The sequence below is a fragment of the Amborella trichopoda genome, chromosome 8 (assembly GCF_054954075.1).
Source record: "Amborella trichopoda isolate Santa Cruz 75 chromosome 8, AtrichopodaSantaCruz75HAP2 v2.0, whole genome shotgun sequence".
NCBI lineage: Eukaryota > Viridiplantae > Streptophyta > Magnoliopsida > Amborellales > Amborellaceae > Amborella > Amborella trichopoda.
In genome coordinates, this window is record NC_142343.1 from 38997894 (window position 1) to 39124318 (window position 126425).

General features: G+C 34.7%; 5 protein-coding genes and 1 non-coding gene across 33 annotated transcripts; 2 read left to right on the forward strand and 4 right to left on the reverse strand.

Annotated features, from left to right (window-relative positions):
• Positions 1-14012: 14012 nt before the first annotated feature.
• SAC8 (SAC domain-containing protein 8) lies at positions 14013-55780 on the reverse strand. Of its 26 annotated transcripts, none has more exons than XR_016060597.1 (20): positions 55283-55637; positions 51326-51400; positions 48482-48609; positions 47969-48060; positions 47626-47683; positions 43214-43270; positions 43077-43110; positions 42843-42923; positions 42076-42182; positions 37970-38056; positions 37812-37889; positions 35897-35961; positions 33978-34076; positions 33765-33872; positions 17493-17601; positions 17331-17403; positions 17136-17229; positions 16098-16184; positions 14808-14874; positions 14013-14282 (listed from the first exon to the last, which is right to left on the reverse strand). XR_016060597.1 is itself a non-coding variant. In XM_088873618.1 (20 exons), the coding sequence occupies exons 2-20, from the start codon at positions 55431-55433 to the stop codon at positions 14155-14157; spliced, it is 1797 nt and encodes a 598-aa protein (XP_088729744.1). In that variant the 5' UTR covers positions 55434-55576; positions 55688-55780; the 3' UTR covers positions 14013-14154. The 26 variants fall into 26 exon arrangements, 14 of the variants coding, with proteins under 14 accessions (XP_088729744.1, XP_088729748.1, XP_088729745.1 ...); XM_088873618.1 differs by lacking the exon at positions 43077-43110 and adding an exon at positions 55688-55780 and having other exon boundaries at positions 33765-33864; positions 42843-42915; positions 43145-43270; positions 55283-55576; XM_088873622.1 differs by lacking the exon at positions 43077-43110 and adding an exon at positions 55688-55780 and having other exon boundaries at positions 33765-33864; positions 42843-42915; positions 43145-43270; positions 48482-48626; positions 55283-55576.
• Positions 55781-64230: 8450 nt separating this feature from the next.
• Positions 64231-69432, forward strand: CXIP2 (CAX-interacting protein 2). Its single transcript, XM_006843544.4, has 2 exons — positions 64231-64788; positions 68740-69432. Exons 1-2 carry the CDS (start codon positions 64324-64326, stop codon positions 69238-69240), a joined length of 966 nt encoding a protein of 321 aa, XP_006843607.4. The 5' UTR covers positions 64231-64323; the 3' UTR covers positions 69241-69432.
• Positions 69433-76682: 7250 nt separating this feature from the next.
• On the reverse strand, positions 76683-78613 carry LOC18433456 (gibberellin 2-beta-dioxygenase 6). Its single transcript, XM_011624850.3, has 2 exons — positions 78083-78613; positions 76683-77508 (listed from the first exon to the last, which is right to left on the reverse strand). Exons 1-2 carry the CDS (start codon positions 78556-78558, stop codon positions 76911-76913), a joined length of 1074 nt encoding a protein of 357 aa, XP_011623152.2. The 5' UTR covers positions 78559-78613; the 3' UTR covers positions 76683-76910.
• Positions 78614-79549: 936 nt separating this feature from the next.
• On the reverse strand, positions 79550-79620 carry TRNAG-GCC (transfer RNA glycine (anticodon GCC)). Its single transcript has one exon. It is a non-coding gene; the product is annotated as a tRNA-Gly (tRNA).
• Positions 79621-96184: 16564 nt separating this feature from the next.
• LOC18433458 (multiple organellar RNA editing factor 8, chloroplastic/mitochondrial) lies at positions 96185-100071 on the forward strand. Of its 3 annotated transcripts, XR_016061374.1 has the most exons (5): positions 96185-96630; positions 97354-97451; positions 97812-97912; positions 98022-98087; positions 98502-100071. XR_016061374.1 is itself a non-coding variant. In XM_006843546.4 (4 exons), exons 1-4 carry the CDS (start codon positions 96236-96238, stop codon positions 99356-99358), a joined length of 1416 nt encoding a protein of 471 aa, XP_006843609.1. In that variant the 5' UTR covers positions 96185-96235; the 3' UTR covers positions 99359-100071. The 3 variants fall into 3 exon arrangements, 2 of the variants coding, with proteins under 2 accessions (XP_006843609.1, XP_088730711.1); XM_006843546.4 differs by lacking the exon at positions 97812-97912; XM_088874585.1 differs by lacking the exons at positions 98022-98087; positions 98502-100071 and having other exon boundaries at positions 97812-97965.
• Positions 100072-110255: 10184 nt separating this feature from the next.
• On the reverse strand, positions 110256-123228 carry LOC18433460 (endoglucanase 14). Its single transcript, XM_020666647.2, has 6 exons — positions 122792-123228; positions 115316-115729; positions 114232-114318; positions 114012-114164; positions 112672-112962; positions 110256-110759 (listed from the first exon to the last, which is right to left on the reverse strand). The coding sequence occupies exons 1-6, from the start codon at positions 122987-122989 to the stop codon at positions 110436-110438; spliced, it is 1467 nt and encodes a 488-aa protein (XP_020522306.1). The 5' UTR covers positions 122990-123228; the 3' UTR covers positions 110256-110435.
• Between the last annotated feature and the right edge of the window lie 3197 nt (positions 123229-126425).

The following is a 126425-nucleotide window of genomic DNA, read 5'->3' on the forward strand; positions in this document are numbered from 1 at the left end:
AAAGATTTACCTATCTAGAAAGATAAACTATGATGAATTTAGATAAAACCCTTATCTTCCCAATGGTTATCTATTCTCGCACTTGAATAATGAACCATTAATGCAATGAACATGCTCATGGATATATATTTCACTTTGATTGCATTCACCGTACTCTCCCTTTTTGCCTAAAACATGGAGCATTATTTTTTATAGGAGAATTATTATTAGGGATCGTGCTCTCTAATCTCACTGACATCATCTAAAACCTAACTATTTAAAACTTAAATAGGTTGAATTTTCTAAAAAACAAAAACGTTAAAAACGTTAGAGAGAAGTTAGAAATTTGAAGTCCTCGTTAAATTATTAAATGTTAAAAGTGTCAATCAAATGTTTGAAAAAGTTAAGAGTTATTAATTGATTTTGAGAGAAAAGGAAGGAATTGGGAATAAAACTTAGCAATTGCTAACCTTTAATATTATTATTTTTTTTGAATGTTATAGAAATTTCTAACCTATATTAAATTCTTAGAGACATACTGAGATGGGAAAGAAAGATTGAGAATCCCGAACTGTGAACCTTGTTTTATATCTGAAAGTAAAATAGATCAATCCGATCCTATTGGGAAATGTTCTTTTATTTTTTTAACATCAACAAGGAAATTATGTGTTGCTAGAGAGCATACTATCAACTTGTTCCCTTGGGAAAAAAAGCAACTTACAAAAAAAAAATCTGAATTTTTGGGATCTACTTGAGAATCACTAGTTGATGATACCAAAAATATAAAAGTTGAATTTTGAGTTCTCTAACACTTTTTTTTTTTAGGACAAATATTACTTGATATTTTTAATAAAAAATAACGGAACTATATCAAAGAAACAAGACATCAAAATACAAAAAGTAACAGTGCATCAATACTAGGCTTAGCTAATTCATCTGCCAAGTCATTAGCATCCTTGTAAACATGTGTAAAAGTGATCCTTATCTCAATTAGAATATCCATGATCTGCCTTCATAATGATCTTAAAGTCCAAGGTGGTATGGATGAGAAATAGCACTAATTTATAACATAAAGAGAATCACCCTCTACTATAAAATAATCACTGACATGCATCTTTTTGAGTAAATTTCAGCCCTCACAGAAGAGCGAGAATCTCAGCTTCGTTTACTGAAGCATTCCCACAAGTCTTCTACAAGGCTCTATCCCAAACATTTCCACAAGGCTTCTACAAGGCTCTAGCCCACTCTCACATTTCCACAAGGCTTCTACGAGGCTCTAACCCACTCTCACATTTCTACAAGGTTTCTACAAGGCTCTAACACTTATATTTCACTGTCTGAAAATTGGACGGTGTACATTCACTTTTAGGATGTTAAGTTTTCAAGCTCACCGATGGTGTGTTTGATTTTCCTTTTTTCTTAATGTTGGTTTCTGAGTTGAAGAGTTATACATCCCAAAACTAATTTTTTTGGGTAATCCATGGAGAAAACAAGCCCTTACCCATTTTTTCAATAGATTAGAGAGTTACATTTTGAAGGTGTTAATTGAGGGTGTCAGTGGTAAGAATGGATACCACGATGTGGTAACTAGGTGTGGGGACGCACCGTGACCACAACCCCTTTCCTTACATCTCCAAAACTTAATACTCTAAAAAGGCATCTATGACATTATCAAAAAAGAAAAAAAGAATAAAAAAAATCTAGGCTTAATCTTACCTGAGGAAAAAAAAATAGACAAGAACAAGCACACCTCTGATGAATGCTTATAATACAGGATTATGATTTAATGAGATTTTCCCATCCTATGCTTTATTTAGATAGGAATTATATAACAGTTAATTGTTGTCTGCATTCTATCTTTTACATATCTCTCTCTCTTTGAAGGTTACTTAGGAACGGAAGATATTTTCAATATTTATATAATAGTCTATATTTTCATGAATTTATGTTGAAGTCCCCTCTCACCACGAATTTTTATTATTTTATTTTTATCCCTATGTCCAATTCTCCTAGTGTAATATCTTCCCTATCTTATTTCTCTCTCTCTCGCTTTTTTTTTTTTTTTATGAGATTGTATACAATAAGACCATTATCCTTCTTATAAGAAGGTCACAATTGCTATTAACAAATTGGATTTCTTCAGGTGTGATATAAAGTTTGAGAAAAAAATTTAAGTCTAGTCAATGACATACTCATACCACCCAATTTGAAATTAGATGGACAAGAGTGATTGTGACCTTCTTGTATTAAAAATAATAAGTGTCTTTTGCATACTTTTCTTTCTAACCACATCCTTTTGGGCCTACCCCTTGCTTTTTTTTAATCTTCTACTTTAATTAACTTGCACCTCTTAATAGGTGTTGTACTAGGTCTGCATCACACATGGCTAGTCCACTTAAGTTTACTCTCTCTCATCTTTCTCCTATTGGTGTCACACCTAAATTTATTTCGAATTTTATCCCTTCTTGTCTTTCCACTCATCCATCTCAGCATCATCATCTCCACTACACTCATTTGTGGTATATAATTTTTTGACTGCCCAACATTCCGCCTCATAGAACAAAGTTAGTCTCATAGTTGTCTTATAGAACTTGTACTTCAACTTCATTAATATGTAGCAATCACATAAAATTATGATTGCATATCTCCACTTTGCCCACCAAGCTCTAATTCTGTATATGACATCTTCCTCAAACTCTTCATATTCTAGGATTATCAACCCAACGAAAGTGCGGTCTTTTTGGAATTTCCTGGCCATCAATCTTAATTACTTTTTCATCTTTACTCATGTTATTATTAAACTTGTATTCTATATACTGTATCTTAGTCTGATTATTTTAAAACCTTTAGGTTCTAGAGCATCCCTCCAAAATTCTAACTTTATGTTGAAGTCGTTTGGGGTCTCATTGATCAAAATTGTCATTTGTAACTAACATGCACTACACCATATGTTATCATGTAGGTATCTAGTTAGGTCGTCCATAATTAAGACAAAGAGGTATTGGCTCATTGCTGACCCCTGACGTAGACTTATTATCACTGATAACTCACTCGTCTCTCCACTAGTTAGCGATTCATTATATATATCTCTCACTAAGTTGATATAGTGTTTGGAAACTACTTTCTTTTCTAACACCCACCAAATCAAATATCAAGGTACTCTATTATAAGCTTCTTTTTTTTTACCAAGATCATTGATATTATTAGAAGTTACTCAAAGGAAATTACATCGTCAGAAACACAAACTGAAGAAAAAGAAATACCCCCCTTAGCAAAAAGTCGCTACCCCATTATCCTGCCTATAAACATGTGTGAAAGACACCACACCAATTGCAGCCAAATCCATCACTTGCCGCCATAAGGGTTGAAGTTCCCAAGGGACTTTTTGTTCCATTCTACACCATCTAATGACATTTAAAGAGTCACCCTTTATCGTGCAGCTAGCTCCCAAATTTTTCTTAATGAAGATCTTCAGGCCACACAATAAAGCACTTAATTCTGCGAAATTAGTTGTAGTATCTCCAATTGTTCCAGGATAGGAGAAAAGTACATTAGCACACCAATCTCGCAAAATTCCACCAATTCCAACTAGCCGCGGGTTACCCAATGAGCTTCCATCAAAGTTGAGCTTAAAGTTACTTGGACATGGTGCCATCCAAACACTTCTTAGTCTCGATTTACTAGAACCAAGAAAAAACAAATTGTGCAAATTGGCCATTACATCCACCTTACAAATACCCCAACCTTCTCTATTTACAGACAACCATGACCAGATTGTGGATTTACAAGTTTGGATGAGCCTTTCAAAAGGGCAAGCTACTTCGTCAAACGTCCTTCGATTTCTTTCTTTCCAAACTTTGCAAAGAGTAGCTCCTATTGCAATTTTTCAAACAATATGTCATGTCTTCGATAGAAAAGGAACTTTTAGTGAGGACACAATCTCCCTAACAGTTTGTAGAAGTGGCATTAGGATGCCAACCATCCCAAAGAGCCAATACCACAACCTTACAGTAAAAGAGTAGTGAAGAAAAAGATGTGCTCCAGTCTCACCATCCTCCTTGCAAAATAATATACGTTTAGAAGAATTTTCCTCTTTTTAATCAGATTATCAATCATCAGAATTTTATCCTGCACCGCCGACGAAATAAAAATCTATACCTTGTGTGGGATCCACCATTTCCAGATCAGAGCAATGTATTTACAAGACCATCTCCATCTATCATGGAAAAATAAATTATAACATGACTTCACTGAGAAAACACCATCATTCTCTATTGCCCAAATTAATTCATTATCTGCAGCAGTGGAGATATAAACATTGTCTAGCAATTCCATAAGCTGACATCATTGAGCTAATAGCACATTATTCAATCAGCTATAGGCTAAATGAATGTCCCATGAGATACTTTGACCTCGCCTCTCTATAGCCTCACTTACTTTCAAATTGGGTCTGGTCACCCGATTGAAAAGATCCGGGAATGCTGATTTCAAAGGATAATCCCCCAACCACTTATGGTGCCAAAAAGATACTCATTCCCCATTGCCAATAGTCCACCAAAATACCCTGAGGTCATCGGCCTCCAGCTCAAAATAGATTTCTATTGCGGAGGTTACTTCTTACTCCTTCCACCTCCAAGCTATAATTGTGATCTATCCAAGCCATATTTTGCACATAAGACTTGGTACCAAAGATGATCTTTTAAATGAATACTGCGCCACCACCATTTGCATAGTAAAGCTTGGTTGAAGGTTTTGATCTTTCGGATCCTCAAATGCCCTTCTCTTTTAGGAGTGCAAACTCTATCCCACCTTAACAAATGGTATTTTCGATTCTCACAGTAAGTACCCCACGAAAAGAACCTCGTCATTTTTTCAATTTTTTTTGCCATCGAGCTTGGAATAGAGTTTAAGGACATTTGATAAACCGGCAAATTGGCCAAATATGAACGCAATGTTACTCTTCCTCCTATTGATAAATATTTCGTTTTCATAGATCAAGTTTTAATTGTACTCTTTCCAACACCTTATCCCAAACCAAAAGAGATAGCCTAGAGTCCGAAATAGGTGTGTACCAAGATACACAACAGGGAAAGACCCAGCTTTGCAACCCATTGTGTTGGCCAATACCTCAAAATAGGAAAGTGCACAGTTGACTCCAACCAAAGAGGATTTATTGAAGTTCACTTTAATACCTAGAGTCACCTCACAACATTCCAAGCATCTCGCCACTATCTTCACTTGCAAAAATATCAGCATTGCTGAAAATTAAGGAATCGTCAGCATATTGCAAGTGAGAAATTGTGATTGAGGAGTTTGCAATTTTAAAGCCTGAAAAATATCCAGTACGTTTCACGTAGAAAGCATCAAGCTAAAACATTCAGCATAGATAGTGAATAAGAATGGAGAGAGTGGGTCTCCTTGGCATAGACCTCGTGATGCATTAAAGAAACCAAAAGGGGTTCCTTTATAGAGCACAGAGAAATGAGCATCCCCAAATCCAACTTAGCCATCTATTTTCAAAACCCATCATTTTCATAATTTATAATAATGCCCCCCATTCCACTCTGTCATAGGCCTTCTCTATATACACTTTAAGCATAACCCCTAGCTTTTTATCAATAACCCTTGAGTGAATGCATTCATGTGCGAGCAATACACTATCAGTGATCTGACGCTTTTCTACAAAAGCCGATTGCGTGTTGGAAATCAATAATGGTAGAATTCCTTTAATTCATTCAGTCAGGACTTTCGCAATAATTTTATACAAACTAGTGAGTAGGCTGATCGGTTAGACATCCGAAATATCCAGGATAATTTATTTCTTGGGGATCAATGCTAAAAAAGTTGAATTTACCCCACGAAACACTTGCCCTGTGATCATGAATCTCCTTACCATTTCTAACAACTCGCCTTTAACCAAATCCAAGAATTTATGGAAGAAGGCTAACGCAAAAACCGCATCCTTCACCTCCTTTAAAGTCACATCTCTTTCCAAAAGAATTTGCAACTTATGAGGTAGCACTTTAAAATGAATTCTCTGAAATTTTGGAGTAAAAGCTACTTCTTTAGAGAAAACCTTTTTGAAATGATTAATCATTGCTAACTCCATAGCTTGATTATTATCTAAATCAATTCTAAGGAAAGTCAAGCCAGAGATGTCATTATGCCTTCTCCTGACACTAGCAATCGCATGAAAGAATTTGGTGTTAAGTCCCCTTCTTTAAGCCATTTAGATATAGACCTTTGCCTCCAGTAAATTTCTTCCAAAAAGAATCGTTTAGTGAAAGAATCATCTTCTTGAATTTTCTAGTCCAAACTTTCAATATCAAGTAACACCTTTACCAGTCTTCCTTTGATATCAACGTTATTCTCCTTCTTCTAGTCAATCAGCTTACTCTTGATTATCAACAGTCGATTGTGCAATTGAAAATCCATAGTACCTTCAAACACATAATTTGTCCACGCCCCCTTGATCAGATCAGTAACCCCATCCATCTCCAACCATTCCAAATTTAATCTAAAAGGTTTTGGACCCCCACGCACCATGAATGTATTTAAAAGAATGGGCTGGTGATCAGAGCTCAGTCTTGGCACAATCTTTATAGCTGAGAGTGGGAATTCCTCTAGCCATTCCATTGAAATCAGGAAATGATCAATCTTAGATATAGTTGGTCGAGACAAACTATTATTGGACCAAGTAAACTTGAAACCAATAATAGGAGGATCCATGTAAGCGTTACTATCAATGAATTTGATTAAAAAGTCTCATAGAAGAATTAATTGGAGTGGTTGCAAGACACTCCTCAGGTCTTCGAATTAAATTGAAATCCCCCCCCCAACAACTACCGGAAAATGAAAATAGTGAATAACATAATTCATCTCAGCAACAAAAATTTCCTTAAGAGCCGGAACGAAGGGTCCTTAAACATTCATAAGACCCCAAAAAAATCTTGGTCTAGGGTTATGAAAACTCAAAAGTAAGCAACTATTTTTAACAATAACATCAAAATTTTGTAGGACCAAAGGGTTCCACATAACCCACAAACCCCCAGATGCACCCACCGCATCAATACCACAAAAAGATACAGCTCCTGAACCCCAGACTTCCCTAGCCTCAAACACAGTGGGCCTGGGAAGGTTGGTTTTTTGTAAAAGCAAAATAATAGGTTTAAACTTAGACACCGAAAACAAAACATCAAGTTTCCCACAGGAATCCCCCAGACCCCATACATTTCAAGAAAGAAAATTCATAAATCAAAAGTTAGAAGAAGAAGCACCTGGTCCATCAGGACCTGAACCGAAGTAATGCTCCTCCAAAAGGAGAGCTTCATTGAGGTCGTCATCATCATCACTACTGGAGGAAACACTCGGGGAAGAGGAGGATCCAACATCTACCAACACCAATTCACGAAAGGAAATTCCTCTTGGCGGACCCTTCTTGATAATTCCACGAGCCTCCAAACGAGCTGAAGACCTCATCCCCACTATGGCCATCTTCTTCTTCTTTCTCGACGTTGTGTCTTTGGTTGATGTCTTCATAGCAGTCTCCTTGGTAGTCGAAATCTTCATAGCCAATTCCTTGGTTGCCACATTCGGTGTGTTTGCAGGCGAAGTCTCAGTCCTCTTCCTACGACGCTCTTTAATTTCTTCGAAGACCACACTAATGGGAACCTCATCCATCCCCATTACATCCAAAAGCTCTACAATTTGAGGGCCATCCTCTAAGACTAGTGCATACGATGACGAGCCCTGCAACAAAGATTCTCTACCCTGTGATAGAAGCAAAGCTTCTACTTGAGGGAGAACATCAAGCGGAAGTTCCTCCATGACAGTGAGTACATTCGTATCATCCTGAAGGATGGGAGCTTCAAAATCCTCACCAGTTGCACCAGACCCCTAATCATCTTCCGCCTCTACCATTATAATTGATAATGGTTCAATGAGAACATGATCAAATTTAACCCTGAGTTTCTTCTTGCGTTTGATGGCCTATGCACGATAAGGAAGATGGTACATCTTCAAAGAGCATAGGGCAAGCACCGATAACCAAATAAAATTCCGGTATTGCAGCAGCTCGGCAAGCTTACTACGTGCCAAACAACCCAAAAGAAAATCACCGCCGAAAAAATCTGTAGCAGGGTGCTTTTTGTCTCAATCTCCTTCCAAAGATGGGATATGGATACTGGTACAACCGCCTTCTCGAAACATGGCACACCTTTTGACAGGCAAATCATATCACTGACACATATCATCACGCCTTTCTCGAAACTCAACATAGCCGACTTCTCAGTGCGAAAACATGCATACTAAGCATATGAGTTGGTGAACCCACTGGAGCAAACAAATCATCATGATCGTGTATAGATAGACTTTTTCGTTCACTATGGACAGTAACCGGTGAGAGAAACGGCGTAAGACCAACCGATGACTCTGGGAACCTGCCAATAGGTGTCCACCTCTTGCAAACCTTCAAAGATTGAATTTTTTTAAATATTTAAAATATGAATACCGTTGGTTTCTCCTATTCTATCGGCCTTGATTATGATGTTTACCATACCCGCCAGAGTTATCCACTGTAATCCTCCCCTTCAAATTTTCCGGCCAAGAACTTGGTGGTGAATGCATACTGGAAGGAAGATTGAGCGTACCAGTGGAATGAAAAATGTTCGCGCCCATCGGCTTTCCATTGTCCTGAGTGATCATGATAGTAAAGAAATCCTCTCCAATCTTTAAACATACTTTATGTGGAAACACAGAGTCACAAGCTTCCCAAACTTTAACCCTCACAAAATTGCAAGTTGGTTTCAAGAAAGAATCCCAATCCAAATCACAATACACCCCGAAACTACTCACCATCAACGTGATAACGTTCAAATTCTAGGCATATAAGGGAATACCCCACAGTTTAATCCAAACGGATTTCTTCTGGATCAGAGAAGCATGATCTGAAAGTTTCCATTTATCTAAAGATAACAAACTACCACGCACTACGCAAAATCTATTTAACATAGCCTTCTTAACCTCTTCCGGGGAACAAAGTTTAAAAACTATCTTATTCTCCCCAATAAGCTTGATATCAAGATAAGACAATTTCCATCCTCTTTGGGCTCAGTCAGAAAGGCCAAAATAATCCTTTAGAGGGGGTGAGAAAGACTCTGTCACCAAGAATCTTGTAGCAGCAATACACTACTCCTCCACCAAACTTTCTACAGCCACCATCAAACATGATAAACCCGATGGAATAACTTTACCAGTCAGGCAAAACCCATCATTCTTCTTCTTTCCAGACTTCCTCCAATCCATACTTTTCAACTCGAACTCGCTCTCATCTCTCTCTATAGCACATAACCTCTCCCTCTACTTTTACCCAAGAATATCCAATCAAACCTCTGATCTCCAACTTTGCATCCTGCTTCAAGGCTGCATCTTTTCCTATTACATCTATATAATTACAATTAGGACACTGCTCCTCCACCAAACTTTCTACAGCTACCGTCAAACATGATAACCTGATGGAAGAACTTTACCAGTCAGATAAAACTCATCGTTCTTCTCCTTTATCTATTATAAGCATTTTCTAGATCAATAAAGACCATGTGAAAAAATAGGAAAAACTTTATAATAGAGAAGTATGGTGGATCTCAATAATCTCTCCAAAAGGGTTGATCCAAAATAATAATAAAAAAGCAACGGATCATCCTGGCCTCGAGATATATGGATATGAAGAGAAAAAGTATCTTAAATCCTAAAATTTGTGCATGTGATACATTATTTAGATCTATTTGAAGTGCTTATAGATCTATTTGATCTGGAAAATACTGAAAATAGATTTTTAGGCTATGTAAAGGTTTTCGGCACCTTAATTTCAACAGGGATTTAGAGGTACGTTTCGCTTTGATTGTTTAAAGTTGATGCCTTATGCAAACCACACCCTTTTTAATACTGACTTGGATCTTAAGAGGAACCTAAGATGTAGCATTGTGGTTTGTATAAGGCGCATATACCAAAGGGTGTGGTTTGCAAAAAAAAACAAAGCTGATTGCCAAGCCTTTTTATTAGGTGAATTATGTCAGTAAGTCGAGCCTGCATAAGCCTAGTACTAACTCTTTGGCTTGAACTTGATTAGGGTTGCTTCTCTCAAGCTTGAACCTCTTGATAAGCTTGAACTTTAATGGGAAAATTATAGATACCCCCTTAGATTCTACTTTTTAGTTATATTCAATATTTTGTAAATCACACAACTAATCTCAACAAAAAAAAAAAGAAATTTGCAACCACCTCCAAGTCAAAAGGTAGGGTAATTTAAGATGGAAATATCCCCAATATAATGCACAATTTTGTCAAGAAAAAAATCAAACTAATAAGGCACAATGTGTGCTAGACCGGCTTTATTTTAAATGAAGTCGGTCCAGCATAACATGTGTCAAACTTATATATTGTCTAAAATAAAGCTTGCCTAGGACCGGCACATAGTTTAAACTGATGTTGGTCCAACCTATATTGTGCCAGACTAGCATCATTTAAAAAAACTGATAGCGGGTGAGAGAAATGTGTTTTATAATGGGGTATCTTGGTCCTAAAAAACCATCACTTTTTTTTACTTTGGGGTTAGTGGTGTGGTTTACATAATATTGCTTGGGCACTAAAAAGTAGGGGTAGGGAGGTATCTATAATTTTCTCAACTTAATTTAGGTGAATGCATTTACTTGAATGAAGCCCATTACAGGTCAATAAATAAGCAAAAGCCTAAATTACAAGCTAAATCGAGCATGGGTGGATAATTTAACAAGTAGCCTATAGGTTTGCCATTAAGCTTGGCTCCTCTTGGCCAGATTTATTGCTCAAGCTCAGCGCCTTGAACTTGCTCATGAATGTGGTTATGGCTATGTCAAACGACACCCCTAAATGTAAACAACACCAAACGCTTTTGAGCACCTTGACTCTTTGCATGTCTCAATGACTATTGAAATCTAGCAAAACGACATTACCTTTGATGTTCCTTGGATGGGCATTGTTTGAAATCAAGAAACTATAATCCAATTGCTTAATTGGAGCATAATTTCATAGGATGTGGAGGCCATTACAGAATATTTTGAATAAAAATTAAAAACCAATTTTTTATATGTTTATAATTTTTTTTATAATTTTTTATTGAAGTGACCCGAGTTGCACCCAAGTACTCAGCTCAGCAAGGAGCCAGCTCCGAATGGACTAAATCGAGATTGGAATCATTGAAAAGAAATACTTCTAATCACTCATATATTTTTTTCATTTTGTACTTGAAGAACTTAAAACTCTTTTGAATAATGAGCTTTTCTATTTGACATCAACTAAGCCTTATTCTTTTTTTCCTTTTTTTTTTTTTGAAAAATTACTTAGAGATACTCTTTCCACCCCTTTATTACCGTATGGGAATATTTTTTTGCCATATGACACGCACACCAAACACTCACGGCCTCTTTTTTTTTTTTTCTTTGCAATTACCCACGTATCCGCCAATGTTAAAAAGGGAGAGAAGTTGGGAGAACTAAAGAAAATAATAATACCTTAATATTGAAAATAATAATACCTTAATATTGAAAATAATAATAATAATACCTTAATATTGAAAAAAGACCATCCAATTTTTGAAGCGCTCGATCTAAGGGTTATAAAACTCAAAATTCCAATTTTTTATTTTAGAAATAATCATCTCGTAATTTCTATATGGTTCCCAAAATTTTAGACTAAAAAAATAGCTTGTTATTTTGATTGATGTAGCAGATGCACAACGTGCTCCTATAAGAGGAGCAACGCTCTATAAAATAAAATAAAAATAAAAATAAAAAAATTGAAAACATGTGTAAGTTTCCTCCTATGGCAATTACGAAAAAAGAAAAGGTACACTAGGGGAGTGCTCATTGCAATTTTGGAGAAAAATGTTTCTATACGATAATAAAGGGGCGAAATAGTGTCCATACATAAATTTTTCTTTTCATTATTTTTATATGAGATACGTATATTTATTTTTGTTTTACATATGTTCTAGGGATTGTAGACTACGAGACCATTTACTGTTGTAACAATGAGCTCTAAGATATCTTTAGCCATCCTATTTCAAATTGAACAACTTCGAGTGTCATGAAGTTCAAGATTTTTTTATTTTTATTTTGGGTAATTTTGAACAAGCTCACTTGATTTGAAATTTGTCAGATAAAAATGATTGTTGCTGCTAGGCCATCTGTCATTTTCTAAGACTGCTCCATTTTTCCCTGATTGGTCAATTCTTGAGCCGTTCATGCCTAAATCTTCGATACATCCGCCTGATCGATTGAATAGGACTAGTAGCATCGCCAAGAGGGAGGAACCCACCCCACAGCTCCTTCTAATACTAAAAATAAATAGTCTGTTCGTATGTTTTTTTCCATTTTTTTAAGTCACCATTAAGGGGTAAAAACCTGACATTCAACTAGATGGGAAATCCTAGTCAATTAAAGAACGTATCCTTAGAAGTCCAATACTTAGAAGACTATCCTCTAAGTTCCTGCGTAATAAAGTCTCCTCATCTCTCTCACTAATTCAAATTAAATCTCTCTCTCACTCTCGAGGGTGGCCTAGCCCGGCTCAGTTGGCCCGGCTCCGAGGGCTGGACCAAGGCCAGGCCAAGACAAGCCCGGGCTGGCCCTTGTTTTTTTTTTTTTTTTTCATCATTTTTGCATTGTTTTCTTTTAATTTTGCCTGGCGTGGCGCGGTCAAGGCTGGGCCTCAGGAGAGTTGGGCCAGGCCGTTGCCAGACCTCTAAACCTTGGAACAACTCATACACCACCTGTGTATCTTTCAACAATCCAAAACTCGATTGGAACAACTCGTTTACCATCTCTCTATGTTTTTTTGAAATCCAAACTAATGCTCTCTCTCTCTCTCTCTCTCTCTCTCTCTCTCTCCAAACCTTCGAACAATTCATACACCACTTTTGTCTCTCTCTCCAAACCTTCGAACAATTCATACACCACCTTTGTCTCTCACATAAAGCCGAACCTAAACAACTCACACACCAGCCCTTTATCTCATATTAATCCAAACCTCGATTGGAACAACCATGCCACTCTTTTTGTTCATCATTTCTTGGATCTGCTTGGTTATTCTACAATTTTAATGGAGTAGTAGCTTTAAGATTTGGGTGCGGTTTGTATACAGCCTAGGCTCTAAACAATCAAATTAGAGCCCACCTTCAAATAGTATCGATAAATGTGGTTTCAATACTGAAAAACTTTGTGATAGCCTTAAAATATATTTTCATATTTATTTATAAAGTTTAAAGCTTCAAAAAAATATAGATCGACAGATCTTTGTAAACTTAAAAATTTCTAAAAAATTGACGGTCCAAAAATGCATTACAAAATACATACACCATTTCCAACACTTGAAATCCATTTTTTTCTTATGCCCATGCATCTTAATGGCAAGATAATCAATTTGAGGATATTTGGGCATCAAAACCTCTTCTAATAAAATTTTTGAGGAATGCTGTAATTTGATTGATTAGAGCCTCGGCTCTCTATAAACTTTTCCCTTAATATTTTATTTCTCTGAAATACAATCCTTGGCTTTGCTTCTTCATGATCAAAAGCCAAGAGAAAGATGGCTTCAGATCAAGAAGGATTGAAATCAAATTTAAAAAAAATTCATAACAGACCTTTAAGGTACAAGATCTTGAAAGTCTAAAGCACAACCACATTTTGGAAAAATAAAAAATAAAAAATAAAAAAAATGAGTGTCAATGTAGTATGCAGCATTTCATGAGGGTCTTTTAAGTACCAGAAAATTAAGGGGATATAAGCGTAAATTTTCCTTGAAAAAATTCCTGCAGCATTTCATGAAGGTCTTTTAACTACCAGCAAATTAAAGGGATATAAGCGAAAATTTTGCCTGGAAAAATCTAGGGGTTTGGTTAGTGCAAAGGAAAAACGCACACGTTAAGACATAAGAACATATATATAGATTAAGGCCCATAGTCACCTGAGAACATAAATAACACGCTTATGCATAGCACATCTGAAAATAGCCATGCATGGCCCCTCTTTATTTTAATTCACCCCATTTTAGGCTTAATTGTTAAATTCGTGGAACATAAAACAACCTTATTCACCATCTTATTACACATGTTGAGCTTATTCTGCAGGGTTTATAGATAAGTCACAGGAGATCACACAAGTGAGGCCTCGAGCAGAACTGTCTCCCATTAGCTTTCACAACAGCCATTAAACCTGCGGTCATCCCTGCCCAGAGTACAGATGACAGAAAATGTTGTGCACCACGTCCAGCTGCAGTTAACACAGATGAGTCATAAATGTGATTATCTTGTGTAGTTTAAATGGATAACCCAAATTGAACAAGATGCATTTCATAGTTTCATAATGATTTTCCCTCCTGTTGTTGGGGGGCTGGTCTAGAAATGGTGGTGGTTATGGTGGCTGACAATTCCCTATCCAATCTGGAAGATCCATTCACGTGGACAGCAGATGGGGGGGAGGGACTGCCAATGACCACAACATCATTTCCTGGTATATAAAAGGAATTGCATACCATGCCAAATGTATCACAGTGGTATGCTACATGTAAACTCAACCATCCACTTGAGGGAGGAGAAATGCATCTCAACCATCCATTATTGACAGTAGATGTGGCGGAAGGTAGCAGAGCATACTGCTGGTACTTTACATGTACCATATTATGCTTTCCCTATATCTGCACACATGCGCACTCATGCATGCATATGCAAAGTGGCATATATAGATCTGAAAATGAAGTACGTTGTAGATTTAACTTGTACATGACATGGGAATGACCTTGATTAAGAGAAACAGTTGTCAATGTGAGACCTCCAACTAATATAGCTGATGCAACTGGGAGGTACTGAAAAGTAAGACGCAACAATAATAAGCATGTTATATTTCAAACCAATAAACATCATTTTATTCAAGCTGCTAATGCAAACAATGGGAAGCAACTTTATCTTATATTTACAGATAAACACCCTTGGGCTATTTTGTTTGGTATGATACTCATGAAATTTGTGTTTCACACTTCAAAGAAAGCCAAAAAATTGGTACAAACACGAAAATTTTCAGTTTCTCTAACATCCATATACCCCTAGTACAAAACTAAACACTGGAAAGGCAAGTCGATTGAATTTTACCAAGCTGTCCCACAAAATATATATGATATTTAAGAAAGAATAATGGATGGTATTTTAATGACAAGTCAAAAATTAAGAGAGTTCAAATTTCTTTGAAATAGCCCACACCCATATGCAACTGCTCCGGAGTAGATGAATTTTATGGGAATAATGGTTGCATAGCGGAGATGGACATAGACATGGCCGGCTCCATGCCAGTCATGCCGGTCCAAAGTCCGGATAAAGGACGATTGTGTTAGGTAGGCAGCCAGCATAAAACTGTGCTACATCTTTTCATGAATCTTGAACCTATTCTGATCGAGGATACGACCATAAACAGAACAGAATAGCAAAACAAGATTTGTGTAACCAACCTCAAATAGTTGAGATAAGGCTTGGATGATGACCATGATGATGATGACAATAGGAGAGAGGGAGACATACTATAGGGAGGAAACGGTTGTGCATGGGAATGAGTGGAATTGCATAAAATTTGAACCCTCTTATAATTGTAAAGAAGTGTCCCATTTCTACCAAAATAATACCCCTTTGAACATAAACATTTGGTGGACATCTTGGTAGAATCTAGTCATCATGTGTGGGGGACATTACAGAAAGATAAGATTCAATCTGATCAAGACATAAAATTTAGGGGAGAAGTTAAAAATATCCTACAATATATCTTATAGCACGTAAGGGCCATGTTTAGAGAACTGGTCAAATCCCTCTACCTACATGATCCGTATTGAGGTGTCATAGCTCGTAGGTTGTGATAAAACGATGAATAATCATTTTGTTAAATGATCATTTTTGCACTACTTTTGAGCTTGGATATTAGTATAATCATTTTGATAAATGATCATTTTTGCACTACTTTTGAGCTTGGATATTAGTATAATCATTTTGATAAATGATCATTTTTGCGCACTACTTTTGAGCTTAGATATTAGTAGTCCTTAACTGAAAATGATTCAAATCCATTCAGCGGAAATGGAGAAGGGCAACTCCGACTAACGGTGTAGTGACCACTTATGAGATCCATTGCATCCTGAAAACCATGTCAAAATGTAAGGCCCTATAGTGATGCAAAGAAATTGATCATGTCATTTGGGTTCCAAAGAATGAACAAAACAACTTTTTCTTTGAATCACATAAAATAGGAAAATTGCAGGTACCTCCCCCCCCTCAAAGTAGACTTTCTAGACAACCTCCCCCCAACCAAACTCTTTTTCGCAACTTTTATCCCAAAACCAAATTTTATAGCAAATACCCCCCCAAGTCAAAAAATCATAATTTTTTCGATAAAAATACACTTTAGTCAAAAAGTTACATTTCTCAACGTGATTTGCCTACAGTCCGGCACTCTAACCAAAGGGTCCGGCAACTTGTACACACGGTCTGGCACATCCATGTCTCAATCCAGCAGTTGTGGCTTGATCTGTCTACACGCGGTCCAACACTTTCCATACTCGATTTGGCACTTTGGCTTCTATTTCTTTTGCGGTCCGGCAATCTCGTGATGGGCTCCGGTAGGTGAAGAGCAATTCGGAAAAAGGTGGCCTCGGTCCGGCACTTTTTGTTTGTGGTCCGGCACTATTATAAAAGGCATTTTCGTCCAAAAAATTATGACTTTTTGCTTTGGGGGGGTATTTGCTATAAAACTTTATTTGGGATAAAAGTTGCAAAAAACATTAATTGGGGGGAGGTTGTCTAGAAAGCTAAACCTGAAAAATCATGTGTTCATAAGGGAAAATCACTGCACATGAGAACCATATCCACAGTGGGAAAGTATTCAATAATGAGTAGACTATGGAAAACCATAGTAAGCCGGGGTCAACATCATCCAATAAAATGTTGGATGGTGATGGAGAATGGAACGTCATGTCCAGAGCAGGCGGATTTCATACTCTCCCATTACCATGGATCATTTCATTGGATAGTGATGACTGGTAGGATTTCATATACTTTCTCATTCAGTATACACTATCACACCACTTGCCTGTCGAACACCATCATGGAAATTGTTCAAATAATATCGTGAAACGGCACTCATTCCATCCTTTACTAGTCCAGCTAGGGTTTGTCTTCCATATCTACAGAGAGAGCAAATCACAAACTGACTAAAAAACATAAATAACTGATAACAGAAAGACAATATAACTCCTCGGGCATTTTGAACCTGTACAAAAGCTACCTGACAAGGTCTCCCTTTAGGGCATGCGTACCAGAGTACTGCAGGCTTATTTCATCACCATGATCAACCCATACTAAACACATCAATAGTAATATATAATTACTTCATCCATATGTAACTAGCAAGTACCAAACTCTCCAAGACTAATGAAAAAATCCTTACATGTCCTGAACTTGTCATAAACATCAGAATGCTGAGGCATTGAATCAGCTGGGGAATCCAGCCCCATCCTCTCCAGCTGTATATTCAAGGATTTCCAAGCCAGAAAACTCTGGAAAAAGCTTCATATTAACATGTAAGAAAAGCATACACAAACCAATCGAATCTCAAATATAATGAGAGACATAAACATGGCATCAGGCATACTTTTAGCTTATTCCTATCATGCCTTTGAAAGGGAATTCTGCATTGTTTCCTAAAACAAGCATTTGTTTATATATGCAACATGCTGATTTTAATTATGCGGGACCAAAAAAGTGAAGAACATTACCTGATCCCACATAAAGCATTACAAAAAAGTTATCCCACTCAAAGAACTTCAAATACCATATGTGCTAAAATACTGTTCTGAGTGACAAAGCTATGCTGATGAAGTATTTATCAATCAGAAGATGGCACTTATCTCACATAAGATGGAATACACAGCGATTAGTACTGCACTGAAATGGCAAAACTGTCGGCTAAAATAACTTTTCAAAATAATGCAATAACAACCAATGTAACTCACACAGACCACTTTCTTTTTGTTTTTTGTTATTCTTGTTTTTTCTGAAGAAAGCACACAGACCATTTATTTCCACCGTCATTTATACAAATCACCCTCCTTCAAATTCTTTTAGAAATTTGATTTAGCGGCACAAATTTCCAATGTTAACACTTCATTCAATTCTTGTACTATTCAGATCCATCAAACTAATCCGGCTGGTCCGTTGCAAATGTGAGATCTTTACTTGTCAAGCTGAATGAGACCCTTATAATTGTTGAGGACGATAAAAAAGCCTCAACATCATCAGATGGCTAGTGGTTTAACTTTTACTCTCTAATGCTTGTTTATAATATTTGATGAGATTGCAGACATTAGCTCATTGTGATCCACCTATTCCATGGCTAGAACAAAGGTGGATATACGTTACACCACGATTTTGAATCAGAAGAGAGATTTCAAGAAAGGGCAGACCTATTCACTATATCAATAACCGAGCCCGATCTGATGTATCATAAGGGATTTGCCTTTTCTATTGATTCCTACAGATTGGATCAAAAAAATATTATTTGAATGAGGTATTCAACTCCAGAGATGAATCGAAAAAGAAATCTTTATTGGTTCTACCTCATATTTTTTATGAAGAGAATGAATCTTTTTATCGAAGGACTAGAACAAAATCGGTCCGGATCTCCTGCAAGGAATGGTTTGGAAGAGATCCAAAAATAGAGGTATTTGCTAGCAACAACATAATGGAGGCAGTCAATCAATATAGATTGATCCGAAATCTGATTCAAATCCAATATAGCACCTATGGGACATAAGAAATGTATCGAAGAGATTATTTTTAATGAATAGATCCGATCGCAACTTCGAATATGGAATTCAAAGGGATCAAATAGGAAATGATACTTTGAATCATATAACTATAATGAAATATACAATCACCCAACATTTATCGAATTTGAAAAAGAGTCGGAAGAAATGGTTCGATCCTCTTATTTCTTGAACCGAGAGATCCATGAATCGGGATCCTAATGCATATAGATACAAATGGTCCAATGGGAGCAAGAATTTCCAAGAACATTTGGAACGTTTCGTTTTTTAACAGAAGAACCGTTTTCAAGTAGTGTTCGATCGATTACGTATTAATCAACATTTGATTGATTCATCCAAGGTTATCGACAAACAAGATTTGTCTAAGTCACTTTGTTTCTTTTTTGTCCTAGTGGTTTAACTTTTACTCTCTGATGCTTGTTTATGATATTTGATGAGATTGCAGATAGCTCATTCTCACCTTTCTCAATTCTTCATGTCATAAGTGAATATAGATGCAAAAGCACCAACCAATTGTATTGTATTACATGAGGATTCTTAGGTAGATGGATACGGTTTACTAAGATGTCATCTCAGCATCTCCTTGATGCTACTTGTAGTTGTGCCAAGTTACTCTTAACAAAATGTCACAGTCTGATGCACAATATATATATATATATATATATATAGAGAGAGAGAGAGAGAGAGAGAGAAAATATCTCCATATCCCCTATTTTTAGGTTTTATTTCTTGATAAACCCAAGATTTCAAAAGATATCTTCTAACCCCCTAGCCACTTTAAACCTATTTTTTAACCCAAACAAATGTGAGAAAGACTGGCTCTTTCTAAATCCAATCCTTTCTCTGCATTTATATACCTCAAACTTCTATCTCTCTCTCTCTTCCAGCGTCTCTCTCTCTCTCCTCCTCCCAGTAACCTCTCACTTCCATGAAGCCTTCTCTCCGTCTAGGAGTTTGGGAGAATGGATTTTAGAAAAAGGCATGTCTTTTTAAATTTGTTTGGCCTAAAAAAACATGCTTAAATTAGCTCAGGGGGTTAGAAGAAATAAAATCTACAATTTTTATACCTCAAGATATCTTTTAAAGCCTTGGGTCTATTGTGAAATGAAGCCTAAAAATAGGGGATATGGAGATATTTTTCCATATATATATATATATATATATATATATATATATATATATATATATATATATATATATATTCTGGTATTAATTTGGATTTACCTTTTATGTCTTTTATATCTAAATCAGTTAATTTGGATATAAGTTGATCCATTAAAGTTTTATTTTCAATCATACGGAATTTATTTAATTCAGGAGGAGGTTTAAATAATAAAGTCTTTTTAGGTTCTGGAATTGGATTTGGCCTGATCATATTTTATATTCTCATAGTTTGTTTTCCTATGGATTGCATACATAAATTAGTATAGTTATTTTGTTCAATAATATGAGGAATTAATTCAGTTCGATGAACAATTTCTCCAGTTATTATTTTATAAAGAGTAGCTCTTGTTTCAGAAACAAGTGAACTTTCTCCATCATTGTTGGATCCTTTTATGACCACTTCTTTCTGGAGGATGTATACTAGTTATCCTAGTACCTTCTATTGTTTGATATGTGGTATACTGATTTTCTATAGTATTTATTTTATTATTAGTTTTTTTAAAATCTGGAATTTCAATATTTCTTTCTATTAGTGTTCTTCTTAGCCATGTAAAAAATCCTATATTACATGTTTTTTATTTATATAGCTTATTATATCTTTTATGGAATAATTCTATTAACCTGGGTCGAAACCTTTTTAAATACCATTCCCTTATTTCTTTATTTTCTTTGGAAAGGTAATCTTGTTCTATCTATTGTTTAAAATATTAGGATCAGTTAATGATATTGAATAATCGGAAAAACAATTAAAATATACTGGTCCACTACATAGACTTGATTCTATCATCCTTAATAGAGAGTAAGAAAACTTATTGTGTCTATTATCTCTTAAGCATACTAGGATAGAATTATTTAATCCTAACCTTGTTAAGGGCTTAATAGCTACCTGGATTAATCCTATATGTAAATAATTATAGTTTTTGGTTTTATGTACTTGTATTATTTTATCTGATAATAATTGAAAGTTTTCTTGATTACTAGTTACTGATACTGTTTGTTCTACAGTTTTTATTGCATAACCTACTTTTACTTTAAAAGTTCCTTTATTGTATATATCTGAAATATTATAAAGTAATGAATACATTATGCCCAAATGCTGTCCAAATGGATACCAAAGGAAAAACTATATTCTTCCAAACAAATATTGAAAAATCAAATGTAATAATTCCTAAAACTATACAATGGTCCGATATTAAATTACCAGAATCTTGGAATATCGAAAATGAAAATCATCATTTAAAAGCACCTAATAGAAATATTCCCGACAGAATCATCCAACATCAAGATGGAAAAATAGAAATTCAATTTCCCAATCAATTAGTAAAAGATGATACAAGTATATTTCGTCAACCTATATTATCAAAAAATATTAATGAATCACCTATATTCATTAATGAATCATCTAGACATTCTACTTCAAGTAGAATGAATCCAAAAATACAAAGCTTATTAAGAACAAAAGATAATATAGTAATTCCACAATATCAACCTACATTAAAAACTGAACCAGACCTTTCTGATACAAAAATGGATTTTCATATTTTAACTCTCACTAAACCATTATCCAAACAATGGATAGAACAAGATTACCTTTCCAAAGAAAATAAAGAAATAAGGGAATGGTATTTAAAAAGATTTCAACCCAGGTTAATAGAATTATTCCATAAAAGATATAAGAAGCTATATAAATCAAAAACATGTAATATAGGATTTTTTACATGGCTAAGAAGAACACTAATAGAAAGAAATATTGAAATTCCAAATTTTAAAAAACTAATAATAAAATAAATACTATAGAAAACCAGTATACCACATATCAAACAATAGAAAGTACTAGGATAACTAGTATACATCCTCCAGAAAGAAGTGTTGTCATAAAAGGATCCAACAATGATGGAGAAAGTTCACTTGTTTCTGAAACAAGAGCTACTCCTTATAAAATGATAACTGGAGAGATTGTTCATCGAACTGAATTAATTCCTCATATTATTGAACAAAATAACTATACTAATTTATGTATGCAATCCATAGGAAAACAAACTATGAGAATATAAAATATGATCAGGCCAAATCCAATTCCAGAACCTAAAAAGACTTTATCATTTAAACTTCCTCTTGAATTAAATAAATTCCGTATAATTGAAAATAATAAAACTTTAATGGATCAACTTATATCCAAATTAGCTGATTTAGATATAAAAGACATAAAAGGTAAATCCAAATTAATACCAGAATCTTCTACCTTAACTCTCCAGGAATAAATACCAGTTATAGAAGACACTATTGAACACCAGACATTAGCCTTTACAGAACCAAATAATCCATACATTCAAATAATAGCATATGGTAAAGGTTGGAAACCTGCTACTGCAAGACCTTACCATCATAGACCTTACCACCAGTTGATATTCAATTTGAAAAAGATTTAATATCACATACAACTTCCTATTCTGGAAGATCAATAGTTAATTGGAATATTGATGGTATGGCTGAAACCCGAGTATTAGATACTATGAAACATATGACAATGTATGCTTCAGCCTGTAAAATGGTAGGCAACCAAGATCAAGAAGTAGCCAAAGCCATAGTTTGCGGATTTACTGGATGGCTAAGAGGTTGGTGGGATTTTCACCTCCCTTAAACGTTGAAAAATCAAATATTAAACAATACTCGTCAATGGACTGTTAAAAATGAACAAAATCAAGATATCCTTTATTCTGAAAGTGATGTTAATACACTCATTTATACTATAACACTTCACTTTGTAGGGAGTACTGCATTAATGGAAGCAAGATTTGAGGATTTACTTTCTAATTTAAGATGCCCAACTTTATCACATTATAAATGGTATAAAGATGTTTTCTTTTTCAGACTCTTAACTCGCGAAGATAGTCATCTTGACCACTGGAAAGAAAAATTTATTTCAGAACTGCCACATTTATTTGCCGAAAAGGTCAGAATCAGATTAAAAAATAAACATGGAGGAACTATACAATATTCTAGTTATACTTTAAGAGAATTATCAGCAGAAACATGTGCTGAAGGATTAGCCCATTGCACAGATATGAAATTAAAGAAACAGTTAGATAAACAAAATATGACAAGTAAAAAAGAATTAGGAGATTTTTGTCAACAATTTGGTTATCATATAGAACAAAAGGACAAAACTAATAAACATAAAAAATCTAGACCAGATAAGAAAGAAAGAAAATTATATGAAAGAAAGAAAAAAAAAATTCTTGCCCAAAGACCAATATAGAAAAGGCAAAAGAAAAATACCTATTTGTTATATATAGGGCAGAGTAGGCCATTATAAAAATACATGTAAAGTTAAAAAAAAACTAAATGCAATTATATTAGATGAAAATATAAGGAATCAAATATATGATATTATTTCTCTTTTCTCATCAGGGTTATTTATTTTATCTATGATATCTAAGATTAATGAATCTTCTTTTAATAACATATTATAAGATGGCATACTGCAGGAACATTCCATATCAGAAGAGCTTGAAAATATAATATTTTCATCTTCTATTTGTCCTATAAGGGAAATATCACTAGTACTATCATTTTCTAAACTTTAGGTAGATTCTTCTTTATTTAATTGGATAATATCATATATTTGATTCTCTATATTTTCATCTAATATAATTGCATTTAGTTATTTCTTAACTTTACATGTACTTTTATAATGGCCTACTTTGCCACATTTATAACAAATAGGTATAGAAGAATATACCTCAAGTTCAGAAAATGATAGTAGTAGTGATATTTCCCTTATAGGACAAATAGATAAGATGAAAATATTATATTTTCAAGCTTTTCTGATATGGAATGTTCTTACAGTATGCCATCTTGTAATATGTTATTAAAAGAAGATTCATTAATCTTAGATATCATAGATAAAAAAAATACCCCTGATGAGAAAAGAGAAATTCTTATTCAGTTTATTAATATTGCAAAATCCAAACCTAAAACTACTCCTTTAATAATACCCCCAGATGAATATAATTTTGCTAATATCATGAAGAGAATTAATCAAAAAGAAAATATACAAAAAGAACCTACTACAGCTGAATTAAAACAAGAGGTCAAGGAAGTAAAAATAGAAATAAATCATCTCAAAACTAGAATTAAAATATTGGAATTACAGAATGAGGTTAATGGAGAAATAACTGATTCAGATGAAATTGAGTTCACCCAATTAGTAGAAATACCTGAAATATCAGGAACAAAAATAGAAGAAATAGATACTAATACATCTGTAAATATACTCAATAAATAATAACTCAAAAATGGTTTGTTATAGTTATTATTAATCAAGAATATGAGTTTCATTCAATAGCTCTCATAGATTCAGGAGCCGATTTAAACTGTATTAATGAAGGATTAGTACCTACAAAATATTTCGATAAAACTACTCAACTATTAAATACAGCTGATGGTAGCAGATTATTTATAAAATATAAATTATCCAATGTTGTAGTATGTAATAAAGAACAATGTTTTCCTACACTGTTTATTATGGTAAAAGGACTAAGCCAATCAGTAATACCAGGAGTTCCATTTCTTGCTCTATTATATCCAATACAAATAACTCATGAAGGAATAGAAACTTCCATAGCAGGAAATAAAATCATATTTGAATTCATAGATAAACCCAAACTCAAGGAAATTAATAATGTTAAAACAATTATCCAAAATAAAGAATCATTTTTGTACTCATTAAAAGAAGAAATTATTCATAGAAATACTGAAGAAGCATTACAAAAAGAAGAAATACAGAACCAAATTAAACAAATCAAAAAAAAAATTGAAGAAATATGTAGTGAATCCCAAATGGTTTTTGGAACAGGAAAAAACATATGGTACGATTGCCATATGAAATTGGATTTGAAGAATAAAAAATACCAACCAAAGCAAGACCTGTCCAAATGAATTCTACTTTATTAGAAACCTGTCAAAATGAAATAAAAGAATTATTAGCCAAAAATTTAATAAGACCAAGTACATCTCCTTGGAGCTGTGCTGCATTTTATGTCAATAAAAATGCTGAAAAAGAAAGAGGTGTACCAAAAAGTTCTTCAATGGATACGATATCCAATTCCAAATAAAAAAGATTTATTAAACAGATTAGCCAAGGCTACAATCTTCTCTAAATTTGATTTAAAATCAGGTTATTGGCAAATACAAATAAAAGAGAAAGACAAATATAAAACTGCATTTAATGTGTCATTCGGACAATACGAATGGAATGTGATGCCATTTGGCCTCAAAAATGCTCCATCTGAATTTCAAAAAATTATGAATGAAGTACTTAATCCATACTACAAATTCATGATAGTATATATTGATGATGTTTTAATATTCTCTGAAAATATAGATCAACATTTTAAACATATTCATGTTTTTATTAATGCAATTAAACATGCAGAACTGGTAGTCTCTGCTAAAAAGATTAATATATGCCAAACTAAGATTAGATTCTTAGGACATCATATTCATCATGGAACAATTATCCCAATAGAACGATTTATTCAATTTGCTGACAAGTTTCCAGATATTATATTAGATAAAACTAAATTACAAAGATTCTTAGGTTGTTTAAATTATATAGTTGATTTTTATGAAAATTTAGCATTAGATGTTAAACCACTATATGATAGACTCAAAAAGAATCCTCCCAAATGGACAGATGAACATACCAAAGCTATACAAAAAACTAAACTCAAAGCACAGGAGTTACCTTGCTCAACTTTAGCCCAACCTAATACTTTTAAAATAATTGAATGTGATGCCTCTAAATTAGGATTAGGAGAAATATTAAAACAAAGAATACACACCACTGAACAATTGGTAAGATATACATCTAAAGCATGGAATTCTACTCAACAAAATTATTCTACTGTCAAAAAAGAACTTCTTGCTATTGTACATTGTGTTCCAAAGTGATATTTTAAATACTCATTTTCTTATTCGTACTGATTACAAAGCTGCCAAAGATTATTCTTGAGAAAGACGTGCAAAACTTGGTTTCCAAACAAATTTTTGTCAGATGGCAAACAATTTTATCATCTTTCGATTTTTCTATTGAACATCTCAACGGTTCTACTAATCACCTTCCTGATTTTCTCACCCTTGAATTTTTGCAGGGAGGGCTACACTGATCGCTTTGATCCACCTGAATTATCTTTACCATTAATATTATTCAATAAGAATAGAGCAATTGAGAATCAAATCATGAATACCAATACCATACAATCCAAAGGAAAGGCTCCTATGGAAACATCCTTAGATATTGTCCCGATACAATCTCCTAATAGAGATTTGACTCCATATTCACCCAGTATCCCAAATAGTTCATTAAACTATCCACAACATTCTAGCCAAGCACCATTATCTCCTCAAACTCCATTATTCATACAATCTCCAACCATTAGAAAGCCTACAACCTCAAACAAATCCCCATATGAAAATATTGCCTTCATTGTTGATGCTATTATTGAAAATACACATGCTTCAGAAGACCCAATTATGGTAGCAAAATATTACCTATGTAACAACCTAAACCCTCTAATGGTATGAAAACCAAAGAGTGGTTTGAGATGATTCTATTTGAAACAGGTTCTATATATCTTACTCATTATTATCATAAGAATTCAAAAATTATATCATATTAAAAAAGGCAGATACGAAAAATATTGAATTTCAGTGAATGGGGCTCAGACCCTTTACGTTCTAGAAAATTACAATCTCCCGATTTTCCAAATAAACATTACCGATACTCTGACTATATTGATGCCTGGCATCGCATACTTACTATCCAGAACCAATATAATTCTCACACATGGTTTCTCCGGGTTAAAATGGCAGTAAACGAACCGATTCCCAATTGGTTTCTAAATTGGTTTACAATTTGGGGATCTCTATCCCAAATAATGCCAGAAACCTTACAAGCCTCTCAGGAAAAATTCATTGAATATAATGGGAAAGATCCCAAAATAAATTATCATTTATATTTTGTTGCTTTTTATCAGATACCATGGATACTTAAATGGTCATTTGCTATATCCGATAATAATATCAATAATTATGAATATATTCCATGTTTGGGAAAACAGATTGCTGTAAAGTGGTGGGATGTCTTTCTCTATCACAATCTAGACCCAAAACATATTATACTAAAACAAGTCCTAACTAGCATCAAACCTTTTTCGTATTTTAACCCAAATAATTTGTCTGAATATATATCACAAATGAGAAAGCATGATCCTCAAGCTACCAGAGCCGAACTTGAGAGACAGTTGTATGAGATCTTTTCAGAAGAAACAGAAACAACTATAGAAACAGATGCCACGGAAGCCCAAGTAGAGGATACATCAGCCCACGGTATGTCCCAAAAGCAATCCTTATACTAAGCCCATGACCCGATGAGGCATTATACACTATTTCATGTGATATGACACAAGATGCTCATATATGCCTCTAATATGACTAAAGCTGATATGACAAGACCAAAGATGTTGTTAAAGTAACTCAATAATGCCATTGAAGTGACTTAATATTCCTGCTGACATATCCTCGTCATCATTCACCATATATGACAATATTAAAGCAAAGATTCCCTTACCTTTCGACGATCGTCAGTGCAGCTACCTGTCAAACCAACCTGCCACGTAACAGGAAAAGCTAAATATTCCCTTCTCCATCTACTAAGCGAATCTTACCGTACTTGCCACGTAAGAAGACCATTCACCTACTTTTCTCTCCATCAAATGAAACGAATCTTGCCACTTGAAAGCCATCCGAAGAATGAAATATGATTTCAGAAAATCTTGAGGATTGAAGCTTATATATATGAAACCTCTCCTCACTCAGAAGACATCGAAAGATTTCAGGAGTTAGTAAGCCCAGAAGAATACTCTTCTCCTGTCCTCTTCTTCTTCTCTCCTTTTCTCTTGTAAAATATTAAGAGTGTAATGTGTGATTGTCATGTCAAGGATCTACTAAGATTTTGTCCACCCGAGTGGAAGTCGTTTTGCAGTTTTCTGCATTTGTACTCTGTAAGTACTGTATGTTATCACTGTAAGTTTTCTTTACTTTTGTACACAGTATGTTGTAAGATTAAAATTGTAAGTCAAAAGTCTATATGTTTTATTCAGTATGTATGTTAAAAGTTTGTCTGTAATGTTATAGTTTGCATAAAATTGTTATATTATGTTAATTTGTATTGTACTAAGTATTAAAATTTATGAGAATACCTATTCTACTTGGCTAGTAATAGATATCGCTCCTTTTTCCATAGTCATATTAATCCTATTATTTTTATATTTAAGTTATGTTAGACTAGTTTAAAAGGTTAACTTAGGAATAAAATTAACTTCTACTTGAAGTAGAATGTCTAGATGATTCACTAATGAATATAAGTGATTCATTAATATTTTTTGATAATATAGGTTGACGAAGTATACTTGTATCATCTTTTACTAATTGATTGGGAAATTGAATTTCTATTTTTCCATCTTGATGCTGGATGATTCTGTCGGGAATATTTCTATTAGGTGCTTTTAAATGATGATTTTCATTTTCAATATTCCAAGATTCTAGTAATTTAATATCGGACCATTGTACAGTTTTAAGAATTATTACATTTGATTTTTCAATATTTGTTTGGAAGAAGGTAGTTTTTCCTTTGGTATCCATTTGGACAGCATTTGGGCATAATGTATTCATTACTTTATAATATATTATATATACAATAGCAATATTCTGGGATCCTGGTAACATATCGAAACCTTGGGTTTTAAGATTTAGTGATAATACTTTTAAAATATTAGGATCAGTTAATGATATTGAATAATCGGGAAACAATTAAAATATACTGGTCCACTAGATAGACTTGATTCTATCATTCCTAATAGAGAGTAAGAAAACTTATTGTGTATATCTGGAAACTTGTCAGCAAATTGAATAGATCGTTCTATTGGGATAATTGTTCCATGATGAATATGATGTCCTAAGAATCTAATCTTAGTTTGGCATATATTAATCTTTTTAGCAGAGACTACCAGTCCTGCATGTTTAATTGCATTAATAAAAACATTAATATGTTTAAAATGTTGATCTATATTTTCAGAGAAAACATCATCAATATATACTATCATGAATTTGTAGTATGGATTAAATACTTCATTCATAATTTTTTGAAATTCAGATGGAGCATTTTTTAAGCCAAATGGCATCACATTCCATTCGTATTGTCCGAATGGCACATTAAATGCAGTTTTATATTTGTCTTCCTCTTTTATTTGTATTTGCCAATAACCTGATTTTAAATCAAATTTAGAGAAGATTGTAGCCTTGGCTAATCTGTCTAATAAATCTTTTTTATTTGGAATTGGATATCATATCCATTGAAGAATTTTATTTAATGGTTTATAATTAATAACAAATCTAGGTACACATCTTTCTTTTTCAGCATTTTTATTGACATAAAATGCAGCACAGCTCCAAGGAGATGTACTTGGTCTTATTAAATTTTTGGCTAATAATTCTTTTATTTCATTTTGACAGGTTTCTAATAAAGTAGAATTCATTTGGACAGGTCTTGCTTTGGTTGGTATTTTTTATTCTTCAAATCCAATTTCATATGGCAATCCAACCCTATGTTTTTTCCTGTTCCAAATAGCATTTGGGATTTCACTACAAATTTCTTCTTCAATCTTTTGTTTGATTTGTTTAATTTGGTTCTGTATTTCTTCATTTTGTAGTACTTCTTCAGTATTTCTCTAAAGAATTTCTTCTTTTAATGAGTACAAAAATGATTCTTTATTTGGGATAATTGTTTTAACATTGTTAATTTCTTTGAGTTTGGGTTTATCTATGAATTCAAATATGATTTTATTTCCTGCTATGGAAGTTTCTATTCCTTCATGAGTTATTTGTATTGGATATAATAGAGTAAGAAATGAAACTCCTGGTATCACTGATTGGCTTAGTCCTTTTACCATAACAAAGGGTGTAGGAAAACAGTGTTCTTTATTACATACTACAGCATTCGATAATTTATATTTTATAAATAATCTACTACCATCAGCTGTATTTAATATTTGAGTCGTTTTATCGAAATATTTTGTAGGTACTAATCCTTCGTTAATACAGTTTAAATCGGCTCCTGAATCTATGAGAGCTATTGAATGAAACTCATATTCTTGATTAATAATAACTATAACAAACCATTTTTGAGTTATTATTTTATTGAGTATATTTACAGATGTATTAGTATCTATTTCTTCTATTTTTATTCCTGATGTTTCAAGTATATCTACTAATTGGGTGAACTCAATTTCATCTGAATCAGTTATTTCTCCATTAACCTCATTCTGTAATTCCAATATTTTAATTCTAGTTTTGAGATGATTTATTTCTATTTTTACTTCTTTGACCTCTTGTTTTAATTCAGCTGTAGTAGTTTCTTTTTGTATATTTTCTTTTTGATCAATTCTCTTCATTATATTAGCAAAATTATATTCATTTGGTGGTTTTATTAAAAGAGTAGTTTTAGGTTTGGATTTTGCAATATTAATAAACTGAGTTAGAATTTCTCTTTTCTCATGAGGGTTATTTATTTTATCTATGATATCTAAGATTAATGAATCTTCTTTTGATAACATATTACAAGATGGCATACTGCAGGAACATTCCATATCAGAAGAGCTTGAAAATAAAATATTTTCATCTTCTATTTGTCCTATAAGGGAAATATCACTACTACTATCATTTTCTGAACTTGAGGTAGATTCTTCTTTATTTAATTGGATAATATCATATATTTGATTCCTTATATTTTCATCTAATATAATTGCATTTAGTTTTTCCTTAACTTTACATGTATTTTTATAATGTCCTACTTTGCCACATTTATAACAAATAGGTATTTTTCTTTTGCTATATATTTTTCTTTTTTCTTTCTTTTATATAATTTTCTTTCTTTCTTATCTGGACTAGATTTTTTATGTTTATGAGTTTTGTCCTTTCGTTCTATATGATAACCAAATTGTTGACAAAAATCTCCTAATTCTTTTTTACCTGTCATATTTTGTTTATCTAACTGTTTCTTTAATTTCATATCTGTGCAACGGGCTAATCCTTCAACACACATATTTCTGCTGATAATTCTCCTAAAGTATAACTAGAATATTGTATAGTTCCACCATGTTTATTTTTTAATCTGATTCTGACCTTTTCGGCAAATAAATGTGGCAGTCCTAAAATAAATTTTTCTTTCCAATGGTCAAGATGACTATCTTCCCGAGTTAAGAGTCTGGAAAATGAAATATCTTTATACCATTTATAATGTGATAAAGTTTGACATCTTAAATTAGAAAGTAAATCCTCAAATCTTGCTTCCATTAATGCAGTACTCCCTACAAAGTTAAGTGTTATAGTATAAATGAGTGTATGAACAGCATCACTTTCAGAAGAAAGGATATCTTGATTTTGTTCATATTTAACAGTCCATTGACGAGTATTGTTTAATATTTGATTTTTCAATGTTTCAGGGAGGTGAAAATCCCACCAACCTCTTAGCCATCCAGTAAATCCACAAACTATATATATATATATATATATATATATATATATATATATATATATATATATATATATATATATATATATATATATATATATATATACACACACACACACTCCATCTAACACTTAATTTCGATCTACTACTGGGAGCCATCTTCGAAAGCACATATTTTTCCTGCTCCAAATATTACACGTATAGAATATGTCAACAAATCTATTTAATCTTTGCAGCATATTATACGAAAACCGTCGATCTTGTTTCCAAGTCATTTTTCATATTCACCCGTTCAAATGCATTCTATCCATTTTTTTGATAAAAAAATAGTAAGATATTTGGTTTTCTAGATTTCCATTAACATCTCGAAATCCTATCATGCTTTGTACAAGGTAGATAGTAAAACTGGATTTAAGAGACAAGGATTGAACATTGGAACATAGGAACAAGCACAATGGTGCTTAATACAAACCATGTCCCAGGTTTCACCAGTTTGTTCAACTTATATTCTTTCCTTCATCATGATTTTAGCATGTTCTATAGTTTTATGTGAAACAAAATCTTCACTCCTTAACAAGCCAAAGCCAGACGTATCCCCATTCATTTTAGTGCTACCATCTACAATATCATTTTGCTTCCACCCTGCTTAAAGTCAATTTAATGAAAGTTCACTTGCATGAAATTTAGCTACTAAGCAAGGGATAAGAAAATTTTCTGGATAATATTACATTTAGCTGGAGCTTTCTAATAACTTATATGGGGCAACACATCATGTATAGGAATGCTAAAAATACATATCAGGAGACTACACATCAAGAAAACAATTGCAAATGATGAAAAGACCATCTTTGACAAGAATAAATACACTTAGATGCTAGCATAGGATGAAAATTTTCCAACAATCACCATGCATCACTCAACCTGCTCAATTAAACTAATGATGCAGGACAGTGCATCTCCAAGGTTGCAAATCTCTTCACATGTACCCAACTAATCTAGAAACAACAATGAGCTGTTACCACATAATTACTTTGCAGTAACAGAACACATGCATGTCAGCAGTTAACAGTCTCACTCTGAGCCAGGTTAGTTATTTCTGAATACTTCACCTCCTATACACATGAGTACATGACGATTATTTTGGTTACTGGGGTTGGAGGTATTCAGTGGAAGAATATTCGTTACCCTAAGAAATATTAAGTGATTATGCAAAATATCCTTATTGGAACATATACAGTATTTTCCTACATGTAACCATAATTCCCTTAGTCCCATTTCTTTTTGATCCACGTGTTCACCGCTGGTGACTCCAATTAAAGTTGATCAACCTTTGTGACGATCCCATCAAAATGCATTTTAATCATTTGAGTTATATACACACATGCACGCACACAACACACACAGATTCATGCAAACTTATACGAGGGCATATTTGGAAATGCTCCAGCTGATTCTTGCACTACCATGCATCCAAAATTCGCACGGGACATGCTATCTAAGAATTTTTATAACATGCAGGTGTTCAATAAACTCTTGTAAATGCCTTTGCCATTTGGCAAATAAAGTTTGACGGGCTCCTTCATGGATGTCATGTTTTTCTCACACGATGTTTTTGGAGAGAGCAATATATAGAGCTAGAGCAAACTGTAGATGAGGTTTCAGGATCAACTTAATACGAAAGACTAAAATTTTATGGAAACAACTTAAAAAAAGCATTGGAAACAAACTAAAATCAGAAACCAAGGAAATCAAAACATGTTGGGAATTCAAGGAAAACAAAATGCAAGTCATACATAAAGCTCTGTGAAATGTAAGGAACACAATTTCCTCTAATACTTATTTCATAAGAAGATTACCAACCAAAGCATATATATTTTCCTAAAGATATGGAATCATGGATGATGGTTGCATCAGGATTCCCTTGCAAATAAGAACACCATCATTACAAGGGCATTTAGGGGGAGATTATAACGTGAAAGGATAAACTAGAATCCTTCCATAACATCTACTAATCCAGTTATCAAGAATGACGAATACGACATAATGTGGCGTAATTGACAACAAGATGCTGGCTATGCTCAACTATAAAAGATAAAAGTGCAAAACAGAAAATTTAACTTTAAGAAGATTAATAAACCTGAGTAACATTTGTACGGTCCAAGCAATCAATGCAATTGGCTCTCCCAATGCCAGTTTGCTCCAAGAGTATTTCTCCATCTGATTTCATTAAGAAGAATCTGCTCAACTGGCACAATAATGCATTAAAACCACCATCACTTGTTATCATTAACTGGGAAAATTCCATTATATTAGTTATTTTCAAAAGAAATTATCCGTTGAACATGATTACCTGTGCTTCTCAAAGTCCTCAAAGATCTGGGCAAAGAGATTGTCCAAGTTTTCAAAGTTCCCTTTGCCACAAAGGCTATGGAAATCATAAGACAAATATCTGGAAGTAAATTGGATAATGTTAAGCAGATAGGAGTCAAAGTGAACATATTACAATGCATGGAAATAGAATGAAGATCCGAATATAGAGAATTACAGAAATTGATAGCAAACAGTGTTGAATTTCAAAGGCAACAAGAGAATACACAAACACACACACACATGCAAAAAAACTAAGCATAGTTTCAAAGTTATACTAAATGTCGTAAACTCATTTCATTTCAAAGAAAACAATTAAATAAGCAATTAAGCATGATATCAAAGATTTACCTAAATGTCGTAAATTTATGCCTCCTAGTTATATTGTTAGAACTAAATTTATGAATGTATCTGGTGGCATTCTCATTGACTAGGTTTACAAGTTATTTGAGAATGATCTTATCATACTTCATAGTAGCCTTCTCCCTCTCAGGTTACAGTACCCCTAGTCCTGATAGACGTGCCACTGGCTTGTTTTTACAAGGACCGTGTAAAGCCTATTTCTTCCAATGCCTTTCAAAAAATACACAATAAAAGGGCAATAACAACCCCAGAGAACAAAGTGTTTGGAAAGCACATGATGGAGAAGAGGGAGCATTCAAGGGTTGGGAAAATCTTTATGACCTATGGCTTACAAGTGTCCACAAATAATATAAATTACACAATCATTAGTGATTCAACTCTACCGCAACAAATTTATATAGTAAATCCAGAGTCAAACCATATGGATTGACAGCCTAGGAGGACTCGTCGCATATAAAACTTACTAACATCTCACCCATGAGAAGAGGTAAGGCTAGTGAGATTCTTCCGCATATCTCTTATCCAATTAATAGATTCCTTGGCATAATCACGAAGCCCTTCAAGGGAATGGATGATGGGGTTCTTTCTTCATAGGTTGCTCATGTTGGGTTTTGTGCCTTTTAAAGGCCTATAGAGCTTGTAAATATAATAATTTATAGTAGAATATGCACTTCAGTAGTAGTATATATATTAACTGACCAAGGGTTGGACGATTTATGACCCTGGTCAGGTCCAACACCCTTAGTCCTGAGCATGTGGTACTACCAAAACGGGTTTGCAATGGGTCATCCCTTGCTGATGTCGGAGAGATTCCCAAGGATGATGTTTGTAGGCCTAGAAAATTGTGTGATCTCCTGTGTGCGGTTGCAAGCCTATGAAAACAAAGGCAAAAGCTTCAACAAACTTCCGCAAGGCATGTACACAAAACAACAGCATTATTGGGAAGCAACCCTATAGAGGGACACATGTACATGTGTATAGAGAGAACCCCTTTTGCATTGTAGTGACAAGTGCTAGACTTGCTCGTAAAGAGGGGGAAATGAAATCCGTAAATCATGAGCCCCTGCTTTGAGACTATGGGTCGTGGGTCTCTGTTGGGTTGGATAAGAAAACAGTAGTGGATCATGCTTCCTAGGGCAAGTGGAATGCCCTTGACCCATTGATACCAGTCCACTCCTAGGTTTTAACTCTAGAGAAACTATATTTCATCTTACATAGTTTGTATCATATTATCTTTTCAAGATTAGGGCACAAAATCCCCAAAGTAAAACTATGGTGGATAGTGACTCCATTTTTTTTTTCTTCTGAAATAAAAGACACCAAACTTTCTCCCAAGGATTCATCAACTAAAGAACTTCCGTTGCAGCAATAAATTAATTATACAATCAACCAGAGAATGACTATAAAGCAAATTCATAAGGAAAAAAAAAGGCTACATGTCTAAGTTTCGATCAATGGAGATAATTTCTTATCTAAGAGTTTCAAACAATAGCCCTCTTACTAAATGAAATGAAAGTGAGCTTTGAGCATGTTTTGCACCTTATGTGAGACAATTTGTGCATTTCCTTTGCAAATGCAGCGCTTAGTTGGCCTTCATCCCCATGCTGCAAAATTGTATCACAAAATAATAAAAAGAGATAAACTATACAGAATCAAAAGAGAAACGTTCAATTCAAAGCTAACATATAAAAGAAAAAAAGAAGTCAGAGATCAGCCATGTTATATGGTGGAATGGCAGGTTCAATATGCTAACTTAAAATATTAAAACATGTATTTAATAGAGTAGGAGACAAATAGGAACCTCACTAACCACCGCTAGAAGCATAAATTATTTAATGAAGAGATATAGGATTATTTCAAATTTTTGATGGAATATGTCAATAAAAGCTAATGATAATCTTCATTCTTACTTCAATAAAGACCAACCACCTTGAAGGAATCTTACCGATTTACATAGTACCCCACCAATAATTTATTGCTTTCGCAAAAAGAAAAAAAAAAAGTTCATGTGAACAAGAAATGATAAAGTCCAAGTCATAAATGCTAAACTAGCAAAACTGCACATGCATATGGAGGTTTTAGTCGATCAACTTAAGTTCGTCTATCTCAGGATAAAATTACAAGACCAAATCTACAAATATTCTATTAAAAATAATAATTCATTTTATATTAAAAAAAAAATTCCAGAATATTGGGCTATGTAGTGAATATCATAATTAGACTTATGATTATGAATGAGTTTGTTTTCCACCATAAATTATATAATAAGAAAAGGAAAACACGGAAATTAGCCGAAGGATGGTGGCCCAAATTCCAAATTCCCAGATTTCTAAACTTTCTCAAATTATGCACATATAACCTAGACTAACCAGCATATAGTTGCTCCGTGTGGTTCATGGATTCCTCCAACCACTTGGACTGTTCACATTAAATCAAGAAAGACAGGGGAGGCAGCATGAAGGAGATAGGAGAGAAGGAAAGTAGGAAAAATGCCTTCAAACAATGTGGCAAAAAAATAAATTTCAATAAAAATGATAAATATCTGCTAGAAGGGGGTGTTAGAAAACAAAGGCCAAAGCATTCATGAAAAGAAAGCAAAAGGGAAAGTGGATGAATGCACCTTAACAAGAAGGAACACAAGCACTATGATATTGAAGAAGCAGCAGAAATGGGAAGGAGGTGAAAGGAAATGAGAACATAAAAAGAGAAAGAAGATAGAAGAAGAAAACACAAGGGGAAAGCAAGTGCAGGAACAGCACAAGGAAACAGGAACAGGACACCTAAAGTTTTCTTCCAATATAAAAAAACTGGCATAGGAACAGATACAGGAGAAAAAATTCCAAAGCAAAAATAAGGAAAGGGATCACCGAGAAGTTCGGGCCAGAAAAGTAAGATTGGCTTTCTCAACCATTAACAGTAACAACTTAGTTTCAAAAAAAACCATTAACAGGAACAAGTATCCTAGACAAGGAAATAGAGAAAGTAGACTGAGAAAGGAGAGAGGAAGTATCATGCAGAATGCATTATTAGTAGTCCATGTTCCAATCGAGAGCATCACAGAAAACAACATCCAACCTTCATTAAGCTATCTAACCAATAATATTTCTCGCTACCAATTCTTTTCAACTATTTTCAGATATCAGAATGACTAGACACAATCCAAAACATATACGAAAAATGTAAATAGGGAACTAACAACATTGTAGCAGAAAAAAGTTCACAATTCTCTTAAAATACATTTCTCCTCACACCTGTAGCACGTGAGTTCAAAATAATCATTCGCCCTATTAAGTTGCAGCACCAGTAAAATTTTCTCCAAAATAAAAAGAACATTAAAAAGCTTACTAACACTTAAACTCCAACCAAAATTGGAAAGTCCTTTAGCCCCATTTTAAACACAGAAAAAATAAACATAGCCATACATGTTTTGAATGACAAAGTATAAAAGCCATACCTGATCAGTCAAGTCAAGAACCAAAACTTGCCCATAGCGTTGCGTAAGATCATGAAAATGGCGTGCCACAACATTTGGCTGCAAATTGAAAGGTTCAAATGCTATGCATGTATTGATCAAATCAATAGAAGAAAATGCATTCACATATCTAGGCATACTGTTTCCTCATGATTTATAATTCTCGGCCTTGGCTTATAGCTCAAATCCACTATTTGTTCCCAAAGAACTGGAATGGAACCACGAATCTGCATAAAAGAAGTTGAAAAAAATTCCCTGTTAGGAATAACAGGAAAATCTTTTAACTACATAACCAACTTGAATTATGAATAAAGTTTAATCTTCGTTATCAGTTTTCGATAGATCAAATTGTTGCAATAGTAGGACAAGTTTATAGAAAGTCAACATAATAAAATAAATTAAAGATGCATGGTGACCTATCAAGATCATTGTTGGAAAAATCGATCGTTCTAACCAGTAACCACCCAGTTAGATCGGAACTTGTTTCGATTGGTTTTGGTGACCAACCCGGTATTTTTAAAATAAAATTAAAAAACATTATACAAAATCTCAAAAAATAAGGGATTTTGTTTCTAATGTATTTTTAACATTTTTCATCATTATAGCAAAAATTGAAAATTGTTTTGGCCATTGATATTTATTTTTACATTTTCCCATCTTTTTAAAAAAAATTCAAAAATACCCCTAAGCACAAATCGATTCTTTAAAATTTGTTTTTTTATTAATTTTCAACTTCATTTAGATGTGCTTTGTTTAATCATTCGTCAAATATACTTTTCATATTTTAGTAGATTTTTTTAACACTTTCTTGACCACTCAGGACTTGCCCCGTTAGAACGATTGAACCGGCCGGTTTACCGGTTAGGCCAGTTGAACCGCTTCCAGGCTCACGTCCGGTTAACCGTTCCGGTTCGATTTTTCCAACATTGGTCAAGATAGAACAAATATTTGCTAGATATATATATATATATATATATATATAGTAAAAAAGAAATGCTACCTCATACAAAATTATTTCAGATACAAGACAACCCACTATGCCATTTCATTTTGCTCAATCAAATGTTTCAACATAAACGATGAGAACCACTAGTCAAATATTTCGACAATTTATTTGCAATTCTATCACTGAGATTACTTGGATCAAGAATTTAACTAATGGAAGGGATGAACAATACAAGACACATAGATTGAATTATATGTGCTATTAACAAGGATATAACTGTCTCTGTTGTGTCAATTGTACTAAGGATGTAGGATACATATGCTATTTTTACAGCACTTCGGCAATTTCTTTGTAAGCCACATATGACATCTCGTATTGCAGAAGATTGCAATGAATCAGAACAAGATAGTTTCAGAACAAGCTGGCTGCTCCAGTAATACTAGATGGCATCCACATCTACCATGCCATCGGTGCTAACTGGTAATACATCCTCAAAAGAACATATCTGTGATTGGAGATATCCACAGAAGAACACATCCATGATTTGAGATCATACAGTAAATCAGATGTGTTATTCTATCATCTATACAATAATTAATCCAGCATTATTATCCATGCTTGTTCGCAGCTCTTCTAGTTAACCCTCATCTTGGCTATTTGACTTCTAGGCCACTAGAGATATGTCTGGTGGTTCCCATTTGTTTAGGCATATAAGCGTCGTGTTTGTGATAAAAGGTACCCAAAGAGTGGTTCTGGGTGTTTTGATGATTAGTTTGTTTGTGAAAAGTGAAAACAAATGGGTTGACGTTTTGGCCTATGTGGGTGCCTAAATCAAATGAACCTCCATTTAAAAATAAGATCACAAACTAGAAATTTAAAAAGGGGGTCTCTACCGCTTGTTTTCTTTTTCATTTGATAACTTTCACTAATTGGGCTCTCCAAGACTCAACAAAAACTTCTCAGTTCACAGCACGCCTCCCTCCCTCTCAGGCCTCCCTCTGTCCCTCACCAATTGGGCGCTCCAAGACAAAAAGTTCTCAGTTCACAGCAGGCCAGCTTCCTTACCTCCACTCGCTCCAAGACTCAACAAAAACTTCTAAGTTCACAGCTGGTCGCAGTTGATGCCTCCCTTTCTCATCATCAAAAGCCCCAAAACCCATTTCCATATTACCCACTTGGCCTTTGCTCTCCAAGATATTAACTCCATCTATTTGTATGTTTTCGCTTTCTCCCTCTAGGATTTCAGTTTCTTGGGTTTGATTCAAAGGGTTATGAGACACAAATGTGTTGACCTGATCAAGACACTGCAACAAAGGCATGGTTGCTTGGTGATTCCGATAATGGAGAATGCCAAGAAATTAGTGGAGTTGTAGAGTGCCAAGAAATCAGTGGAGTTGTAGAGCGTGCCCTGATCTGTTCAATCTTCCTTCGTTTGAGTCCTGGCTCTCAAATGGAGCTAGAAGGCCCGAACTCAACTGTTTGTTTGGTGAATCTAGAGAGAGAAATGGGTGGCAAAATCCATGAACCATCTTCTACAGAGTCTCAATGGAAGATGATCCAATCTCTAGAGAGAAACATTCACAAAATTTCTCAAGAGGTGGCCTATGTGCTTTCATTTTTTCCATTTAATTTCATTTACATTTTAATGCTCTGGTTATAAAATTTGTTTCTTGGTTTCATGGGTGCTATATATTGTGACCCAATTGTTCCCAAACTTCTATCACGTTCGAAGATCACTGCTTTGTTCATGTTGTTCTGTTGGGTTTCAGGGTTCGTTTCCTATTGTTTCCTATAAATTTAGTTTCTCATGTTTTTTATTGCTTTGGTGGTTCATGTTTTTTGTGGAGAAGAGTATTGGGAAGAGGAGCTCATAGAGGGAATTTGGAATTTGACCATTTTATTTCGGTGAAGCGTTTGGATCATGAGCATAAATAGTAAGGAAAGGCTTTCTTTAGAGCGTTGCAGGTTGCTGCTTCTCTCGACAATGACAATCTACTCTTGTGGTTCGACATCAATCCCTTGGGTCTGTTTCTTGTTTACAAATTGCTGGGGTTTAGTTTGGTGGACCAAATTTGGTGGTAGCTTTGGTTTTCTGGGGCCAATTTAGTTTTAGTTTCCATGATCGTGGTCGTTCTGCTTTGGCAAGGGAGCTAAAGTTAGTGAAGGTTTTAGAGTTATATTGACAGTAAAGGATGGTGATAGTGATGGATGATTAATGGAAATGCGGTTAGCTTGAAAATCCTGCTGATGGCCATCTGCATTTCAAAAAATGCAGATCCATTTTCATTAGCAGCCAAACAAGGAGCAAATTGATAACCTGAAGTATTACAGAAAGGGAATAAGCGTTATTTTATGGTAGATCTCAAAAAAGGATCATAACTATGACATCCTATTTACAGTTTTACAAGGTAAAGCCAAAATTCATACCACACGGTACATCAATGTCAAATTTTAGGAGCCCAGGGACCCACTTCGTCAGCATTAATTAGGGGTTCAACAGTTTTGGGAGATTAGGGGGCTGTCACCACTAGAGACAGGTGTTGCAAAGAGCAAGAACAGTAATTTAATTTCTTTTCCTTCTTTTTTTTTGTTGGGGAGGGGAGGGGGGGCAATTGGTGTGGGGGGTTCTGCACATGAGGTGAAAGGCATAGCCACAGAGGAACAGAAACAAAAATACTAGGACCTTCAAGGGTCATCAAGGAGCACTATTCAGCATCCACTCATTGAGATGAATATAGGGTGGTCATGAACTGGTTTTCAGGAGCAGGACAAAAGGCCTGGAGAGGAAGTATGGGGTCTGAGGATAATTACATGGTAGAAAGCAGAGGAACAACAAGGGATATGGGAACAGTTTCAAGGTCCCTCAGATAATATGGACAAATAAAAGATAAAGTTGTGGGTAAATACTGGCTTCCTGTTATTATAATTATTCTTCACAACTCTTAAACTACAAACCATTGGTTCACTAACTATAGTATAATTTGAACATAATAAAAACCAGAAACATGCACATTACTAAAAATATTCCCATTAAGGCTGTTCCAAACCAAAATCTTACATTCAGATATACAATCATAACCATAATCTCAAAAAGGATAGCTGGATAATTCAAGTTGTCCATTCACTATAATATACTAATGGATTCCTTTTAGAAACATGCAACAGCAGGTGAGAATGGGTCTAGGCACAGGTGGTCAGAGTGGCAGGTGTCACAACATCATGTCTAACCATCTATTCTTACCAGGTTCCCAAGTTTAACTTTCACAAGAAAAAATAAGATTGCAAGGGCAGAGTAGACACCTGTAAATATGAGGATTGGAAACCTTCAAAATTGAGCAACTGTTCTGTCTCGATAAAATTAGCGGTGTCTCCGGCCAAATTGGCTCCTCTTCTCCACATTCTAGTTCCTAATAATCCAATACTCAGCAGAATTTTATTACAGATCAAAATGAAACTGCTACTTGTCATTAGAGCCAATAATTGTTCACAATACAAAACACATGATCATTTTATTGGGTAAGGATATTAGGCATAACTAATATGTTCATATACAGGACACCACACAACACAATGCAGCACTTTTCCATTTACTTTATCCTTTATGTCCTTTTTTTCTCAAATGAGCAAGATGCAGATGGAGGGAGGAGTGGAGTGGTTGTTGATTAAGGTATGATGGGATTCAAACCTTGGCCGCTATGCTGTGGAGCTTGTGCCTTGGAACACTAAGCCAAGAGGCTCTATTGTAAGCCTATAGAGTGGTTTACTTATAACCCAATTCAAAATCAATCCAAACTGAAGGCTTCTACAAAACCATGACAACAGTTTCCTTGAGGAATGAACTTTAAATTCCTCAAAAAGGAAAATTGAAAAGTTTTTTCTTTCTTTTTCTCTTTTTTGTTTCTGATAAAATGATATCAAGAATAATAATGGCAACAAAGAACTGAAGGTGCCATTTACTTTCCAGAAACCCAAAGTTTTACAACTTAGCCTAATGACATGTAACGGCAAGTTAAATTCAGTAATATAAACATTTTTTTTTATCGGTTTCCATGGCAGAACTATCTTACCTAGACGGCGTGTGCATCTCCTTGAAATTAGGGTAATCTGTGCAGGTGAACCTTTGACTGTGATCTGCACAGTCTGAAAACTTAAGCAAATGTTAAGATAAACAATTCAAACACTTCAGAATATGGAATCACTCTGCGAAGTAAGGCAATTGTCAAATGAATACTGTATAATAAATTGAGATGGAAATCAGGGGGAGCCCATAAGATTACACAAGCAAAGTAGTATAAGGATATTTCCTTGAACCAATGGAATGATGTACTCATCAAACTGCACAAACGACAGGGAATAGAAGGAAAATTACGGCGTGATATCTTGAACTCCCAAAGACTCCCAAGACACATGAAAAGGGACAAAGCAATAAAATCCATACTTTGGACTCAATAAGCTCTTCTAACAAGTTTCGATTCCACAAAAACCTAGGATCCACCTGAAACACAAAAAGTGATACATATCAAACCATAAAACCCCAAGTTAGCATAACAAGCAACGTAGAAGAAAATTTCATACGATTACAGTACTATCGTAGAACAGATGCTAAAATGGCATGGTAGATTAGATGAGAGTATAATACACTTCAAAAATAGTTATTAAGTAAAAGGCACAAGGGATCTCTATCTTTCATATAAATGATGTGATTCCCCTTCAGATGTCTAACTGAGAGAAACATAACAGTCCTTCATACTAATGAGGCGGTAATTCCTTTACAAAAAAGTCTGTGTCTACAGAATAAGTAAACTTCCCTTTTAAGAGGTTAGAGCATAAAGAAATGAACCTGGTAGAAGTACAAGTATGCAATACATATAATGCACATGCTCAAAACAAAATACATATAATGCACATGCTCAATACAGAAACTCAAAACCAAAGCATCAACAACTATTTGTTCACCAGGTCGACAGTTTCTGTATCAAGTTAATGACTTGGTAAACTACTTAAATTTGTTGAGATGATGTGTGGAGAGGCTAGAGAGAGTAGACTTAGGTGGGCTGGCCTAGTGTGGCGCAGACCCAATACAGTACCTGTTAGAAGGTGCAAGTCAGTTCAAGTGGAAGGCTCAAAGAGGGCAAGGGGTAGGCCCAAAAGGACATGGTTGGAAATGGTGAGAAAAGATACAGAGACTTATGGCCTCACTAAGGGTATGGCCTTCAATAGAGCAGAATGGTGGACCAGGATTCATGTAGCCGACCGCAATTAGTCTCGAAAGGCTTTGACAATGATGATGATGTATGGGGAGGCTGATTATGCATCAGGTAATCTATCTTGGGTATAAAGACAAATAACTTGAGAAAGGTGTCTTACATTTCAGATTTGTCTTTCATGAAGAAAACAAAAGTAAAGGTAAAATTCACCAATGAAGAGTAAACAGAACTAGCTTCCAAGAGCAAAGAATAAGGCCCCAACCGTCAAAGAGAATAAAATACAACACAATGTACTTTTAGTTTCATATTGTTTAACAATGAATAACAGATGGCTTTGACATCTTACAAGAAAAACATCCCATTTCAAAGTACACTTTTCTGACAACTTGTTTGAGAAAGACTAATAAAACAAAGATTGAAATGCTTGAACTCATAATAAACTATGACCAAAAAGATGATGTCATAATTGCAAGCCTAAATTGCATTAGGAATAAGTGATAATTCAAATAATTTGAAAAAGCTAATATCAGCCTAGATGGAACAATCACCCAGCTTTATAGACACTTCCAGTCAACTTCATTGAAAAAAGATCATTTAGAGAGCAAGAGAGCAAGTATCATTAAAAGCAAAGAGGTATAGACATATGGTCAAAAATATCTGACAGGAAGAAGACTCTAGGATAAGTTTGCAAAAAACTGAACATTACAAATACTTAGGCTTAGGACACAAAGCAAAGCATATTTTGAAACTAGCTAAGAAGATGCACGGTGAAAGAAAATTCGGCCACCTGGCCTCCTATTAGGTCCAGGGAGGCCCAGCAAACAGCAGCGGCCTATTTCCCTAGGCAGACCTAAGGCAAGCACTTTTGCCCACCTTAGACGCCCCACTCATTTGTGAAGAAGAGAGACAGAGAGAGGCCATGGCTAAAAATGGGAGCATGTCATTTTCTCATGCATTAATTTAAACGAGCCACAATAGAGAGAGTCGAGAGCAATGTAATTTCCTAGGGCCCAAACATATTTACGAATGCTGCTGAGAAAGAAGAGAGACCAAAGAGTAGAGAGAGATGTCATTTTTGCTTTATGTATAACATGACCCTTTCCTCTATTGTCTACCATCATATGTACAGGAAAGGCTGCTCTCTTCTTCCTCTCTTGTCTCTTCATTCACCAAAAAATGTTTAATAGCTTTCTCTCTTATCGACACGTATAGAAAGACTGTCCTAAAGAATGTTGTTCCCTTTCCTTCCTTCTCTCTTCATTTACCAAAAAAATAAAAAAAAATCCTTCCTCTTTTGCCTCACAAGGATATGAAAAGCTTAGATACAGCTTGCAACATCAGCTGGGTATCACCATCAAATAGCTCCTGAAGTAGGAATAACAGAAACAGATAAAAGCAAGAGAAAATGTACAAGTAAGCAAATGCTCACAAATAGTTTTATTGCAAAGGAATCTATCCAATTTGTTATTTGGACACATAATATTCATATGACCCAGATCCTTACACCCAACAGAAGATATATCTCTCTATTCCAGAATTTTGTTGAATTCTAGATTCCAGAATCAAATTTCCATTCTGATCTTGAAACCTATGTGCCTCATAAGCACCATGAGAAGGAGTACAAAGCAGTTACCTACAATGCAGTGTTTGAAAAATCAGAGATCCGATCTGGAATCGGGCGATCCGGATCGGGTATCGCCTATGTTGTGCCGGTTCCATAGAAAAAATGAATTCACTCAGCCATACTACTTTATTATTTAAAAATGCTTATAACATCACGCTCACGTCACGGAATCGCGGCTCCAGTGCAACCCGCCAATTTTTTATTCAATGCTGTTCTTTTTTAGTCGCATTTTACGCTTACATGGATTGCACGTGACCCTCTGCCAACCCAAACACCTGCACGCATCTGAAGTTCATGCAACACCTTATATTAAACATTTGTCGTCCCATTGTCTTCGATGTGGGACAATCTCATGGTCTAACGTTGCTCCAAATTGACGTGCCCTTTTAAATGATGGCTATAAATTATTCCAAATTATTTATGGTGTTTGTATTAAGTAGGGATGGGTGGGTACCATAAATATATCTTTCTCTCGTATACAAGGACATCTATAAAATAAAATGGTCTATAATTCTTTTAAGATTAATTATATTTATTTATTTTTAATATTCAATCCTTATTACGATTAATTACATTTATTTATTTTTATACTATACAAACATAAAGTACATATAATTAATCTTTAATTACATATAATTACAAAAATAAAATTCCATATAATAATTTGCACAAATTAACATAATTATATGAAATTATTGTACTAGGTCATAGGTTATTAAAAAAAGCAAAAAATAATACTACTACTGGTTTTTTGAACATTTTAAAAACTACTAGTTTATGGGATATTTTAAGAGAGAAAAATAACACTAGTTCATACAACTTTAGAATTTATTTCAAGTTGTTTATCAATTATCTCACATTGCAAACATGAAATTTTTTCATTTATTTTCCTAATTTTATTAAAATATGATTGCAAATTTATGTTACTAAATTCTATATTTCTATCAACACTAATTATTACACATTAGATTTATTTATTTGTGAGGTTCATACCCTTATTTTTTAATGATGTTTATTATAATTAGCAATTATACTACTTACAATGATAATCAAATCTTATATTTTATTTATTGATTTCTTTACATTATAAATTAAGCAATGTATTATTTTTTGTTATAGTTATAAATTAGATTTGTAAATTAGATGATATTATAAGATAAATTTTAAATTTATTATTATTTGCATAATAAAATCATGAAAAAATAATAAAATACAAACCAATAATTCTAATTTCAATGTATAATATTGTATTTAGTTAGGTTTTAATAAATGTTTGATGAGAATCTTCATACAGATAAAGAACATCCCAATATTCACATGTTCATGCGAAAAAATGAAAGTTCTTAATAGAGTATCCCTTTTCTTATCGGATTCCTAAAAAACAACATTTATAATGAATTTTAACAATTTTTTTGGATTTATTTTAAGGCTTAATCCCACCGATTCGGCCGATTCCCGATCCGGATCGCCGATTCATGGGTTTTCGGAGTGCCCGACCCGACGCACCGATCCGTTTTTTAAACCACTGCTACAATGTCAACTTAAAAGCTAGAGATGCCAATCAAGTCTCCATCCATACGAGCATCATCTAGATGACGTTAAGTGGATATATCTGTTAGACAAACCAAGATGCATTTGACTATGTACAAAAGAGAGCACAAGGATTCTCACACTTGAGGGGAACCTTCTTTAGATGCATGGTGCTTCAAAATCTTCTCGTATGTTACATATTCAAAAGATTAGACCGAATTGAGAAGCATGGAGATGATCTTACTTGCATAATATGAAGTGTATAATTACCAAATTACAAGACAAACAGTACCATGAATAGAGCAAAATTACCCTGGCTAACTTCACTATCTTCAGCTAAACAAAGTTATTCATTATAAATAAATGAAGACAGAAAAGGCTGAAAAGTTTCCAATACAAAAGAATTCCCAAAACAACTCTGTTACATGTTGTTCATTTTACATAGACCTTATTGATGAATTATCAAAGATATTGAAAAAGAAAACTGACCTGCTTCCAAAGTGGCTGTACTGTCCTCTTTTGAGGCAACTTGTATGTTCTCTGTAAACTGTTGGACATCATTGTACAATTTTTTAAGACAACAAGTTCTCATGACATATGAAATTGGATATTACTGATGATCTTAATCCATCAAAACTAACCAAAGACCAATTTGCTAAAAGTAGCTTTAATAGGAAAAAAGAAAGTAGTCATAAAGTTTATATATAATGTATTTTCTTCTCTTTCTGGTCGGGTAGCCTCATCTGATTCAGATGGATAAATACGAGTTCAATATCAAAATGGGTACCATGTGCCTCTTACATCTACAAAAATACATTACAGAAGGACTCACTTTAATGTCAGATCTGCTTCATATGAGAAGTACAATCCTGTAGTTGACTCCACAGTTTTTAAAAGACTCATAAAGTAAGCTTCATCTCTTTTCTGCAGAATTCAGAGGCTGAAATCAATTAAAATAGTGATATATGAAAGCCAGGTCCAGTACAAATAAAAATCACCATTTCCCATAAAATTGAGGGAACAACACAACTCCAAGGGCACGTTTGACTTGTGGAAGAGGGGACTACTAAAGCATGGAAGCCCCCACTTCTACAAATCTTTGGAAGGAGCGGCTTCCAAAGCATGGAAGCCACCCCTTCCTAAAATAACGTCTTTTGACGTTGAGTGTGGAATGCCGCACTTCCGTTTTGCGGCTTCCATGCTCCCGCAACAAACATGAGAGGGGGATTTATTGGTACTTACGTCTCCCACTCCCAAAAGGTTCCAACAAACACACCAAAAATGTTTTAACTTAAGTAACATGTAAGAGTGTTGAATGATGGAAACATATCCTCATGAAACTTACTTCTTGATAGCTAGATTGCTTTAGTGCCTCATTACAGGAGAGAAATTTCATGGATACTATTTGGAAAATGGGAAACCCACTGTGTGTCCCAACTTGCTTTCTAGATGTTATAACAAGCAGATACATTCCTGCATCCAATCCAGATCTATATAAAGATAACATCAAAATAAAGAATGTTAAATTGCAAAATGCTAAGAAGCAATATGCTAAACGAATCTTCATGGTGAGACCAAAATACCGTATTAAGGCAGAGATTATATGAACGAAATCCTAGTTATCATAAATATGACACAGGTTATTATGACAAGACAGTCACACAGTTAACTTGACATAAAACTGGGGAACGATAATTAATGTGCTGAATGTGTTCAGTGTGAAAAAATAGTCAGCATGAATTTTATGTGAAAATGCTCATTATGAATTTTAGTGGCAATGCTAAACTAATAAGCCTATGCATTTAAATGTCAAGAAATGATTTGCAATGATTTATTCGAGGTAAACTTTTTCAAATCAGTAGCGGGTTCAGCAGAAAGTCACACAATATGATATAACTCATCAATCTTTGTATAGTTAGCGATGCTGCATTTAGATTAGAAAAGATTGAGAATGTTTAATAGTTGTTCTTAACATTGGACCCTCATATCCACTGATCTGATCAAACAGCTTAATCAGCACTAGTATTGGATTCTTTCAGGATTGATTGTCTGCAAGGTTTGGAGAAAGACAGTAGCAGTATGTTTATAGTCAAAATTGAGGGTGAAAGACCTACTGATCTCTCAACTCTGATTTTGCCTAAACAAGATCATTTATGTTCTAATATTTGGAAATTCAGGTCTCCATCAAATTACAGAACACCAAAAGTGGACCTTTCAGCCTGCTTTTTATGATCTGCTGGCCTTGCTGGCTAACAATCCACAAAAGATGAAGGAAACAGTTTATTATTGCAAGAAAATGGAACTAACATGCACTTGTAATGGAAAATGAAAGAAACCTAAAAGATAGCTTAATTAATTAAGCTGGGCCCATAGGCCCAGCACCCAGAATAGGGCCTAGAACAGAACTGTGGGCTTCGTGATCCAGACTTCTCCGACTTGAAGAGAGATAGAACTTCTTTGGTGCCGGATCTTGAATGATAGTGTTTGAACAATCTTGAGACTACATCCTAAAAGCATAGAATTTGTTGTACTATGGGTTTAATGTCCATGGTTTGCTAGAAGCATGTATAAGTGGATCTACCTAGGAGACTTCGGGTGCAAGTTCGAGTTTCTTGGGCCCATAAATGGCCTGGTATCCTCTGGTTTCAGTGGGTTAAGGCTAGGGTAATGGGGGCCTAGGCTCATTAAGGTCCAAAGGATTTAAGGATCGAGTAGGTCTCAAAGGCTCAGGAGTCCAACCCTAGGGGGGAAAGGGCAGTTTTATAGGAAAAGGACTATGTCAAGATCAGGCTGAGGATGAGGCAAGATCTGAGCCCTCCATCCTCCAACGACGCTAGGTGCGTAATAACAACGCTCTGTGCATCATTGGGAAATGGCAGGCCCATCTTGTGCCACTGTGCTTGCCAATACCCTACATGCTCGCCCAAATTCGATTTTTTACCGTTATCAATTGATTGGATGGCAGGGCCATGTGATCCTCTAAAATACCCCTCAAAACCTTCCTTTGTTGACCTAGGATAAGTGTTATTAGGACTTGATTGAGGTAATTAAGGTATGATTAAGAGCAATCTAAGGCTGGGGAATGGGTTACCTTGTTCTTTAGCCTAGATTTGTTGAGTTTAAGTCAAACTGGGTCAAGATAGCCTGATTATGCAGGTGGCTTTGATTGATTGGACAGGTTTAGGTAGGTTAAGTGTGTTTGAACCCTAATGACCTTGGATTTGTGGGATTTTGGCATTGTTCTTATGGTGGGTGTAATGGTAGCCTATGGTCCACCTCGTTTAGTGTGGTCCGCAGTGGGTTTTGGTGAATTGGTTTGATAAAAGGGATTTTTCAGATTTTTAGGGTTAGAATTGGGGAACCCTAGTAATTCTGTTGAACCGAATGAAGGGAATATCTACATAGTAACATCTTCATCTCTTCAAAGCAACCCTTGTAGGTAGCTCTAATGAGTCAGCATGCTAGTTTCTTTATTCATGTTACTGCCACATCCTTGGCTGGTTATGTTCACATTAAGTAAAAAGGAGGAGGAAAAAGGTTAGCTCAGCTTGTTTGGTGTATTTGGATCCAAATGACAATGTTAACCACAAATGGGAATGTCAACCACTAAGACATAGTCTAAGGGACATGCTCAAGTTATGTAATCATCTATTTTTCTTTCTTTCTTTTTTTTTCGTTTTTTTTTTTGGTTGGGGGGGAGGGCGGTTGGTGGGGGGGCATCATTGCCTGATCTGATCATCTCTTCCTGCAAGCTCTAATCAGCAAGCTAGCTACTTATCCATTTTGCTCTCACAACATCACAACTCCACCAGATTTCTCAATGTTATCCACTGCCTCATCCACCAACTCATCATGCAAATAGGTCCTCCGATTTTTCAAAGGAAAAAGTATAAGATAGAGACAAGAAAAGAAGAGAACGAAGAGGGTGGGGGATTGAACAAGGAGGTAGAAATGGAAAGGTTAAGAAAAAAAGATGGAAAATACTAAACCGAATTATGTGTGTTCATGTCTATACATGACTTTTATCCAAGAACATAAGGAGAACAGATGCATGCCAAGTGATCTATGTAGTTAAGCACAAATGAGTCTTTCATTAGGAAAGTATATCAGTAGACAACAACTATTATGAAAGCAACGAGATAATCATATGGCAAGATTCATATAATATTCTGAAATACTAGAAGAACACCTGCAAGTAATTTAATCGTCCCAACCACCCCATATATAATAGAAACTTTGCTGGGAGTCTCATCAACTGGTTCACCTGCATGGACATATACACACGATCACTAATATTATTTACAAGACATTTGGGTTTAAAAAACGAAGTATGTCATCAAAGAGAAGAACACCAAACATACCCAATTAAAGGGAGATGTACAACAAAGAAAACGTGACAATAAAAAAGTACATACCATTGAGTCAAACATTAGATTACTAACAACAATAAGCCAAAACTGCGATAATTACAGAGAAGAAGAATGCAGCTATGCCGAACACTTCTTGAATAAAAGAACCAGATCTCAATCAGTACTAGTTGATTCATTGATCTAATCACATTACAAAGAGTTTATGTTCATATCCATCTATGTGAAATTACAACAGAAAGTTTCATGTTAGTCATTGATCTATTTGCAATTATAACCCTCACGTTACAATAGTGCCCCTTAAAAAATATTCATATTCCAAAAGTGTTGCATACCAATAAAGCTGAAGGGCAAATTTTATAGGACAACTATGAGACCAGCTTTGCTCTATAGGGTAGAATGTTGGGCGGACAAAAAACAATATACCCATAAAATAAATGTAGTGGAAATGAGGATGTTGAGATGGATAAGTGGCAAGATAAGAAGGGATAGAATTCGAAATGAATCCATTCAGAAAAACTTAGGCGTAGCACCAATAAACGATAAGATGAGAGAGAGTAGACTTAGGTGGGCTAGCCATGTGTGGCGCAGACCAAGTATAGCACCTGTTAGGAGGTGCAAGTCAATTCAAGTATAAAGTTTTAAAGGGCAAGAGGTAGGCCCAAAGGATGTAGTTGGAAGTAGTCCAAAAAGATATGGAGGCTTATGGCCTCACTAAGGGTATGGCCCTTAATAGAGCAGAATGGAAGACCAAGATTCATGTAGCCGACCCCAATTAATTGGGAAAAGGCTATGATGATGATGATTCCAAAAGTGCCCATTAGAAAATAATATTCCATCTTCACTTCTCCCAATCTGAAGAACATCAAGGATCAGCTTGGCTTGTCATAGCCTTGTCAGTTTTGTTAATCATTGTCATTTATGTACATGCATGTTATGACGACCTGCAGTAAATCATCACTCTAAGGATCACTTAGGCGCAACACAAACATTTATTCATTGTTTTGCATGATACGTGGTTAATTGCATCAAATTGTTTTGGGAGATTAATGAATGCATAGCTACAAAGTTCAAGCTAATAGATGTGCAGATCATCCTTAATAATATGCCTGGTTCAATGAGCAAGCTGCGAGCCTACTAACGCAATAATTTATATCCAGATAGGCTGCGAATGGGAAAGACTTATATAATTAGATGCATTTTTTGTTCCCTTAGATTAAAAAAGCTCCCGTGCTAAACACACCACTGTATGCAATCAACTTTAACAAATGACCAACTATTGAAAATGCAAGTCCCAACCCGTCTTCTAGAATAGAAAAGAAAAGACCTCATGAGGTCTTTTCTTTCCTATTATACTATTTACAATGGAGCACTTGTTTGATAGTTTGAGGGAATTGAGCTGGCAAACAAAGCTTTAGTTTCATGTGTCTTCATGACAATGCCAATTTAATCAAATTTGAATGACATTAATGTTTCGGTCAGAATATGGCGAAACCCAATTTACTAAGGAAAGCACAGCACAATATGACCAAACCCAATTTATCAGCTTTAGATATACTTTGTGATTGTTATAATTTGAAGAAAGTGAATATATGACCAATAAAAAGGTTTTCAAATTCAAAGAACTTGTGAAGAATGGCAACAGAACACAACAAAAATCCACTACACTCATTAAGGATCTCTAATTTGTATATAGCATTAGGTTCTACAATGTCATACTTTAACCAAACAAATACACCAATACACTAGTGTGATGAAAAGACAGTGTCCCTACAAGCCTCCAACAAAAACATTTTCCACAGAAAACCCAAATAAAAAGACAGCCTCTCTAAAAGCCTCCAATAAAAACACTAATCAAAGAAAACCCTAAAGCATATCAACCACCTTGTGATTCAAGATAATTTTGTTGTTGTAAAAAGAGGGTTTGGATTATTCAATCTAACTAAAAGAATTCGAACAACTCCTTTCTTCTAAGACCCTAGGCCTGTCATCGACCCAAGGTGGCAATCACTTCAGCTATCAATTCACAACCCCGTACCTACATGTACATAGGCCTTACCTATGATTCTATAATGTAAACCAATATCACTATGCATGCAAGCTAGCAAAGGTCAATACAACCTCAAGCTCCCTTTTGCTTTTGTGGTTATATGGATCCTTCCAACCTAAAGATCCAAGGTTCAAGCAATGAACGATAAAGCAAAAGCAACCATGGACACACGTGTCTACTGTTATTGGCACTTGTTGACAAAACAAGGACACAATTGCGTGACTGACACATCTGAAACTTAGAGAATAATGCTTAACCAATTTTTTCCAATATCAATTATCAATTCGAAGCTTCAAACCTCCCTCTCCTCCAGCTCCCCTCCGCTCCCCCCCCCCAACCCCTTTCTTCTAAATGACAAGTAGATATGCAGTGTATGAAAGGCTAACTTTGGATTTGAGGTTTCTAACGCAACCGTGATGGCCGCTGGCACTTATGTTAGCGCCTTTGGCAAAGAACTCAGGGAATCTCCTCAAACATGATTTCTAAGATGTTCAATTCATTATGAATTGATCTTGCATGGTGCAAAAGGCTGCTAAATGAATCAAATTAATGTGCTGTGCAATAAGAACTACTTACTGAGCAGAGCCCGCAACAATGACAACAGTATCATAAGTTTCTAAGTCAGAAATTTAAGATAATTTATGGAAACATTAAAAAGTAAGGATAGTCCTTTCAAACACAACTATGTTGACAGTAAGCATAAATATACAATAATTTATCCAATGGAATTTTATTTTCAAGAGATTTCACCTTCATTTATTCATACCTGACAAAAATCTGGCCTTCCCAGTAAGGCAGCAGACTAACATGCTATAATTAAATTTTAAACTATTTTGTGGAGCAAGGGTAATTAAATTTGCCTAATCATCTCATCATGCTAATTAACTTTTGTTTTTTAATGAATAGTTTGCTAACAAAGTTTAAATTTAAACTATGCAAGTTTGAGCTTTCCCATTCTTTTCTCATTTACTAGTCAAATAACCATTTGAAATGATTTCTTAGCACAAAGAGGGGCACTAGCATAAAAATATCCATATAGAATGTAGAACTAAGAAACTGAAACACAAATAAAAATGGATCGACAAAAGATCTACCAGAAAAAGCAAATCACTTAGCCTTCAATGCTAGCACATCAATAGTCTCTAGGCAAATTCTTTTGAGTTGAAATTTGAAGTTTTAAACAGAGTTCAAAGTTCCTAGGCAAAGGTCGAAGTTCCACAATACTCTCCAGGCAATTCTTTTGAGTTGAAATTTGAAGTTTTAAACAAAGGTGGTCAAAGTTCCACTAATTCGCATGAAAATTCGAATGTATACACCGTTTGGGTAACAGTGATCACTACATCCATGAACGCTCCGTTAATTTTCAAATTTCCAGTGTGCGTGTGTTTGTGTTTGTGTGTGTTAGAAAGAGAGAGAGAGAGAGTAGTTTTCAGTGTGCGTGTGTTTGTGTGTGTGAAGATAGAGAGAGAGAGAGAGAGAAAGAGAGAGAGAGAGAGAGAGCAAGGATAAGGTAAAAATCATATTTTTTTGTGCAAAATAGGATACGATTCGTGGTGAAAATGGTCCGTAAATCACAGAAGAAGCGATTCAATTACCAGTTTCAGAATTAAATGAGAGACAATGAAGGAGAAAGAGATCATCAGATACATGTAATCGAGCCATAAAACTCAAATTGGCAAAACAAAACGAGATTGAGCAAATTCGAGAGAGAGAGAGAGAGAGAGCTTACTGATCTCCTGAATGACCCCATCGAAGCGGCTGATGGATAAAGGACGAAAAGGACCAGGATCAATGGGCTTTATCACATATTTGTCTGCAAATTCCTGCAACTGCATCTGGGTACAGAGCTTGTGTCCCTCCACAGAATCCCCATTCTCCATTTAACACCCCAAAAGATTTAGGGCCCAGCAGAATGAAAAGGCAGTATTCGTACTGGATATTATTCTGGAAAAGACCAGAGCGAGGAATCGAGCTTCTTCTTTTCCTTAGGGAGAAAATCACTCGGCTTCGAAGTTTGAAGAATCTAAGAGGAATAAGGGGGAACAGATCATCCGTAAGCGTTCATGATTGAAAATATATTCAAATAATCAAAAATATTGATGTAATAAATAAATGCGATTGACTAAACTTTTACATGCGGGCCCTCAAAGGAATAACGGGAAGCAAGTCATTGTTTGCTTCCCGTGCCGTAACTGAGAATTTCAGGTTGTTTATTACAAGCGAAGTCGTCTCTTCAAAAATTGTCGCATCATTATTTCGTAAAGTCATTTTGGTTTTTTGGCTTTTTCATTTTTCAAAAGGGGTGGTTTACCTTAAACAATCCAATTGAGGCGCATCTCCAAATTTAATCATAATATGTAATGTTGGTGTAAAAAATATCAGGATTATCTTAAAATTTATTTTATATTTAATTATAAAATTTTAAACTTTAAAAGTGATTAAAATCAAGTATATCTATAAATATATGAAAATCTTAAAAATAGACGGTTTAGATAATATGTTGCAAGATACACTATTTTTTAGACTCAAAAACATTTTTTTTTTCATATTCATATATATCGTTGTCGAGATGATCAATTAGATGGTTTTTCAATGTTAAAACAATATTTTCCGATGGGTTTTTGAGGCGCATATGTAATTCTACATTTTAAAATTGCAACCTTGTATAAACTTTTTCCTTTACAAAATTGCTCATCGGTCTTTCTTTTCTTTTTTTTCTTTTTTTTTTTTTTTCATTAATATGGATTGCCGTAATCAGTTCTAAAGAGGACCTCACTTGAGGTCCCCTTCTACATACTGCTCTTTGTTTTTGTTTTTGTTTTTTTTTTTTTTTTTTTTTTTTAGAAAAAAAAGGCAATATGAAGATAAGTACCACAAATTTTTGTGGAAGAAAAAAGTGGTCAGAGTTGGGGGACCTCAAACTGCTCTTTAAATTGAGCCCTACTAACCAAAAAACTATTAAAAAAAAAAAAAAGTAAAAAAAGTTGTGAGAATAGCATCCTCAAACAAAAGAGTAATTTTTGAAAAAATAAAAAAAATATCTGTTTCTTGACCTTCCTTGTAATTTATCCCAAAAAGGGCTCATTTCATATTGTCCTTTTTTGGTTTTTTGTGTTTACCTATGAATTACTCTAAGATATAATCATTGGGTAATGATTATATGATACCTTCTTACACCCATGTGTGTAGGACTCCAAAGGATCACCATTAAATTTGTCGAAAATCTCTAAAAAAAGTCAAGTCTCACACCCATGTGATAACTTTTTTAGAGATATGTGTCAAATTTAATGGTGATAATTTGGGGTATTACATACATAAGTATAGGAGGGTCTCATATGATCATTACTCATAATCATTATATGCTATGTGACCATTCCTTTTTAAAAGGACACAATTTGTATAGAGCCGAGGCCCTAAACAATCAAAGTAAAACGCATCTTCAAATAGTGTTGAGAAATGTGGTTTCAATACTGAAAATCTTTATGATAGCCTTAAAATATATTTTCATCTGTAATTATAAAATTTAAAGCTTCAAATATAGTATAGATTGAGCGGATATGTGAAAATTGAATATCTTAAAAATTGACGGTCCAAAAATGTGTCACAAGATGCACTATTTCCAAAACTTGAAATCTATTTTTTTCTCATGCCTATGCATCTTGATGTCGAGATGATTAATTCGAAGATATTTGAGCATCAAAACAATCTCTGCTAGTGAAATTTTTGAGGTGGGCTCTAATTTGATTGTTTGGACTTTGTGATAGATTGAAGTGTGACATAATATTTAATAAACTTTATATTAGACTTTATGTTTTGTAGTGCCACACCTTCAACCACCCAACAATGTAATTCTGATCTTCTTATGCCAAAATAAATGATTGTATTAATATAATTAATGTTGGACTCAACCTAATCCTACCCCTCCTTTCTCTATCTAAAAAGTTAACCAAATTATTCTAGGACACGATTAGCATACAGCCAGCCGGCATATTGTAGAAATGGGGGCTTGGCAATAAATATATATTTTAAATATAATTTGATCCTAATTTTTAGAGATAATCTTTAACAGGGAGATCATAAATATGAAGAAAAAGGGAAAAATTAAAAAAAAAAGAAAACAATCCCATATTTTCTATGCAACTTACCGCCAACTTAATTTTTTCTCACTTTTTTCCCTAAAACAGACTTTCTATGCAAATACCCCTCAAGGGAAACATTCATTTTTTTTTAATGGAAATACCCTTCCTATACACAAAAATCATTTTAGCTAGATTTGATGTTGACTTTCAGACTCCAGTAGCACATTGCCGGAGCTCACCATCGCATTGCCAAACCGGTTATTCCAGAAACTTAAGTGTTGGACTAGACAACTACCGAACCGAAATTGAGTATTGGCGTACCGCCCTTTACATAGTACCAGAGCCCTAGAATCCAATAACTTCTACTGCCAGACCGCCCTTTGTAACTATCAGATCGCTGTAACTTCAGAATTTGTATTGCCTGACCACACTTACACAGTGTCGGAGCCCTATAACTCCAGTCGTATCTACTGCCGAACCACCTTTTGCAACTGTCGGAGCTCTGTGATCCCAAAAGTTTTAATGCTGGACTGCACTTACATAATGCTGGAGCCCTTGACTTCAGAGTGTTCTATTGTCAAACCGCACTTACAAAGTACCAGAGCCTTGTGACTCCAGAGTGTTCTAATGTCGGACCACACTTACTCAGTGCTAAAGCCCTATTTTGGTGGGATAAAGGAAAGAGAGACGTGGATAAGGTAAAAAGTAAGGGAGAGTAGTTTAGTTATTTTTTTATTTATTTTTTGGTTGGGAGGTATTTGAGTATAAAGTGTATTTTGGGGGGGCGAAAGTGAGATAAAAAGTTACATTGTGGGTAAGTTGCATAGAAAGTGTAGTATTGGAGTTTCTTTGTAATTTTTTCCAAAAAGAAAGTTATAAATAATAATTATATTAAAAAAATATTTATACCGTTAGTTACAATTGTTTTTAAATGGACCACCTATTTACATTCAGATTTAAAATGGATGCTTTATACCTATGAACCGCATATTGTAGAAATGCAGGCCAACCCGCATGACAATTATTCATCATTCTATCCATTCACCAATGCCCCATCTCTCCCACTTAATATTATTATATATAGAAAATTTATCAAAATATATTTTATTTTCGACTATTTAATAGTCTCCAACTATTTAATATTATACTAAAATTAAAAGCACGTCGATTTAAAAGCAATTTCTAAATTAAATCGAAACACATGGTAAAATGTATCTTGGTGTATTTCGACAAATTAATTGAATGTGAAGGAGTTGAACAATGTCCCATTTGCTCAAATGGTCCCCCTTTCAAAAAGTCCGAATCTTCTTTTAGAAAGGGATTTAGATGCATTCCAGAATCTTGTTTTACAAAGGGATGAAGCCCCCTTTCAAAAAGTTAGAATATTATTTTAGAAAGGGATTTATATGCCTTCTAAAATCTTGTTTTGGAAAGGGTTTTAGATGTATTTTTGCTTTACTCATGATTTTGTGGCTCAAAAGATGCATAGGGCTGGTAATGGGCCGGGCTCGATCAGCTTGACTATAAAAAAGGTAGGGCTTGAGCCACGAACTGTGGCCCGAGGGCCGAGCTAGGGCCATTGCAGGCCTGGTTCGCTCCGGACCTCTTTTATTCTTGCTTTTCCCTGTATGTTTTCTACTTTTTTTTGTTTTGACTCAGCCTGATGCGGCGCTATGGGGATAAGGGCCTAGACCCAGCCCATTTAAGTTCAATCTTCGTTTCTTTCCAAATTAATATATCCGCTTCATTTCTCTTTCTTCCAATATATAAGTTTAACGATGGTCATGGTTGAAAATATGACATTATCATATTTTTCTTAAAAAGGCGGTATTATCCCGATAATTCAAAATTATCGCGATAAGTAAGAGCTACCCTATAAAATCGTTTTGTTAATATTCCCAATATTATTGGGTTTGATTTAAATTGCCTACCGACCTAAAAAAATAAATTTTAATCTTCCCAATAGTGTTGGGTTTGATTTAAATTGCCCACCTGCCTAAAATAAATAAATTTGCCAATATTCAATGATTTATAATTGATCGCTAGTTTCTGCATAAAGATAATTTGTCTTTTGAAAATCTAGCAAAAATATACCTAAAGTTTCAAGGAGTTAAGAATTTGCCCCTTTTCAACCATTACAAATCTGGATGAGTATTTTAAAATTGAACTAAAAGATATGGCAAAAATGTTAAATACTTGACCTCTCGTGTGTATTTGATAAAGTGCTTTTTTTTTTTTTTTTCTGGTGTGGTTTGTATAAGGGTGAGGCTACGAACCATCAAGGTGGACCTTCAAATAGTGTCGTTGTTTCAATGCTGGAAATATTTGCGATGGCTTTAAAATTTACTTCATATCTAATTATAAAATTTAAAGTTTTAAAATTAGTGTAGATCGAGCAGATCTATAAACACTTAACAATATTAAAAACAGACGGTCCGAAAAATACATTACAAAAAACATTATTTCCATACTGGAAATCTATTCTTTCTCATGTCTATACATCTTGAGGTAAAAGATGATCGATTTGAGGATTTTTGAGCATCAAAGCAACCCTTCTAGTGAATTTTTGAGGTGCGCCTTAATTTGATTGTTTAGGACTTTATCTATGTACAAATTTTTTCCCTCTTTTTAATTTTTTATTTTTTATGGCTCAAGTAAAAGAATTACCTAAGAAAACAATTTCCTTTTATCCGTGGTAAACATAAAAAATAGAAGGTCCAACCGGCCAGGAATATGGGATTTTTTATACAAAAGTATTTGTTTCATGTTGGTATTTAGTTATTATTTATAAAAAATTCATAGACTAAATGTTTTTAAATATTTTAAATGTCCAATAAGTTACCAATAAATTACTAATGAATAGAGTTCACTCAATGATATCCCAATTAAAACATTGTCACTAAGGATCTGACAATTGGTGCCTCTCTTAAGGGCTATTGGGAAAGAATAATTAACTCCGATCATTTGAAATAATGGGATAACAATGAATTTAACTCAATTATGGCAACATGCTTCCCAATTCAATTATTGTGGGGCAATCATGCACACATAAATTTATATTGACAGCTTGTACTATGATATCTTATTTTATCCAGGGAAGTTCTTAAAATTTGCCCCGACTTGTGAAGTATTTGCAAATCTAACCCTCATCATTTGTGGCTTTCACAGGATAGCTATCCCATATTCCTGGCCTTCCCACAGTCCACACTTTCAAAAAAAATAAAAATAAATAAATAAATAAAAGTTGCCTATATTTTACAAGGGAGTTGAAATAGCCTTTAAATTCAACGAATTTAGTTCAGTTTTTCAGAACTCGGATTGATGGGTAGGATCTTTTACCCAAAATCCGTGTCCAATCATTGGATCGGTTATTTAAATCAGGTTTGGATCGGTTTCAATATGTTAGATACGGTTTCTATATATTTTTAATGTACAATAGTGCATTGTATCAATGCAATATTTGGTTATGACGAAGGGTGCAGGTTGCTATATATATTCACATTTGCTGTATATGTTCACACCTAGAAAAATGGTGACAGCAAAAAATACGAAATGGTATTGACAGAGATCCGATTTTGTTTGCAATTAAACCAAAGAGAGAATGACCCGAATTAGCTTGAATCGATCAAACAACCAAGCAAGTCTTTAGATCTGAAGATGAGTATCAAGAAAAGAAAGCCAGATCCGTCAAGAAAATGATTCATTATAATTAAGGTGCACCTCCAAATTTAATCATAAATATAATTTTGGTGTAAAAAATTCTTAGGATGGTTTGAGAATCTATTTTAATTGTTAATAAAAAGTCTTAAACTCCGAAAATGGTTCAAATCAAGTTGATCTATAAATAATTGAAAATCTTGAAAATGGGCGGTCCAAATAATGTGTTACTATAATACTATTTTTATGACTTGAAATCTTTTTCTTTTCATATTTATATATCTCAATGTCGAGATGATCAATTAGAGAGTTTTTCAACATCAAAACAACCTTTTATGTTGAATTTTTTAAGTGCACCTTAATTCTACATTTTAAGGTTGCAACTTTTTATATTACTAGGCAAGAAAAGTTTTAAGGTTGCAACTTTTTATATTACTAGGCAAGAAAAGTCCTAAGTCACTCGTACATGCTGTGATAATTTATATCCAACACCATTTTTAAGATGAAGTCCCTTTGATCAATTGATTGCCCACACTTACATAGTACATATGCGATAAAAAGCAAGAAATAATGGGACCTTCTATGCCCATGTACCTTGCTTTTTGGTAGTAGGTGGTCACAATTCATCTTGACCTTTGAATGTGAAATTGGATGGTTGCATTTATTCCAATGACCAAGCTCAAACTTCAAAAGAAATTTTCTTGAAATTTATAATAGACCTAAGCTATCATATTTTAGATCGGATGGTTATAAGTGATTGTGACCTCCGTATATCAAAGGTAAATTGTCTTATTGCATACATTTCTTAAAATCGTTAAGTCGATGGACTAACACATGTATGTTCATGTCATAATTTGATAAGCACTAAAGGGTATGTTAGAAAATAATTTCAAAGTTATATCATGAGCATCTAATGACTGATATAGCTGTGGGCAATCTTTTGCTACAACTACAGTAGCATGTTGATTCTAACCATGAGTTATCCCATTTAATGAGTTATTTTCTAAAATTTGAGTTGGGTAACCATCATACAACTAGCTCTACCTACATGGCATCAGTATCAAGGTTTGGGCATGATTTATTCAGACTCACCTCAAAATATGATATATAGCTGACCCCAAATAGTCGGGATAAAACTCACATGATGATTACTCAAAATATAAAATATGAAATAGGTATTATTCCGTAGGCTGAGTTTCTCCATATTTGACCAAGGGACACTTTTTCAATCTACAATTAGCAATATCTTCCGAGGGGGCGTTTGATAACTGCGTAAAACGGTAAAAGTGCATGACTTTCTTGATAATATAGTTATCACCTATTTAGGAACAGTAAAAAATCGAACGGGGTCCCCAGTTTTTAGGCCACCAATTTTCATCTGTTTTGAGAATCTAAGAAAGTTCGCATCATAGATTTTCCCAAAAAAACTGCAGTGAAAGTTATCAAACACCACGTTAGTACTGTTTGATCAACAATGGGTGGGTGGGTGGACCCGGAAAGTAAAAAATTCATCCATCTAAAAGTGTATATGCCCTGAAACTTGAATATTTTCATTAAAACATAAAATGTGCATAAACTCGCCATGGTCACGGCCTTGTAGTACTATACTTTGCTCGAAATCCAATCAAAATTATGAGCTTCTTAGTTGATTCTAGCACATAGTGCTATGAAATTGATCCATCATGGGATTGTATACACATTCACCAGGGTTATGGCTCATTTTGGAGAGACTTAAGTCTAACTGGCCTTTGATATATCCGAAACTTGGGTTTTTCCCTTTTATCCATAGGCCTCGGTCATTATGACCTAATGGGGCTATTTGGGAAAGCATATAAATTGCTTCTTGCAAGTGTGTTACTTTTGGCACGGTTAATTTTGTTTCTATCACGACTAAGCTATGTTTGGTATCTCTCGAGTTCTTTTGAAACATGATGATACAAAAATCACCCATATAGATATCCCTTTAAATGTTGCCTACTGCCTTTTGAAACATGATGATACAAAAATCACCCAAATAGATGCCCCTTTAAATCTTGCATACAGCCATTCAAGTGAAGTGCCACTTATCAATTGCCATATATAAATCATATGGAGATCATTTAGTTTTGGTATAAGGAGGCCATAAACCACGTTTATCCATTGGGCTTGAAATCTAATAAATGAAAATGTATTACAATAAATAAAAAAATTTATTTTAAATTTTGTTTGTAAGTGATGACACATCCTCAACGACCCGTTTTCAAATCTCGCTAGATTGTAACTTCTCTGTATAAAAAATAAACGATATTATTGTATACATTTCCAAAAACCTTTGACTGTTTGCCGAAGCGATAGACGGTGAAGAAGATATCATGCACTTTTAATCACCTCGTATATTTAGAGATTATATAGAGCATGCTTATGTGGGAGCATACTATATATTAAGTCCCTCGATAAAAGAGATATTTTGAAAGATTGTTATTTTTCTTTGAGTTATTGGGATTTTAGAATCTAGATGAAAAATTATTATTTTTCTTTGAGTTATTGGGATCTTAGAATCTAGATATTTTTTAAATAAAAAAAATTACATTTTGAGTTGTTTAACGCCTAGATCTTAATCTATAAAAATTGAACATTCCTTGTTCAATCCCATATTATTACATTTTACAAGTGTATAGAAAAGGAAAAGCATACGATGAGTGTATTTATCATTGTTACAAGATGGTCACAATTAATGTTGGCCATGAGATGCGAAATTAGGTAGTTTTATTTTTTTCATTGACTAAGCTCAATGTTCAAAAGAAATTTTTTTCGAACCGATGACACACTTTAAGTTATTAGATGATTATAAATAATTGTGACATTATTGTATCAAAAGTAAACAATGACATTATCTACAATAATTACAATCTCAAAAAAAAATTATGGGACTTGAAAACTTGACGTTGATTCTTATGCTCCAGGCATCATACCCAACAAATTTGCCCCAAAAAATATTCCTACCTTCATACTAGCGCGAGGGAGCAAATGAAGAGTATGCTCTCGCGAGAGCAGCATGTCTGTGGGCTTTTTTTTTTTTAATATTTTTCCTGGTTCAACCTTCACTCTACCTCCCATGGACGAGCCTCAGAAAATCATGGCTACTGCGCTCAGAGCACCTCTCTGCTCTCGACTGATCCCTTCTCTCAAATCTTACTCTCTCTCCTCTGCATCACCCCAAGCTCTTCATTTCAATCTTCTTTCAAAGCCTCTTTCTCTCTCTTCACCCCATGCTTCATCCAAGCTAAGAAAGCGTGCTTCTCTCACTCTGGTTTTCTCTCTCCAAAAACTCTCCGAGACCCAGGCCTTCCCTGTTTCCGGTGAAGAGGGAGAATTTTTAGGAAAATTCCCCTCTGATTCTGGTGTGTATGCAGTGTTTGATAAGGATTCACACCTTCAGTTCATTGGAATCTCTCGTAGTATCGCTGCTAGTGTTGCTGCTCACAAGAAAGCTCTTCCAGAGCTCTGTTTTTCTGTAAAGGTAGGATTTTTGTTGATTTTAATGGCCTCTCTGCTGTTTTTTGGATTTCTTAGATTTTTTTTTTAGTAATTTCTCAATTTTTTATTTTTTTGTTGATATATATGGCTCATCTGAATTCCGCTGCCCTAATTTTTTCTAAGATTTTGGGGTTTCCCAAATTTGATGTTACTTTTGTGGTCCTTTAAATAATGGCATGAAAGATTTTTCTCTTTGTAGCCAAAACTGTTATGACATTTAATAATCTAAAAAAGAAGAAAAAATCATTTGGGTTTCCATCATTGTAATTGAAAGTTGAAAACACTGATGTTTTAGGGTAGTCACATAGATATATTTTTTCCTAGTAGTTTATTTTTCATTTTTGTATGGTTTGCGCTTTCAGGATGTGAAGGATTTTATGATGACTATTTCTTATCGATGGGAATTTTCTTTTGAAGAACTATGTTGCATTTGTATTGAACAGTGATTATAAAACTAGGCTCGAGACTAGGACTCGGCCTGGCTAGAGTGGAGTTACTAGGCCAGTTCCAAGGGGAGTCGGCTGGGTCATTTACAAGCCAAAACATCCCCCAAACCTCAAACAAAAAAAAGCCAAATTTTTGTTAACAATAATTAAAATAACAAAAACTAAAATAAGTATAGAAATCAATTCTATAAAGGGATAAGTTTATATAGAGCCTAGGCTCTAAACAATCAAATTAGAGCTTACCTCAAAAATTTCACTAGAAGACGTTGTTTTGATGCCCAAATATACTTAAATTGATCATCTCGACATCAAGATGCATGCACTTGAGAAAAAAATGGATTTCAAGGGGGAGCTGGGAGTTAGGATGAATGGGTCGATGCCATGGAAAGGATTTTGTTTAGGAAAGGAAATTATGGGAAACCATTTCTATCAGAAAGGGATCTTAACAATACTAGCAATAGGGAAAGTATTCTAACTCCATGGGTCTTAACCGCCTATCGGAGTAATGGATGTTTGAGAGAGAACGAGATTGTACGTCAATGGTGGGTTCGGTGCTTTCTCCCTCACCATCACTTTTTTCAATGAACAGCTATGGGCGAATGAGATATGGTTTTTCCGTAGTCGATATGATGCTTGCTCTTAATAGCAAGGTCATCTGATGTTCATGGTAAACTTTGGATGAGAAGCATGGACTTCGAACTTCAATCTGGTATGTGATTTTGATGTGGGTAATGAAATCTAGGGAGTGATGCACAACCGAAGGAATCTGACTTTCATGTTCTTTTTTTCCTGTCTAGTTAAGTAATTGGCATTGCAAAGTACTATAGCATCACTAGAAGAATAGTATCATATCTAATCATATATGGGAACTTTGACAGTGTCTCATGGAATGAAAGGTCTTCTACTCAAGCTAGAAATGATGGGGCGATTGCCAGAAAAAGAAGCATCATTAACCATACAACTCCCATCCCAAGAGAAATATGGATGTTGGATAATTGTGACTCTTTCATTTTCATTACTAAATGTATTTATTAGAAAAGTGAAAGGTAGTTCTTAATCACTGGGCAAAGGTTTGGTTATACTTGTCTGCTAAATGCAGTTATCATAACTGGACAATATGGAGAATCCAATGTCCTTGTGTAAAGGGCGAGGTTATACAACGTGACAACTTTGGCATTCTACACTATCTATTTTAGTTGGATGATGTAGATTTGACACATCTTCTAAGACAGTGTCAATCAATGGTATGTATCTTAATATAAGCATCGAATCTACACCGTGTAAATAAAATGGACAGTGTAGATCACACAATCTTAATTCTACAAATAAGGTTAGCTGACTCCAAATAACTGGGATATGGCTTGGATGATGATGATGACTTCTACAAATAAGGTTTCAACCTTACATGAACTTTTTCCTTATGTAAATGTGGCAAATATGGGATGAAATGCCAACTATAGCAATTTATTTTCTTTTCTCTTTTTGTCATGCTCCATGGTTCTATTGGCCCACAAATTTCATGAGAAATTGGATCTGCTGTGTTTCTTTACAATGATTATTGCATATAAAAAGCCCTTGTTGTGCAAAGAGTGAATGTTTGGAGGTCAAAAGGGCGGTCGCCTGTCTCTATGAGGCAACATCTTTTCCTTGTAATTGGGTTGGGGATGATTGTCATACGGATTTCCTGGTGAAAAGGTCTGACAGTCACCTTCCTGATGCAAGGAACTATGTGAATATTGTGGAAAAGGACATGTCTTCCAATTACTTTCCTTTTTTTCTTTTCTGGGTGGTTTTAACTTTAGAAATTTATCTGTTTAATTTCCTATTGTTCCTTCACTCATTAAAAAAGAAATCTATGTGGTTACATTTCTTCTCTTCTTCCTTCGAGAACATATATCTTAGTTTTAAATAGGTGGAATCTTATTAGTCTTAGGCTTCATCAGAACAAGATGCTCATTGTGAGTTGCATGAGGCTGATTTGATTTCGGTTGCTTTCAAAAGTTGTTTTGCTTTTAAATTTATTTTAACTTATGGTTTTTGATATGGACATGGATTAGTTCTTTCCTAGGGGGGACAAATTTTAACTCTTGACCCCCTCCTATGATCTAGTGTCCCTTTATTAGTGCATAGGCTACTAAATGAGATCATTATATATATATAGGAAAAGGGTGCGGGTGCGCAGCTTAGCTTATATAAGCTAAATGTGCCAACGGCCTAGATTGAATCTAGGCCGATTTAACGATCACGGATGTCCGGTAGTGTTTGAATTTTAATTTTTTTTCTACAAATCCAAATCACTTGAAATTTTAGGTGTGTGTTCATAAAAAATAGGTGAATATTTGAAAAATATTTAAAAAAATATTTTACATTAAAAAAATTGACCAAAATACCCCTGTAAAGTTTCGGGGGTATTTTGGTTAATTATTTTTTGAGGATAATTTTTTTTATGTTTTTATTAGGTGCGACTTGATGAGAAGAACATACACCTAAAATTTCAAGTGATTAGATTTGTAGAAAAAATTAAAATTCAAACACTACCGGACATCCGTGATCGTCAGATCGGCCCAGATTCAATCTGGGCTATTAGCGCATTTAGCTTATCTAAGCTAGGCTGCACATATATATATATATATATATATATATACACAGGATTGTATACAATGAGACCATTTACCTTGGGTATAGGGAGGTCACAATTATTTATAACCATCCGATGTGAAATCTGATTGCTTGGGTGTTTCACAAGGTTTGAGAAAATTTCTTTTGAATTTGAGCTTGATCAATGAAATAAATGCAGCCACCCAATTTCACATCCAATGATCAAGATCAATTGTGACCACTTTGTACCAAAGGTAAATGATCTCATTATATACTTTCCCTATATATATAGGCCCTCATGGCTATTGAATCGCCATTGAAGAACGACTGTTTGCAATGTGTTGGTAATGCTTCTCATCAATTCTTAGAGAATGGGGGCACAGTTGAAATGAGCAACTGAACTGATGAGGGTGTAACACTTCGTATTTAAGGGTATGGGGAATTATCTCATGAATGCTTGGTGCTATCCTGCTATTTAGTACCTTGGAAAATGTAGGTATGGTACTCCTCTTTTCATGTGTGTTTGTGGGTGGGGGATGTGGTTCTCTTATGTGTTTTACTGTTTATGAGAATATGATTACCTGGTGCTGGGCCATTGCAGTAAAAACAGACTTATACTTATTTTTTCCCTCCTTTTTTTCCTTTCAAATCCAACCACCTTAATTCTTAGATTTTTTTGCTTAATATAGTAAGCATTACTTTTTCCTAAACTACCGCTATGGTTTTGTTTTTGTTAATTTGCTTGGTACATCCCTTAGATTGCTGGACTAATGTTTAGAATACTTTTTTCTACTGCTTACCATCAACCCTCTAACAATTAAAAAACTCTGTAAGTTCTGGGAAAGTGGAAATTGGTTTGGTCCTCCATTGAATCTTTTAGTTTCCTGCAGTTTGGTGTGGTGGATGACCCAGACCGTGCTGCTTTAACTAATGCTTGGAAGTCATGGATGGAAGAGCGCATCTCATCAGTTGGCAAAGTACCTCCTGGTAATGAGTCTGGCAACACGACATGGGTTCGAAGGCCTCGACAAAAACCAGACTTGCGATTGACACCTGGTCGCCATGTTCAATTGACAGTCCCATTGGAGGAGCTTATCGACCAATTGGTTAAAGAAAATGAGGTGGTGGTTTTCATAAAAGGGTCTAGATCTTCTCCTCTGTGTGGGTTCTCACAAAGAGTAGTGGGCATATTGAATGAGGCCGGGGTGGATTATGAGTCAGTGGATGTGCTCGACGAGGAGTACAATTCAGGGCTTAGGGAGACACTGAAGATGTATAGCAATTGGCCAACTTTCCCACAAGTGTTTGTGAAAGGGGAATTGGTTGGAGGTGCTGATATCCTCTCATCCATGGCTGATAATGGTTCACTAGCACAGCTTTTCCGGAGATAGCTTTTGCAGGTGCTGCTTCCAATTTTGTGTTGGTATGGTGGTTTAGGATGTGTTTTACCTTTGTATGCTTATTCCAACTTTGTTTATGTAATATTGCCCTTCCCAACATATGTTATGGCATAAAAAGCTTCCTCTCTGGAATGATTTTTGGTTGCTTCTTGTACTCTATCACTAAATATATGTTTGCATAAATGGAGATGTGTATGTAGATGTGTGTATAGATTTTTATGTATGTATTTGTGCATGTTTATGGACATATGTAATGTTTATGCATGTCACATGTGTGTGGTTTCTTTGGGGCGAGAGGCCCTACATGCATGTACAAATTCATATACACATACATGCGCAAAGTATCTGTATCAATGAGTGAATTAGATAAGACATTTAAGCGATGTATGGATTTATGTTTGGGCGTGGATAGTGTTTGGCCCACACCTCAAAACTCTCGCGAAGCATGCATTTCTGGTACTAGAAACGTTATGGCATGAAATCTATAATTGCCCCTGATTATGAAATCTAGAGTTCCAAAAATGGTGTAGTTATGGTGGATCTGTGAACACCTGAAAATGTTTTAAGGCATCAAATGTTATTTTGTTTAAGGCATCAAATGTTTTTTCTCTATTTTTTAGATTGTTGAGGTAGAGGCGATCAACATAGGGGTTTTCTTGAACCAAAATTCCATTTTTTTGGCGGGGTTTTGGTGTGCAGTTGTATCTTTCCTTGTAAAGCCTAGGCCTTATATAAACTTTTTGCTTGAAGTTCATGGGTGCATGCCAGTGTTCATAAAACTGGCCGATCTAACCGTTAACCGCGGTTAGGTCGGAACTGGCTATTGGTTTGTTTTAGTGATCAACAGGTATTTTTTTTAAAATATATAAAATTCTCAAAAATAAAGAATTTGATTTGTAGTGCATATTTAATATTCTTTACATTATGGTAAAGATTAAAAAAAATTTGGTCATTAATACTCACTTTTATATTTTACCATATTCTTTAGAAAATTTTAAAAATAGCTCTTGGAAAAATATAAAATGGGTTAAAATCCATCTTTTTTTTTCCATTAATTTTCAACTTCATTTGAAATAGTTTTGTTTTAATCATTCTTTATATGTTTTTCATATTTTAGTAGATTTTTTTTTTTTTTATGCTTTTTTTTTTTTTAACACTTTTTTGACTGCTCAAGACTTGCCGATTAGAGCGATCAAATCGATCGGTTTATCGGTTAGGCCGATTAAACCACTTCCAAGCCCATATTTTGTTAACCGTTCCGGTTTGATTTTGCGAACAATGGTGCATGCCGATGAGTAATTGCTCATCAAGAATCAAGATTAAAAGGGAATATGGTGAACGCTTATGAATAATTCTCATCAAGAAAAAAAAAGGTGAATATGTTGTTGGTAAAGAGAAGTTTTGATTACTTTTTACATGAGAGATGGATTAGTCTATTCTGGAAAGGTAATAACAACTGATGATTACCGGAAAGAAAGGCATATGGAAAAACCTTATAGAGATACTAAAAGACCCTATTGTTGACTAAAAATTAGTTATTAAAATACTCAGCTGGTCATCTTCCGAGTCAACCCGGACTGGAACACAAAATCTCAGCTGGTCGACTTCCGAGTCAACCCGGACTGGAACACAAGTGACTATAGGGGTAACGCCAAAAGTCGGGCGAGTCTCTTGAGCCAGGGCGGTGCTTAAGCCGGAAAAGGTTGTGCCACACTTTTCCGGACAGGCTTGATATGGCGCCAACTCTAGTTTTTTCAGATACATAATCTTTCTTTCTCTTTTATTTACTTTTATTTTTATTTATTTCTTTGTTTTTCTATTTTATTTTATTTTTTGTGGTTATTTCCTTGTTTATATGTTTAAGTTAGAATTTTTAGCTTTTTAACATCTAATAGGTGGAATCTATAGTTGGCACCGCCAGTAGATTTAGAAAAGGATAAGATCTATAGGATCTGGGATAATTTTAGATCTATAATTTGAGCGTCCTAAACTTTTTCTATGGATCTATAAAATTTAACTTGTTTTGCAAGAATTTTTGTCGATCTCTTATGGAGATCGACTCAAATTCTTGCGAAAACAGTAGCCATCCACCTAAGAGTGGAAAAAAATTTTAAAGATTTTTTTTAAAAAAATCTGAGCGTTCAAAGAACTGATCATCTACGAGTGGATGGATGGCCAAGAGTCAATCTTGAAGAAGAAATGATTTGGAGCACTTTTTAAGTTCGAAATAAATTTCTTTATAAATTAATATTAGCAATGGGAAAGTCGATTTGAAAGTTTTGATTTCAAATAAATCCACATAGCATCAATATGCTGAGTAATCAGGTGTACAAATTGGCCCTGTGGGAAAAGTCTTATCTAATATTCTTGAAAAGGATCACAACACAAGCAACATCAAGCAAAATTATTCAACCAAGATTCCTATCTAGTAATCAATGTTTTAAAACCCCATGATTTCTTATCTAGATTGTTGATCAGATGAGAATCAATCAAAACCGAACTGGTTTCATGGTGGTACGGGTCTTCCCCTAAATTCCTCCTTTATATATATATATATAGGGTTTTATTTGGCTACACTATATAATAGTGTAGACCCTTAAAGTGCTCAACATTTTTTGACAATAAAATATCATTGAATTGTAATACAAAATTTTTCAAGCAGGGGCATTTTTGGTCATTTATAAGGGTAGAAGGAATACTTTTATTAAAAAAATAGTGGCATTCTATTAGTAGTTAGAAACATCTAATGCATCATGTGAATGATATCACACACCATATCGATGATGTCATTGTCAACTATTGTTAATAAATGCTTTTGTTTCTATGAAAAAAATTTAGTTTACCCTTAACTAAGTACTTAAAATACCCAAAAACAAAAAGTTACTATAATATAGGATAAGTGTATCTAAATGTCTAAAAAGGTCGAGCACTTTAAGGGTCTACACCACAAGTGGTGTAACTTAACAAAACGCATATATATATATATATATATATATATATATATATATATATATATATATATATATATATATATATATATATATATACTATAATATAGGATAAGTGTATCTAAATGTCTAAAAAGGTCGAGCTCTTTAAGAGTCTACACCACAAGTGGTGTAACTTAACAAAACGCATATATATATATATATATATATATATATATATATATATATATATATATATATATATATATATATATATATATATATATATATATATATATAAAGCTTTTCTTACTTCCCCTTAGATAACCACCTTGTAAACCCATATTTTAATTTTAATTTTATTTCATTTACTTTTTAACATTTTTTTGGATTACCAATTTGGACTTAACCAACACCGACCCGAATCGCTAATTAGCAATCCACCCACTATCCCGCTTGAAACATTTGGCTAATAACCGCCAAGTTTCAAGAACTTCAATAGCTCAGTGAAATGTTTTCTCTAAAGGAAAATATTTATATAAGATATAGGACTCCTTAAAGTCTAAGTATTCACTGGATTATCGCGAAAATAACCCGAATCCCAAAGGAAAGGAGATTAGGGTGGCAATCTAGTGAGGTTGACCCAATTGTGGATCCGACCTAGATTTGGCTTTAGATTTGAATATTAGACCTGACAGTTCTGTGTCTAGGTCTATTATCCTACTTGGGTCCATCCAAGTCTCTCTTTCCACACACAGCATGTATACATATTTAGACCAGACCTAACTCTTCTGGATCCAAATGGGACCCAGTTAGATCAAGTTTAAATTGAAATTGGCCCAAACTCAACCCAACCTGAGCCGACCCGATCCGACCTATTTGTACTCTTCCCACGCTAAGATTTTATACAACCTTGGTTAAGATATCCAATAATTAACTATTACTCTTGCATAGCATCATTTCGTCAAGGGGATCCTCTCTCCGTTTTTTTTTAGAATCTATACTTAATGTTTCAGTTTGATGTTAAGCAGGGTGGAAATTTTGGGTCATTTTATAGGGTTTCAAATTCCTAACTCTGATATTTTTATCTCCAATTTACAATATGCTGATGACACCTTAATTTTCTGTGAGGCGGAGGCTGTCCAAGTGTCAAATATTGCAAGATTCGTGAAAATTTGTGAAGTTACTCTTGGCCTTAAAGTTAATTTTCATAAGTCTTATATAGTTGGTATTAACTGCTCTGAGGAAGTGAAAGTGGAGTTGGCAAACTTGATGGGTTGTAAGGTAGGTTTGTTTCCCCTTACTTATCTTGGTCTTCCCATTTCTGATTTGAAACTTTCTATTGCAGTTTGGGATATTGTGCGTGAAAGAGTTCAAGTCAAATTGGATATTTGGAAACACAAATATTTGTCGTTGGGTGGGAGGGTGATTATGTTGAGATCGTGCTTAACTAATCTTTCGGTTCATCAAATGTCATTGATTAATATGCCTGCTTCGATTGCAAATAAATTAAAAAAATGATGAATGATTTTCTTTGGGGTTCCATTATCGATAAGAGGAAATTTCATTTGCTAAGATGGGATATAGTTTGTACTCCGAAGAAAGAAAGGGGTTTGGGCATAAGAAGGATAATAATGGTTAACTAAGCGCTTATGTGCAAATACTGGTGGCGCAGTTTGCATTTGAAAAATCACATTTGGTTCAAAGTTCTTTTAGCAAAGTATGGGATTGATAGATTAATGATTGGCTTTGAAATGGATTATAAAAAGAGGTGTCTCAGGTTTGGAAGACAATTTATAGTTGTATGCCGATTGTGTCGAGCTACTCTAGATGAAATATAGGCTGTGGTAGCCAAGTTTCTTTTTGGCATCATAAATGGTTGGGGGATTACCCATTGAAATTGGTTTTTCCTGAGTTATATGGGATAGTAACCCAACCTAATCTGAAAGTTAATGAAGCTTTAGAACTAAGGGGTCCTCTTACGTCATGGAATATTTCTCTAGCATATAGTTGTTTGAGCAATGTCCTTTTATCCCAATGGTGTGCTTTAATGGAGCAATTGGATAGAGCCTATATCTCAATGAATGCAGAGGACGAAATTATTTGGGAGATCAAAAGTGATGGGGTGTTCTCTATTAAATCGTGTTACAAACTCCTCTTTAATGATTAGTGGAGATGATCTTATCTTCATATTGCTCAAATTTGAAAATGACCCATTTCGCATAAAGTTTAAGCCTTTATTTGGCTGGCATCATTGAACAAGATATTGACCATTGATAATTTGATCAAAAGGGGAAAAATTTTGCCGAATGTTTGTTTACTATGTAAAGCTGATAGGAAATCTGGTGAACACCTTCTCATTCATTGCTCTTTCACTGTAAGAATTTGGTACTACCTTTTTGGGATCCTTGGGATTAATTTGGTACATCCTCAATCTGTTGAAGGGCTAGTCTCACAATTTTGTATCTTCCATCTGCCCACAATTGGCAAAACTATTTAGAATATATCGAAAGATGTCATTCTACGGGAAGTTTGGAAGGAGAGAAATAAATAGGCCTTTGAGGGTAGTTCCTTGCCTTTTGAGAGACTATTAATTACCATCAAACATTCGATCTGGTCTTGGTTGTCTGTGACAAAAGAGGGATGGGGTAATTCCAATGTTGATGTTATGGCAAATCTCAGTAGTCTTTTTCTTCTCGGGTGTGTTAAAAGTAGACCACGAAGTTTTTGGACTGCACCTTCTAATGAATTCGTGAAGCTCAACTTTGATGGTAGTTCCTCAGGTAACTTGGGTATTGCTGGGATTGGTGGTGTATTGAGAGATTGTTTGGGTAACATTATCTTTTCCTATGCCGGTCCTATAGGGGTTAAAACTGTGAATTTTGCTGAATTAAATGCTCTTTTGAGTGGGGTGAAAATTATGATTGATAGGAATCTTGGTAGAAACTGCTGAATTGAAGGGGACTCTTTGATTGTTATTAAATGGCACAAAAAAGAACAGTAAGTTCCTTGGGAACTTCGTTCCCTTTGGTTGCAGGTCATAAATTTGGTGGAGCCTCTAATCAGTTTCCTTCTCTCATGTTTATTGTGAAGCTAATTCATTGGCTGACTCCATGGCTAAGAGGGGTGCTTCCCTGCCTTCTCTTTGTTATATCCTTTAATGTAATTTCTTTTCCTTAGTCATTAATAACAAGAGCATCATGCATATGTTTTTTTTTGCCATCCACCCATTGATACCGCAATGTTAACCTAGATGCGTTACGCCCATTGATACCACACTATTAATCCGGATGCATTATACCCATTGATACCGCACTATTAATCCGGAAGCTATTTATTTTGGCATCCACCCATCCAAGCAAAAAAAGTAGACTTTTTTAGACCAAAATACCTTTATTTTAAGGGTGAGGTTTGTATAGAGCCGAGGCTCTAAACCATCAAAGTAAAGCATACCTTCAAATAGTATGGAGAAATGTGGTTTCAATACTGGAAATATTTGTGATAGCCTTAAAATGTATTTGAATATTTAATTATAAAATTTATAGCTTAAAAAATAGTGTTGATCGAGCAGATCTATGAAAACTTGAAAATATTGAAAATTGAGAGTCAAAAAATGCATTACAAGATGCACTATTTCCAAAACTTGAAATCCATTTTTTTCTCATGTCCATGCATCTTGATGTCGAGATGATCAATTTGATGATATTTGGACATCAAAACAACTTCTTATAGTAAATTTTTGGAGGTGGAATTTAATTTGATTGTTTAAAGCCTCGGCTCTACATAAACTTTATCCTTATTTTAAACCATGTTTCCCATTTTCTCTCTCTAAGCCCATCCGACACAAAATGTGCAGACCGGCAGAATTTGAATATAGAAGCTACTCTGGCACAAATCATGCCAGACTACCACAATTTTAATATCAGCCTGTCTGAGTATTTTGTGCTGGAGTATTTTGTGTGGACCAACACTTTTTATTAAAACTTAGTCCGCACATTTTGTTGTCAGAAGCTAGTCCGGCACATTTTGTGTTGGACCGGACAAAGCTGGTCAGGCACATTTTTGTGCCAAATCGGGACATGTTTAGCATCACTTTTTGAAAACATTTGTTAAAATGGGGTGTTAACAATCAATTTTTTTGCTTGAAGGGTAGGTGCAAAAATAAATAGTACTACATCAAAAACACAGGGGAAGGCATGTTAAGAAAGTACAAATTGAAGCCTTCTCAGTTTTTGCTCCAACATTCTTAGATTATTCCTTAAAATTGGAACCCTAGCAAAGGAATGTTTCATCTCTCTCCCTACACCTATCTGGTCCAAGAGATCGGCGAAATTTTGTTTTACCGGTCCTAGAAAGAGGAATGGTTAGACATACTATCAATTTGAAGGCAAAGTTAGTCGTCCCGTTTAGACATTGACCCGATAATACGGCCAAATTGGTGTCTTTTTTTATTTTATTATATTATTACTATTATTTAAATCGAATCCCTAAAATTGATTTTTGATATTTGAAAAGCAAAACATAATCTACTAACTCATCAAGAAAGAGAAATGCATGACATCTAGTAACACACGTGCAAGTAATTTGAAACACGTTCATGGCCTGTTCAAACCGGAGTCACTCGATTCAAACCGGAACCGGTCAGGGTCTAAGGAGCCCCTCAGTGGCTCGATTCCCCCAATTTGTCAAATTTATTTTCTTTGGCATATCAGTCTGCATGGGGAATTTCCTGATTCAAACTGGGTGAATCACAATCAATCCCGTAGTGGTCTGATTCTGATTTTTTAAACATTGGTTGAGCCGGAATCGATCTAATCCAACCTTGAAACCTGAAGACTTGATGTCCTCTTGCACCTGAGATCGAAACTCCTTATACGTAAATTTTCGGTAATTAGGACTGGATATAGGGGCTTCATGCTCTGGAAAGCTGAAATAGCATATGGAGATCCTATCAGTGGCGTCATTCACCACCACCCGGTGCTCAATACTCTTGTACTCATCGTTGCTCATGGCTTGCATCATGTCCCCTAAATTCACCACTAAAGTGCCCGAGGGTGGCACCACATCGAGCCATTGGCCATCCTTATGGATTTGGAGGCCACGTGAGTCGTCTAGGCTCAATATGGTGAGCACTGAGCTATCTGTGTGGGCCTCCATGCCCATGAAATGGTCACATGCATCACATGATGGATACCTGTATGCCCTTATGAATGCTTCAGACTCTGCCATGTAATCAGACCTCTTGGCTTCTCTAAGGTGGAGCAGAGGTATGGCCTCGAAGACTTCCCGAGCTATACGGCTCATGTGGTGCCCAAAATCCGCCATCACATTCCTGTTGCCGAATCTCGAGTTAGCTCACTGAATTCGGTCGAGTTTGTTCTAAATTGTGAAAAAAAAAAAGAACTACGAAAATAAAAAAGAATATCACCTAAGACTCAAGAATTGATTCCCTACAATAAACTGGACTATGGATTCAACAAAATCCCTACAGTGAACGGGGAGTCCAATATAGTGAGCTACCTTATTTTTGACAATCCGAGTTAATTTTTCAGTTCAGGACCATCTGATACTAGCGACTCCCCATTTCTGAGGTCATTCAAACGATTCTGAATTGGCTCGTCAAGTTTTTAACTCACAACGATAACGTGTAATTATCAAGGAAAAATGAAAACAAAACCAGCTTCCTTAAGCTTGGCCCCTTTTATTACTAAAAGAAAAGGAAAAAAGAAAAAGAAAAAATGAGCTACCTACCCAAGACTTTGTTTGTTTTTTGTAATGTCAACATCTTGTGTCCTCTTTCTATATTTTAAGAAACACTCTTATATAATATTCTCTATTCTAAGACACCAACCCATAATGGCCATAAAAATACATAGAGCGGCACGTGTGAGAAGTCAGTGTAGTACCTGAAGGAGTTGAAAGGGTCAAGTTGAAGAAGCATGTGATCCTGGTTTTCATGTCCTCTGAGAGGGATATGAAATCCCTCCATCCAATTCACATTCCTCAATTTATTTTCCCATGAAGGGGAGCCCCACAAATACCGAAGGGGCAATGCACTGTTTGCCTGTTTAGCCTCAAAAGGCAGTGAAAACATCTGCTTAACTTCAGCCATGGCTTCTTCAGATAAAGTGAGAGGAACACCATGGTTAACCAGGAGAAAGAATCCCCAATCCCGACATGCTTGCGAGAGCTTATGTGTGTAACTTGGATCCTTCCGCAAGCACTCGAGGTCTATGAGAGGTAGTTCAGCTATTGAGCATGGCTTGAGGGAGGCGGCCGAGCAGGGCTCGAGCATGACGCTTGAGCCAGACTCGAGCCCGATGGTGGTTCGGAGCTGTGGGTGGGGAAAGGGAGGGTAAGAGAGGTCAAGGGGCTTAGACATCTTGGGGCACTTCCCTTCTGCAGGTTCTCATTGTGAAGTGATGGGATTTGTTTCTTATATATTGCTTCATGACGTGGTTATGAAGTAGTCCAAGCCTAAAATTCAGCCATAAAAAAGGAAATGAAGAAATATGAGAGAGAGTATAAAAAACAAAACATCATGGAGAGAGAAAGCTTCAAGAAAAATCTCAGGAACTTTCAAGAAACATCATTAGGCATCACCTAGACTGAGAGCAATCAGCAATAGAGTAGCTTTAGTCTTTTAGCGATTAGGTGAATTTTTTTTAACTTCAGATACTTTCTAACAAAATTCAGATTTTATAGGCAGACATTGTGCATTTTGTAGTTTTATGTAAAGGTGTTAAGGGACCGGGCCGGCCCGTGTGCTTGCATATTAGGCCAGTGTTGGGCTGGGTTTGGATGGGGCTTTAGTTGGCCCGATGTATTTTTGGCGCATACTAGGCTCTAAATTTTGCATAAGATTTTCAAACGAAAATTTTCCGGCATTTAATAAAGGCCCGACTCGATTATTCGAGTTTGGTCCTGGCAGACCTCTCGGTCCAGCCCGAACTTGGCTCGTAAACACCCCGACTTTTATAATGTGCATGTGTGGTTTGTATGTATGATTTTTGTTTTTGTGCGCCTATATTATGCTCTTGCTGGAGCATAAAATACACCTACTCCCTCAGATAGATGATGTGCTTGGGAGCTGTTTTTCAATCTGGAATTTTGGGATGGAACCACGTAAGAATCAATAGATGATTGTGTTTGAAAGAGAAAATTTGAATTTTAAGTTTTTTAGCACATATATCTTTCACCGTCCGAGAATCAGACGATTTCATGCTCCCGTCGGACCATGAATCTTTTAGCTCTTTATTATTACATGTATGGACTAGTTAGTCTGGGGTCAATTTATCGGTCTAGGGTTAGGAATCTTTAGGAGCAGGCTACTACTACACTAGGAGGGGAAAAAACAAAAATTTAGAAGAGACTGCACCAGCCGGGAATCGAACCCGGGTCTGTACCGTGGCAGGGTACTATTCTACCACTAGACCACTGGTGCACATGTTGATACCTTTTTCTTTGTCAAATAGTTTACACATAATCATAACACTGGTTCACCAATTATTTAAAATTAGATGAAAAACGACATGGGGTATTTGTTTGTTTCAAGGTTTAAAAACAAGGATGGTGACATGGATCACCTCTCTAGAAAACTGGTCTAGAGTGATCCGCCCAATAAAAAATTAATAAAAATTAGAGAATAAATAAAAAAATATATTAAACAATAAAGTGGGATTGGTTCCTGATATTCTAGCAGAACTGGCTGATTCAAAAAACTAGTTGGTTCTCGATATTTTAGCAAAATCGAATTAGACCCACTGATTCCCAATCCGAACAGGCTAGCTCTGGTCTAATTAGATAATTTTTTGAACCTTGGACTTTGTTGGATTTTGCTAATACGGGTAAGGCCATTTCTCTTTATTCCTTATAACTGAATGCTCCTCCACCTATTGAAATAAAGAGAAAAAAAGAAAATAAGGATCATAATTTTGTGATCCCCATGGGTGACAACTACAGTGTCACCCCAAATACAGTGTCACCCTTGGGTGGTTGGTGGTCAGATCCACAATCGAACATCCAACCAATTCGACTACATCCATTGCCCAAAAACATAGGCTTAGATATTGATTTTCTCTTTAAGATGTTGTTTTTTACATTACATTTTTTGAATGAATGGTTTAGATGACTTTTGAGGTGGTGACCTCTTACAGTGTCACCCACTGGGTAATGAAATCCTTAGAACAAAAAGAAAAACTAGAAAGGACCTTATTTCTAAATAACCTATTTTTCTTTCGAAAAGTAGATTTTTTTTTTTTTTAATAAATCAGTAGCTGAGACTCAAGTGGTACTACCACCGTGACCTTATCCTCACTCCTGGAACATGAAAGGTGCTCTAGAGATAAAGTCATGTCACATAGCAATGTCCTTAAAATCTACGACCAAGAACCTCATACTATTTATAACGACAACTCCATAGCAATGCTCTTTCTTAGGCATCCTCATAAATTTTGGGAATTCGAAATTTCATTGCTCGTTGGGAATATACATGGGTTGATCTTGACTAGAAATAGCACATTCTTTGTTTTTCAAGGCATTTATGAGAAGACATTGAACCTTTGAAGTTAAAAAACCAAATGTCTTAGAAACTTTGGACAAAGCCTAGTCGTCTAGTTCACATAAGAGCTTCTATATAGTGTGCTTGTTCCCTCCAGTTTTGGAGTATTTTTTTAATCTAAAATTTTGGGATTCACTTTAATATATCAACTTTTTTATTCTAAAAGTAAAAAAATTAAAATTTAAGTTTCTAAACAATTATATCTGACTATCCATAATTTGGGCGGTTCTATTCAATTTTAAGACATTATTTTCTTCAGGCACGTACACAATGAATATGTTGTTTGATTGATTAGGTTTCCTGGAACCTGAAATTCTAAATATACTCCTAAATAGGGTTTTTCCCGAGGTAACAGACAATTTTATGACTTTATGTAAAATATTTTTACGAGGGTTCTTGTTTTCAAGGCTCCCAAATGGAACCATCATACTTATGCATTTTGTTGTTATCAGGGCCAGTCCATTAAGGCCTATTTGGTTCCTCGGGAATGGGTCTTTGAGATACCCATTTTCTGATACCAGGCATTTTTGCAGTTGGGATGCGGTTTAGAGATGGGAGTTCAGTCTCATAGAAATCTGTGTCCATGTTTAGAGGCCAAAATGGTGGAAATGTGCATTCCACCAAAAAAAGGTGGAATACAAGTAGAAAATGATAATATAATAATTAGTATATTAATATAATAATTATAATAATTGATTGGGATTGCATACATCGAGACCACTTATTTTTGATACAAGATGATCACAATTATTTATATCTATCTGATGTGAAGTTTGATAGCTTGGATATATCACAAAGTTCACGAAAATTTCTTTTGAAATTTGAACTTGATCAATGGAATAATTGCATCTACCCGATCTCACATCTAATGATCAAGATTCATGTGACCACCTTGTACCAAAAGTAAATGATCTCATTCTATACTTTCCCATGATATATCATAATTAATGTATTAATAATATACAATATATATATATATATATATATATATATATATATTACAACAAAAAAATATCATGCTATAATATTATATTATTATTATTATTATTATAATACAATAATAGTAGTACAATCTGGACACGCATCTTTCAAAACTCTTATAAAATGCTATCCAAACAGCAAGCACCCATAATCTACAATATGTCAATTCTAGGAGATACTAATTTCAAGAGAGGCATTTCCCTAACACACCCATTCCCGGGGAACCAAATGGGAACTTAATTGTATCTAGTACACGAATATAGTTATCATGATCAGCACACAGGTGGTTTTACCCTCCACTTGCTTAAGAGTGAAAATTGAAAAGCGCCCCCAGCTAGGGATGTACAACTCGAGTCAACCCGTTGGGTTGGTGGGTCAACCTAAACTGGGTCCGGTCCATGTCTGTGTCTAGGTGTTGGACTTGGTGGGTTGGGTCCAAGTCCACCAAGTCCAACTAACTGGACTCAACCTACGTCGGGTTTGGCTTGGACCCTATTGGGTCAAGTTCGGGTTCAAGTCTAGGTTGGGGTTGACGGGACCTGATATACAGAAGTAAAATATTATAAAATTATATAAAATATGCAAAATGCATATTATAAGATACATATGTGTATATTAGATCTGGACCCGACGTGACCCTACTCAGCCCGCTGTGTCAGGGTCGGGGTCCATGTTATATCTAGTCGATCCGGAGCCAACCCTATCCCCCACCTTTGTAACTTCCATGATATCATGTCACTTAAAATTGTCTAAGGAATGTATTTGCCATGATATTCTCATTTGGTTAACTTTTGTAATCTCCCTTTTATAAATTGTAATCTTCAAATAGCTTCAAGAATGTCCCTAACCTGCAAAAAACAGGAACTTCTATACTCCCTTTATAAATTGTAATCTCCAAACCTTCAAAAACCAGGAAATTGTAATCTTCCTAACAGGAATTTGTCATCTTCCTTTAATGACTCCCTTTGTCCGGTTCATTCAGTTGTCTAATCAAAATCTGTAATATAATTTTCAAAGAAAATTATTTGCCATAGGATCCTCGTTTGTTCTCCGGGGGACCGATGCAACAGTGACATTAATGGAATGAAATCTGCAGGTTTATTTCTTTTGAATGTCAATGAAATCAGCAGTTTTGTTTTGAGAAGAGACAAAGGATATCAGGCCAGAAGAATGTGAATCATGGAGCCCCCCGGTAGTTCAGCAGTAAGAATCAAACTTGATGTGTAATGCGGCTAAATGTCAGCAGCTAACCACTCAAGGCCAACATATACATAGTGTCGGTGTAGAGAGTGCATTTTCATGTAGAGAGAGAATATATAAGTGCTCTATGTGAAATGTAGCGAGAGAATGATCCAATTCAGCCAATTATTTGATCTTTGGCCTGTCTACCCTTTTATGGCATCTTCTCTCATTGGTTTTACTGTTTTCTATGAATCAATCATTCTTCTCTCTCATCATTTTTATTGTTTTTGATGAATCAATCATTGCGCCATTCATTGGGATCGACTTTTAAAGGAAAGGGACCTTTTATTTAAGTACCAGGTAAAATTACCGAATTTACCATTTGGTTTATAAGTTTAGTAATTTTACTGTGAGGTCTTACTCTCTTGATTTTTATTTTCTGAGCTTGTCCCAGATGTTTCAAATGTCAAATTGCTTCTTTTTTTTTTTTATATTGAGGAGGTATTTCAATGTCTAAAATATGGAACTTCTCCATTTGTAAGGCAGTTCAATAATTGCAATATTGGATCGCCCTGTATTTTTGGCCCGTACTGCATTATACAATACAGCCAATTTTCATACTTTAATATTTTATCACTCTGAGCTTTCAAATATTTGACCATATATACTTTGGGGATTAAAAAAAGTAGTTCAGAAGCAATCCAACATTCGAAAGCTTGAACCATTAAAATATAAAAAGGCAATGTTGAGCAAAAAAAATGTCGGGTGATCCAATGTTATATTTATCGTACTACGGGGGCAGTTCGATATATTAAATATTGAAAAGCCCCGTAAATGTCATAAGAAATAAAAAATAAAAGATAAGTTGTTTGAAATAAGAGTAAAATTAACAAGAATAATAAAAATGGGGGACTATGACTTTGCAGTAAAATTGCCAAAATTATAGATCAAAAGGTAATTTTGATAATTTTATCGTGTCTGTGCATAAAAATCCTTCAATGAAATGAGAGGTGAATCGATGGCCATGATGGAATGATTTGTGGTTTGGACTTAACTTGTTAATAGTTGATCACTAAAGGAAGGGTTTGTATACCGGGAAAGGTTTCTATGCTTCCCCGACAGCATAGAAGTTCTATCCTCCCCCTACTATCTAACCGTTCAATTTTGATCAAGAGAGTCACTCACTGTCTGATCTTAGATCTGATGTCTCAAATTATTTTATTTTTAGTTTTTTTATACAAATTGTATGAATATAAAATTTGGTATGTGCCATCTTCTCATTGGGGCGCACCTATAAAAATATTAAAAATAAATTTTCCATAAAATATAATGACCAAAATACCTCTTGAAATTTTCAGGGATATTTTGATCATTTTATTTTATTGAAAATATTTGTTTTATATTTTTTCCTAGTGCGAGTTTAATAGAGGATTGGACGTCCAAAATTTGGTATCAAAATAGTTTATAGAAAAAAAATAAAAAATAAAATAGTATAGAGACGTGACATTATGATTGGGGCAATCTTAGCCCTCCATTTAGAATGGACGATTGGATAAGGGGGAGGATAGAACTTCTATACTGTAGGGGAATCATAGAAAGCTTACCCTTGTGTACCATGCTAACAAGTTTGTATGTTTGCTAGTGCCGAGCCAACTGTCCGATGTCAACAATAAACGGTTTTTTTTCAGTATCATCCCCATCCTTAAAGTTTGGCTAATCCATATAAGAGTTCAAAATGACACCCTCCACCTCAAAAATGGTTGGGGAAGTGTTTGCAAACCGTAGGGAACTCAAATGGGCGTACAGTAGTGACTCCCATATATATATATATATATATACTACAAAACGCCTATAGGTGAAATCATAGTGATTTCGCCTACCTTCATGTCACACCCCAAGAATTTACAGTACTGTTATTCCTGAGATGTGACAGACAAAACATATATACATCTATTGATAGGACAAATTTACAGTGGCGAGGTCTTACATAGTAAATAAAGAAAGCTAGCACAACAACAATATCTTCCAAGGTTGATCTTGACTAGCACTCAAAATGAATCCGTAGTTATCCTGAAAAAATGTTTACCATAGTTTGATGAGTTTGGCTATTCAGTAAGTGATCATCATAATCCTAAAAATAATCATGATTGAAAGATATCAATATTTTCCAAAATGAGATCTATTAACAGAAATGCATTAACAGTTTCACTTTCAATAAATGCCTAATTAAGTATAATCCGAGTAATTGAAATGCTTATAACACTTTTAACGGCAGTACATAATTCAAAGGATTTCACAAAATACCCTACTGGCGTCCCAAGTAGGTCACCTATATACCCCATCAGCATCTTGATGGGTCCACTTAATCCCTATCGGCGTCCAAGATAGGTCCACTTAATCCCTGCAGGTCCACTTATACGTCACCGGCGTACCGGATGAGTCCACTTAATCCCTACCGGCGTCCCAGATAGGTGCACTTATACCTCACCGGCGAACCGGATGAGTCCACTTGCATACTTAAATTATTTCTAAATCTCTTTAAACATTCGAAAGCAGCAATATCATGTACTCAACATATCACTGAAACCTTTAATATGAATTTTACTTAAACCATTAATAACAGTCACTCTCTATAATATTTCAAAAATAACTAATCAAATATTTTGGGCTCAAATTTAGAAAGGTAGCAGTTTGTAAAGGCATTCTAGCATAATTGCCAATTTAATATGTATAGAAAAACTCTTATAAAAATTCAAGAATACGGAATTATCATAATTTATGGAATATCAATTCACAAATAAACATTTCACAACAATACTATAATCAATTGCAAAAATGTCAATTTTTAAATAATAAGGCAGTCATTTGCACATGAATTTTACAATGTCTAAATATTCAAAACAGTAGAAAGAAATATCACAATTTTACTAAAAGCAGAAATATCACATTTATTTCTAACAATAGACAAGAAAAATAAATAAATTTATTTTTCTAATTTACAGCATTCAAAATTTCTAACATAGATAAAATATCACAATTTTTATTAAAAAGATTATTTTTCAAGATAATGAGGTCACGTGCGCATAAAATTTATCGCGCCTAAAATTCATGATAATAAGCAGAAATAATTATTTCATTTCATTTTTAAAAAGAATGGATTATTTTTCGAGACAATGAGGTCACTTACACATAAAACTGATAAAATAAAGATCCTAGACGAAAATATCACTATTTATTAGAAATACACTATTTTTCAGGAAGACGATGTCACTTACCCACAAATGTTTGAGAGGGAGCTCCCGATAAAAAATTCGGTTCGAGAGAGGAGTTCACTGTGTTTCGACCAGAGAGAGAGAGATCTCAAAATTTTGTTTTAGGGTGGGAGTGCTCACATCCCCTATTTAAATTCTTATAACGTATTATTATATTATTTTATTACGCTCTACCTCATACCTGAGGTGTCGCGTTAAAAGTCTGCTTTTAACGTACGAAAACCACGTCCGCTAAAGGACATTGCCAGCTGCAAGCAGCAGGAGGCAAAAGCAGGCAAAAGAAAAAGTAAAGGCAAAGGCAAAGGCAAAACCTTTTGAAAATAGTGATGGTCCTCAAGGACCATCATACTCAAACAGAACATCACCTATTTAAAAGCATATTTTCTCCTTTTTTTTTTTTTTTTTTTTGAAATTTTAGGATTGTTACACTTCATCACCATCCAAACTTCATCGCACGATCACAATTGTCCAGTAGTGTTAAAATTTTCATTTTTTTTCACTAATAAGAATAATCTGAAATTTAGAGTGTGTGTACATATTAGTGAGGCACACCTAATAAAAATATGAAAAAAAATAATTCGTAAATATAAATTAACCAAAATACCTCCATAAATATTTGGAGGTATTTTGGTCTATTTATATTTTACAAATTATTTTTTTCATATTTTTATTAGGTGTGTCTCACTAAAATGTACATATGCTCCATATTTCAAGTAGTTTGGATCTGTAAAAAGAAAATGAAAATTAAAACACTACCAGACAACTACGATTGTGCAATGAAGTTTGGATGGTGATGACGGTAAGCAAAATCACTATTCATTTAAAAAAATTTCAATAGATATATGGATAAGTCTTTCCAACGCTTATAGAAGAAAATGAAAAGTGATTTTTCCTACCCTCATCACCGTCCAAATTTCATCGCGAGATCACAATTATCTGGTAGTGTTTTATTTTATTTTATTTTTTTACAATTTGGAATGACCTAAAATTTAGAAGGTATGTACATCTTATTGAGGCTCATCAAATAAAAATATAAAAAAAAATCATTCGTGAAACAAAAATTGACTAGAATACCCCTAAAACATTTTGGAGGTATTTTGGTCAATTTAGTTCATGTAAAATATTTTTTTTATAATTTTGAAAGATTTTCCTATATTTGATGCATACACGCTCCAAATTTCAGGTCATTCTGATTTGTAGAACAAAAATAAAAAATAAAACACTACTGGATAATCGTGATCACGCGATGAACTTTGAACAGTGATGGGGGTAGGCAAAATCACTGTTCATTTTCGCTAATAGATGTTACGTAATGTTTTCTTATATATATATATAGTAATGATCCTATGAGACCCTCCCACACCTATGTGTATAGGGCCCCAAAGGATCACCATTAAATTTGACACAGATATCTAAAAAAGTTATCACATGGGTGTGAGACTTGACTTTTCTATAGATTTGGGCCAAATTTAATAATGATCTTTTAGGGTCCTACACACATGGGTGTGAGAGGGTATCATATGATCATTACTCATATATATATATGTGAAACCACTACAAATTCTATAGTACTTCACCTACAACTTTATCATCATTCAAAGTTTATCACATAGTCATAGATGTCTGATAGTGTTTAAATTTTAATATTCTTTTTACAATTCGTAATGATCTGAAATTTTGTAGGTGTGTGTCTTAGTGAGATGCACATGAATAAAATATAAAACAAATAATTTGAATGATAAAAATTACGTAAAATACCCTTATAAAGTTTTAGGGATAATTTCATCATGTTGTTTTATGCATATTATTGTTTTAATGTTTTACTTTGGTGTGACTTGATCATATGTACACACGTCCCAAATTTTAGATAATTTTGATTAGTACAATAATTATAAAAATCAAATACTACCGGACAACTGTGACCGTGTAATGAACCTTGGATGGTGATGAGATGTAGGTGAAGTACTGTAGAACTTCACCTATAGGCGTTTTGTAGATGCTTATATATATACGGACGCCTCCGTAGGTGTAGAGGTTTGGTGCCCTTCAAATTTTATCATGGTATATAATTTTGATGTAAAATGTTATTAGGATTATCTCAAAATCTATTTTTATATCTAATTATAAAATTTTGAATTAAAAAAATAGTTAAAATCAAGTAGGTCTATAAACATATGAAAATCTTGAAAAATGGACGGTGTAGATAATATGTTGTAAAATGCACTAGTTTTGAGACTTAAAATCTTTTTATTTTTCATAGTCATACATCTCAATGTTGAGATGATCAATCAAAGGGTTTTTCAACATTAAAACTATTTTTTCTTATGGAGATTTTAGGGGCATCTGTAGTTCTACATTATAAGGTAGCATCCTTATATAAACTTTTTCGATGAAGTTTGGATGGTGATGAGGGTAGGCGAAATCGCTGTTCATTTCCGCTTATAGGGCATTTTGTAATATCTTATATATATATATATATATATATATATATATATATATATTGGTCAATTTATATTTTGTGAATTTTTTTTTTTTCATATTTTTATTAGGTGCATCTTACTAAGATGTACATATGATCTAAATTTCAAGTAATTTAGATTTGTAAAAAAAAAAATGAAAATTAAAACACTACCAGATAACTGTGATCGTGCAATGAAGTTTGGATGGTGATAAGAGTAGACGAAATCGCTGTTTATTTTTGCCTATAGGCGTTGGGAAGAGTTTTCCTATATATATATATATATATATATATATATGGGTGAAGGTTGCAACCTTAAACAATCCAATTAAGGCGCTCCTCCAAAATTTATCATAACATGTAATTTTGTTGTAAAAAATTCTTAGGATTATCTTAAAATCTATTTTAATATCTAATTACAAAATTTTAAACTCTAAAAATTGTTAAAATCAAGGAGATCCATAAACATATGAAAATCTTGAAAATGGACGGCCTAGATAATGTGTTGCAACCCCCTGGAACCCTTTGGACATAAATTTTTGACCCAAACAAACACTAAAATGACACTCTATTCAAACTTCATCTCTCTCTCTCTCTCTCTAAAACTCCATCTCTCTTTTTTCGCTTATCGGTGAGTGTACCAGCCAAGGGGTTTAGTTTGAACTCGAACACGATCATACCTTCTTATATGCAAAAGAGATGTAGTTTTAGGGAGAGAGTGGAGTTTGGGTTTTAGAGATAGATGGAGTTTTAGAGAGAGATGAAGTTTGAGTTTTAAGAAGAAAGATTGAGTTTTGAGAGAGAGAGAGAGAGTCGATGATGCGAGAGAGAGATGGAGTTTGGGTTTTAGAGAGAGATGGAGTTTTAGAAAGAAAGAGAGAGATAAAGTCATTTCATAAGTTGTTGAGGTTAATAACACATGGTCAAAAGGGTTTAGGGGGTTGGAAGATAGAAAAGATGAAATTCTTGTGCTTACAAGTAATATTTTCAATTTTTGGATTTGATGAGATATAGAAATTAAAAATAGGGGATAATATGATATTTTCTCATATATATATATATATATATATATATATATATATATATATATATATATATATATATATACTCTTTAAAAATTACCTTGACCTGAAATTGGGGTGTAGATATAATTTTATAAGGTACAAAAAAATAAAAAAATAATTTGAATAAAAAATTGATCAACATACTCTTAAACTATTCAAAGGTCAATTCTTTATTGTTTAAAATATTTTCATTATTTTTATTGGGTTCTCCCCGTATGGATTTATTTATGCCCTAACTTTTTTTTTTACTTTGTGACCCTTGGACGAGGGTAGGTCTGATTTGAATTGTTGAACGGTGTGTTTGTACACCCTTCAAGCGTCCACTTCATGTGGACGCCATACCAACCTAGCATTAAATTCCTCCAAGATAGCGATATCTAGTGTAGGAAAAATCGGGTAGTTTAAATTCTAGTCGTCAGGTTATATCGGACCTCGAGTAGTTTTGGGAAACTGGCAGGATATTTTAAAAAAATTATATAAAATCTCAAAAAATAAAGATTTATGTTTGTAATGTATTTTTAATATTTTTCATCATTATGATAAAGATTGAGAATTGTTTTGGCCATTAATACTTATTTGTATATTTTTTCATCTTTTTTGAAAAATAAAAAAATATTTATGACTACAAATTGATTATTTAAAATCTATTTTTTTATTATTAATTTTCAACTTCATTTAGATGTGTTTTGCTTAATCATGCTATAAATATACTTTTCATATTTTTATTAGATTTTTTTGTATTTTGTTTTATTTTTTTAACACTTATATGACCGCTCAAGACTTGTCCAATTACGCTGGTTGAGTAGGCCGGTTGAACCGCTTCCAGCCCTATGTTTGATTAACCGTTTCGGTTGGATTATTCTGACAAGAAGATATAGTGCCCCTCATTCCTATGCTTGAAAAAAGAGATTAGTTGAGTTTTTGGGTGAAGCCTGACTTTCCTTTACGCGAATTCCATCATAGTTCGGAGAATGGACCATGATCGGAAAATTTTAACTCGGACGTTCCTTGAGCTCTGTTTCGAATTCCGTAGTAAAGCTTTTTTTTTATGGATTTTTCACTTTAGTTATTCATTTTTGACCTTGATTGTAAAGTATACTGATTTTTTAAGGCTTTCGTAACCTAAAGCCAACAACAGCTTCCCTTAAATAAATGGGAAGAGATGTATGGAGTCAATGGGAGTTCCTTATGTAGGGTTTTCGGAAACCTCTAGCTTTCGGAATTGGCAATTTTAAATTCCGAGATCCCTTAAGATCATATACATGATTGGTTAAATACGAAGTAGATGAATATAACTATAAATCGAGTGCAAAAAATAAAATAAACATAAAAAAACACATTTTCTTTTTATTATAATACCTTTAATATTTTTTTTTAAAAATGGGTATAGTGATTTGGCTATTACCAAGCCCAACACCTTATATCTGAAAATTTATGAGTTAATTTTTGTTCTTGTTTATACCATACTTAAATTTGATATTTCCCCTAAAATATTTGCTTATATAGTGTTTTCCTAACATTGTTTATTTTCTCATGGAACTATCTTTTTCATGACATTAGTGCATTTGTTTCATTCTTTTTAACGAGGGATTAAAAAAAAGATCAACCCATTGTCAAACCCCTCTTCATCCCCGTTTCTTTCTCTCTCTCCCTGCAGCTCTCTTCCCTCGAGTTCTTTCTTGATACAAAATTTTGGAAGTCCGAATTTGGCCACTCTATTTTAGCATATTGCTATAACATTGCAACAAACCAACCTCATATCTAGTTTATTTGATCCTCTTAACTATCTATAGGGCTGGGAGTTTACCCAGTTAGGATCCGAAACCCGACTTTTGGATCCAAGTATGGATCCAAAATTCATATCTGGATCTAAAATTTGGATCTAAATTACTATTCAGATCAAATCTTGGTACAGGTGGGTTCGCTCCCGATCCGATCAGGTTATTAGATTAGTATATATTATTTTATGTATATATTATATTTACTTATTTATATATAATGCATATAACAATTTTAACTTTTAAAGACCTAATCCCCATTCTAGATCTGATTGTGGAACTGATCGGATCTTGATCCAGATCTATGGATAGTTTTTGGATCCATATCCAGATCCAAACATTCTGGATCCGTTGGATCAGAATCCTCTATATACTTTTGGATCCGGATCTAGATCGAGATCTAGGTGGATCCAGATCCGACCAGGTTATTAGAATAGTATATATTATTTTCTGTATATATTATATTTATTTATTTATATATAATGCATATAACATTTTTAACTTTTAAAGACCTAATCCCCATTCTGGATCTGATTGTGGAACTGATCGGATCGGGATCCAGATCTATGGATAGTTTCTGTATCCATATCCAGATCCGAACATTCTGGATCTGGATCCTCTATATACTTTTGGATCCAGATCCAGATCTAGGTGGATTCAGATCCGACAAGGTTATTAGAATAGTATATATTATATTTATTTATATATATATATAATGCATATAACATTTTTAACTTTTAAAGACCTAATCCCTATTCTAGATCTGATTGTGGAACTGATAGGATCGGATTGGATCAGAATCCTCTGTATACTTTTGCATTCAGATCCAGATCTGGGTGGATCCAGATCCGACTAGGTTATTATAATAATATATATTATTTTATGTATTTATTATATTTATTTATTTATATATAATGCATATAACATTTTTAACTTTTAAAGACCGAATCCCCATTCTAGGTCTGAATGTGGAACTGATCGGATCCTGATCTGAATCTATGGGTAGTTTCTGGATCCATATCCAGATTCAAACATTCTGGATCCGATTAGATCAGGATCCTCTGTATACTTTTGGACCCAGATCCAGATCTAGGTAGATCATGACCTAATCGGAAAAATTCTCAACCCTAATAATGTACAAACTCAATGAAATTTAACCACAAATTCTTTAATAAATCCTCTTTCCCTTACAATTTTGGCTTAATTAGACATCGTTAGATCCCGAATCAAGAGTTCACAGCAAGCTATTGAAATTTGAACAATTATATCTTGGCTCCATTTTAAATTTCACAAAAATTGGGAACAACAAACATCATTTAGACCCCCTCTTAAAATTTCTCCACGAGCCTCCATATACATAGTTTTAGCTCATGGTGAACGATTGGGAACCCATCCAAGTGGACTCTAAAGTTCATGAAATTTGGCGAGGAAGCTTGAGATATCGTCCTGAGTCTCAACCTTTAAATACTCCTGCATTTGGGACCGCTCGCGCCAAAGTTTGGATGGCCCCTCAAATGATCTCCAATGGTCATGACATTTGGAGTCGAGTGTGTAAAGCATTCTCTTGCAGAAGCATACTGTATGGAAACTCCCTCAGGCAATTGCTACTTGGGATGTTTTTTTTATTCAGAATTGTGGGATCCATCTAAGTTATCAATAGATAATTGTTTTCAAAGGAAAAAAATAAATATGGATTTTAAGCTCTTGAAGATCTGGATTTTTCCTCTGAAAACTGCATAAGTTCATGTAGAGCACGGGATGTCATATTTTTTAGGCGGTTAAATTTTTTTTTCCCTCTCAAACCAAAAAAATATTGTTTCTTAAGATCCCATTGATTTGTTATCTATCAAGAAATAAAGGTTCCAAAAACAAAAGGTATTTCTACTTAAAACTCACTTTATGTTTTGTCCAAATCCTAGATTTAAAAATATTCTATGATGGCAAGAAAAGGAATTTAATAAAGAATTTATAGACGGATTTTATATGCTAGTCATTCCTAAATTGCCATAATAGTATCAAAGTTATCCAAATAATAGAACTTAAAAGAAAGCATTTAGAAAAGGGAAAAGTTTATATAAGGTTGCAACCTTAAAATGTAGAGTTAAAGATACACCATCCGGAAAAGTTGTTTTAATGTTGAAAAATCCTCTAATTAATTATCTTAACATCAAGATGTATAAATATGAAAAAAAAAAAAGATGTATGAATATGAAAAAAAATGAAAAAAAGAAAATAGATTTTGAGTATCAGAAATAGTGCATCTTGTGTCTAGACCATTAATTTTTTACATTTATATATGTTTTTTTTTAAAGTCAACCACGAATTTGATTGTCTCAAAGGGAAATACAAGGAAAAATTTAAGGAAGTATGAGATCATCAATGATGATTGGGGCACTCCCCCTTTAGCTAACACATCAGCCTCAACATTACTCTCTCTATAGCAATGTACAAGATCAAAAAAAGAAAGAAGCAAAAGAAAATGAATTTTATTGAACAGACCCCTAATTCTCCAAAAAAGAAAGAAGCAAAAGAAAATGAATTTTATTGAACAGACCCCTAATTCTCCAAAAAAGAAATAAGCAAAAGAAAATGAATTTTATTGAACAGACCCCTAATTCTCCACGACAGCTTCATCTCTCCCTTTTCCCATGCAGTAGTATTGGAGGAATCCCCGTCAATCGTCTTATGACCATCCAACTCCATTAGAATTTTTAGACCTTCCAGATGTCCTCTCGATTCAACGTCATTTACCGATGTATTCCCACATAGTCCTGAGAAGGTCTTTAAAATATAGCCATTGTGATCTCGAATGATCCTTCCAAAACCAGCTGGTCCTGGGTCGCCTACACAATTACCATCAAAATTAAGTTTCAGATCATTCAAAAGAGGCGGTTCCAAGTAATTCTAATCTTATTGAAGTGTTGACGAAGATTTTCTACCTCCAACGGATTTTGAAAAACCTGACTTTGGGTGTATCACTACAATCCTTATGCACCGAGAACCAATCCATTGCCATTGCAAAAAGTATTTCATTTTAGAGCATTCAAGTCTAGACACACACCTTAAAAAATTCTCCTATTCCGTTTTCTCTGTATATTCCACATTACACTAGTCCATAAAGATCGCTAAAATTGTGCCAATCGTTGGAGGACCCGGTTGCATCCATTGTTGAAGAATAGCATCCATTGATTGAGGAACTTGGATATGAAGTTGAATCATTTGTCGGCCCCAATTCCAAAGATTTTGCGAGAAAGCGCAATGCTGTAGAAGGTGGTCTACTGTTTCAAAGTCTTACAAACATAGTAAATAGCCATTTGTTAAAATGAATCCCCTCAAGATTATCTATTATATGAATCTTTTTTTGGCATGCAATCCACAATAACAATTTAAGTTTCAGTGGAATACAAAGACTCCAATTTTTTTTTTTGTCAGATTTGGGTCTATATCCCGAAACCTATCGACATAAAGTAAACGATAGACTAACTTCACAAAAAAGTCACCGTGAGGATTTAGATCCCAAGTATTCTCACCTTGAGGATTTACATTCTTAAGACTCACATCCCATGATGAGAATACAGAGTAATTCAATGAGAAAGACAAGCCCCTACCTGTTTTTTCAGATAGATTAGGGAGTCTGAATTTTTGAAGGTGTTAAGGTGATAACTAGGTGCGGGGTACTGTCCTATGGGGTTATTGATTTATACAATGCATTCCATGGGTCATTCCTACCTCATGCATGCTCATTTAAACATGAATGGGTGTTACTAAACATTAACAGCCAGACATGTGCCATCTGCATATTGTATAATCGCATATATGAGGCAACTACACTATTTATGATTCGCCACACCTCTTAGATATAGGCCAGGCGCATGCATTGTGAGGTGAAGTGATATGGGATCGACTATTTGCGCCTCATCCTATTAGTCTTGGTGGTTCACCAAAGTCCCTTCATAGAATTATCATGCTTAAGGTCTTACATCAAGGGTCAGGATACCAAGTTCATGCAAGTGCAAATATGAGATGTCATAAAATCAGTTCATAAAACTTCCATATCAAGAGAGGTAGTTTGCATGCATAGCACGAGGGTTTCATTTCTAGTTTGTTTCATCACCCGAGGGAAATTATACATGCCTAAGTTAGCATGCACGAGTAATGTCAAGAAAGGTTTCGACACTAAGGTATGTACCTTAAATTTTTATTTTTTAGCTACTTATCTACTTGAATATCGCTTGTCCACCCCTTAATTATTGCTTAATAACACTGACATATTTATAAGTGAAGACCTAGGGCATAATAATGTAAAATAGATGATCTTGATGTTGATCACAATAATGAGGCAATGATAAACGGGTCCCTTAAATATATTTCTTATATTAAGATTTGAAAATATTACTAGATCCAAATTAGACCTGAATAGTATTCGAGTACAAGATTTGGACCTCGAGCCGATATGCCAAATCCAATTTTTGAACCCATACTCGAACCTAAATTAGGCGTACACCTCGGTTTCCGGGTCGGGTTTGGTCCATTGCCACCAATAGTGGCTGGAAATATGCAGCCTTTCCTTTTCTTTCTTACATTTTCAAAAGCCCGAACAGGGAACTTCTTGCATGTCTCACTTCCTTTTAAAACCCTATGTCCCGACTCTCCAACGACTCCGTTTTACTGACCCCCTCTACTAAAACCCTAAAACCCTAAGACTCTACACTCGTCTCATTTCTCCCGCCTCTCTCTCTCTGCAAATGTGCTTTTCTCAAAGCCATGGCCATGGCGAAACACGCCGGCCTTCTCACCAAAGCAGCCCCTATCGTGCAGCAACGCTTTGCCTTCTCTCTCTTCTCCTCTTCCATTTCATCTCTTCCTTCTCCTAACAAGAGGCTTTCGCAACGTTTTCTGAGGCCTTCTTTCCCTCTGGTTTCTCTCTACGACCTCCATGGCTCCTCTGTCTTTTCTCGAGGGTTTTCCAGCCAGGCTACGATCTCTTCTCTGAGAGACCTCTCCCCTAATTGGAGTAACAGACCCCCTAAAGAGACAATTGTGCTTGATGGCTGTGACTTTGAGCACTGGCTTGTGGTCTTGGAGCAGCCTGAGGGTAACCCCACTCGTGACGAAATCATTGGTACTTATATCAAGACCCTGGCTCAAGTTCTTGGGAGGTAACTGCCAAGGTTATCATTCATTTGTTCACTCTCTCTCTGTGTTTTTTGAATTATGTGGGTACTGGGGTTAATGCTTGTGGATATTGTTCTGACATTGATTATTTGTTCTTTCTGGTTGTTGTTTGCTTGTTCGATCCTTTGTAGCAATGAATGGTTTGTTACTTTTTTCTGGTTATTGTTCATTCTAGTTGTTATTTTATTGATTCTCATTTTTTTCGATCTTCTGTCCCTTTTTATTCATTTGTTCTCTTCTTTCAAATATGATAGAGAGACCAACCTGTCCAAGGGTGAAGGTTTCATATATTACTGTGCTTCTACTTCATACTGATTCCTTTTATTATTTCATTCATTATGCTTATGATTTACTCATTGGTCCATTTGTTCTCTGTTGATATTGTGCATTAATTCATTTATTTGTTATCCGTTTTGAAATTTGGGATATGATTATGGGTACCCAAGCATATGTGACTCGATGACTTGCAATTTCGTTTGATCTTTTCACTTTTTTGGACCAGAAAAATAAAAAAAGAAGCTTTTTGTGATTCCTTCTATAATTTTAGTCAGATGCAAGTTCGGGCCCTGCATTAACCTTTGAGGCCCCAAAAGCTTGACTTCTTTGGTTACTTATTGTATTTTTTGTCTCTATTGCATCATGGAACAGCATTGGGTTTATTTTTCATATTATCTTGTTCTTTCTTGCTTCTTTGTCTTGGCTTGTAGTGAAGAGGAAGCCAGGAAGTCCATCTATTCTGTGTCCACCAGATGCTACTATGCGTTTGGATGCATTGTGTCTGAGGAACTTTCCTACAAGATCAAAAGTAAGCCTTTCCTTTTTTGGTCTCTAGTTTTTTGGTATTCTCAAGTTTGCTTGATTGTCTTATTCAAAGTCCAGAGCATGTTTTCTTTGGATGGGGTTTTGGTGTATCAGCTGAGACACCTATTCAAGTTCATTCTCCTTCAAAAATTCATCTTGCAGATGGATTTTGGAACTAAAATATCACAGGTGGATAAGTTCAACCACCATGATCATGGATCTGAAAAAAAGGGCTTTTTTTAGTTTTTTTTTTTTTGAGAATGTTAACTTACAGTAGTGTATTTTAAATTTTGATTTTGGACCAATCATCATTTTTCATTTTAATTCTTTGCAAATCACTATGTTTCCACTGTTTATTGGGCAGCAAAATCATGGAACTAAAGCTAAAACGCGCCTAGGATGTGTTTCAGATCCTAAATCCATCTCCGAGATGGATTTTTTAAAGGGGAGTGCGTTTGAATAGAAGTGTGTTTCGAATTTTCCCATTTTGTTTAATCCTTAGCTTCTTTACTGGGTTTCTGACATTCTTTTGCATTCTTAATTATTTTAATTTTCATTCTTTCTCTGGAAACAGATTTGCCAAGGGTTCGTTGGGTTCTTCCTGATTCATATCTTGACGTTAAGAATAAACTCTATGGAGGTAAGCAGTAGTTCATTTTTTTTTTCTTCCTTTCTTTTCTACTTTCTAAATTGAGTGGGAGTTCAGAGTTTAGGTGTCCAAAATTCAATTTAGGGTTTTGTGGTTTCTAATTTCCTGTGCACTTTACTCAACAGAACTGAGGAACCCAGTATCTGAGTTGCTAATTCTCATGTGTTTGCTAGTTCTCTTGAGTTCTACACTTGTAGTTGTATTACTGTACTGTTAACTTCTTTGTGTTTGATGAATGTAGAATTTGCGGGGATTAAAATCATGTTTTCTCCAGACCCTATTTTTTATGACAGACTCTGCTATTTTTGGCTTTCTTACTTATATCATTCGCCAAAGCTGAGATTAAGTCTTCCTTTCATTTTGTTTCATATTTTCTGTTCCCCTTTTTGTTTTCTTTTGTTCCAGGGGAGCCTTTCATAGATGGGCAAGCTGTTCCATATGATCCAAAATATCATGAAGAATGGATGCGTAACCATCAGAAAGCATCTGAAAGGTCGAGGCGTAAAGATGGGCCAAGAACCAGGAACTTTGATAGACGAAGAGAAAACATGCAAAATAGGGACTTTCAGAGTTCTGGGGTAACACCAATGCCCAATAATGAGGGTACCCAGAATAAAGAAACCCCCCCAATGCCAAATACACAGGATTATCAAAATAGGGACATGCCTCAGATGACTAATTCACAAGGTTATCAGAACAGGGATATGCCCCCGATGCCGAATTCCCAAGGATTTCAGAATAGGGACATACCCCCCATGCCTAGGGACATACACCCGAATTCTCAAGGACTTCAGAATAGGGACATACCCCTGATGCAGGGTAATCAAAACAGGGGCATGGCACTAAACCCAAATCCTCAGGGTTATCAAAACAGAGAGGTGCCCTCAATGACTAATACTCAAGGTTATCAGAACAGGGATATGCCACCAGCTGTCCCACTGCCTAATATGCAGGGTAATCAAAACAGGGATATGATTTCAAATTCAAATCCTCAAGGTTATCAAAATAGGGAGGTGCCCTCGATGACAAAAACTCAAGGTTATCAGAACAGGGATATGACAGCAGCCTCACCGGTGCCCAATATGCAGGGTTATCAAAACAGGGAAATGAGTTCAATCCCAAATCCTCAGGGTTATCAAAACAGGGAGATACCCTCAATGTTAGGTAATCAAGGTTATCAGAACAAGGATATGCCACCAACCCCAAGTACTCATGGCTTTCAGAGTAGGGAGAATCCCCCATTTCCAAATGGAAACTTCTAAAATCAGAATTTTGAGAATAGGAACCAGCCCCAATATCCAAATGGGGACTTCCAGAATCAGGGTTTTCAAAACAGGGGCAGACCTCAATTTCCAAAATGGGGGCATCCAAAATCAGGGTTTTCAGAGCAGGGATGCAGCCCCAATGCCAAATGATGCTTTCAGTAAGAGAGTATTCGGAACACAATGCCTCCAATTCAAGATATAGGGAGTGGTGCGAATAGAGAATGCCAGATGAGTGATATGCCAGGTCGAAATATGGGAAAATTTGAGAATAGGGATTATTATTAGAGCAGAGAGATGCCTAGTAGAGATTTTGGTAGCATGCCTGGCAGAGATGATGCACCAAGAGACATGCCCAATAGAGATATGGGGAACACGTCAGCTGATAGAGATGTGCCTCTGATGCAAACTAGTAACTATTAGTTCGGCTTTATGAATCAGACTTGAAAACTGAATATAGGCTTTGCAAGTTAATAAAGACGAAGTCTTAATACTCTTGAAGATTTGAAGTCAGGGAGACATTTTTTGCGGTATAGTCATTGAGTTTGAGATTGTCTGTGTAGAGGTTAGGAAATAACCAATGTTTTGTTCTTGGGTATGTCTAAAACTTTCTTAAGTTTAGCCATCTTTCTGCATGGGGACTTCCTGTTTTGTATGAGGTGAGCATGGAGAATGTTGATATAAAATATATGCATTTTAAATTTTTTTGGCTAGTTCTTTTTCATGTAGATTTGCTTTTACTAGGTGATTTCTTTGTTTTTTGGTTAAGCTCGTAGTTGTTTTCTTAGGGATTCTTTACTATAAGACCATTTTTGTACAAGGTCGGAATCACACTTGGCCATCAAATGTGAAATCATGAGGTTAGAGATTTGTTAAGAAAGTACGAAAAAACTTTTTGGACTTTGAGCGTGGTCAATAGCACACCCCTAACCATCCAATGTCAATTCCAATGGCTAAGGGTAATTGTGACTTTTTACGAATACAATATTATTATATAGTTGTCTTATAGTGCTGATACTGCGATTGTTTGAAACTTAATGTGTTTGGTAACGCTGAGCGACAGAAATTTTGAAGTTTGTCTCTTGTTAGTTCATGCTATGAATTATAATAGGAAACATATAAAATCCATAAAATTCAATGATCTCGTCTGTGGCCATAATAAGCATGCAGCACTCTCCATTAGTCTGTTGCCTTCCATGCAGCATCAGCTTTTCATTTCGGTCTGTCACCCATTTAAAATTGATGCCATTGGACTTACCTGTTTAATCTGGGAGTGCATTATTGTTTTGTGATTGCTAATGTGTTTAGACCTCAGATTAATGTTCATAAGAGCTCTGCCAAGGCCTTGCATGTTCCAATGTCTCTTAACTAGGCAATGTTTTATTACCATTTAGGTCATCAATTTCTGTTAAATTCTTGGCATTGATTCCCATTTTGCAGTTTACGGAATGCGTGTCTATGGGCGGAGTGTGCACTCGTGTGTGCGCAACTTGCACATGCAAGTGTGCTTGTTGAGATCTACCTTGTTTTGATATGTGCATTGGAGATCTGGTTAGTTATAGCAAGTTCTAAATATTTTCATCTTTTATCGTGCTAGTTTCTTGGGTGCATAGTGTCACACCCTCATCTCAATTTGTCCATAATATGATGTAGTGCTCGCATTCCACTGAAAATAGGCCCAAGATTATCTGTTGTGAGTGTTTATTTAGGTATGAAGCTCCTGTTTGTTGCAAATTTAATATTGCAAACATAATTCACTCTATAAATTAGCAAATTTGTGACTAAAATAACTGTCATTATATGTATAGGGTGATTAAATGGAAGGTTAATATGCGGAAAATGAGTTTTACTGGGATAAGGTACAAATCTGACCTCCCAAATTGAATTTAGGGTTGGAAAGCATCCCAAATAATAGCAAGTACAGGACGTGACGGTTCTATTTTGTAAAAGTATATGCTCCTGTTGGTATGTGCTCCCTCTGGTAAAAATACTACCTAGGAGTAATTCTAGGACATCAGGGGTCCTTAACCTTCTCTTTCTCCATACTGGTCTTACTTTTAATAGCTCCATATTGGAGGAGACATTGTTGTACTTTCGAGGTAGGTCACACAAAGTTAGTGATCCTAGTCAGCCTTCTTTCCACCATAGGGTTATAGTTGCAGTGGGGTTAGTTAAAAGATAATGGGTTTGTCCCTAATAAGTCAATTATTTTTTTTCAGAGATTCTACTGAAGAGGGGCTTCATGGTCTCGATGATCAGAAAATGATTTATAATGTCAATAATGTTCTCCCTGACTTCTCACAGTAGAAGGACGACGAGTGATGTCAATCATAACCTTTAAGACTTTCGACTGTAGAAGGTCATCTGATAATATCAGACATGACTTTCAAGACCTCTGCTGTAGGTCGTTAGATAACACCAGACGTGCCTATGAAGACCTATGCCATTAGGTCACTGTACATGTGCATGGGCATGCCTTCCGGCAACAGAAGACAATGAATTCTATGGTTCCGTGATTTTAACATTAAGCACCACCTTTTTGAGTTTAAAGAACACCATAGTCTCTAAATTGTTTACCTTTTAAAAAGGTAGTGCGGGACATAAACCTGCATTTTTGAGTTTAAAGAGCTTTTCAGTGAGTAGATTAATCAGTATATATAGCAGTCAATGAGATAGTGGCTCATTTTCTTTTTCTTGAGAACAGTAAAGTTTATATTATTTTCACAACACAGAGCTTTACATGGGGAGAATGTTGTTTTCCTAGCCTTAATTTGAATTTTTAAATTACAGTAGTAGGATACTTCCTACACCAGGTCAATAAGTTGATGAGGGCTCAACTTACCAGAACAAGAAACAACAATAAGTGCAACAACACATTGGCCTCAAAGAAGGAAAATATTCATTTCATTGTTGATAGTTTAGCAAGAACACCGACTAGAGGTGCAGTGTTATAGGATGAGGCTTCTCCATGAGGGGCACTGTCCCTAGTGTCAGTAAATTGATCATTTTCATCAGGACCACCAACAATTGCACCATCCATGACATTCGGGTAGGGCGCATTGCAGCTAAAGCACTCCACATAGCCCTGTACACAACCCACAGGTGTCGGGTCCTTCTTTACGGACACGATTGAGCCCCCCCCCATGGTGAACTTGTGTCGGGTATTTCGCTCCATAACCAACCATGTAACTTATGGACATTGGCTTGTTCCCGAGAATATAGTCCACCTGGGTTTTGCAACAACATATATCAGAACAACCTTTCACCATCATATTGTTCTGTTATTTCCCTTTGTTTTATGAAATTTGTTTTTCAAGATTTTATGTGTTGGTTTGATCTTAATTTTTATATGAGGAAAAAAAAGAGTCAAAAGGGCTTGCTTGATAATAATGACCTTGGGTTGTGGGAGCAAATTTTATCCTTGGTTGCGCTATAGAAAACCGACTTAAAAGGGCATTTGTTTGACCCCATAACCTAATTAAGTGCTGTACTCAAAATTGGAATATTTTTTGTAATGCAATCCAAAAATCTTGTGAAACGGTTTCGAGGGATTTGTGAGAGTGTTACCAATCCATAATGGGGGCTAAAATAAAATATTCGTGTAACACCCAGACGACCTTATAAGAATAGAAAAAAGATTTTGTATTTTTTTCAATTGATATTTGAAAAACTTGTAATTTTTTTGAATAACAAATTTTTTCTATTTGACATCCAAAATGGCCCTAAATGTTATTTATTCATCTCAAAAAACAAAAAAAAGACTTCCAATATGAACCGAATGAAATAAAATAAATAAATAAAAAAGAACTCCAATATGGACCGAATGAGTTGTTTTTCAATTGTGAACATAAACTATACATTTGATGGATGATTACATGTAGGTTTTTAGGAAAGTGCAAGCTTTTTATGTTTTCGCTACAACATAAAACTTATGTACTTCCCATTATTCAATCATTCATTTGGAATGGATAGCTAAGATGGCCCCATTCATAATGTCATATCTTTAGATGATTTTATTTAAAATTTTTTTTTTATAAAATATTTTTGCCAAATATTGGGTATCCAATCCTCTCTTACACTCGCACTTGTAAAAAATTATTCTCATTAAAATAAAATTATCAAAATACCCCCTGAAAGTTTTAAAGGGTATTTTGGTCATTATATTTTATTGAAAAATTAATTTGAATATTCTTTTAGGTGTGTCCCAATGAGGAGATGACACGTACAAAATCTCATATTCATACAAATAAAAAAAAAAAACTAAAAATAAAATACTTTGAGACGTCGAATCTCTATCAAACGGTGAGTGGCTCACTTGATCAAAAGAGGAACTAGTGGAGGTTGTTATTGAATTGTTGGAACCAAAGCATCCATCCCCCCAGGGGTCCTTGGCACATTGTATCTACCCTTTTGGAGCTAGTTGCACAACATCTCTTCCAAGTTGCTCTAGTACTGCCTCCATATCCCCAGTCCACCTATTTTTCCTTGTAATAGTAACTGGTGGAGAGAGAGAGTGTTAAGGCATATGAACCTTACAAACACTAAACATGGAGTTCTTGACTGAACTCCTTATGAGGTTTCAGCAGTTCTGCTGCCCTATTAAGCTGAATTCAATGGCATGGGAACGTTCTCCCTCTGGTGTATTCATGGTAAGCTTGGATTATAGACTTGTTTACAATGACACCAAACCAGCTATAATCATGACATTCCCTGCTCATCTAAAAATCAAGCCTGTGCAATTTTGAAATAAATTGCTCACTGTGGATCATCTATGACAGAAAGGTAAGATCATTCCAAACATTTGTTAATTTTGATGCCAAAATCTAAGAATTTGGAATGACGAGGAAATGTTGTCGATATATCCTATTTTTTTCTCCAAGTCATGTCTTGTGTATGTAGAGTTACGTGTAGTCACCTCTTTGTTTCTAGAGTCAAGTTACATTACTAGTGAGAGAGTAGTTATTCCTAAATTGGTAGTATTTCTAAGTGGGAAGAGTGAAGAGTCTAAGGTTTTTCTGAAGAGACTCAATGTCCATTGATCAATATGAATATACAAGTTGTTTTATATAGAGAAATACAAATGTCAATAAAAGAAATAAATCACAGATTTTTATATTGTACTCAAACTTACCATAAATACAAGATTATAATATAAACCTTTCATATTAACCTGGTGGACAATATATACTTTCCTTTCACATTCTCCCTCAAACTCAAGATGCTATTAGAGAGCAACTAGAGTTTGAACACTAATTGTGAAAACAAGCAGTTGGATCTTCATGTGCATAGCGGGACGAGGAATGGACACAACGACGATGAATCTGACTCTGATACTGTGTCAAGAGTCTCAGGTTTATCTGAAGAGGTTTAGTGTCCATTTGTTAATATGAATATACAAGCTTTCACATGAAGTTATTCATGAACTTGTTGTGGAGGTGAGTAGCAATGAATTTTGTGTTTTATCCCCTGCTCAAATTTTTTTTTTTATCCCTCTCTGAGCATGAGTTTGCTTAAAGTTTGTCTAAAGAACCTTTGAAAAGAGTCTTATTACATTGTAGTAGCAGCTACGTATTTTTCAAAACCCAACAACATTGGCCTATTTCAAAAAAATCACTTCGGAAATGGCTTATGAGCAGAGTTTGGGCTTGGCTTAAGGTAGTATTATTGGGCTGGGTTTGGGTTTGGGCTTGGCCCGAAATTATGAAATTCTGGCCAGGCCAAAAAGGATTCAGGCCTTTTTTTGTGCTGGGCCAGTGCGAACCTGGCCCGTGGCAGCCCTACATGTGACTGGCTTTACATAGAGAGAGAGATAACTGGTGAAAAGTGGATTAAAATAAAAGAGAATCGGGATTTACAAACACAATATTATCAGATGAGAAGGCATCTTCCTCACAATTTCAACTTCTTTGCTTGCTTGGGTTAGTGAGAGTGAACCTCTGATAATAATTTTCCCTTAAAACATCTTGGTTTAGGCAAGGGCTGGACTGAGAAACAAACTGCCTGTCTTTTTGTATTTCAAAGAGTCAGAAAGAGCACGTCATGCAGAATGCACTATAGCTCCGTATTGCAGTTTACATGGAGTTGACATTTTCCTTTTATGGTTTCTTAGTAATTGTCTGAATAAATAAGATGGGCCAAAATCTTTTGATTTCATAAATTTTCTTTCCGTTTATGAAATCCCTGAGGAAGCAACGAATGTAGACTTGTTTTCAGTGTTAAAAAATATGACCCGGGATGGGTAACCGGCCCTAACAGGGATGGTCTAAGCCGGGTAAAAAACGGTTAAAAAAATTTAAATATTCTTTTAAAAAATTCTAAAAAATATGCAAAGTATATTTAAAAATATAATTAAATAAAGAAAAGTCTTTCCAACACCAAGAGGCGAAAATAAACAGTGATTTCACCTACTTTCATCACCGTCTAAAGTTCATCGCATGATCACGATTTTCCGGTAGTGTTTCATTTTTTATTTTTTATACAATTGGAATGATTTGAAATTTGGAGCGTGTGTAAATCTTAGTAAGGCGCACCTACTAAAAATATAAAAAAAATAATTCACCAAAATCCCCCAAAACATTTTGGGGGTATTTTGGTCAATTGTTTTCATGTAAAATATTTTTTTGATATTTTTCGTAGATTCGCCTATTTTTGATGAGCATAAACTCCAAGTTTCAGGTTATTTCGATTAGTAAAAAAAAAAATACTACCAAACAATCGTGACCGTACGATGAAATTTGGACGGTGATTAAAGTAGACGAAATCATTCATTTTCTCTTATAGGTGTTTTGTAGTAAATACATCCAAATGAGGTTAAAAAATAATGAAAAATGAATTTTTAAAAATCAATTTTTGTCTAGGGGCATTTTAGAAATAATCTAAAAAAAAGAAAGGAAAGTGTAAAAATAAATATTTCAGGCAAAAAAAAAAACTTTTCAATATTATCCAAAAACAATAACAAACATTAAAAAACCTATAACAGACAAATTTTTTTTATTTTTTATTTATTTTTCTAGTTTTGTTTTATTTATTTGTTTATTTTTTAAATTTTTCGGTTTGACCACCCTGACCGACCAAAAACAGCCACGGCCAGTAACCAGTACCAAGTAACCCGACCGGGTCCGGGTCAACCCGGCTGGTTTTCAAACCCTGCTTGTTATCATGGAAAATAGCTACCGGGGCCTAGAGGTCAGGTAAGGAAGATTAAGTTTCCACGGTCAAAATGATGGAGAGAGAGAGAATGAGATCTTTCTCTTGCATAGAATAAGAAGAAAGAAAGGAGAGAAATAGGTTCATCTCTCTTGCTTACAAGAGAGAGACATCTTTCTCTTGCCTACAATAGGATGGGGCATTAATGCTCTACGACTTAAGAGATAGGTTAGTGACTCTATACCATGGGAAGAGATGGGGCCCAAATTAGTAATTAATGCACCATCCTATTGGTTTTTGCATATATTATATTAACCATACTTAATTTTTAAATTATTTGTTTTGAACTTTGTGATCCATTCAATTTATCAAATTTCACATATGGTTATAAGTACTTGTGACCTCATTGTATCAAAAGTAAATAGTCTCATTGTATAAAATCACTTAAACAAAGTGTTGGATATGGTGATATCCAAAATCACCCCAATAAAGAAATCTCATGTTATGTAGGATTGAAATTGACATTGATAAGTTACCTATAAAAATAAAAATGTTAAAAGATTAGGACTCTTGGATATGTCTCATGGTTTTTGAGATGAGTAATGATACTATGAGACTCTCCCAAACTCATGTGAATAGAACTTCAAAGGATCACTATTAAATTTTGACACAAATCTCTAGAAAAGTTATCAATAAACCCAAGTCCCATACCCATGTGATAACTTTTCTAGAGATCTGTGTCAATTTAATGGTGATCCTTCGGGGTCCTACTTACATGGGTGTGTGAGGGTCTCATAGTGTCATTACTCTTTTGAGATATATGTAACATCTATGAGAGATTTCTTATTTAGTTTGGATTCCTAATATATATATATATATGAGATGAAAGAGGAAGAATATGTATGCCTTATTTGGGTCACCATATGAGAAATGTCATTTCCTCTAGTGAGAGGCAAGGGCCTCCCCTTAGAGAGAAAATAGTTTCATGTGGAGGAAACACTACTATGGTGTCTCTTGTAGATTGCAAGCTTCATAGACAATGGTTTAGCAATTGAGAGCCTCTTGTAGATTGCGAGCTTCATGGACAATGGTTTAGGAGCTTCCTAGATAGTGGTTTAGTAGGCGATTGAGAGCTTCCTGGACAGTGGTTTAGTGATTGAGAGCTTCCTGGACAGTGGTTTAACGGGCGATTGAGAGCTTCCTAGATAGTTTGTAGATTGAGAGCTTCTTAGACAATGGTTTAGCGATTGAGTGCTTCCTGGATAGTGGTTTAGTGGTGGAATAGAGGTAAGAGATGGGCAGATAGTTCTGGTAGAGAAAGCAGGTCTGAAAGGGGTGTCTCTTGTAGATTGAGAGCTTTCTAGATAGTGGTTTAGTGGTGAAATAGAAATGAGAGATGCGCAGGTGGTGCCGGTAGGGAAAGCGGTTTTAAAAAAGTTTACTTGACTACGTTTTGTTGAGGGTTAAAAAAATAAGGATGTGTCTCAAAATCTTTTATGTAACTTCATTAATATAGTGGTTTTCAATTTGCTATGCCCATGGATGCAGCCCTTTTTGGGTGAACCACGTAAATCATTGTGTTATTGTGGTATGTGTGGTTTATGCTTTATTTCTCGCATTATAGTTTGTACTTTTACCTATTTTGTTTCTAACTGGTTAGGTGCACAATCGTGATGGGATCCAACTTGTTGGGCTTCCCGTTTTTGCATCTAAAAGGGCTCTTAAATCCTAACACGAAGGCCTTTTCAAATTGTAATGGTTGTTACATAATAGTGCACCAACCAATCTCCATGGATTGTAGAAAAAAAAAGGTGGCCACTCTATAAGTCAATTATTGCGATGGTTCTTTTAAAAAGGAAAAGGTTATTATGGTGTTGTAGCTCAAATCTTGTCGGTTTTAGCATTGAAAGATTCTCACGTTGATGATTTCAATCTCGACAATTATGGATGTGAAAAAAAAAAAAGGATTTCGAGCAGGATTACAAAAAGGCGTCCTGTAAACATAATTTATAGCATCGATTTTCAAGTGTTCACAGATCCACCAAATGAGAACCATTTTAGGAATTTCAGATTTAATAGTGATTGACAAAAGAAGATTTTCAGACAATCAGGCTTGCAATGGGATTCCAAGGTGAGGCTTTCATTTATATTGCCAAGGCCTTTCAACCACATCCTTTAGAAGTGCCTATTGTGTCGGTTATAAATGCTCAGGTTACACATTTTACTTACAGGATGATCAATAGAAATTGGGTATACTTAATAGTAATTTCTTAACACTGATCGAATTTTAGCAGCGTTATCCTAGTTTGTGGCTCATGTTTGTTTTATTTTATTGTGTAGCAGTAACTGATTCTTGTAATGTTGGATTGCCCAGAGTCATCAAAGATCAAGTCTCAGATTGATATCGATATGAGGACCTTAACAATGGTCATGCTTTAGTTTTCACTGCAAGCTTCTATCTCTCTCCATATTCTCATGTATTGTTGTCATTTGTCTAATTTACTTTTCTGTTAATACATGTTACTAATATACTCTTCGTAGTTATGTTTGAGTGATGTATTTTCGAAGGGGCGTTTGGATTCGTCTAGGTCCTTGTGTGCTTGCACTAGTGTACTAAGTTTTAAAGCGTGAGAGCGGTCTAGTTAGTCATAGAAAATTATTAATAAGAATTAAGTATTTTGATTTTGTAACTCGTGGAATGCTTATTTGTGCTCTATATCTGAACTACTAAATTATCTCTGAACCATGATAAAGAATAACCGAGCATACATTTGTTTAAATTTCCAATTACAGTAAGAAACTGTCAACATTATAATGGATTTTGCGAACCCTCCTAGCTCCATTGGTCATCCTTTGAATTCCTTATATGCTTCATTTATAGTTGGGAAATTTATCAAACTACACCTAAGATTTTGAAATTCTTGATATCTTACTCGTATTTTTTGATCTAATTCCATATAGCCCATCATTCTTTTGATCAAATTTTAAATAGACCATCAGCTGACACTATGAAATTTATCAAATTACGCACATGGTAAAATGTCAAATAGTTGAACGTTTTAGGTGTATTTTGATAAATTTCCCTTGTCAGTATGCTTATCTAAGAGGATGCAGCAATTTCCCTATTACGAAACGAAATAATTTTTTCCATTAACATTGTTGTGAGCTTTGACACCATATTTGTAAGAGTGAAGTTGATGTAAAGTATGAACCTTAAATTTTGTCCATTGAGAGCCACTATACTACACATGCAAAACCTACAAGGTTGTGATTCTTGATTGGGAATCCTGATTATTCAATTGGTCCTTGCCTTTTGAAGTCTGATGTGCTATCCCTACTTAAGGAGGCATGAAGCATCTTGTGGAACATTTCTGCAAAAATCTATTGCAAGCATCTTATAAATGGGAAACTTGCCCTTGTATCAGGATGCTCCAAACGAATCCATTTCCATCACCAAATTATGCAGCAGTATCATATCGGCCATTAATGCAAAGCTTGCTCATACATATTTGAGAAGTCTTCAGTTCTTCTGTATGAAATCTTTAATTCTTCTATAAGTTATTCATCTTCTATTATGGCACATATGTATTGCAAAGCCACTTTGTGAGTAGAAGTTTTACATAGAAATTACATACTCTAATACACAAACTAATTTTGGGTAAAAGAGTCGTTTAACTTGTATTCCCAGGGCATGTCGAAATTCATTATTTCTATGTTGTTTTACTTGAAAATAATAGTAAAATTTCCATAGTTGTCATACAATAGATTCCTTGCATTCATTGACTGGTTATTTTTTCAGTGGAATTTTGAATTACAGAATTGAGAAGATGAATACATCCGGCAACAATTGTCTACTTTGCAGAATAAAAGTAAAGACTAAATGAACAACAAAAGAACCACAAATTGGCTTATGAAAAGTGAGGAAAGTCCATTACATTGAGGCTAGCTTGGCAAGAACACCGACTAGAGGAGCAGTGTTATAAGATGATGCCTCTGCATGGGGGGCACTGTTCCTAGTGTCGTCGTACCAATCGTTCTCGTCTGGACCTCCGACTATTGCACCATCGATGACATTTGGATTAGGGGCGTCGCGATTGAACCAGTCCACAAAGCCCTGTTGACAACCCACAGGTGTTGGGTCCTTCTTCACTGACACAATTGAGGCACCCCTGTGGTGAACCTTTCCTGGGAACTTAGGTCCAAATCCTACCATGTAACTCGTGTACATTGGATTGTTGCCAAGAATGTAATCCACCTGTGTTTTTAGAAAATTTCTATCAAGAACTATTTTTGGCCATATTTTCGTATTATCTTTGTTAAAAGAGAAAATAAGTGGTTTATTCTGTCAAATATTTTCTTGGTTAATTTGTTATCTACAAGTGTAGTTAGCAGCACCTTAGAAAATGAAACAAGATTCGAAGCATCTTATCAAAGTATAGAACTATGAGTGATTTATGTATGGACCTTAAAATTTTAGGTAAAATACGGAATGCTTCAATTATATGAGAACATTACAAAGAAGGTCAGTCAATCCCTTTTTTTTTAAAAAAAAAAAATTGTCTATCGGGGTCAACCCAATTTTTAATTTTTTTTTAGTTTTTTTGTTAATAGGGCAGTACCTTAAAATTTGGGGCACTACCCTAATGGAAAAACTAAAAAGACTTAAAAAAATAATTAAAATTCCGGTTGATTGAGGGGTAATTTTGAAAAAATAAAAACGGCCGGTTGACCGACCTTCTTTGTAATTTCCGTCTATAAGCCGAGCATTTTGTATTTTATCTAAAATTTTAGTATCCGTGCATAAATCACTCTATTGTTTTTTGATCTTTGGATTGTCAATTTTATTTGCAGAATGAATAGAAAAAGAAAGAGAACTTTCAAATAAATTAAGGGAAACAAGAACACTAATCTTCTAAAGTTATATTCCGATCCAAAGTATGCATGATTCTACCACCCTCGTTACTATTATCTAAAGTTTGTGAAGTCCTGCTACCAATATTTGCAAATCCCTTTTCCAATATAGAGATCCCCTTCAAACTATTACTGCAATAGAGGAATATGCAATAATTTGCATGGCTATGCAAGGGAGAAACTCATACCTGATACAACCATCACCGTCAAATTAATGGTTGGATGGAGGAGTAAGATCTAGACTTGCTAGAGCATGATATGATTCCAATGGTGGACCCACTCTCTCGCCATCAATGACTAATCATTGGTTGGATTGCGATGACATGATTAGGATTTCCCGAAGTCATGAGGATTACAATGTCCCTTCCCAAGTATGTTAGGAGATAATTTGTGAAATCGCTTGATACTTTCGAAAAATTTCTAAGAAATTATGACCCATCCTTTCATGGGTTAATTGAAATTTGATTGAAAGAATTAGGCTTGGTCGACAGTAGATCATGGGCAAGCTTTATATGCTTTCTTTATAGCATAGAAGTTCTGTCCTCCCCTTTATCCAACCGTCCATTTTGAATGGAGGGCTAAGATTGTCCCAATCACAATGTCATGCCTCTACACTATTTTATTTTTAATTTTTTTTTATAAATTATTTAACACCAAATTTTGGACATCCATTCCTATATTAAACTTGCACTAGTGAAAAATATAAATGTTTTTTTCAATAAAATAAAATGACCAAAATACCCTTGAAAGATTCAAGGGGTATTTTGGTCATTATATTTTATAGAAAAAATAAATATTTTTTATAGGTGCGCCTCAATGAGAAGATGACACGTACCAAATTTCATATTCTTACAATTTGTATAAAAAAGACTAAAAATAAAATACTTTGAGATGTCGGATCTAAGATCAAACGATAAGTTGCTCTCTTGATCAAAATTGGCCGGCTAGATGATAGGGGAAAGATAGAACTTCTATGCTGTAAGGAAAATATAGAAACCTTTCCCTCATCTTATACCCCAAAACGAAAAGACGAAGGACCGCTTATGTAAGTACCTTATCTTATACCCCAAAACGAAAAGACGAAGGACTGCTTATGTAAGTACCTTATCTTATACCCCAAAACAAAAAGACCAAGGACTACTTATTAAGTACAAAAATCAGCAGGCACACCATTTATTTAGCGATGAAACAGAAATTGCTTTGTGTTTAAATTGACATAGGAGAAGAAAAAGCAAGCAAAGAGAATGGCAATGAACCTGAGAACGGGCAAAGGAGAAAAGCTCTTGTGGCTGAACCTGGCCGGCGTGGCAGCTGAGCATCTTAGGCCCACCCGTTGCCGTGGCCAAGTAATCAGAATAAACAGTGAGGAGGAAAGAGGAGGAGACGACGTCTTGGAGGTTATCGAATGGTTGGAACCAAAGCATTCCTGCAGGGGTCCTTGGCAAATTGAAGTTGCCTTTTTGGAGGTAATTGCACAACAGCTCTTCCAAGTTGCTCTGGTACTGGCCCCATATCCCCTGTCCTCCTATTTTCCCTTGTAGTAGGAGCTAGAGAGAGAGATTCAACAATCCATCCAAATGAATACATGAAAAGGATTCGAGGGAAAAATATTAGTGATTATCTCTTTACACATGAAGGTCACAATCATTTCTACAAATTAGATGTTCGATTGGATGATTTAAGGTAAGTCATCGAAGTCCAAATTTTTTTTTTTTAAAACTTTATTTCTATTCAATGACACCCTTACCATCACCTATTTTGAAATTTAAGATACAAGAAATGATTGGAACTTCTATGTACACCAATCACTTCACCCATTTAAGTAGTATGGCGTACAAAAACCATAACAATTACTTGAGAGAGAAAGAGAGAATCGTCTTTTGAAAACCCTAGATCCATGATCCCTCAATTGGATGATCCAAATGAATGTTTTTTTTGGAGAAAGAAAGCATTAGGGCATTTCTTGAGCTCCATATCGTATTTCCTCTATTGTGCTGGTAAGCTGCAATATGGGCCCTAACCCAAATGGCTAGGGTTCGGAAAAGAGAAAAACTTTCGCAATATCAAAATAGAGCATTAGACTCATATTTTTCAAGTATACAAATTGGGATGGAACCGGGGGGCCACCCTTGGCCATAGCCGGGTCTAGTCCTCATTGGGCCAACCTAGGCTTGCTAGGCCTTAACAGGGCGAAAGAGGCCTTGACCTAGGCTAGGCTCTACCCTTATCAAGATTGGGTTGAGTAAGATTGGGCTACATAGAATCACATAAAGCAAAGAAAGAAATAAAGATAAAAGAGCAGGGTGGGGGCCGTGGCTGAAGCCCAGCCAGCCCTACCGTTGGGCCAGTCTCTTGGGCCACACTCTATGATCCATGCCCTATTTTTTAAGGGCCTAATAAAAGACAGTGACCTGATTGATTATTGAAAAAGAGGTCCAGTTTAACATTGAACCTGGTCCTAAAATACTAGGGCCTAGGCCGGCCTGAGCATAGCCACTGTGGCGCTAGGGCGGGTCAGGACCACAATAGGGCTAACCCGAATTTTTCGTTTTGGCATGTTTATTTACGCATGGAAAGGAGAAGAAGAGAGGGTGACCTTTGAAACTAGAGCTTGAACCCCCGGGAATTTGTCATCCCATGCTAAGGATTTCCTTATACCTCCTGTGCTTCCAGCTTTGCTTAAATAGTCCAAATACATCTCATAACCAGTGGCTTCATAAAGCCATGCTGCACCCCATAGCAAATCATCCTGTGCAAACCATTCCTTAGAGAGAGAGAAACTCAAAGATAGTTATTAGAGAGAGAGAGAGACTTACTTCATATAAAGAGCTCTCATAGAAAGTCTTAGCGTCGGGGATGCTGTCGTGATAGTACCCAAGGTGGTTACGACCGAACTCGAACAGCTGCAAACGTATTTCACTTGGCTTAGCTTATTCCTCACCTCATGGACGACTAGTATGGAGTCTCCACAATTAAGCTCCATTTTGTTTTTTTTTGTATTTTAGGTTGTTAAAAAATTAGACTTTCAAATTAATGACAATAACCTTCAAAATATGGCCTATACAATAATATTGTGTCTTTTTTCTGTTCTATTATATAATTTTATTTTTAATTTTTCCATAATGAATGGGCACTTGAAATGGGGAATATGATTTTATTTGATGTTAACTTTTATAATTTTTTGAAGGCAGAAGGGAGTAGAGAAAAAGCACTCAAAGTCGGTCGAGTAACTCGGGCTCGAGTCCTTGTCAAGCTTGATTTGTCCCGAGTTGGGTTTCCAACTTGGGAATATTAGAAAATAAAAATAAAAAATTATAAAATTCTAAAAAAATAAGAAATTTATTTGGGATATGTTTTTTTTATATTATCTATAATTTTAGAAAAGATTGGAAAGTGTTTTAGCCATAAATACTTAATTTTACATTTTTTATCTTTTTTATATTATTTTAAAAAATAAGCACAATCGCAAGGTGATTTTTTAAAATCAATTTTTTTTTTTTTTTTTTACTATCATGTTGATGTTGATGTGTTTTGCTTAATCTTACTTTAAACATAAATTTTCTATTTTTTTTATTCTTTTAATATTTATTATATTTGTTATAATTTTTTAACCATTTTATGTTGTTGCAGTAATGGGCACCACTCGAGCTGAGTTACTCCGACTCAGTCGGAGTACTCAGATCGAGCATGGGTCGAGCAATAGGCCCAAGCAGCGGTTTCCAACAGAGAAAAAGAGAATGCTTGCAGCTCTTTTGAATGGGCAATGTTGGAGGAAGAGAGAGGAGGTAAATATTTCTATAGAAATAAAAAAGAGGGGATGGAGACAGGCAAATCTCAACGAGACCCAAGAGAGGGGGAGGATCATTATGTTTTGGGGAGAGAGAGAGGTCTCAAACCAACCTGCTTAGCATGGCCTAAGAGCAGTGCACTGTACCGTGGATCGGCCTGCTGGAAGACCACTGAGGCCGCGGCCATCGCAGCGGCAGTTTCTCCAGCAAGGTCGGATCCCGGGTGCGAATCATCAACTTTAAACGCTGGTCTCGGTGTGGTCATGTCCTCGGGCCTTTGCCAGCAGATGTGGTCTGTGGCTCCCTCGCCTACTTGTCCATATAATACATCGGGTTGGGGATGGGCCTTGATGAAGTAGTCCGTCCCCCATCGGATGGCGCTCATGGCATTGCCCAACTCCTTGTGCTGACTCAGTTGCTGCCAAAACTGGATCGTACTCCATGCAAGCATGGTGACGGTGAAGGCCATGGGGAACCCGAACTTTACATTGTCACCAGCATCATAATAACCCCCAGTGAGGTCTATCTGTGGGAGAGAGAATGATTCTTACTAATTTTTAATATGTTAATGGGTACAAATGAAATCTTGAAAGTACCCAAACCAAAGAGCATTCTTAAAAAAAAAGCATAACTTATATACAAAAGTCTACTCTAATTTATATGGTCATGGTTATATGGCCATCACTGCTTCCGTTATAGATTGGACGATGATAATAGACGGTTGGCAAAACCTGTATCGCATTATGACATCATTCCATGGGATCCACTCTCCACCATCTACCGTCCAACCTCTTTCATCAGCAGTGCTGACCATACTGTCGCGATGCCGCATGTTTCAAATTCGCACATGCACTGATGTGAAACATAAGATGCCGCTAAGGTGTACGTGTTCAGACATTGTTAAGGATAGAAATCAATTACCTGTCCTACATTCCTAAATAGAAACTCCAAAAATAAATTTTGGATTTTTTTGTGATGAGTTAAAATATATATTTATATTTTGAGACACTTTACGAGGTCTAAATTTGTTTTTGAATTTTATTAATAGTCATTTTGCGTGGATTAAAAATTGAGAAAGTTACGAAACGCCCAAATATACTATCTATGTAACTTACCTCTAGTTAACCTTTTCTCTCATTTTATTCCCCACAACCACATTTTTTCGTAAATACCCCCAATCCAAAAACAAAAGATAAAAGAAACTAAACTACCCCTTCTCTCTCCTCGTGGTTTTTACCGACGACTCTCTCCCCGTTGAATAGGTCTCTTCGGCAGTTGAATAGATCACTTCGGCAATGAAGACAAGCACTCTGGCAGTACAAAAACGCGTTCGAGTAGTACACCTTTTGGAGCCACATCGCTTTAACGGTTGAATTGGTCGTTTCGGTAATACACTATTTGGGACATCCAATTCACTTTTTTTTGTAAGGAAAAAGCATTTTTGTCCAAAAAATAAACTTTTTTTTGGGTGGTTTTTGCGAGGAAACGTGGTGTTGGGAAAAAAAGTGAAAGAAAGTTTTTGCGAGGAAACGTGGTGTTGGGAAAAAAAGTGAAAGAAAAAGTTCGTTGGGGGTAAGTCTAACAAAAAAAAAAAGAAAAGAAAAAAAAAAGACAAATTGTGCCCTAAGCATTTAAGATGGTAAAAAATCTAACTTTGGGGACTTCAAACGTCCAATTTTTGGAATGGGTAAAATACGAAAAAAAAAAAAAAACATGCCTTTTCGAAAGTTGGACTGGCAACCATCTAATCGGTTGTTCGAGAGTTGGACTTTAATCCTACCTTATGCTTCGGGCACATTTGTTTATTGGAAGCCGTGGCTTCCATCACTCTTGCACTTCTACTACTTGTTTATGGGAAGCGTAACATTGATATAGGAGCCATGGCTTCCAGCAGCCTCCAAATTGCATAAAAAATATGTGATTTGAGGAAGCTGCAACTTTCCTGCTAACCATGAAAGTTGTGGCTTCCAAAATGCATAATCCCGTTTTCCATGAAACAGACACCCCCGTTGTCTTTTTTCGTTTAGAGATTTAGATTTTTTAATCAGAGGCAAATAAAAATTAAAATTTTGAAAAAAAAAAGGTTTGGTTTGTATGAAAAATGTAAATTTTTTCATGTGGGCTGGGCCGATGAATCTCCATTGTCCAATTCGGTCAGACGGTCGAGATCGTACGGTATCATGCAATCTCCATCATCCAACTCCAAGTTGGACGGCGGAGATTTTATGCAGGCTAGTAGGTGGGCATATATAAAAACCGTGTGCCACAAAAAATGTCCACAAATATAAATATTTTTCATTTTAAAAATTATTCAGGGTGCCCAAGTAAATTTTCCAAGAATTGTAAGAAGCTGGAGAAGGGTCGGTTTCCTATTTTAGGTGGTGAGATAGTGACCACTGTTCTAAGTAAACCCGAGTTTGACCGTAGTCCTACGCATGCAAATGTCGCTATTCTCATCCTTTTTTCTCTTCTTCAATGGCATACATAAAAGCGCAACGATTCCCATTAGAGGTAGCAACAGGTCCGAGTCCGGCTGGAACTGGACGCAAAAAATACAATGGCACCTAGATTCCAATCCATACCCAAACCTGATCGGAGCTGAAGTCATCAGACCCGGACTCAAATCCAAAAATATTACAAGGAACCTAGATCCAGATTTGGACCAGACCGTACTTGATTGGACTCTCTGGTTCCCGAGTCTACCGGTTCATTGCCATCCCTAATTCCCATCCCCCCTCTCTCTCTCTCTTCGACAACACATGCCAGGTATGTATACATCTCTCTCTCAGGGAAATGCCAAGGATATCTATGCTATCTTTGTTTAATCTGACCTCTCCCTTCATTTCTTGGCTAGCATAGACATAATCTCATAAGTTATAATGGCCGGTGCTTCAAGACTCGGCCCAGTTTACTAAGAAACTAGGGTTTGGCCTATGAGCGAAACGAGTATTAGGGCCAATTAGGATTAAAGAAAAGTTTTTTTTAGAAAAATCTTAATTAAATGATTTGGAAAGACATTTTTAGATTATTTAGGAATTTTTTCTGTCATATCTAAATTTTTATTTTTTAGTTTCGATTTTTCTAAATTTTCAAGGTATAGAGTAATTTTTTTTCATGATCCATCATTTATGATTTTTTTTTTTTGTAAGATATGGCCGAGTCCGTAACCCGAGCCAAGTTTAAATACATTGAAAACGACTGCCGCCATGGAGCTCTAACCCGTCCTTAACAATCAGTTGTCACCAGATAAGAGAGGAGGACACATGATTTGCATGAGAATGCAAAATCTTGTAACTATGCTCGGTTGCACCTCATGCAAACACCATAAAACCTCTGAGGACTCAAACCTCATTATTGGCAACAAAGACTGCTGAATAACTAATCAAACAAGTGAATTTGACAAAGATTTTATTCGGAGTTAGGAAAATAGATGGCCCTTGTGATTTTTTTTATTCAAATAAAAGTAGAAACAAAGCTCGAGAAATAATTCTATTTTTCACCAAGTTTTTTACGAATATTTGAAAAGCATGACATTGTCAAAGGATCTCAGATGAAAAGTATATATATGTATATAGAAAAAGATCCTATATGCCTATGTGCGTATTGCTGCAGTAAACACCCAACGGTCCAGAATGAATATCAGTCTATCTGACGGTCACGACCTCATTTCGAGTTTGAAGTTTAATTTTTTTTTTAAATATCCAAATCACTTGAAATTTTAGACGAACGTTCTTGAAAAATAGGCGCACCTAATAAAAATATCAAAAAATTATTTTACATGAAATAAATTTATCAAAATACCCCCAAAATGTTTCGGGGGTATTTGGTCAATTTATTTTTATGAATTATTTTTGTGATATTTTTTATTAGGTGCACTTGATGAGAAGAACACATGCCTAAAATTTCAAGTGATTTGGATTTGTAGAAAAAAAACTTAAAATTAAAACATGAAGTGAGGTCGTGGCCGTCAGATCGGCCAAGATTTGATCTGGGTTGTTGGGCGTATTCTTATAGGTACACTCGTCGGGGTACCATATCATCTTCCTATATATATATATATATGGAAAATGATCGTACTTACAGATAAAAATGCGCCCAACAGCCCAGATTGAATTTGGGCCAATCTGACGGTCACCACTCATTTCGTATTTGAATTTGAATTTTTATTTCTACAAATCTAAATAACTTGCACGTTTTATTCAAAAATAGGAGAATATAATAAAAATATCAAAAAAAAAATACATGAAATAAAAATACCCCTGAAAAGTTTCAGGGGTATTTGGTCAATGTTTTTTTCACGATTTTTTTTTTGATATTTTTATTAGTTGCGCCTTGATGAGAAGAGTATACATCTAAAATTTCAGGTTATTTGGATTTTTAGAAATTTAAATACTTAATGAGGTTGTGACCGTTAGATAGGCCCAGATTCAATCTGGGTCGTTGGGCGTATTTTTACTTGTAAGAATATATAGATATATATATATATGAAAAACTCTTCGCAATGCCTATAGGCAAAAATGAACAACGATTTCGTCTACCCTCATCACCATCCAAAGTTCATCGTGTGGTCACGATTGTTCGATAATATTTTATTTTTCATTTTTTTTCTTTCTATAAGTCAGAATGGTTTGAAATTTGGAGTGTATGTATATTTTAGTGAGACGCACCTAATAAAAATATAAAAAAAATAATTCGTAAAAATAATTGACCAAAATACCCTTAAAACTTTTCAGAGGTATTTTGGTTAATTTTATTCATTTAAAATATTGTTTTGATATTTTTTTGTAGATATACCTATTTTTGATGAACACACGCTCTAAATTTTTAGGTCATTTTGATTTATATAAGAAAAATTAAAAATAAAATACTACCGTACAATCGTGACCGTATGATGAACTTTAGACGGTGATGAGAGTAGGTAAAATCACTGTTCATTTTCACTTATAGGAGTTTTGTAGTATCTTCACATATATATATATATATATATATATATATATATAAGCGTATGAAAGGCTTCTCCCCTTTCATGCAAATTGAGTTGAGTGTTCATGACTTTATAGATGTCATGTTTTAACCCTTTCATACTATTTATATATGCCACCATAATTGAATACCACCATAATCTCATAATGTTTTAACCCTTATATATGTATCTAGAGATGCGTATGAAAGGCTTCTCCCCTTTCATGCAAATTGAGTTGAGTGTTCATGACTTTATAGATGTCATGTTTTAACCCTTTCATACTATTTATATGCCACCATAATTGAATACCACCATAATCTCATAATGTTTTAACCTGATATATGTATCTAGAGATGCGTATGAAAGGCTTCTCCCCTTTCATGCAAATTGAGTTGAGTGTTCATGACTTTATAGATGTCATGTTTTAACCCTTTCATACTATTTATATATGCCACCATAATTGAATACCACCATAATCTCATAATGTTTTAACCCTTATATATGTATCTAGAGATGCGTATGAAAGGCTTCTCCCCTTTCATGCAAATTGAGTTGAGTGTTCATGACTTTGTAGATGTCATGTTTTAACCCTTTCATACTATTTATATATGCCACCATAAATGGTATGATTTTACAGATCTTTGCTAGCATTTTAATTGAAAGATCTCATTTCATACAAAGTGTTCATGCTTAACCCACCATAACGGGATCTAGCAAAGATCTGTAATTGAAATCATACCATTTATGCTTACCACCATAACGAGAGTCAATTATGGTAGCAAAGATCTGTAATTAAACCTGTAATTAACTCAATGATCTGCAAAGATTTTATTGATCTTTGCTACCGTAAATGGTCTGATTTTACATATCTTTGTTAGTATTTTAATTGAAAGATCCCCTTTCATACAAAGTGTTCATGCTTAACCCTTTCATACCATATATATATATATATATATATATATATATATATATATATATATATATATATATATATATATATAGGAAAATGCTGAGATTTACCCACTAACTTATATGAATATATGTGTTCGTATGCGCCCAATAGTCCAGATTGAATCTGGACTGATCAGACGGTCACGACCTCATTTTATATTTGAATTTTAAGTTGTTTTTTTACGAACCCAAATAATGTGAAATTTTAAGAGTGTATTATTCAAAAATAGAAGAATCTAATAAAAATATCAAAACAATAATTTGCAAGAAATAAATTGATTAAAATACCCTTGAAATATTTTGGGGGTATTTTGATCAATTTAATTTTTACGAATTATTTTTAAAATATTTTTATTATGTGTGCCTTGATGAGAAGAATATATTTCTAAAATTATAAGTTATTTAGATTTATATAAAAAAATTAAAATACAAAATGATGTCATGACCGTTAGATCGACCAATATTTAATCTATAGCATTGGACTCATATGTTCATATGAGCTAATGAGTTAATCTCAATATTTTATATAGCTGTATATATATATATATATATATATATATATATATATATATATATATATATATATATATATATATATATATATATATATATATATATATATATATATAATCTCATTAGATATGGTAATTCCCTAGTTGTCACATTACACTGTTGTGTGACCCTAGTTTATAACTGTTGTGCAACTGATATCGACTACTCCATCAAGGGTACAATATATTTACAGGGATTGTCTACAAAGGGAAAATGTCTCTATGAGATACCAACAACATATAAGTTATATGAGACCGTACTTCTTAGTTGTTCGACCTAATTCAGACGGCTACAATTATTCATACCACAATGTTACGTCAAACACTGTTTTATTTTTCATTTTTTTTTCTACAAAACATTTTTTGATGAAATTTTGGGCATCCTATTAAAAATTTAGGCTGAACCTGGAAAAAATTAAAAAAATATTTTATATAAAACTAAATGACCAAAATGCCCTTATAATTTTCTAAAGGTATTCTGGTGAGTTTTATCATGGGAAATTTTTTTTTAAAGTATTTTTATCATGTGCACCCCTGTTAGGACTATGCATGCTTCAATTTTTTTTTCAAAATTATTTGTAGAATAAAATAAATACTATGAGCCATCTGATCAACATACTAGCTTGTGACATTGTGACTCTTTAAGCCATCGTAACCATCTACTCATGGCTGAGACCAGGGTCACATATACTATATATGTGGGTGAGGTAACATAAAAAGCCCTCCCGTCTACAAAGATACCATTTATCTTTTATACAATGAGGTCACAATTACCCTTGTCCATTAAATGTCAAAATATGTGGTTGTAAGAGTGTCATTTGATTGACACAAAGTTCCAAAAAAATATTCTCAAATTTCGTGACTCACTCTAAGTCATCCAATTTGACATCCAATGAGTGAGAATAATCGTGACATCTTTGTACAAAAGATAAATGATCTATTTATAGACAATTCTCATTTATTCTTTACAAAAAAGCTATTGTACTTTAATTTTTCAAAAAAGGAAAATATAGGTAGACTTGTACAATCTCGTGAAAGCAACGATCCAATAAGTTTGTTTAATGCACATACACAATTGTGGTCATAAAAACAGATCGATGTATCGAACATACACGAGACTTACCCCACTCAACTTTCCGTCGGCGAGTGCCGAGTCGGATCGCCACTGAGCCCTTTGGGATGGGGGTAATTTGCCTGATCTTTGAGCCTCATAGTAGACGATGGCCTTGCTTAAGGCCAGTCCATAGTCTGGTGCTGCATCCCCTCTCCCTAAGGGACTCACCACTAACCACAAGCACAAGATAATTATATGGGATTGCATATTGCTCTCCCTTGAAATTTCTTGTATAGAGCTTGAGTTAGTGTGGGAAGCTTAGGGTGAAATTCTCTTGAAAATGAATACCTTTAAGGTTTACTTTGGACTAAGGGCTGGTGTGATGTGAGAAACCTCTGGTGAGCCCCTTTTATAAATGAAAGAGTTTGCAGCTTACAACGAAACATTTTGGCTGGCAACGAAACATGCAATGCAATATTTCAATTTATTGCAGCTTACAACGAAACATTATGTCTCTTTTTGGTTCTTTATAAATTGTGTGAGTCATGGATAAAGCTTACAGAGAGACATTTCCAAGTTCGGATTAGGGTTACCAACGATACAAAAGCGTTGACTTGTACTTGCTATATAATAAATGTTAATAAGTAGTGGCCAATTAGTCCAATTAGGGGTAGCTATGGACCTGGACCTGACCTGGGATCCGAAGGGTAGATCTGATCAGGGTCCTGGTATGGGTCACAAAATTGGACCCAGTAGGTCGGGTTTGGCTCCATGTCCAAATCTTGTACCCCAAACATTATTCGGGTCTAGGTCTAGGTTTGGGTGCGATCGGGTCTGGTTGGGTCCAGTAATATTTGTTGCGTCTTAAAATATAATAAATATAATTAAATATGCAGATATTTTAATTTTTAGATCAGATTCGATTGGGTCTGGGTCCGGATTACCACCCCTAACTCCAATAGATAGAGTGTAGCTGTCTAGAATACAACATTTAAAAGGCCATATAGAGAGGGAATGTTGTAAGATAGAGAAGGAAAAAGTTTATATAAGGATGCTATCTTATAATGTAAAACTGCAGATGCCCCTCAAAAATCCATCGGAAAAGGTAAAAACCTTTTTATGGATCATCTCGACATCAAGATGTATGACTATGATAATAAAAAGATTTTAAGTCCCAAAAATAGTGCATTTTATAATATATTATCTACACCCTTCATTTTCAAGATTTTCATATGTTTATAGATCTACTTGATTTTAACCATTTTTAAAATTTAAAATTTTATAATTTGATATAAAAATAGATTTTGAGATAGTCCTAAGAACATTTTACATCAAAATCAAAATTATATACCATGATAAAATTTTAAGGTGCACCTTACCTCTACATCTTCATATGCATCCGTATGCAAACTGCACCCGACAGAGAATAATGTTGGGAGAGTGAGGGGGGGGCATGTTGTAAGATAGAGAAAATATTGAGAGAGAGTTAGGGGCAAGGTTGTAAGAGAGAGAAAAATGTTGGGAGAGAGAGAGATCCCATCTCATCACAATGGCATGGGCAACGTAACCTCCACCCCAAGTTGATAAAAACGGGTACCAACAAAGGTTTCGAAAAGTGAAAAACCGTGAAAGTAGCAGTTATAACGACAATAGATCTCTCATGTCCGCTTCCTGTTATTCTATGCTAATGGGAATGATGTGACCTGCCGTTACGAATCTAGCAACTGTATGTTTCAAAACATAATGGCCGTTGCATATCCGGGTAATGGATGATATATATATATATATATATATATATATATATATATATATATATATATATATATATATATATATATATATATATATATATATATATATATATATATATATATATATATATATATATATATATATATATATATATATATATATAGTAATATGATGCAATAATATTATGGTCATTTGTTTGATCAAATGATCAAACAACTGTTGTATAGTAATATGATGTAATAACCTTAAACAACTGTTTGATCAAATGATCAAATGTGCAAATGATCAAATAACTGTTGTATAGTAATATGATGCAATAACCTTAAAAAACCATTTTATGGTCATTTGTTTGATCTAAATTTTGAAATATACACTCTTTTCATTCTAATGAACAATCACAAAAAATAAAAAATTGAAAACACAATCTAGAAAGTATTATTTTAGCCCAATTAAAATAGGCTGTTCATTTTGGTGAGATGCTTAGATCTAGGCCTTAGAGGGATTTTTTCATTTACATTTTTTTTTGGATAGCTTTATTATCATTAGATGAACAATGTTAAAAATAAAAAAATGATTTTGAGTATAAAAAGGCTATGATCTTGAAATTCACAAAATGAATGGTCTAGATTCGTTTTTGGAGGGGACTCATTTTGACCATGTCTAGGGTTCAAATTGAAAATTTTTTTTTTTTTGGGAATGATCATTAAGATGAAGAGATTGTGTGTGCAAAATTTGGGATCATAAAATACCACAAATATCATTTTCTAGAAGTGTCGTTGCATTATACTATAATACAACCGTTGCATTGGATCATTGTTCATATATATATATATATATATATATATATATATATATATATATATATATATATATATATATCAGGTTTCACAACTTAAAACATAAATAAAAATTTAGGGATTTGGTTAGTATGCGGACAGACCTGCAAATGTAGAAATGCGGGCTTGGCAATAAATATATTTTTTAAATATAACTTGATTGTAATTTTTAGAGAATCTTTAACCTAGCGATTAGAAATATGAAAAAAAAATTGAAAATTAGAAATAATAATTATATTAAAAAAAAATTTGGACCATTTGTTGCAATTGTTTTTAGATGGACATCCATTATATATATATATATATATATATATATATATATATATATATATATATATATATATATATATATATATATATATATATATATATATATAAATAAAGGGAAAGCTTTCTATGCTTCCTAGGTAGCATAGAAGTTCCATCTTTCCCCTTATCCATCTGTCTATTCTGAATGGAGGGTTAAGATTGGCCCAATCACAATGTCACATCCCTACACTATTTTATTTTTAATGTTTTTTTCCTATAAACTATTTTGACGCCAAATTTTGGTCGTCCATTTCTCTATTAAAATCGCATTAGAAAAAAATATAAAAACAATATTTTTAATAAAATAAAATGACTAAAATACCCCTGAAAGTTTCAAGGGGTATTTTGATCATTATATTTTATGAAAAAATTATTATTAATATTTTTTACAGGTGCGCCCCAATGAAAAAATGGCACGTACCAAATTTAATATTCATACAATTTGTATTTTGAGATGTCGGATCACGTACCAAATTTCATATTCATACAATTTGTATTTTGAGATGTCAGATCTAAGATCAAACGGTGAGTAGCTCTCTTGATCAAAATTGGACGGCTGGATGGTAGGGGGAGGATAGAACTTCTATGCTGTAGGGGAAGCATAGAAACCTTTCCCATATATATATATATATATATATATATATATATATATATATATATATATATATTATTTGGTAGCCAAAAATAATATATAAAATAAGTTTTTTGGATCTGACCTGGATCTAGATCCGAATCTCATGTATACTTTTTGGATATGGATCCAGATTTAAATATTTTAGATCCAATCCCGTCCGAATCCGAATCCA

Bases quoted from the DNA above. Each gene is read 5' to 3' on its own strand.
- SAC8 (XM_088873618.1), bottom strand. From the start codon at position 55,433: ATGGAGAATGGGGATTCTGTGGAGGGACACAAGCTCTGTACCCAGATG. The intron at 43,271-47,625 runs GTCAGTTTTCTT...TTTGTGTTTCAG, and splicing joins TACAGCCACTTTGGAAGCAG to GTGGATCCTAGGTTTTTGTG. The intron at 42,183-42,842 runs GTAAGATAGTTC...TTGGATTATTAG, and splicing joins GAGATGCACACGCCGTCTAG to GAACTAGAATGTGGAGAAGA.
- CXIP2 (XM_006843544.4), top strand. From the start codon at position 64,324: ATGTCTGTGGGCTTTTTTTTTTTTAATATTTTTCCTGGTTCAACCTTC. The intron at 64,789-68,739 runs GTAGGATTTTTG...AGTTTCCTGCAG, and splicing joins AGCTCTGTTTTTCTGTAAAG to TTTGGTGTGGTGGATGACCC.
- LOC18433456 (XM_011624850.3), bottom strand. From the start codon at position 78,558: ATGTCTAAGCCCCTTGACCTCTCTTACCCTCCCTTTCCCCACCCACAG. The intron at 77,509-78,082 runs GTACTACACTGA...ATTCGGCAACAG, and splicing joins GACCCTTTCAACTCCTTCAG to GAATGTGATGGCGGATTTTG.
- LOC18433458 (XM_006843546.4), top strand. From the start codon at position 96,236: ATGGCCATGGCGAAACACGCCGGCCTTCTCACCAAAGCAGCCCCTATC. The intron at 97,452-98,021 runs GTAAGCCTTTCC...CTCTGGAAACAG, and splicing joins ACTTTCCTACAAGATCAAAA to ATTTGCCAAGGGTTCGTTGG. The intron at 98,088-98,501 runs GTAAGCAGTAGT...CTTTTGTTCCAG, and splicing joins TAAGAATAAACTCTATGGAG to GGGAGCCTTTCATAGATGGG.
- LOC18433460 (XM_020666647.2), bottom strand. From the start codon at position 122,989: ATGCAATCCCATATAATTATCTTGTGCTTGTGGTTAGTGGTGAGTCCC. The intron at 114,319-115,315 runs GTTGGTTTGAGA...ATACGTTTGCAG, and splicing joins TCTTAGGCCATGCTAAGCAG to CTGTTCGAGTTCGGTCGTAA. The intron at 112,963-114,011 runs GTCACCCTCTCT...CTCTCTCTCTAG, and splicing joins TTCAAGCTCTAGTTTCAAAG to CTCCTACTACAAGGGAAAAT.